General features: G+C 43.5%; 1 protein-coding gene across 1 annotated transcript; it reads left to right on the top strand.

The window, feature by feature from the left end:
• Window positions 1-245: 245 nt before the first annotated feature.
• On the top strand, window positions 246-111,086 carry LOC137383906 (TBC1 domain family member 30-like). Its single transcript, XM_068057287.1, has 13 exons — window positions 246-474; window positions 25,797-25,858; window positions 33,592-33,657; window positions 38,364-38,489; window positions 47,452-47,637; window positions 67,263-67,431; window positions 69,948-70,116; window positions 74,599-74,695; window positions 80,790-80,887; window positions 80,984-81,105; window positions 95,751-95,945; window positions 102,278-103,016; window positions 106,246-111,086. The coding sequence occupies exons 1-12, from the start codon at window positions 309-311 to the stop codon at window positions 102,988-102,990; spliced, it is 2,169 nt and encodes a 722-aa protein (XP_067913388.1). The 5' UTR covers window positions 246-308; the 3' UTR covers window positions 102,991-103,016; window positions 106,246-111,086.
• The last annotated feature ends 2,236 nt before the right edge of the window (window positions 111,087-113,322 follow it).

Below are 113,322 nucleotides of genomic sequence, written 5' to 3'. Positions count from 1 at the left end.
ACCAGTCCAATGTGTCTGCAACACCTCCCCAAGAGGGGGTGATGTCATGTATCCAAAGTTGGTAATGAGGAGGAGCTATGGCTTTTCTGCTACATTGCTGGCTGAGTGCTGCTGATGTAGTGGAGCAGAATATTGTAGAATTCTTTATTGCTGGCTGTGCAGGTTGGAACAAAAAATCTGTGACTTTGTAAGAAAAAATAGACGTTTGGACATCTGAAATTTGCATTGCTGTTATTGCGGCTATTTTACATTCTTTTAAAAGAGTAGATTTTTTTTCTCTCTCTTGTGTTCCTGCAAATCGGTTCTGCATGAACCAAGATCAAATCCCTGTAGTAAATCTAAATTCAGCCAGACATGCTGGAAGGTGCCTTAGAAAAAGGAATCGCAGCCTCGGCAGTGTCCTCAGCAATGTTCTGCAGAAAAGGAAGTGCATTTCACGCTCAGCTCCTCGGTTGCTCTGCACCTCAGAGTCAGGTACAGTCATTGTTTCATTAACTGGCATGAAGTGTGATGGTTATTGTTACTTTTTAATGATTCCGTCCTTTGCACATGTTTTACGAATCCACCGACTCTGTGCCCTGGGATACAACACAATTTCCATAAATCTTTTATTGTGCACAGCACATATATTGAATGCTAATGATTATCTAATTAATATTTTGATCTTTTTCTGGGACGTTGATGCTGTTTAGAATTCTGAATATGCAGGTTTTTATCAGATAGTTGCTTAAATGTATCTGTTTGGAATCCACTCCTTTACTTTTTTCCCCTTCCCCCTTCTCTTTGAGGTCATTTTCTTATTGTAAACTTGCTTCCCTCACACTGCACCCCCCCCCCCCCCCCCCCCACCCTTTAATGAGTGAGATCTTAAACACCCCACCCTACCTTCCAAAAGGTGAGACACTCTATTCCAGCAAAACCTTTCACCTATCTTCAGAACTGACAAAACACATTGCTGAGGGTGTAATCATTATGATATTTTCAGCTTCTGGCTTGTTGGCATGGGCTAGCAAAATCATCTGAGACATTTATGATGGTGGCTGGCAAGCTAAGTGAAATTCTCAATTGTCTGACTCAATCTCAGTACCAGTGGGCTGTAAAGGAGGAATGTGAAAAATGAAAGAGACTAAAATTGAACTCAGAAGCTGAGTTTTCACCTTGAGCTCCTATGGATTGTGTGGAGATCAGGAGCTTGGCTACACTCCTGCCCATTATATATGTGGCTACAGGATTAGCATGCCCAGAATGTCACACGTGCACAGTTTCAAGGGTCCTGCCTGTTCCCCCTTGCTGATGTAACACAATGGCTACAACAGCCTGGAAACAATCAAGGCCACTGCAGTTGAAACGGCAGCATAACGATCTCACAAACACCCGCAGTCTCCACAAGGCAAACTGTGAACCGTATAACTTGTAGCCTCCTAGCTTCACACATTTTAAACTCTTGTCACAGAGTACACCACACATCTCATTCCTGTTATGTGCGACATGGAGAGATTGGTCTATCCAGGAGCTTGAGTTAATACAGACACCTAGTGACTATATGCACTAAAATGTTCCTAAATGAACAGGATGGGGGTATAAAAAAGTGGGTTTCTTCTCAATACGGGTGTGATTATTCTGGCAAATTCCTTAGGGAGCAGGTACTTGACCATCTAAAGTTATCATACTGTTTCCAATAGCAACCCTAGTGATCTTGTCACAGTGATGTGATTATATTCATGTTTAGTAATTGGTTACTAGTTAAAAAGAATGTTCTTATTTGCACTTTGTTTTTTTAGCGATTACACACAGGGACAATAATTGGATAGTTCCTGGACCAGATTAACAGTTTTCAGCCAGACACCAGGTTCTTCTTACCTGTGACTAGAATGCAAAGTCGCCTGTGCCCAGGAGTAGTTGTTTAGCCTTGGTTAACATGAAAATCTCCTGCTTGAGATGCTAGAATGAGAACCTGTTTCCCCAACGTTCTTTCTTGCTGCCTGTTGTTATGTCAGTTTATTTTATATCAGAACAGGCACAGGTTGTATGGAATTTACTGCTACTTCTAAACTGTCCTCACAATGTGCTGGAACTAAAATCCTTAGAACAGGCTATACCATAACAATATAACATCTCCGTTTCCCACACCCGCAATTGTTCAGTTATATAGCTATACCACTTTTTTTAGGTTGTGATCTTATGCTTATTAGAAGCTAGGTTGACTGCCAAACTATTTTCCCTTCCTGACCATTAAGGAGAGATCAGTGCTGTAGCTATGTCGTGCCCAGTCGCATTGCGTATTATAAACAAATAAAAGTGATTTATTTTGCTAATGATGCCTCCTTAATTAATTTGGTGCTATCCAGTATTGCATGTTCCTGTTTCCTAGTTACAGTTTGTGCTGCTCATGTAACAGATATGGAGTAATTGAGTCTGAAGGTGAGAAAAGCATGGATTATGATTTTAGCGCCTGAGGGGCTGAGGGAAGGAAATGGTGGTCAATGTTGCGGAGCTGAAAGTAAATAGTCTTGGTAATAGATGGGATTTGGTGTATGAAGACAAGCTCAGCATCCAATACAATGTTGAAGATTTCAAAAACTGAAGGCTAAACAGAATTATCCTGGCTTTTGGTATCAAATATATAACTACATTTGCAATCCATTTCCTTTTTGTGTAGCTGCATTAGGATGGTGCAGTGATATGCAGCAGGTGGAAGGTAAAAAAGGGGACCTGTGGTAGAAGTAAACAAAGAATTTGGTTGAATAATGCAAATTGATCCACATTTTCATGTCTGCAATTAAGCAATCATTAATATCTATCAGTTGGAGTCAGTGTAACAAAGGCAATTAAATTTAATCAATTTTCCCTTGTGAAGTATATACAACAACTTGCATTTACTCTTATAGCATATTTAATATAGAAAAATGGCTCTACATAGAAACCATACCATATATGAGGTAAAAAGAGAAAAACAGAACTGATGAAAAGTCATCGACCTGAAACGTTAACTCTCTTTCTCTCTCCACAGATACTGCCTGACCTGTTGAGTATTTCCAGATTTTCTGTTTTTACTTTAGATTTCCAGCATCTGCTTGTGTACCATACATAAGGGTTACACTGAGGATCTTGAGACTCAAAATCCCAGTTTAGAGAAATTCTGTTTTCAGTTTCAAAGAGAATTCCCTTTCCAGTCTGTATTTTATGGACCAGAAGTGGATAATTGAGATGTTATTCTCACCAGTGATGAAGAGTTTGACAGCATAGAGTACAAGGCAATAATGGGCCACAATTTCCTCTCAAAATCACGGTGGGTCTAATGACACTGTTATTTTTGTGCAAATTCTATAGCAACATCAGGTGATGGCTCACGCATGGTTAAATGTGGAAATTCAAATGCCACTTTCCCGTTAGCTTCACGAAAACGGCATCTCGCTGTCTGCCACACTATTAAGATGCATTGAATGGTGCAAAGTTGCTGTATTTGCATGGTAAATAAGAACTAAACTTGCCATAAAAAGTTAAGTCCTGGCTGTTTCAGTCTAAGTGCCATTTTAACAATGTGATAAATGTTAATTACTACCAAATAACTACTTTAGCACTGAAAATTAGCTATTACAATTTTGGTGTCTGTCCTTCAGGTTTTGATTGTTGGAGATTTTAAAAATGCAAAATTTAAAATTTAAACTTTTTTTTACTTTTCCTTTCAGCCTTTTTTACTCTCTCTCTCTCTCTTAAATCAATCTTTCCTTCGTTCTCTTTATTTTTCTTTCTCTACCTGATTTCACCCACTCTAATTTACATTTCCTTCTCAGCCCTTGCGCTGTTCTTCTCACAACCTTCCAATCTGATTGGTTAAGGAGATACACAGTTGCTTGCCCTGTTCACTCAGGTCCCAGATGTCCTGTTTCCCTGGCTGTCCCGTCATCAGCCTCACACTTTTGGCAACTTGCGGTGCAAAGTATCATGTCAATTAAATGCAATAAATCCTGACATCAGTAGTGGGTAAAATGCTAGAGTCCATTATAAAAGATGTAATAGCAGAGCACTTGGAAAACAATGACAGGATCGGATAAAGTCAGCATGGATTTATGAAAGGGAAATCATGCTTGACAAATCTACTGGAATTTTTTGAGAATGTAACGAGTAGAATAGATAAGGGAGAACCAGTGGATGTGGTGTATTTGGACTTTCAGAAGGCTTTCGATAACAGATTAGCGTGCAGAATTAAAGCACAAGGGATTGGGGGTAAGGTACTGACAAGGATAGAGAACTGGTTGGCAGACAGGAAACAAAGAGTAGGAATAAACGGGTCTTTTTCCGAGTGGCAGGCAGTGACTAGTGGGGTACTGCAGGGATCAGTGCTAGGACCCCAGCTATTAACAATATATATTAATGATATTGATGAGGGAATTAAATGTAATGTATCCAAGTTTGCAGATGACACAAAACTGGGTGGGAGTGGGAGCTGTGAGGAGGATGCAGAGAAGCTCCAGTATGATTTGGACAGGTTGAGTGAGTGGGCAAATACATGGCAGATGCAGTATAATGTGGATAAATGTGAGCTTATCCTCTTTGGAGGCAAAAACAGAAAGGCAGATTATTATCTGAATGGCGATAGATTGGGAAAGGGGGAGACGCAGCGAGACCTGAGTGTCCTTGTCCACCAGTCGCTGAAAGTAAGCATGCAGGTGCAGCAGGCAGTTAAGAAGGCAAATGGTATGTTGGCCTTCATAGCGAGAGGATTCGAGTACAGGAACAAGGATGTCTTGCTGCAATTATACAAGGCCTTGGTGAGACCACATCTGGAGTATTGTGTGCAGTTTTGGTCTCCTTATCTGAGGAAAGATGTTCTTGCTATGGAGGGAGTGCAGCGAAAGTTCACCATACTGATTCCTAGGATGGCAGGACTGACGTATGAAGAGAGATTGGGTCAGTTCGGCTTGTATTCGCTAGAGTTTAGAAGAATGAGAGGGGATCTCATAGAAACCTACAAAATTCTAACAGGACTAGACAGACCAGATGCAGGAAGGATGTTCCCGATGGCGGGGGAGTCCAGGACCAGGGGTCACAGTCTAAGGATAAGGGGTAAGCCATTTAGGACTGAGATGAGGAGGGATTTCTTCACCCAGAGAGAGGTGAACCTGTGGAATTCTCAACCACGGAAAGCAGTTGAGGCCAAATCATTAAATATATTCAAGAAAGAGTTAGATATAGTTCTTAGGGCTAAAGAGATCAAGGGATATAGGGAGAAAGCGGGAACAGGTTACTGAGTTTGGATGATCAGCCATGATCATATTGAATGCTGGTGCAGGATCAAAGGGCCAAATGGCCTACTCCTGCTCCTATTTTTCTATGTTCTATGTTTCTAAATCGTCAAGGGCAAGTCTAACTAAAGGCAGATGGCATTTATTGTCCTCTTACAGCAAATTGTGGCCCAATGGCTCAGAGAATCAGATCTCTGTTGCAGGTTCATAGGTTGGGGCACTTCCCTTTGTCAGAGGAACTTTGGGCTAGATTTTCATTTTAGAGTCAGGACACCAACACCGGGACCATTTCTGGGTCCCGACCCATCTGATGCATTTTAAGGGGGTGGCCATAGTGGACCAATGGCGCATGTGCTGTCCAATATGGGGCGGGGCGGAGCACAGGGTAAAAGCAGTGAGGAGGCGGGAATTAGACGTGGCGGGCCCAATCTAAATTGCACTCAGCATCCATGATTATGGACGCCAGATTCCTTGGAATGGCAGAGAGCGGAGAGCAGCCAAGCAGCTGGAAGTCTGGCATCTTTGGAAGGGCAGCCCCATGATTACCCAATGCCTCCCTGGAGACTGTTTTAGAGGCAGTGGCAGTCCAGCCGAGTGCTCTGTTTCCAGAGAGCAGCTGGAAAAGGGCAGCAAGCTGGACAAAAAGGGCGTGGCTGGAGGTGGCTCAGGAGGTGAACAGCCGCAATGTTGTCAGCAGGATGTGGGTGCAGTGCTGGAAGCACTTTCAATGACCACCTGAGATCTGGCAAGGTGAGTGCAAGGTAACCCACAAATGACAGGCCTCCAGTACTGTAGTGACCAGCAGACCCATGAGCTGTGCAGCCAGAGGGTGCGTAGTACTCAGGAACAGTGACCATATGTGACATTGCCAGGGTGGCAGCTCATCAGGAAGTCAGTGATGGCGAGATGGGAGTTCTTCCAAGAGAGAGTGGAAGGATCTTACCATATCCAGGTGATGGGGATGGAGCTACTTCCTGCTCTGTTAACTCCATGCCCATACATAAGCTTAACTGGCCTGCTGCAGCTCTGCAGAAGCAGTTGCTGACAGAGGAGTGCTTTCCTAACCAGTGCCTGGTCTCTCGAGGGACTGTTGAGGAGCGGGAGCCTCAGCATGTCATTGTGACGTCAGCGGCTGCTTCAGAAGGGGAAGATGCATCCCAAGGCAGCACTGTCACAGCAGACAAGCGCACCCTGCACCACAGCAGAAACACTCAAATTGACGGGGCCTCACATGAGTTTAGAACGGATGGCACAGGGTGACCAACACTTCATGTGTGAGCAGGAGGAGGTGAGGGAGGCAGAGACAACTGGGGCCAGTCCCCTCAGAGGATGGAGGACAGACACTGCCAAGCTCAGATGGGCGGAGATGCAGAACTTCGGGAGTCAGATACAAGGCTGGTATTCCTGGAGATGTGTGCCCAAATGTTGGAGTTCTCTAAGGCAGTGCAGAGACATGGGCAGAGAATGTAGGCGTCCATTCATGAGATGTGCTCTGCTTTGACTCAGGTATATGAGTACACAAGCTCATCCATTGAAAGAGTGACCAACCTCGTGGAGAGCCATAGGCGGCGCCATGCTGAATGGTTGCAGGAGCAGTGCACTGACATACATAGAATGCATACCACAAGATGCATGGAGGGTTGCCAATTCCTAGTGGTTCCCTCTGACATGCATGCGGGCCATGACAGGGCTGGGGCAGGCAATGATGATATTGAGGGGGCCACCCCTCATGGGGCACCATCATCATCATCATCAGCCGCCTTCTTGGCTCCTCTGACTGAGGCACTATCTGTACAGCAAGGCCCCATAACTAGGGCTGCCCCTGCAGCCTGGCATTCCCCCCACTGGCACCGCGACACCGAGGATGTCTGCCACGGGCATCTCTGCCGCATGCAGACATACGCGAGCAGCCTGCCTCCACTTCAGCCTCAGCCACAGGTGGAGCACCGCAAAGGACCAGCCACAAGCAGAAGGTACCACATCAGTTGTCTCACTTTGTGGTGCGCTTGGGGACCTATGGTTGTTTTTATTGGTTACGACTCAATATAATGAAATGGTTGTTGAATGAACTCAGGCTTCCATGATTCCAATGTTTTCATGGCATTAAGGCCCCGGAATGATGAAGTTGGAGTGTGATGCAAAGGTGGCTGGTCGGGGACATTGTGTGGCCAGAGGCAAACCTGTCTTCCAGGGATTGTGGGGAGAAAGGCCATGTCTCACTGTTGTATGCATCCTGGATGCGCTCGCTTCTTGTGAGAAAGGTGGGTTTTGGAGACAAATGCTTTCCACCATGAGGCACTCACAGGAAAAATGTTCCTGTATTGGTGCAGCCTGAACTTTCCTGCCATCCTGGTCAATGGTTTGACGCCTGAGCTGGAAGGCCTTGCCACGCAAGATCACCGTGCTCGACCACTTCTTCCTCCTCCTCCTCCTCTGAAGACGTATGCCGCTCCTCCTCATTTCCCTCTTCAAGGTCCACACCTCTGTGGAGGGCCATGTTATGAAGAGTGCAGCATACTAGCATAACGGGAGCATCCCTTGAGGAAGTATTCTTGAGGGCAACCCCCCCAACCGGTCAAGGCAGCGGAACCGCATCTTCAGGAATCCGATGGCCTGCTCTATGGTGGCTCTTGTGCTGAGTTGGCAGTGGTTCTAGTGCCTCTGTGCCTGCATTGTAGGGTTGCGCAGCCATTATTCCATGGATAGCCCTTGTCCCCTAGCAGTCATCCAAGTAGCATTTCTGGTGGCATGAACAGCTGTGATTGCCTCAGGATGAAGGCTTCATGGCAGGTGCCAAGAAACCGTGCACAAACCTGCAAAAAACGCATATGGTGGTTGCACACCAGCTGAATATTGAGGGAGTGGAATCTCTTCCTATTTATGAATGCCACCGCCTGCTCAGCTGGGGCCTTGATGGCCACATGGGAACAGTCGATAACCCGCTGCACCTGCAGGAATCCAGTGATGGAGGCAACTCCCAAGGCTCTCTATTCTGTGAGGCCCCATCAGCCTGGAACTTTGATGTCCTCTCATGCAGGGCATCCATCACCTGCCTGATGCGATGATGGGTGGTCACTTGCGATGTGCCGCTCAGGACTGCTGCCCCCATAGAAATGACCCAGAAACAAAGAAGTTCAGCGCCACTGTCACTTTCACGGCTAATAGGGCATGCCCACACAACTGGTGAAGCTCCTGCACGAGGGCACACAAGTTAGCAACCAATTGCCTTGATAGACATAGTCTCTGGCAGCACAGATGGTCCGACATGTCTAGGAAGTTGATTCTTTAGTGGTAGACCCTATAATGAGCTGCACTGTAACGGCTGTCTGAATGCCCCCCTGCTATCTCCTCCATATGCATTCCCCCACTAGCACCTGCACATTAAACTCTCACACAATGGCCACTGTCAGTCAATGCATGAAGTGCTCTCTGCTCTTTCCCCCTCTTGTTTATCATTTGGAGTTGCTCCCACCTGTGTGACTGGCTCCCTGCAGTGCTGCCTCCTCCTCTCCATGGACGTACTTGTGACTCTGCGTGTTTCCCCTGCTTCCCCTCCAAAGTCTCATTTTGCCCTTCAATGAACTCTCAGTTGTCTTGTTTGCATTCTCAATTGATGACCCGCCACTTTTGGGAAGGTTGCTGCTACTGACTATACGACACCTCCACCAAAATCGCTGGGAGGCAGGAGTGTGTCGGGAAGCTGGCATATCTCGGCGATCCGATTCTCCCGGCACACCCATCTCCGGTCCCACCTCTGCACTGCCATGAAAATTCAGCCCTTTGTGTTTGAAAGTGATCCATTTGAGTAGTAATTATTGTTTCTAATAATATTGTTCCTGTAACTCCCTTTCCTGCCTAGATTTGCAGGCAATCTCAAATCCCGCTTGTGATTTTAATGTACTGTGGGTGTGTTTTGTGCTCAGATTCTCCAGGGAAACACAAGGCAACATTCAATTGTAGAATCTCCTTGTACCTTCAATGAAGAGGGGGCTGTGTTCAGCAAATTTCCCCAGTTGGGTTTATTAGTTAATCTACGTCTTATGCCTGATTTTTCAAGTATTCAGTCATTTCTGCCCTGGAAATTTAAAATCTTTCCTTTATTAAATGTTTACTGATTACCAGGCCAGGCATATGTATTTGGGAACTAATTTCTTTATTTTGGATATAGCATTCCTGGTAAGAAATTCATGGAACAGCCTAACATCAAAGACTTAAAGGATTTAACAGTACATCTGCTGAGCTCTGTTTTCTGTAATGAGCAGTGCAAATCATCTGGTATTCCATCAGTTGAGCACTGCAGAAGATAATACTGGCAAAGGAAATGCAGTTCTCGGACTGTTGTGAAAATAGATTTGGGGGCGGAATTTTTATTCATTCCTGGGGGTGGGTGGTCGCTTAAACCCGCCCCTCAGCTCGGCAGTCTGCTTTCCCGATGTGAAACCGGCACAATTCGATGCTGAAAGGTAGTGGCAGCAGTAGGAAGAGGAAACCCGCCCACTCGGTGCAAGTGGCCACTTAAGGCCATTAATGAGCTTGTTGTCAGCTCATTAAAAGAGCCAATTTTGTATTTTCTTTCCAAGGAGCGGGTTCGACGCACGTCAGAACCACGACGGGGAGGAGGAGGCGGTGACACAGTGTGGAGCAAGCTGGAACAACAGGACAGCATTGAAGAGGGAAGGCTCAGAGAAGGCCCTCATTCACAGGCAACCAGCTGTGCTCAGAGAGAGGAATTATCTCTCACATCTCTGCATTCTTGACAAGGGCATTTTGGGGGCTCGGGATTGGAGGGATGGGGGTGGTGGGTCCCTCTGCTAATGGGTGTCACGGGCTCATGACGGGGCGGGGGAGGGGGTTAAGGAAGACTCCACATTCCATTGCCAACGAGGGAAGGGCATTAGAGGAAATGGGATCAAGCTTCTCTGAGCTTGTTCTGACCAGCAATGAGGAGCAGTATCTGCCGGAGCAGAGGCAGACCCATGGGTAGTGGGGGGGGGGGAATGGGGTGAGGAAGGAGGGGCATGAATGCTCCAGACTCTCCACCTTACGCAATCTTCAGCAGCACACACCATCGCTCTGCCAACCCTTACTTCTCATTCTCCTGCGTTACGCCAACATGAAATGGAAACACACGTGCATTTGATTCCTGGGTGGCTCCACTTTGAAAATTTGATTCGCGATCTATTGCCATAGAGCAGGACACAGCTTCACTGACACCAGCAACACTAGAAATGATGTATTACAATTACCTTTGGGGGGAGGAGAGAAAGAGAGAGAATGAGGGAGAGAGAGAAGAAATAGAGAGGGGAAAGAGAAGTCTGTGCATCCCCTGTTAACTGGTCTGAAGAGAAAATAAAAAAAACAAAAAAGAAAGAGAAAACAAAAGAGAGAAAAAGGTGGGGTAGTGGGGCTTAACATTTCACTATTTATATCAGAAACACCCAAGTGATCCACAAAGTAACATTACTGATGTGGCCTGTGCTTATGTCCACTCTTACGAGTTGCTCCCTCTGTGGCTGAGGTTGAGGTGGAGGCAGTCTGCTTGCTAGTGCCTATTTAAGACCGAGATGCCTGAGACCGTTGGCCTCGGCGTGGAGGTGTTGCACTTCCAAAGGCTGCTGCAGAGGCATCATGTTTGTTTAGTTTATGTTTATGTTTAGAGATACAGCACTGAAACAGGCCCTTCGGCCCACCGAGTTTGTGCCGACCATCAACTACTCATTTATACTAATCCTACACTAATCCCATATTCCTACCACATCTGTCCCTATATTTCCCTACCACCTACCTATACTAGGGGCAATTTATAATGGCCAATTTGCCTACCAACCTGCAAGTCTTTTGGCTTGTGGGAGGAAACCGGAGCACCCGGAGGAAACCCACGCAGACACAGGGAGAACTTGCAAACTCCACACAGGCAGTACCCAGAATTGAACCCGGGTCGCTGGAGCTGTGAGGCTGCAGTGCTAACCACTGCGCCACTGTGCCGCCCCAGTGCGATGGCAGCCTCTGTCTCAGTACATGACTCTATGGATGCTTTATCTGTTGGGGTGGGGCCATGGAGGCAGGTGATGATGACTGAGCCCGTGAGGGGTGGCCCCCTCATCACCATCTGAAACTCCGCTCAGCCCTCTCATGGTGCCTTTGATCGCTGGAGGGAACCACTAGCTGGGGCGCAGCAGGCACCCAGGCCATTTGCACCATGAATTCTGTGCATGTCAGTGTGCTGTTCCTGCACATGAGATGAGTGGACTGCTCCATTCTCATCCAGTGGCTCCGCTGTGGTAACTCCTCAGGTAACTCTGACATGTGGATACATATCGCACACAGGTTCTCCAATAGAGCCGCCTGTTTTGTGACTGCAGAGTCTCTGCCTGCTGAATAGAGCTGCACCTGTCCTCCATCCTCCAAGGGGGACTGGCTACCCCCGTCTCCTCCTGCTCTGTCATGATGTGCACTTCGCCCTGTGCCGCCCTCTCTAATAATGAGCGAGGACCCACTGAGGTGCAAATATCTGCGCTGGTGGAGTGTGTGCAAGAAAGATGTGATGGTGCAGGCTCCGAGGTATCGTCCTCCTCTGATGCCTTGGGCTCTTGCCCCTCTGCAGCTGGTCCTGTGGGAGAAATAAGAGAAGATGGTTATGAGGGATCAGGACAGTCAATAGATGCTCAGGTTACTAAGAACAATTAAATGACAGTGTAAGTATTGACTGCTCATTGCACAGGGAGCATTTCCATGCCTCCCCTGGAAATGGAGATGTTGAGTTGTTTTCACTCTGTATACAGCGGATCCCCATTTCTCCATCCCATGTGCCCCTGTGGCTTGACACTCTGGCCAGGCGAAAGGCCTGCTCCCCGAAAAGTGACACTATCTGTGGCACCCTACAGTCCAGACGTGTCCTCTCATTCTCCTTGGCATTCAACTCCCATTTGGCCTGCAATGTGAAGAAAGATGCAGTTAAGGAAATGCCTCTCTCCCTCACCACTCGCAGGTATTCATTCACATAAGATGTTGCAGTCTGCACTCCAGCCTCCTGTCCAGCAGCACCAGAATTCTGACCTATGCTTATGGGTCATGGAGGTTGCTGAGCACACATCTCTCCCATGGTCAGAAGAACTCTATGCGCCCTCAGAAGCCCCTCTTCTTTGCACTCTGGTGACTCCTGACCAGGAGGCGTGCCATCTGGGTCCATCTTTGCAATCAATTTGCCAGACCTGAGAAGGTCATTGAAAGACTTCCAGCACTGCACCCAGTTCCTCCTCACAACCCCTCTGTTACTGGCCTTGTTAGCCACCTCCAGCCATGCCCTCTTGGTGAGTAATGCAGACTTTCTGTTGCCACTGGCAGGGAACAGGATGTTTCTGCACTCTGTCATCGTCTTGAGCAGCATCTCCAGTGAGGCAGCCAACAAACGGGGGCTGCCCTGTCACGGGGGGCCTCCTTTCCCTCTGCTCTTTGCTCAGCACCCTCCTCCAATCCTTGGGCAAACAGCAACCTTGGAAATGACTGTCACACGCCTTTTAAATCGAGCTCCCCGATGCCTTAGTCTTGCCTTCGTCCTGTGTTCGCCATCACTGATTGGGCAGCAAATGTCACTCCAGGTCAATTAGCAACTTTGCATATCAAAATAGCATGGCCAATGCAGTGTGGGGTCAAGACCTGGAAATGAATGTGATGTCGGGTCCTGACCCCGGCGCTGAGATCCTGAGCAATGTCTCTGTTCAATGTTCTACCTCTTTGAGTTTGATGTTTTGTGGGTTATATAATATTTAAAATGTTTGAGGTCAGTTTGAAGTTGATGTTAGATTTGGGACCACTGTTACCTTAATTGCTCTTCGTGTCTGGCATCATGCCACATAATAAATATTGTAAAGCCTGGTATCTAAATAATTAGTGAAGGCCAGTGTTGGTGTCTGAGGAAAACACTGCTAAGGGAAAAAGTTCAGCATTTTATTTAACCACTCAATTTTGTTTAATTGAGAAGAGGAAAATCAGATGTTCCAAGTTTTCTCTTAGTCAGTTATAGGTGCAAAGTACTTCCCGTCAGTATTTTCTGAAACGGAATTGGTTTTGCAGCTAAAGAAACATCCATCATTTTCATAAGATCACATTCAGTACTTTGGAGGAAAATAATAATTTCAGCCCCAGAACATCACTGCATCAGTTCCTCAGGGAATTGTCCTAGGCCCAACTGTTTGCAACTGCTTCTTCATTGCCCTTGCCTCCATTATAAGGCCAGAAATGGGAATGTTTGCTGTTCCTAAGAACATAAGAATTAGGAGCAGGAGTCGGCCATTTGAGCCTGCTCTGCCATTCAATAAGATGATGGCTGATCTGATTGTGGCCTCAACTCCACTTTCCTGCCTACCCCTCATAACCTTTGACTCCCTCGTAGATCAAAAATCTGTCTAACTCAGCCTTGAATATATTCAATGACCCAGCCTCCACTGCTCTCTGGGGTAGAGAATTCCAAAGACTAACGACCCTCTGAGAGAAAAAATTCCTCCTCATCTCCATCTTAAATGGGAGACTCCTTATTCTGAAACTTGCTCCCTAGTTCTAGATTTCCTCACAAGGGGAAACATCTTCTCTGCATCTACTCTGTCAAGCCCCTTCAAAATCTTATATGTTTCAACAAGATCATCTCTCATTCTTTTAAACTCCAATGGGTGTGGGCCCAATTTGCTCAACCTTTCCTTATAAGACCATCCTTTCTTCCCAGGAATCAACCTAGTCAACCTCTTCTGAACTGCCTCCAATACAAGTATATCCCTCCTAAATAAGGAGACCAAAACTGTATGCAGTACTCCAGGTGTGGTCTCACCAACACCCTGTACAGTTGTAACAAACCTTCCCTACTTTTATACTCCATCCCTCTTGTAATAAAGGCCAACATTCCATTTGATTTCCTAGTTAATTGCTGTATCTGCATGCTAACTTTTTATGATTGGTGTATAAGGACACCTAGATCCCTCTGTACCGCCTCACTCTGTAGTCTCTGTCCATTTAAATAATATTCTGCTTTTCTGTTCTTCCTACCAAAGTGAACAATCTCATATTTTCCCACATTATACTTCATCTGCCAAATTTTTGTCCACTGACTTAACCCATCTATATCCCTTTGTCCTCCTCACAGCTTGCTTTTTCATCTATCTTTGTATCATCAGCAAATTTGGTTACAGTGCACTCTGTCCCTTCATCCAAGTTATTAATATAGATTGTAAATTGTTGAGGCTGCCGCACTGATCCCTGTGGCACCCCACTAGTTACAATTTGCCAACCTGAAAATGACCCTTTTATCTTGACTCTCTGTTTCTTGTTAATTAGCCAGTCCTCTATCCATAGTAATATATTACCCCCAACACTGTTGAGCTCTTATCTTGTCAGTAACTTTTTATGTGGTACCTTATCAAATGCCTTTTGGAAATCCAAATACAGCACATCTACTGGTTCCCCTTCATCCACCCTGCTTGTTACATCCTCAAAGAACTCTATTAAATTTGTCAAACATAATTTCCCATTCATAAAACCATGTTGACTCTAATTGTTGTATTATGATTTTCTAAATGTCCTGCTACTACTTCCTTGTTGGATGACACGCACTGTGTTCACTTCCATTCACAACTCCTCAGCTAATGAAGCAGTCTGTGCCCCCTTGCAGCAAAACCTGGACAACATTCAAGCTTGGGCTGACAAGTGGCAAGTAACATTCACACCACATAAGTGCCAGGCAATGACCATCTCCTGCAAGAGAGAGTCTAACCACCTCTCCTTGACATTCAACAGTATTATCATTGCTGAAACCCTCACCATCAACATCATGGGGGTCAGCATTGACCAGACACCTATCTGGACCAGCCATATAAATATTGTGCCCACAAGAGCAGGTCAGAGGCTGGGTATTCTGTGGTGAGTGACTCACCTCCTGATTCCCCAAAGCCTTTCCATCATCTATAAGGCACAAATCAGGAGTGTGATGGACACTCTTCACTTATCAACAACACTCAAGAAGTTCAACACCATCCAGGACAAAGCAGCCCGCTTGAATGGCACCCCATTCACCACCTTAAACATTCACTCCCTCTACCATTGACTGACGATGCCTACAGTGTGTACCATCTACAAGATGCACTGCGGCAACTTGCTAAGACTTCTTTGACAGCAGCTCCCAAACCCACGACCTCTACTGCCTAGAAGGATAAGAGCAGCAGGCGCATGGGATCACCACCACCTCTGAGTTCCCCTCCAAGTTGCCCAGCATCCTGACTTGGAAATGTATCGCTGCTCCTTCATAGTCACTGGGTCAAAATCCTGGAACTCCCTACCTAACAACTCTGTGGGAGGTACCTTCACCACGTGGACTGCAATGGTTCAAGAAGGTGGCTCACCACCACATTCTCAAGGACAATTAGGGTTGGGCAATAAATGCTGGCCTTGGTAGTGACTTCCACATCCCATGACTGAATGAAAAAAACTGGAGATATGGAGTCTGAGTGAAGATTGATGACACAGATAATTATGAACGGGGGAAGGTTGAAGGAAACAAATGTAGGTACAATCATAGAAATCAATCCCAAAACATTCAAAAAATGGTTCCAAAATGGAAAACTTAGAGATGGAGATTTACAGATGTTAGCCCTGAAACCTAAACTGCTGGGATATGACAGGGGGACTGCAACAAACCCACTGACTGGACGGAGACCCACCAAAATAGGTAGACAGAGAGTTTCCATTAGAAGTGTTGACTTGAAGTGTTGACATAAAAGCAATAGTAAGTTTTTGCGACAGGAAATATGGGTATATGGAAGACTTTTTTACTGTACCTATTCAGTCTTCCATGGTGTCATATTAAGTTGCAGAATGCTCATTTACCTGCCTCTAGTGTCTTCATATAGCTGTTTTTCTCTCTCTATCCATTTTCTGTTTCTGTCTTGTCTTCTCCATTTTTATCCACTTAACTCTTTTTGTTTCCCTATCTGGCATCTCCTTCTCTGCCTTTTGTTTGGGTAGCATGGCAAGAAAAGAAGTAACTAATGGCTGTATTTTATGTATGGGGGAAAATGTAACCCTCAGCAGCTCCTTTCCTATCTCTTCCCCCAATCACTCATATGTTTCTCATCTGCTTACATTCTATCACTTTCCCACTATTCCTTCTTTCCATCCCTCATTTCCATCAGCCTCATTACCTCTTTCCCTTCGAATTACCCACTCAACCCTTCTGGTCTGCCCTCTCCCACCTTCTTCCAGTTACTTGCTTTCAAAGTTCAAGTTATTGTTTAAAAAAGAAATGAAATTAGATTGAGGAAAGAAACTGCTTGTCTGCTTTTCTCTGTACTTGTATCTTTTTCTCTGCCTCTCTCTCCCCCTCCATCTCACAGGCATAAGCCAATAGCAGTGACCTTTGATAACTGTGAATAGAACAGTGGACTGGCAAATCGATGACTTAATAATTCAACTTTTTTGTTGAAAAACAGAGTAATATTAAATGAAAAAATACACAGTGGAGCCAATTTTCATCCTGTCTGTGGGACTGAAATTGGGTGGTAGCAATGCAGCATTTACAGTGCTGTTTTTACTGTCCTTATTTTGGACATCAAATTTCAGAAAATGTAGCGATGAAATAAAAAATATTTGGAAACCTGTGACAAATTGTGCAATTACAGGGTGATAGAAAGCAGATGCTGTCTCACATATGCACGTTAAAATGACTAACACAGTACCATATGCAGGGAGCAACAGTTAGTGCAGGTACTTACGCGTTTTCAATTAAGTACTCACCCTATGTAGCAAATTTAATATACGATAGATATATACAGATGTTTGTCTTATTAAAGACTTTGTTTTAGTGCTTCTTGAGGGTTCATTTATTCTGCATATTGAAAATCTGACATGGCATGTTCCAAGTTTCATCCTTAGATATTGCTGACTTAACTCATCTCAGATGCAAAGGTGATGGAGGCACCTAGTGTTTCTGGGCTAAGGAGAGGAAAATGGAGCCAGAGTTCCTACAGCTGTTCGCTGTCCTTTTTAGAAACCACAGATAGTGGGGACATTAGTTTTGGACGGGCTTGGCTTTGCCTCTGATGCCCTTCGGAATTTAATAGCTTTATGCCAACCACTACCTAGACTCACTACCCTAGACATGAAGGAGCCACTTGAGTGAGATGGCATCTGATGGTCAATGCCTGAGGAGCCATTATACTCAGCATGAGTCAGCATATTCAGAAAAGCAAAGAAATTGCGGGGTGGGGGAGCCACCTTCCTTTCAACTCATTAAAGTATTTTCAAAACCCTACTTAATGTATGGACTTCCTTAACAAATAATAATTCTGCTCATTGTTCAAACATAAAGCGTCTGCTTTTCCACTGATCTCAGGTCACATGGCAGATTTTCCAGAACTACTGAGTCACATAATACTGGCTCGCAATGTCTTTCTATAATATGGAAAGGCTTTTTCAACCCTTGTAATGTGACTTATCACAGGGGAATGCTTCCAATTGTACAGTAAAAGTCAAGGTAACAGAGTCTATTAGTGATAATTTGCTAATGGATAGCAGCAACATTTACAACAGATACTCAAAGTCTGATAGGTTTTACTCGAATAGACTATTCTGCAAAGAGCTTGAACACCTCAATGTCTCTGAGTAATGCAGACAGCTCTACGGATGAGAAATTAAAGAACGGTCTTACAAAATATTTATGAGGTATTTGCTATAAATAATGGATTTGTACCATTTTTTCAATGCTTACGGACAGTGAGGTATTTTGCACTTTAAGATGTGAAACCAGGTCACTGTCAAACCCACTACATCTTCTTTCTGGCAGTAGGTCACTGCATAGAGATCGGGGTAGTTTTACAATTTGCCAACAGGTTGTAAACCGGTGTTGCTGATCACCCGTCCCTTCCCTTATAGAGCCCACCTCATTTTTATTTGCATGGAAATTAAACGTGCAGTTTCTATAAACGGAAGCCGAGTTGCAACACAAAGTTTTCTGCCCGGGTGGCAAGTTGAAAGTCTACCCCCCAGGTGTGAGAACCCTGGCTGGTCTTTTTCCTATTGCCATGCCAGAGATACTGGGGGGAATGTTATGCTCTTCCCTGCGGTGGGTTTGGAGGCCGGGTGAACAAATAATCAAGTTGGATGGTGGAGGGGGAGGGGACGAGGGAGCCCCACCATCTTCCTGCCTCCATCGAAATTATGTCCAGGGCAGCAAGGCCTGTGAATGGCCTACACCAACCCCCCCCCCCCCCCCCTCCCCCCACCACCCACTGCCAATTGAAGCCCAATTAGCCGAGCTGCGGGCCGGCCATTTGATGCATGGGAAGCATGGCAGGAAAATCATGTGGGCTGTTTGCTGGCTCCAGGTGATTGTGGGGGGGGTGGGTGGGGGGATGGTGGTGGTGGGGCAAAATTTGGTCCCTCGTTAAATGGCACTTAGTGACTGAAGGAGGGACCCGGTATCGGGATGGGGGGCCTGTGGAGAGCCACCCCGCTGCCCTTGCTGCCGACCCTCCCCCTACATCCGCCACTGCTGAGACCCCTCCTGCCCTGATTACCCTGTGGCCTGGGTCCAGTGCTGCTGCTAGGTCTCTGGTGGATGCTCCACTGGCTGCAGCCACTGCCACTGTGGTGGTGCTGCTCAGTTAAAGAGCTGCCAGATTCTGATTTCGATATGAGATTGATTAAGTATGTACTCTTTATGAATGGTTAAAATATAATGGCAAAGCCAGTTTGCCTGAATCAAAAGGTATTGTTCAAAACATCCTACCATTATATTTCTGGTCTCCATATTACAGAAAGGAAGCCGAGGCATTGGAGAAGGTGCAAAAAGGATTTATGAGGCTGATACCAGAACAGAGAGGTTATAACTGTCAGGAAAGATTGAACAGGCTGGACTCTTTTCTCTCAAAGAGTAAGCTGAAGCATTATCTGATAGAGGTGTTTAAAAGGGGTTATGGAGTCATTTATTTATTTACAACATTGAAGGAGGCCATTTGGCCCATCGAGTCTCTGCTGGCTCTCCGCGGAGCATTCCAGTTACTTCCATTCCCACGCCCGATCACTGTAGCAAGTTTATTTCTTTCAAGTGCCCATCCAATTTCCTTATGAAATCATTGATTGTCTCTGCTTCCTCCACCCTCGTGGGCAGCGAGTTCCAGGTCATTATCACTCGCTGCGTAAAAAAAGTTCTTCCTCAATTCCCCCTGTATCTCTCGCCCAAAACCTTCGATCTGTGTCCCCTAGTCCTTGTACCATCACTAAATGGGAACAAATTTTCCTTGTCTAACTTATCCAAGCCTGTCACAATCTTGTACACCTCTATCAAACCTCCCCTCAATCTCCTTTGCTGCAGGGAGAACAATACCAGCTTTTCCAACCTAACCTTGTAACTAAAATCCCCCATCCTTGAAAACATTCTGGTAAATCTCCTCTGCACCCTCTCAAGGACTCTCACATCCATCCTGAAGTGTGGTGACCAGAACTGGACGCAGTACTCTAGTTGGGGCCTAACCAGAGCTTTATAACATTTCAGCATAACTTCTCTGCTTTTGTACTCGATGCTTTTATTTATGAAGCCCAAGATCCCAAATGTTTTGCTAACCGCTCTCTCAATACGTCCTGCCGCCTTCAAAGATCAATGCACATACATCTCCACATCCCTCTGATCCTGCACACTCTTTAGAACTGCACCATTAAGTCTATATTGCCTCAACCTATCCCTTCTGCCAAAATGCATCAACTCACACTTACCTGTATTAAATTTCATTTGCCACTTCTCTGCCCATTATGCTAGCCTATCTATGTCCTGTTGCAGGCAGATCGTCTCATCCTCACTGTTTGCAACTCCTCCATGTTTGGTAGCATTGGCAAATTTTGAAATTCCACTCTATTCCAAGATCCAAGTCATTTATAAAATTAATGGTCCTAACACTGACGCTTGGGGAACACAACTGTCTGCCATCCTCCAGTCTGAAAATCAACCATTTACCACAACTCATGTTTTCTGTCCTTGAGCCAATTTTTTTATCTAGTTAGACACTGACCCCTCTATTCCATTAGCCCCAGTTTTGTTAATCAACCTTTTATGTGGTTGTGACAGAAATCCCACATACCAAATGGAAATATTAATTGTGTGGAACTTTGCCTGAGACTTTTTCTGGACATTGTACAAATAACTTTTAAAACCAAACAGCTAGCAACCAAGATGTCCACACACAATTTGCATATTAAAAAAACCAAAGAATTAGGCTGGAGACAGATGTGATTACCCAGCCGAGCCAGAACAATGGGGTGCTCTCTGATTCACTTACCTGGGGATAACCTTATCATTGGGGGTCTTCAAAAGCCATCGACACCCATTGACTTTGAAAGAGAACCCCCCCCACATCCCACCACGTATGGCTGTACAGCTTGAGGGGAGAACCTTGAATTTCAAAGACCATTCCGGAAGATTCTCATTCAAACACAAAGAGGTGGTCCTATCACATGACTGCTTGGGCCCCTCTGGAGATTTGTGAGTGGTGACTCAAAAGACAGTCAGTAACTGAGATCCAGCAAGAGAACATCTCTCTCTCTCTCTCTCCCTCCAATAAGTCCAGAGAAGCCTGGGCTGCAGCTACCATGCCTCAAGTCTACAGATGCTTACAGTCAACAACTAGGATGACCTGGATAAAGCCCCTCTTCTGCCTCCAGAACCAGAGAAGCAAGCCCAAACTGTGCACATGGCCCAGTGAGGACTTCAGGACTACAATTTCAACTAAAGACACTGAGACTCGTATTTAAATTCTATTTATTCCAGACTCGACTCCAACCTCCCAACTCTGTTTATCCCTCTGTAATCTATTTGTGTGTGTGTGTGGCTCTTGTGTGAATGTGGAGCATGGATGTGTGGCGTATTTTAGTAATTTCAACTAGTTTTAGAGTGATAAGGATCATAAACTTACATCTTTCTTGTTTAAACTCAAGAAAACCTGTCTGATGGGTTCATTTGCAATTAGTTATTAGAGGATGAGGAGCAAGTGCTCACAGAGGTTGCAATTTAAATCACTGTGTTAAAAAAATAAACCCTGTTGCGGTCAAACCAGAGCAGGTGCGAAAGGTGCGCCTGAGACCCCTTCCTCACCTGGTCGTAACAGTGGTACTTTGTTGAACACTTTCTTAAAATCCATATAGACAACATTCACCACTTTCCCTTCATCAACCTTCTCTGTTACTTCATCAAAAAATTCAATTATATTAGTCAAGCATGATCTGCCTTTTACAAATCCATGCTGGCTCTCCTAAATTAACTCAAACCTCTCCAAGTGCCTGGTGATTTTTTTCCCTGATTAATGTTTCTAAAACCTTACCCACTATTGATGTTAAACTAACTAGCCTGTAGTTACTAGGACTGTCCATACACCCTTTCTTGAATAAGGGTGTCAGATTTGCCACTTTCCAATCGTCTAGCACTTGGGACGATTGGAAGATTATGGCAAGCCCTTCCGCCATCTCCACCCCACTTCCTTTAGCAACCTGGGGTGCAAGCCATCCAGACCAGGTGACTTACCTACCCTGAGCATAGTCAACCTTTGCAGTAGCTCCGCCCTCTCAATTTTTACCCTATCCATTGCCCCTACTATGCTTCTACTGATAGTTTGTCACATTCCTTTTCCTTAGTAAACACCAATACAAAGTACTCATTAAGTATTCTCGTCTTGCCTTGTGCCTCTAAGCATATATTACCCTCTTTGTCCCTAATAGGTCCCACTCCACCTCTTACTACCCACTTACTATTTACATGCCAGTTGAAGAGTTTTGGGTTCCATTTTATGTAAACTGCCATTATAGTCTCATATTCTCTCCTTGCCAGCTTTATTTCCTCTTCACCTCCCTCTCAACTTATTGTATTTGGCCTGGTTCTCACTTGAAGAATTCACCTGGCATGCATCATACCCCCTCTTTTTTGTTTCATCATAATCGCTTATCTTCCTCATCATCCAAGGGACCCAGTTTTTGGTTCCCCTACCTTCCGCCCTTGTTGGAATGTACCTAGCCTGACCTGAAGCATCTATTCCTTAAAGATAAGCCATTCTTCTGTTACAGTTTTTCCTATCAGTCTTTGGTTCCATTTTATCCTTGTTAGATCGCTTCTCATCACACTGAAATTAGCCCTCATCCAATCTAGCCGTTCTACCTTATATCGTTCCTTGCTTTTCTGCATTATGAGTCTAAACCTTATAATACGATGATCACTCTTACCCAAGTGTTCCCCACAGAACTTGGTCCACTTGGCCCACCTCATTTCCCAGCACCAGATCCAGAAATGCCTTCTTTCCAGTTGGGCTGAGAACATACTGATCAAGGAAGCTCTCCTGAACACTATCCTGTTACGATCAGGTGAGAGAGGATCACAAGGCTCCCTCTGGTCCCTCCTTGTTTGACTGCAACAGGGTTTATATCTTTTAAACAGCGAATGAGGTTACCAATTCAGTGAGTGTTTAAACTTTTTATGTACTATGATCATAAAAGAACCAATTGGACAGGTTTTATTGATTTTAAACAAGAAACTTAAACAAGTACTTAAACCCAAAACCCTATCTAAGTAAAAATAATAAACTACGCTCCAACTTTCACACACACATGAGAATCATACACACACAAACAGATTACAGAGTGAAGAAGAATAGTTTGGTTGGATTAGAGTCCAGAGCAAATAAAATAATATACAGTCTGTGGAGTCTGGTAATTCAGTTGTCTTCCAGCTGAATTTGTGGTCCTGAAGTTTCTGGTTGGTGGAGGTGGCCGCCTGGTTCAGGGTTTTCTTGGAGACAGTGATGTAGACCGTTTTCTCCCTGAAGTCTCTGTCTGCGGCAATGATAGACTTGGATGTTTTTGCAGCTCACAGCCAGGGTTCGAAACTTACAGTGTTGCTTGGAGAGAGAGAGAGAGATAGACAACCCCCACTGGGGTCCTGCACTGATTAGCACTCAAGGCTTGTCTGATTTGTCCAAAAGAAACTCCAGGTTTTCACAGAGATGGACAGACTATCATATGATTGTCTCTGTGTATTCTCTTTTTCACTTTAATGAGAACCAAGTCTAAGAATTTCAACCTCTCTTAGGTATTATTGTTTCAATGGTTATCCTCCTGGAGCTTCGTCGCCACTGGGGTTTAATGTTCCAAGATGGCTTTGAATGTCTTGCTAACGTGAGAGATACCAGATCATTCATTCAACTGCTCAAGCTATTGTTCTGGATGAGGGCTATTTAGACATGCGTCTCCACCTCGATACTTTGAAATGTGATGTATTTCAATGCAAATTGTGGTGATCATCTAAGCTGCTTGCTCTTTAAAAGTTGAATGTAAGATTCCAGCTTTCCTTTTTAAAAGCTTAATTTAGGTCTCCAACCGATGAATTAACAATTATCATTCAGCATAGCACGGTTTCACGACAATCCAGAAATCCCTCCCCGTCTTTTCCCTTTGCTTTAAAATTATTCCAATTGATATTTGGGTAATTAGAGTCCCCCAAAATCACCACTCTACATTGCTTGCACATCTCTATGATTTCCCTGCAGATTTGCTCTTCTATCTCTCTCTCACTATATGGAGGCCTAGAGGATACCCCTAGTAGCATGATCATATCCTTTTTGCTTCTCAACTCTAACCCTCAAGAACATCCTCTCTTTCCAAAGCTTCAATGTCTTCCCTAATCAGTGCTTCCTTCTCTATCTTTCTCAACACTCTATATCTTTGTATATTAAGCACCCAATCCTCACCATTTTTAAGCCATGTCTCCATTATTGCCACTACATATTCCCATACTGCTATTTTTGCTTGGAGCCCACCAACCTTATTCACTACATTTTTTGCATTTACATATAGAGTCAGAGTCGTACAGCATAGAAACAGGCCCTTCGGCCCACTGCGTCCATGCCAACCATAAAGCCTATCTATACTAATCCCACCTGCCTGCATTAATTCCATATCCCTCTATGCCTTGCTCATTCAGGTACCTGTCCAGATGCCTCTTAAATGTTGCTACTGTTCCTGCCTCCACCACTTCCTTAGGCAGCTCATTCCAGATACCCACTATTCTTTGTGTGAAAAATTTACCCCTTTGATCCCTTTTAAACCACCTCCCTCTCACCTTAAATCTATGCCCTCTAGTTCTAGTCACCCCTACCATGGGAAACAGACTCTGGCTATCTACCCTATATATGCCTCTCATAACTTTATATGCCTCTATCATGTGTCCCCTCTCAGCCTCCTTTTCTCCAGGGAAAACAGACCCAGCCTATCCAATCTCTCTTTATAACTCAAGCCCTCCAAACCAGGCAACATCCTTGTGAATCTTTTCTGCACCCTCTCTAGCTTATATATGCATTGTATTCCTGTCTTTGCATTCCTCGTAGCCCATCTCAGTCTGCTCCTATCTAATATGGAACTGCTTCCTTCTCTAGTCCTGTGCAACACTCTCACATTATACAGCTTAATCCTCCCTTCTACTTCTATATGCTGGTGCCCATCCCCCGCCAATTTGGTTTAAACCCTCCCAACCACACTAGTGAACGAGGACTATGCCGTTGGTCCCAGTACTGTTGAGATGCAGCCCATCCCTATTGAAAAGGTGTCTTCTGCCCCAGCACTGGTCCCAATGCCCCAAGAATCTGAAGCCCTACCTCCTGCACCAATCCTCAAGCCACGCATTGATCCTTCCTATCTTCCTATTTCTACTCTGGTTGGGTTTGAGAGGTTGACGTAACCAAGATGTTTCTACTTGTAGGGGAGTCCAAAATTACGGGTCAAAAATATAAGATGGTCACTAATAAATCCAATAAAGAATTCCGGAGAAACGTCTTTACCTTGAGAGTGGTTAGAACATGGGGTTCGCTACCACATAGAATAGTTGAGGCAAATAGCATAGATGGATTTAAGGGGAAGCTAGGTAATTACAAGAGGGAGAAAGGAGTAGAAGGATATGCTGATAGGATGAGGTGAAGTAGGGTGGGAAGAGGCTTGTGTGGAGCATTAAGACCGGCACAGACCAGTTGGCCTGAAGAGCCTGTTTCTGTATTATAAGTTCTATGTAATTCCATAGTACAGACTTTAACTAATTTTCCAAGGCACCAGTTGCATACTTGGCATTAAATCAAATATGAAACATTCTTCATTATTTTTATAAAGGCGAGATGAGAACATACAGTGTTGAAATTCTGCCCCATCTCCCCCCCTCCCCCCCCACAATGGACTGTGGGTGGCAGCTGGTGGTACCACCGTGAGGTGTGGTTACATTTTGAGGGCCAGACCTCGTTAGGATCAGGAGTGGACTGCAGCTGGAGATCAAATGCCCTTGGTCAACCTGCCAGCTCCGGGCCACCGTAGCTCCACCATTTCCATTGGGCAGGTAGCCTAAAAATTCACTCCGTTCTTCCTGTGTCTTGACCTTGATTTTGAAAAATTATTTGGTTCAAGTAATTTTTTTTGCTTCTTTTCTATCCTGAGCATCATCAGAAGGTACAAGTTGTTTTTGTACTTCTTGTCATGTGTTGTTTATTATTTTAACAGGTGCTGACTCACGACTCAAGATTAACACTGAATGTTTGCAAGATCAAAATGAATTTCAGCAGGTTTGTTGTCTTCTCGTCCTATGTATGACTAAATCTATTGGCACATATATTTCCAGTCATGTGAACAATTATTGATGACTGGATAACTCAGCTGTTTAACTATGATATCCATTCCAATCAATTTCTTTTTTGTCCTTTGTATATACTATTCAGATCCCCCTGCAGAGTACACCCTTCTTTGGACAACATGATAGGCCAGGTCCCTGTTCTAAGGTATTGCTCTGTGCTCTGCTTGGTTTGGTGAGTGAGAGGCCTCATGGACCTGCTACGTTCCCTCCTTAGTTACAAAATGGAGCCTGGTTGTTGCTGAGGCTGCAAACGCACCACATAAAGAATTGGGCATCCTCCCATCCTGTTGGAACACCACCATGGGAATTTGACCCAATACATCAAATATTATATTCAACACCATTGTGGTCTTGGATTAAAGTACTGCACATAAATAAATGTTCTGATATAATCCTTTCAAATATGGCACAATGACTCACAGGAGAAGGATAAACCTTTCAGAAAGTTAATATATTTCAGTGGCTAATAGAACCAAATACTACTTACCTCTGATGTCAGTAACAGTAAAATGAATTATCAAATATCACAGTGGAGACTATAGCCCTTTGAAGTACTCACCAAGTTCACCATTCTTAAAGTAGATTCATGGGATGCACAAAGACCAAGATCAAGCATAAAGATCTTCTTAGGATAGCGTAATTAAACCTCTTTGATCTTGATTTTAATCCAGGCCAGAGTGAGAGGACCAGAATCTCATGTCTATTTAAGGTAAATGAATTTCAGCAACATTAACCCTGTTTCTAATGCATTTAGGCCTACAGGACAAAACTGCTTGTAATTCAGCACAGATTGACAAAAAAATAGTAGCACTGTTAGTAACCTCAGAAAGGTTGCAAGTGTGGTTGATGTGAGAACTGGAAAGCAATCACAACAACATGCATTTACGTAATGTAGATAAACGGCCGAAGAAGTGGAATCAGGCAAAACATCGACACCGTGACAAAGCTAGTGCTGCCTCAGAGGAACCTAATCTTGTAGTTTGCAAAGGGCCTAACGTCTATTTCTTGCGTGGGCACTGCACGACAGATATTTTTCCCTTTGTTATTATGATAGGCGGCACACTTTTAGCTGGAAATGTGTGTGTACCTCCTGCCCATCATATTGGGGGCTTAGTAGGCCAGTTAGCGCCTGCAAAAGCCAGTGCTGTGCGGCCAAATTTATAGGCCTATGTATCTGCCTTAAGCATCTCAGGTAGAGATTGATTACCATAACTACATTCACAAATTCACAGAATTGTTATAGTATAGAAGGAGGCCATTTGGCCCATCATCTCTGCACCAACTCTCCAAGACAGCAGTTCATTTAGTGCCATTTCCCCGCCTTCTCCCCATAACCCTGTATATGCTTCCTTTTCAGGTAACTATCTAATTCATATAAATCATATCTAAAAGTCCATTGAAACTATTATAGCAGGAGTTGATTTTAATGCCCTTGGTCAGGCTGCTGTTTTGCTGATTGTAGCAAAACTGATTCACTGAAGCTGAATTAATGTTAATTGACTGAACTAAATGTTATTAACTTCACATTTCAGACTGCCAGTGTTAAATGTAGCCCCTTGGGTTGTAGAAATTGTGTTGACTATGTAATAATGTCCTCTGCATTTGCATTATGATACTCAACTCAGCCCTCTGTAGACCTGCCTCACGTGAATAGTTGAAATATAGTTGCTTTCTGGATTGACCAGGCTTTCTGTAGACATAGCTCGCATTCCCCAGAAAGACATACTTTCAGAAAGACTTTGATCAGCTGCATCATAAAAGAGGAAATTTTTATTTAGATTCATTTTGTGGGAATGTGGGCATTACTGACTAGGCCAGCATTTATTGCCCATCTGTAACTGAGTGGCTTGCGAGGCCATTTAAGAGTCAGCCACATTGCTGTGGGTCTTGAGTCACATGGCAGCCAGACCAGATAAGGACAGCGGATTTCCTTCCCTAAAGGACAGTAGTGAACTAAATGGGTTTATACAACAATTGACCATTAGCCTTAATTCCAGATTTGTTAATTGAATTTAAATATCAACATCTGCCATGGCGGGATTCAAACCCATGCCCCCAGATCATTAGTGTGGACGCTGGATTACTAGTCACATGACATTACCATTAGGCCACCACCTCCTCTGCTGTCAGAGCAGGTGGAATCAGAGGTCAGGAGGTAGAATGGATTGAAAGATGGCTACAAACAGAGTTTAGAAGTTAAGAGAAGTTCCTCCAACTGGTAGGAAGTGGTGAGTGGTGTGCTATGCTGGGACCACTGTTGTTTACCATAGATAACTGTATTGGGCTTAGGAATTTGAGGTATTGTGTTGAAATTTGCAGATGATGTCAAATTGGAAAACTGCACCTAAAAAAACAGGCTTACAAAGTGACCAGATGAATGGCAAATGAAATACAATATAGCACAGTGCTTCATTTTAGGAGGAGGAATAAGGAGATCACTTAGTCCTTGGAAGGTAAGAAACTAAATAGGGTTGAGGAGCAAGTAGATCTGTGAATGCAGATAAATGAACTGAAGTTGATAATAATGCAAACATCTCTAAACGAATAGGCTACAAAAACATATGAATATACGAATTAGGAGCAGAAGTAGGCCATTCGGCCCAGGTAGTGGTTGGAGGGGTAATGTCAGAGTGAAGTTAAGTGCTGAGTGGGATTCCCCAAGGCTGAGTGTTGGGACCACTATTGTTTCTAAATTTCATCAGTGATTTGGATTTTGAAACTCATTGCAAATTGGTTACATTTGTAGATGGTACTAAACTGGAAAGGGCAGGAGACAGCCCAGAAACTACAGAACAAGTTAAACAGAATATTTGGATGGGCCAAAATTTAATACAGACAAGTGTAAAGTGTTGCACATAGGAAGGAAAAATGGACAACATGCATACTTTGTGAATAGTTTTGAAATGGCTGAAGAGAGAGTTGAAAGAGACCCGGGAGTCTTAATAGACCCAACATTCAACAAGTCCAGCTGGCACAGAGCAGCAGTTCACAAGCTAATAGAATGTTGAACTGCATAACCAAAACAGTAAAATACAATCGATCAAACTCTATAATGCTTTGGTCAGATCACATCTTGAGTAGTGTATCCAGTTGTCCATTGCTGTGGCTAAATGGGCAGCAGTCTCACCTTGTGAGTTAGAAGATTATGAGTTCAAGTCCTTTTCCAAGGGCTTGAGTATAACATCTGTGCTGCCACTCCAGTGCAATACTGATGGAGATGCTGTGTTTCTGTTGAGATGTTAAACCAAGGCCCTGTGTGCTGTCCTGGGTGGGTGGAAAAGTTCTCATGGCCTGATTTTTGAAGAAGAGCAGGGGAATTTGTTTTAGGCACCTGATCAATATTTATCCCTCAATCAGCATCACTAAAACAGGTTATCCAGTCATTGTCACATTGCTGTTTGTGGGAGCTTGCTGTGTACACATTGGTTGCTGTGTTTCCTGCATTACAACAGTGAAAGTTAATCTGGAACACTACCAGAAGTAGGATAAGAGAACTAGGAAAAGGCAACTTTTGATACGAGGAGGTGCGTCTTCATGCAGAGTGATCAATATTTAGAATGAGCATCTGAGCAGAATGATAGAGCTGAAAACCTGGAATCATTTCAGAAGCAACAAGATGCAGCAATGGGGGGAGACTGGGGTTGCTCTGATTGGATGTATTAAGATGGGTCATTTCTTGTGATCTTGTGAAATAATTGGGAGTGGGAATTTCAAGCACATCATATGAATTTTAAAAAGTTGTTTAATTTTTTTTCACATTTTATAGATAGCATTAAGTTGACCACTAGATTTATTGCACATTAATTCATATAGCAGAAGCCTTTCCCTGCTTGGCTTTTGCCTTTAAGATCAACCTGAGGTAATTCAAGCACAACAGACTCTATTGCAGCAGGAGTAAGCAAAGTCAGAAAACAAGTGCATGTCTGCCTTTCACTCTTTATGCTCATATGTCATCGTTCCAGCTCTATAGTGCACAAGTTAGAGATTATAATTGCCTTAGTCAACTAGTCTGACTAAATCCCTTTGGTTACATCTGTGACCTATTCTCTCTACTGTATCCACACAATCCTTCTCTGCCAAGGCTATAGACTTTTCTAGCTATAGATTCTTCTACTTATGCTGCTGATCCTGCTCTTTTGCCAGGCCACCAGTTGACCTTCTTAATTAGTCTGGAACTCTTTCTGGACGATTTCCCTTTCCTGCTATGATGATCAAGCTGAGACTGGCAGAATTAGCCTTCACGCCTTGAGAATGCCAATTAAACTTTGCTCTTGCAATTAAGAGCAAACCAAGTAATGTCGTACAGCTGCGCATAGCGTTTTACAGATGGGTACGAACTGTACTACAAGCTGATGAAGGCATCAGCTTAGCTCAGTGGTACAGCTCTCATGTCGGAGTCGGACGATCTTGGGATCAAGTCCCGCTTCAGACTTGCAGACTATAATCTTGGCTTATGCTTTAGTGTGGTATTGAGTAGATGCTGCCTTTTGGAATGCGATATTAAAGTGAGACCCTGTCTGCCTGTTGAGGTGGATTAGTGGCTCCCGTGGCGCTACTTGAATCCAGTCCAGGTGAGTTCATCTGCTGCACTGACAAGCTTTTATCCCTGAACTGACACTACCAAAATAAATTAAGTGGTTATTTATCTCATGTTCTTTGCAGATTGGCTGATATGCTTGCCTACAACACATCAGTTATTACAGTTCAAATGTAATTAATTGACTTGAGGATGTAAAACGGTGTTATATAACTGCAACATATTTCTTTCTTCAAATATTACCCAACATAGACACTCAGTGGTGTTGATATAATTCATTCATTCTCTACAGAGTGTTCAAAATAAAACCATGACTTTGTTATCTCTAGATCCAATTATTCCAAAACTCTCCTTGTCAGCCTTCCAACTTCAACCTTACATAAACTTGATTGAGCTCATCAGAAACTCTACCGTCCATGTTCTAACTTGCAACAAGTCCCATTTACCCATCACCTCTATGTGGGCTGACCTATATTGGCTCCCAATCTGGCAATGTCTCAATTTAAAAATTCTCATCATTGTTTTCAATTCGCTGCATGACCACGCCTCTCCCTATCTCTGGTACCTTCTCCAGTCCTAGAAACCTTTGCGATTTCTGCACTCCTCCAATTCTGACATCTTTCACATCTCCAGGTTTCACCTGCAACTGTCTAGGCCCTAAGCTCTGGAATTCCTTCCCTAAACTTCTCTGCCTTTCTACCTCTCTCTCCTCCTTTAAGATGCTCCTTAAAACTTACCTGTTTAACCAAGCTTTTGGCTTTCTGTTCTAGTATGTCCTTAAGTGGCTCAGTATCCAAATTTGTTTGATAACACTCTTGGGAAGCCTTGTGGGATGTTTTACTGTGCGAAAGGCGTTATATAAATGCAAGTTGTTGTTGAATATATTAGTAAATAACTGAATGGCATTGGACTCCCAATAAATTTGAATGAATAATTGGACTGAATGTTTGGGCCTGCCAAGGATGGGAACAAAGGTGGAATGGCCCAGAAATACTGGCGCTGGCTAGTGTGCCAGTTTCCTGACCCTGTTCCCAGCACTGACCATTATTGGTGTGGGTGCAGCCAGAGGCCGCCCTGTAGAGGGATTTCCCCCTGCACAGTGCTGGCCTGGCTCATGTCTCTGTTTTTTTGTTTAAAGTTTTTAAAAAGGTTGGTGAGAGGGTGCATCCATGCAGCCTGCTGCTCCTCTCAAGCTGGAAGGCTGCTGATTGGGCCTCCAGCCTTCAGAGCCCACCCTCTGCCCTTAATTGGACAAGGAACCTGTCTCCATTTCAATTAAGGGTGGGGGGGGGGGGCGCATCCGTGAAAACCCTACAATGTGACTGTTTCCCCGGAAACTGTCCCAACTCCTGTTCCCCCACCCCGAGGGAAAATCCAGCTCCTTGTTCCTGAAGACTTTAACAACAATATGCATATCCATATAATAGTGAGATACGGATTTACTTACAGAGAGATAACTGACAAAGATTCAATATTTAAATAGATACATACTCTGTGATAATCAGTTCCAGTCTTTCTCCAACCCAAAAGGTTCATCTCGGCTAGAAGAAGGTCAACAGAAGTATTCTTCTTCTGCACTTTGCAATAACAGCAATGACAACTTGCATTGATGTAGCGTCTTTAATATAGTAAAATGTCCCAAGGTGCTTCACAGGAGTGTTATCAAGCTAAATTTGACACTGACACAACTCAGGACATCTTGGACAGATAACCAAAAACTTGGTCAAAGACGTAGGGTTTAAGAAGCATCTTAAAGGAGGAGAGCGAGGTAGAGAGTCAGGAAGGTTTAGGGAGAGAATTCCAGAGCTTAGGGCCTAAACAGCTGAAGGCACAGCCAGCAATGGTGCAGCAATAAAAATCTGGGGTGTGCGAGAGGCCAGAATTGGAGGAACGCCAGAGATCGTGGAGGGTTGCAGGGCTGGGAAAAAACCCTTCAAATAGCACAGAACAATCAAGAAAAACTATATTTTTTTTCAATGAACTGTTAGGGTATAAATGGGATTGCTGTCTGGCATTTGGAGATAAGAAATCTGGAAAAGTGAGAATGATTGGGGGAAGGGTGAACTTTGGAACAGGAGTAGGCCATTCCGCCCCTCAAGACTGCTTCGCCATTCAGTTGGATCATGGCTGATCATCTACCTCAAAGTCACTTTCCCGCGCTATCCCCATATCTCTTGATGTCATTACTATCCAGATATGTATCGATTTCTGTCTTGAACATGCTCAGTGATTGAGTTTCCACAGCCCTCTGGAGTAGAGAATTCCAAAGATTCAGCACCCTCTGAGTGAAGTAATTCCTCCTCATCTTAAATTGCCTACCCCTTATTCTGAGACTCTGTCCCCTGGTTCTCGACTCACCAGCCAGGGGAAACACCCTATCTACATCCGCCCTGTCATACCTTGTAAGAGTTTTGTAATTTGCAATGAGATCACCTCTCATTCTTCGAAACTCTGGAGAATACAGGCCCAGTTTCCTCAATCTCTCCTCAAAAGACAATCCTGCCATCCCACAGGGGTCTGGTGAACCTCCATTGCACTCCCTCTATGGCAAGTATATCCTTCCTTAGATGAGGAGACCAAAACTGTAAACAACAATCCAGGTGTAGTCTCACCAAGGCTCTATACAATTGCAGCAAGACTTCTTTACTCCTGTACTCAAAACCCCTTGTGATGAAGGCCAAAATGCTATTAGCCTTCCTAATTGTTTGCTGCACTTGCATATGAGCTTTTAGTGATTCATGAACAAGGACACCAGGTCCCTTTGGACATCAACACTTCCCAACCTCTCACCATTTAAGAAATACTCTGCCTTTCTGTTTTTTCTACCAAAGTGGATAACTTCACACTTATTCACATTATATTCCATCTGGTGAGAGTGACTGAGACAATCTAATCTGGCTGTTGTGTGAAATTGCGCTAGAGTGACAACAGTTAAGCTAATTATAGCAAAACCACAGCCTGAAAAATATGAAACTGCATTTTTGGCTTAGAATGAAAAGGAAGCTCCCAAATGTATTTGAGTAGTTAACAGCCAAGCACATTCAATGATCAAAATGAATCTGTAATTTAAACTTCAAGTGGAGACAATTTCCAGGTATTAATCCCAATCCTGTCTGTGTTGTTTTTAGTGGTTTGAGACCTGTCGAGCTATTGTTTGGTTACCAACAGGAATTCCCAAGCGATGGAGGCAAAGGGTAAGTGATTGAATCTCTCAAAAACTTAGACTAGTTCTGTAGTTCTGCTACTGTCCCATTGATCTCCCAAAACATTTGCTGCAACTTTTATGCTTTACATTTTACTAGAAGACATACCACTGCCCATAACCTTGCTGGGACTGTGATTTGCAATGGACTCTGTGTCATTTTCCTCTTTAAGAAATATTTGTGGAAGTCACCACATTAAGGGGGTGGGAAAATGACGAACTGGCCTCATTAGCATCACATTTAATTGCTGCCTCTGCTCCCACAATAATGTGACAGTAACTGGTGGTGATGCCAAAATTTACCTTGCACTATTAGCATAGAATTTTACAGCATAGAAGGAGGCCATTTGGCCCATCATGCCAGAGTCAGCTGCTTGAAAGAGCTACCCAATTTGTCCCCCACCCCTATTCTTTCCCCATAGCCCAGGTTTGTTCAGAAGTGGCACGGTACGCTGCTGTTTAAGCTGACATTGAGTTTGGAACCTAAATGTGGGATGACAGTGACTAATATCTTTATTTATCACACTGTCTCTCATTTTGGTTTGCAATCAAAGCATTTCACATCTTCGTGGCACTCTTGGATGGAGCTCCTGCGACACTGAAGGAATTGGAAAGAATATTTAGCAAAATTATAAAATAGCAGATTTGAAACCCATATAAAGCCAACCTGATCTGCTGAGCCTCACTGGGCGTTCTCTTAGAGTCACAGCCGACTGACAAAGAAATTAAGCTGTAACAGAAAATATTTGAACGGAATTATTTCCTGTCCAAGTCAAACAGAGATTCATTTCTGCTGGAGCAATAAAGAGCAATGGATTAAGTAAATTGTGTCAGTGGATTTGAAACTAATTAAAAAATCACCATCTCCAACACTTAAGGCTAGTCTTGAATAGCTAAACAGGGATTATCTGTGCTCCTTTGAGAGGCTCTAAATGTAGAAAGAAAATTTAAGCTGTATATGATGGATTGTTACTTAACCTGTTAAATACTAATTTACTTCACAGGAAAATCAGCATCTTGGTTTCTACCAGAAGAGTTGAAAAGCTGTTTTGTTTTTTAACTATTCGAGTGCTGAACATTCGGGAGCAGTATGACTGCAGGATCTCCATGCCTTTCGAATCCTGCTCTCTTGTGCATCCCTGATTTCCATGGCATCACCAATGGTGGCTGTGCCTTCAGCTGTCTAATCTCTGGAATTTCTTACCCAAACCTCTCTGTCTCTCAACTTCTCTCTCCTCCTTTAAGATGCTTCTTAAAACTTCCCTCTTTGATGAAGCTTTGGTCACCTGTCCGAATATCATTTTGTTTGATAATGCTCCTGCTAAGTGCCTTGAGACAGTTTATTACGTTAAAGGAGCTATGTGAATGCAAATTACTATTGTTGTATCCAGGCAGGATTTTTTTTTTTACTTGCATTTTTCTCTGAAGTTACTGAAAAATCATAGATGTTTAAGATTATTGCTTCGGGAACTAGAAATGGTTATCAATCTCAAAATATATAAAAATTAAATGACTGGAACATGAACTTGCTAAACAGTATTTCCACTAATGCTTTTCTCACACCCAGCCTCCTACCTTTTTCTCTCTTCATCACAACCTTTTTATGTCCCTCTCTATCATATCATGACTGTTGCTCATTACCACAGGGGGTGGATGAGATAAATAGCATAGATGCATTCAAGGAGAAGCTAGGTAAGTACATGAGGGAGAAAGGAGTACAAGGATATGGGGCTACATGAAGAGGGATGGGAGGAGGCTTGTGTGCAGCATAACCACCAGCATGGACCTGTTGGGCCGAATGGTATGTTTCTGTGCTGTGAATACTTTAGCCGGAATTTTACGTCGGGCAACAGGCCTCTCCCACCAGCCAAAAAGTTGGGGGCGAGCCTGCCTCCGCTGAGCCTGGGAGCCACAGAGCGATTTTATGGGCCCAGGCCTTAGTTGGCCTTGGGCAATGCTTCCGCCCCTCTGAGGCAGGAGGTCCCACCTCCAAGAGCTGCCGGCCAATCAGCAGGGATTGCTGCACCTAGCGAGAGGAGCAGCAGTGGAGGGGTCCCAGAATTAAGGTAAGTGTGTGGGGCCCCACCAGGGACAATCTGCTTGGCTGTGGCAAGTAAAGGAGTGTGATCGGTTGAAGTGGGAGGGGGGGAATGTGCTGCAGTGGGGACAGCTTGTGCCGTGGGGTGGCCCTCCGTGGGGCACAGGGTGCCCGATCAGGAGGGCACCTCCCAGCTGCAAGGAGGCCACCAGACTTTACTGGGCAGCCTTCTGTGGTCATGAGCCGCCCGCCCGCGGGAGGAGGTCTTTAAGTGGCAATTAATTGGCCACTTAAGGGCCTTAATTGGCCAGGGGCAGGCCATTTGTCACCGCTGTTGCCGCATGTAAAATTGCGGTGGGGGCAGGAAGGTGACGGGAACGACACACCCTGCCTCCCGCTCAATTTTACACCCCGCCCACCTCCAGCCTGCTCCTGTGGGGGACATAACATTTCAATCTTTGGAACACTTTATCAGTATTACTGTCAGTGCCTCCCCATGCTTCTCTGCCTTGTTCTTTATAAATTCAAATGTTGACATCCTGCACAGTCTTCGTCTCCCCTGCATTCTCACTAAGTTGAAATCAAGACTAATTTCCTACTCCATTTCACTCCTTTCTAGTAGGAGAAAACTATAACTCTTTTTCTCTTTCTCTTTCAATCTCCTGGGTTTGAAACCCCAAGCTTCACAATATGTGACCACTACTTGTTGATATTTCTCACTTTCTATTCTGTTCTTTGCAACCAGATGATGTCCTATACAATGGGCTTCAGTGCGAGTTGCCATTTATTTAGGTTTATGTAGGCGTTTCATCTTTTCTTTTGGTCTGGAATGAAGAAGGCAGATAGGAATGTCAATCTATATACCTGTCACATGTGTCACATATTATAGTTTGCTGGCATACGCTACACTTGTATAGACGACCGATCTCATTCTTAAATATGGTAGTTCTTAACCATGCTCCTTAGAGTTGTTGAAATTGCTCTATAAGTTATAAAATCATCTATTTAGACTTGCACAGATTCTTTAAAGCTGCATGTTTGTTCGTTTTGATAAGCCGACACTTCTGGGCATGTCTAATTCCTTATCTCAGACCAATGAAGATGTCAGTCTTTGCACTGCTACAGAAGGGTCACAGTTTCCTGAATGGGTTAAAGGTAAAGTGCACACAAATTAAAAGGTAGTGTATGATTATTTATGAAAGGATGAAATCTGATACTGAACTGGTGAAGATGAATACTACTGGAAATGACTAGACAGTTCAATTGCCCCTGGGAACTGCAGTCTAGCAACATATTAACATTTAGATAGATTAGCTTAGAAATCTTGTATTAATAAGCGCAGCAAAAGCGGATTTCTTCTGGAATTGTAATGAAATGCCACAAATTCTTCTCACGGTATGTTTATGAACCCAATGAATTTAATTTATCTGCTATTAACATGACCAACAGATATTGTATATTTAAAAAATTAAGTGTGTTTCCACATTGAGCTCTAACCCTGACTAAAGCAAGGTAATGGGAAAAGATATAAAATTATTGTTTATTAAAACGTACCCCATAGAATTTTCCAGTAATCAGTGCAAGTTGTGCCTTGAGAGCAATGTTGCATGAAGTATATCAGAATCATATTCCTGCAGTACAAGTATCTTCATCCATCAGCAACATAGTGTGTTAACACACCGGAAGCCACAACAAGCCTAAAATTGGACAAGAAACTGAATGAAACCAGCTGGTAAATTTACAATTGTTTACATGAGGTAACAGAGGCTGCAGAGTGATTTCTAATCTCAAGGTTCAGGCTGACACTCAAATTGCTTGGCTTTGCTCCCATAGTTTGAGATTATCTGACCCTCTTGATTAGCCGATGGCCTTATACTGTTTCACTTGTATCCGTTGTTCTTTATATATTGGTGAGTTAAATCAGTGAAAGCCAAATTGTAGTGAGGTTGCGATCAAGAGCTACCTGCCATTTGAGCTACTTTTGCCTGTGTTGGGTGTATTTTACAATGTGCCTCTGCTCCCTTTGCTCCGCTCCCGGTAGATTCTTCATTAGCATGGCGATCCATTGGTTGTCACTTGTAGAATTCCACATCTCAGAGTTGTCCTTTCCAGAAGGAATAGGCAAGATTGGAAGGAGAATCAATGACTGTTGCTCTCATGAATCTCCTGTGCTCCAGTTAGAGAATGGCACTGTTGGGTTGTCCACCACTATTCTCAACTGAATGTGATAGGCTGAGCAATTTACCTGCCTTATTGTAAAACACTCATTGTAAAACTGAAAACATAAATCAATCATCTATGGGCAGAAAACAATCTTTTTGAAAAGATACAGGTGCACCATTTAATCATTATGCTTATTTTCTGCCTGTGAGTGTACAGTTTAAAAACTTCAAACACAGTTCCTGTATGGGTTCTGTCTGATGATCTGCCTTCTACTGCCTCGAATATTAGCTTATTTGAAGACAAAATCTGCAGCAATTTTTTTAAGCACCAAGGAACTGAAGTACTGTATTAAAAACAGAAAGTGCTGGAAATATCAGCAAGTCAGGCAGCATCTGCGGAGAGAGAAGCAGAATTAATGTTTCAGAACTCAGTACTGTATTAGTGTCTATGACTTTATCAGCTTGTTAAAATCTTGTTCATTCAATCCCCTAATGTAGGTCTGGGTAACGTTGGCAGACCATTACCTTCAAAGTATCTCCATTGACTGGGAAAAAACCAAGCACTTTTTTCTTAATGAGCAAAGAAACCTAGATGAGGATGCATTGGGAATCCAGATAGACAAGGTAAGGAATCAGTAATTGCACTTTGCCATAATCCCTAGTCACAAGTGTGAAATTAATTGGAATTGGATTTAAATTAACCTGAGACCTGAAATTAAAGGCAGGACCTATTTTAACCTCTAATGTTATGTTGTCGTCACAAGAATAAATAGTAGCTAGGTGTACTGCTATACTGCACAGAAGAGTGCTATAAGGGTGGCAAAGTGGTTAGCATCACAGCTCCAGTGACCCGGGTTCAGTTCTGGGTACTGCCTGTGCGGAGTTTGCAAGTTCTCCCTGTGACCATGTGGGTTTCCGCCGGGTGCTCTGGTTTCCTCCCACAGCCAAAGACTTGCAGGTTGATAGGTAAATTGGCCATTGTAAATTGCCCCTAGTGTAGGTAGGTGGTAGGAGAATGCTGGGGATGTGGTAGGGAATATGGGATTAATGTAGGATTAGTATAAATGGGTGGTTGATGGTCAGCACAGACTCGGTGGGCCGAAGGGCCTGTTTCAGTGCTGTATCTCTCTATGACTGTATAACACACGTGTATGTTTCTGAATTCATGTACCAAAGGCAGTCATTAATAAACTGCCGGTGAGGATTGCACTGCCTTTCTAGAATTTGCCCGATTTTCAGTTCATCGTCTTCAATGGGAATGAAAGTCGGCCATGTTCCAAAACAGACAAGCTATTCATTCTGCCAGTTTACTGCTCATGTGGTGAAGGTGAAAGTTACCTCCCATGAATTTTAAATCAGATGGGGGGGGGGGGGGGGTGGAAATAAGGAACATCTCAGCAGATATAAGGAAAATCAGAGCAATAGGCAACCTGAACCACTTGGGAATTTGATACATTTTTACTTGTTATCAAAGTGTGAGCAATACGGGCAAAAGGTTGCATTTATTGTTCTTCTCTAGTTGCCTTGAGAAGTTGATGGTGGGCCTTCTCTGTGAACCTGCAGTCCTTGTGCCTATGGTGCTCCCACAATGGGGTTAGGTAGAGAATTCCAGGATTTTGATGCAGAGATAGAAAATAGGAGCAGGAGTAGGCCATTCGGCCCTTCGAGCCTGCTCTGCCATTCATTATGATCATGGCTGATCATCCAACTCAGTAATCTGTTTCCACTTTCACCCTATATCCTTTGATCACTTTCGCCCCAAGAGCTATATCTAACTCCTTCTTGAAAACATACAATGTTTTGGCCTCAACTGCTTTCTGTGGTAGCGAATTCCACAGGCTCACCACTCTCTGGGTGAAGTAATTTCTCCTCATCTCAGTCCTGAAAGGTTTACCCTGTATCCTTAGACTATGACCCCTGGTTCTGGACTGCACCATCGGGAACATCCTTCCTGCATCTACCCTGTCAAGTCCTGTTAGAATTTTACAGGTTTCTATGAGATCCCCCCTCACTCTTCTGAACTCCAGCGAATATAATCCTAAACGACTCAATCTCTCCTCATACGTCAGTCCCGCCATCCCAGGAATCCCAGAGATGATGAAGCAATGTCCAAGTCATAATGGTGTTCCCATGGTATTGCAGCCCTTGGCCTTCTCAGTAGAAGAGATCATGGGGCTAACAAGTGTTATCGAGGTAAACCTGGAAAATTGCTGCATTGATAATACATACTGGAGTCACAATGTGCCAGTGGTGGAGGGAGTGGATATTGAGTTCACTGGCAGGAATGTCTATCAAGTCTGTAAAGGTGGTGGAAGCTGATTTCATCAGTAGTTTTAAAAGAGAGTTCCACAGGTATTTGAGGATGAGGAACTTACGGAGATACAGGCAAAAAGCAGGAATGTGGATCTAAGCATGACTGCTTTTTCAAAAAATTCAGCACAGGCATGATGGGCCGAATGGTCTCCCTTTTTACTGTATATTTCTGTGATTCTGTGAAGTGGACTGTTTTGTCCTGGATGATGTAAAGCTTCAAGAGTTTTGTTGTGGTTGCACTCACCCAGCAAAATGGTGATCGTTCCATACTTCTAATGTAGATCTTAGAGAAGCATTGAGGAGTCACATGCTGTAGAGTATCCAGTCCCTGGCCTGCTTTTGTAATCGTGATGTTGTTATGGCTAGTCCAGTCAAGCTTCTGCTCTTCAATAGAAATGTCCTGGGGTTGCACTGTTTTACATAAGCCAACAATAATATAACCATCTTTATTGTCGCCTGGTCGTACAGAACTTGAGTATTACTGAAAAAAGAGACATGCTGTTGAAGCTTTTCGCCTTGCACTCATCAGGCCAGATGCAAGAATGCCAAATTTCAAAGGGAGCAACAATTTATACTGCATGAGAAATGGGTGCTTATCAGTTGGCAAGTTGTCTCTGATTGGTCGAGGCATTGCCATGGACAATGCACCAGGGAACTATTGTTCTCATGCATTTTTGTTTACAAAGTGATTCTTGACAGCGCAGCCAGCGGGGACGTCATCCGATTGCGCCAACCTGCGCACATGCGCAGATTGTGGGAGAGAGAGCAAGCGGAGAAGCTGGGAGAGCGCGGGGTGTGGGGGAGAGAGCGGGGGGGGAGGGGAGAGAGCGGGGGAGGGAGGGAGAGAGCGGTGGGGTGGGGGTAGGAAGAGAGCGGTGGGGGCGGAAGCAGGGAGGGAGCGGACGAAGACCTTGGTGGTGGCAGGTGCGCTCTCTTCCTGCCCCCCCCCACTGCTGTCTCCGGCCCCCCGCCCGCCCCCTCTTTCCTTCCCCCCCCACCCCCCCCCCCCCCCCCTCCGGACCCCCCCTCCCCCCCCCCCGCCTGCTCTCTCCGGCCATTCCCCACCTCCCCACCCGCTCTCTCCAGCCATTCCCCACCTCCCCACCCGCTCTCTCCAGCCATTCCACACCCCCCTGCCCACTCTCTCCAGCCATTCCCCACCCACTGTCTCCGGCCATTCCCCAGCCAGCCGATCTCTCCGACCATTGTGTGCTGCCATGTGTTTACGTTGCCTTTGTGTGATTATTTGAGCAGCACCATCTTTAGTCCTGGCAGCTTTTTGAACATCGCTGACTATGACATTTTAGTTGAACAGGCTGAATTTGCGCATGTGCCAGTGCAGCACCACCTAGTGGCTGTGTTGTCAGCCAATGCAGCCTTTTGTTTAATTCTTTCCTGATAGGTATAACCTTGCATTTCTAATACCATCCTTGTAAATCATTTTTGTATCCTCTCCAGTGCCTCTATATCCTTTTTATAACATGGCGACCAGAATTGTACCCAGTACTCCAAGTACTGGAAAAAAAATCTCCTGGGAATTGGTAAACTAATTCTTCTCAGGAAGAGTTCATATTATAAAGTTTGGACATCCTTCACTTCAACAATGCTCATCTCAGCATCAGAGCCAAGTGTAAAAACAAAGATCACAACGGCAGAATTTGTGATGATGTGCTATAACTGTACTTCTCATCATTATGAATTATTAGGTTCAGTTTGCAGCTCTTACTGACTGATTAGTTTTCCAGGTTTCTTTATTTTTTGGGGATTTGAAGATACCAGGAAACGCCTCTTACACTTTTAGAAAGCAGGCTAGTACATTAATTTCAGTGCTGGAAAGCACATTGTTCAGATGCTAGTAAGTCATAAAAAGGAATTTTTGTAAGAGTGAATTTTATTATATTTTCAATTTTGGACACTTGGATGGGCACTTGAAGGAAATAGAAACATAGAAACAAAGAAAATAAGAGCAGGAGTAGGCCATTCGGCCCTTCGGGCCTGCTCCGCCATTCAAAAAAGATCATGACTGATCGTCTAATTCAGCACCCTGTTCCTGCTTTCTCCCCATATCCCTTGATCCCTTTGGCATTGAGAAATATATCTATCTCCTTCTTGAATATATTTAATAGTTTGGCTTCCACTGCCTTCTGCGGTAGAGAATTCCACAGGTTCACCACCCTCTGAGAGAAGAGATTTCTTATCTCGGTTCTAAATGGCATACCCCCATATTCTGAGACTGTGACCCCTGGTTCTGGACTCCCCAGCCATCGGGAACATCCTCCCTGCATCTAGCCTGCCTAGTCCTGTTAGAATTTTATAGATTTCTATGAGATCCCCTCTCATTCATCTCAACTCTAGTGAATATAGGCCTAGACTTGTAGGGCTATGGGGATTGAGTGGGGGAGTGGGACTGACTGGAATGCTCCGCGGAGAGCTGGTATGGACTCGATGGGCCGAATGACCTCCTCCTATGCCATAAATGACTTGTAATACTAAACTGTGTAATTATAAATGTTATAAAAACAGGTGTCTGTACATTTGCTGACATTTACCTGTGTCTCTCAGGCCCCCTTACTCCTGTTTTATGCTTTAAAGTTGCTGTGATCTTTGGTGACATTTTCAATGACAAAGTGAAACTTCAATCAGAAGGCAGTGGACTGTGGCCTATATTACCTTCTGATGGAACTGCTTGATGCCGCTACAGGGGAATCTTATCATTAAAATCTAATCAGAAAATGCTGGAAATACTCAGCGGGTCAAGTATCATCTGTGGAGGGAGAGAAACAGTGTTAACGTTTCAGGTCGGTGACTTTGTGTCAGAACCAAAAGATCACTGACTCGAAAAATTTACTCCGTCCGCAGATGGTGCCTGACTTGGAGAGCATTTCCAGCATTTTCTGTTCGCAGTTCAAATTTCCAGCATCCGCAGTACTTCGCATCAAAATGTCTGTTGTCAGCAGTTTTACCCTATGACAATAAGAGAGGATTGTGAAGCATCTGTACATGCACATTAATTTTTCTTTATAACCTTCAGCATTATGTGACAGGCGCTCAGATGAATAAAGCTGCCTTTGATGAATTGTATGTCATTGAGGATTTTAGGGCCAGCTGGTAGACAATTGTATTTTGCTTTATTTGTACTTGAGTGTATTAGGCTTTCATTTCACTCTGGCATAGCTGCGTTTTGTTAAATAATCATTATTATCAACTTTCCACCACAAGCGGTGATTCTATGATTCTATTTAACTAAGAGGGTTATGAGGAGAAAGGTGGGACTAAATTGGGCAGCTTTTTCAAAGAGCTGGCATTTCATGATGGGCCAAATGATCTCCTGCTATGATTCTATGAAGTGCACCGATCTACCACTTCTGTTAGCTGACCTGATAATATATCAAAAGATTGCTCTGTTTCCTACAGTCATAAAAAAGGCAGATGTTTCTATACGGTCGCTATGGTAACTGCAGTGCCCTGGGGAAGCTGCAGCTCATGCTGAACGACTCTGATGCTCATAGTGGCTCAATTAAAGGAACATGCCTTACAAGGTTAAAATGAACACTCTCATCGTTGATAATACATTTTCCCCCACAAAGATAAATCCCATTGACATAGATTATTTTCCACCAGTCTGCATCAGTTTACAGGTATTGAGTACAAAAGCAGGGAAGTTATGCTGAACCTTTATAAAGCTCTGGTTAGAACACAACTGGAGTCTTCCAGTTCTGGTCACCACACTTTAGAAAGGGTGTGAGGCTGCAGAGGAGATTTATCAAAATGGTTCCATGGATGAGGGATTGTATCTACAAGGTTAAGAAGCTGGGGTTGTTCTCCTTAGAACAAAGGGGACTGAGGGGAGATTTGATAGAGGTATACAAAACTATGACAGGTTTAGATAAGGTAGACAAAGAAAAACTTTTCTCATTAGCTGATGGTAAAAGGACTAGGGGATACAGATTTAAGAATTTGGGCAGGAGATGCTGGGGGAATGTGAGGAAGAAATCTTTTACACAGTGAGTGTGGTAATGACCAAGAATTCGCTGTCTATGAGGGTGGTGGAAGCGGAGATAATCAATGATTTTAAAAGGAAATTGGATGGACACTTGAGGAAAATAAACTTTCGGGACTACGGGGATAGAGTGGGGGAATGGCACTGACTGGATTGGTTAACAGAGAGCCGACATGGACTTGATGGGCCAAATAGCCTCCTTCTGTGCTGTTGTGACTCTGTGAGAGCACAAGACTCAATGTACTGCAGAGATAGAGGAGCAGACACGTGGGAAAATCTCAGAGAGGTGTAAAAATAATAGGGTGATAATAGTAGGGAATTTCAACTTCCCCAATATCAACTGGGATAGTCTTAGTGCAAACGGCTTAAAGGGGGCGGAATCCTTAAAATGCAAACAGGAGATCTTTTTGAGCCAGTACGTAGAAAGTCCTACAAGAGAAGGGGCAGTACTGGACCTAAACCTAGGGAATGAAGCCGGAAAAGTGGTAGAAGTGTCAGTGGGGGAGCATTACGGGGATAGTAACCATAACTCTGTGAGATTTAAGGTAGTTATGGAAAAGGACAAAGACGGACAGACCGGAAATAAAGGTACTGAATTGGGGGAAGGCCAATTTCAATATGATAAAACAGGATCTGGCCAAAGTGGACTGGGAGCAGCTACTTGTAGGAAAGTCTACATCAGACCAGTGGGAGTCATTCAAAGAGGAAATAGTGAGAGTACAGAGCCAACATGTATCCGTTAAGGTGAATGGTAGGACCAACAAGTCCAGGGAACCCTGGATGTCAAGGGATATAGAGGATTGGATCAGGGAAAAAAAGGAGGCTTATGGCAGATTCAGAGCGCTGAAAACATCAGAGGCCCTAGAGGAGTATAGAAAGTGTAAGGGGGACTTAAAAAAGTAATTCGGAGAGCGAAGAGGGGACATGAAAAAACACTGGCGGGCAAGATAAAGGAAAATCCTAAGGTGTTTTATGTATATCAAGGGCAAGAGGATAACCAGGGAAAGAGTAGGGCCCATGAGGGACCAAAGTGGCAATGTGTGTGTGGAGCTGGAGGACATAGGTGGGGTTTCAAATGATTACTTTTCATCTGTGTTCACTATGGAGAAGGAGGATGTAGGTGTAGAGATCAGGGAGGGGGATTGTGATATACTTGACATATTAACATTGAAAGGGAGGAAGTATTAGCTGTTTTAGCAGGCTTATAAGTGGATAAATCCCCAGGCCCAGATGAGATGTATCCCAGGCTGTTATGTGAGGCAAGGGAAGAGATAGCAGGGGCTCTGACACAAATTTTCAAATCCTCTCTGGAGAGGTACCAGAGGACTGGAGGACAGCGAATGTGGTACCATTATTCAAGAAGGGTAGTAGAGATAACCAGGTAATTACAGGCCGGTGAGTCTAACATCAGTGGTTAGGAAACTATTGGAAAAAATTCTGAGGGACAGGATTAATCTCCACTTGGAGAGGCAGGGATTAATCAGGGATAGTCAGCATGGCTTTATCGGGGGAGATCGTGTCTAACTAACTTGATTGAATTTTTCGAGGCGGTGATTAGATGTGTAGATGAGGGTAAAGCAGTTGATGTAGTCTACATAGACTTAAGTAAGGCTTTTGATAAGGTCTCGCATGGGAGATTGGTTAAGAAGGCAAGAGCCCATGGGATCCAGGGCAATTTGGCAAATTGGATCCAAAATTGGCTTAGTGGCAGGAGGCAGAGGGTGATGGTCGAGGGTTGTTTTTGCGATTGGAAGCCTGTGACCAGTGGTGTACCACAAGGATCGGTGCTGAGATCCTTTCTGTTTGTAGTGTACGTTAATGATTTAGACGTGAATATAGGAGGTATGATCAGTAAGTTCACAGATGACATGAAAATTGGTGGTGTCTTAAATAGTGAGGAAGAAAGATGGGCTGATAAGATGGGTGGAGCAGTGGCAAATGGAATTTAATCCTGAGGAGTGTGAGGTGATACATTTTGGGAGGACTAACAAGACAAGGGAATATACAATGGATGGTAGGACACTAGGAAGTACAGGGGGTTAGAGGGACCTTGGTGTACTTGTCCATAGATCACTGAAGGCAGCAGCACAGGTAGATAAGGTGGTTAGGAAGGCATATGGGATACTTGCCTTTATTAGCTGAGGCATAGAATATAAGAGCAGGGAGGTTATGATGGAGCTGTATAAAATGCTAGTTTGGCCACTACTGGAATACTGTGTACAGTTCTGGTCACCACACTATAGGAAGGATGTGATTGCACTGGAGAGGATGCAGAGGAGATTCACCAGGATGTCGCATGGGCTGGAGCATTTCAGTTATGAAGAGAGACTGGATAGGCTAGGGTTGTTTTCCTTAGAGCAGAGAAGGCTGAGGAAGGACATGATTGAGGTATACAAAATAATGAGGGGCATTGATAGGTTAGATAGGAAGAAACTTTTTCTCTTAGCGGAGGGGTCAATAACCAGGGGGCATAGATTTAAGGTAAGGGGCAGGAGGTTTAAAGGGGATTTGAGGAAAAATTTGTTCTCCCAGAGGGTGGTTGGAATCTTGAACGCACTGCCTAAAAAGGTGATAGAGGCAGGAACCCTCACAACATTTAAGAAATATTTAGATGAGCACTTGAAACACCATAGTATGCAAAGCTATGGGCCAAGTGCTGGAAAATGGGATTAGAATAGTTCGGTGTTTGATGGCCAGCACAGACACGATGGGCCGAAGGGCCTGTTTCTGTGCTGTAAAAGTCAATGACTCTATGAATGCAGATGAAAATTAAAAGTACAGAGGCTGTAAAGAAGAAATAAAAGCAAAAAAAACATTAGAAATACACAGCAGGCTCTGAAAATAAAAGAGACAGATTAACATTTCGGATCTGTGTATACTTTCAGCGTAATCTGTTCTTTGTGCTACATTGCTTCCTCAGCACTGCATACAGTCCATTTATTTTCACATTGCACTTTATATGGTACAAAATCTCACTCCTTCAAGTTCAAGCTTTGTAGAAATGTATAAGCATGGTTATGGAGAGTTCACCTTCATCTATGCAGGTTGTGGTCCACGGGCTATTTCAACAGCTTGACAAACCTGCAGGAGAGTGTAGAGCAGCATTGGGAACAGATAGAGTATCTAAACTAGCTTTGGATTCACTAAAAACTGTTGTATTATTTGGATTAAGGCAAAGGAAACACATCTAATAAATGTGATGAGATAAATGTGTTGGCTTGTAAAAGCCCAAAGAAAAATCTGATTTTCTTTTCCATGGATTCTTATTTTAAGGATCTGCGTCAGTCCAGCTCAAACTTGTACAGTGGCCCTGATGTAGAACCATTCCACAGTGCACTGAAACGACTCTTACTAGCCTATGCTCACTGGAATAAGAGAATCGGCTACTGTCAAGGTCTCATAATACCAGCAGCAGTCATTCTGAAGGTGATGGAAAGAGATGAGGGAGATGCATTAAAGGTAGGTTGCAATGCTTTTTAAATATTTTGCATTATTGGAAAAATCTCAAAAGTCATCCTTTATTTAAGTTTTATCTCATTTGTGGCACATTTCCTCTGTTCATCTTATGGTTCCTCAACATTAACCTCCACCTGAGGGGAAGGGAGGCCCTCGTGAAACAGGGTAAGGAGTGTCATCACTATCATTAAAATCTGTACACCTTCTTACAACAACTTGCATTTACAAATAGTGCCTTTAATGTAGCAAAGCTTCCCAAGGTGCTTCACAGTCGTGAGTACCAAACAAAATGATATGGGGATAGGAGGATGGGTGACCACACCTTGGTCAAAGAGAAGTTACATAGATGCAACTATTGAAGGGGAGAGGGGATAAAGATTGAGGAGCACATGCCCCCCCCTTCCAAATTTTTGGGACGTAGGCTATGTCCTGTCTTCCTTACCTCACTCCAAATAGTGGAATTGCTTAAATGTCTCCCCTGCCCTCCCCCAACTCTTTTATGTATGATTATCCCACTAACCAGGTAACAAGCTTTACTAGCTGCAGGACCAAGTGGTTCAAAATGGTCTTGGTGTTCTACTCAGCTCAACCTACATTTCCTGCAAGTCCACCTGGTTAGCTGTTATGGGCTTCTGCTTCCCAGAGTAATATAAATCAACAAGAACTTCAGTTCCCAGTACTTCCCTAGCATATGCATATGTAGGATCCCCATCGGTAATCACAAAATAATTGTACACCTGAAACATTGCCTGGCTCAGATTCAAGAACAGCAGCAATAGGCATCTGCTAGATCCATTGAATAAATCAGCCAGAAGATAGGAAAACTTAAAATCTGTGCAGAAATGCTGAGAGGAGACCTAATTGAAATGTATAAAATTACGAGGGGTCTCGATCGAGTGGGTAGGAAGGCCCTATTCCCCTGGTTTGAGGGGTCCATAAACAGGGAGCATAGATTTAGGATAAGAGGTAGAAGGTTTCGAGGGGATTTGAGGGGAAATGTTTTTACCCAGAGGGTGGTGGGGATCAGGAACTCTCTACCTGGAAGTGTGGTAGAGGCAGAAACCCTCATTACATTTAAAAAATACTTGCATATGTACTTGAAGTGCCGTAACCTACAAGGCTACAGACCAAGAGCTGGAAAGTGGGATGAGGCAGATGGCTGTTTCTGGGCTGGCATAGACACGATGGGCTGAATGGTCTCCTTCCGTGCTGTAAATTTCTATGATTCTATGAAATGCAATGCGCCTCGAGAGCGGCACAGTAAAAACACTGAAAACATAAAGGATAACAAGACATTGTGTGGCAAAGGGATGCTTGCTAATGCTTCAATGTGAACTCCTGATTTAACTTCAAAATGCTGTGTTAAACTGAAGAGGGACTGCCAAGGGAATGATCTGTTATGTTGCCCAATATCATCAAATTTTTTATAGGAATACCATTTAACTTTTGCATGGGTTCAGTGATCAGGGATATACAGGCCTATAACTTTGGCCATTTATCAGGCACCAAACAGTCTATTAAGGCCCCAATTTTGCAGGTAGGAAACGGCAAACATTTCCATCTGCAAGTACGCTAGCTGTCCTATTGGGAAAGGAAAAATATACCGTGCCTATGCCCCTTTCATATTGCAAATAAGGTGCCTAACGCTTGTTTGAGGTCCCCACTGCAAGATTGGGTTGCCTCTGTAAAACCAGATCTGGGACAGCCAGCTTTCAAAAAGTTTTTGAAGTTTACTGACCTGAATGTGGAGCTGTTGAGAGCAGGAGTGTTTTTCCCAAACCGACAGTAAAAGAATGGGGACCGCAGCTCAAATGCATTAGTCATTGAGAGATACAGCACTGAAACAGGCCCTTCGGCCCACCAAGTCTGTGCCAACCACCAACCACCAATTCCCCATAACTCCCCGATTGCCACTGCTAGCCTCGCCCCACCCTCCTATATCCCAACTCCTGGTCTCCAATTCGGCCAGTGTCCCCCGTCCCAACTCCTGGCCTGTGATCTCCTGACTTCTAGCCCTCAATTTCCTGATTTTCATTGACTCCGCAGCTTCCTTTTCGAGTGGGTTGAAGGTGGGGTGGTGGCGGGGGCAGCTCAGCATTCAGGTGTAGAGCTCGTGCCCTGCATCCCTTGCAATGAGCACACCTGAATTTTCTACCCCATATAATTTTTTTTGGTAATGTTTTTCTTGCTGTAGATCAAGTATCTTGTGGAATTCTCCTGTCAAAGTGGTTTATTCAAATCACTACTGGGCTTCATGGCTAAGGACTTTGATCATCAGAATGAGAAGTTGCTACTGACGTGTTCACCAACTGAATTGATTCCCTGCACTGCAGTTCTATCTGTAAACCAGTCACAATGCAGACCCTGCACAGCGCCAGACTGCAGCTCTCCCTATCATTCACTAAAACACTTACTTTGAATCATATAAACCATTAAGGCAGCATTTGACTATAATTGTTACTGTTTTAGCATCAATGGATCAGTTTTTGCTCAAAGTAGATTTGAAAATAAAAATGACACTGTTCAGTTTCATAGGAACAGGGGTAGGCCATTCCGCCCCTCGAGCCTGTTCTATCATTCCATCAGATCATAGCTGATCTGTCCCTCAGATCTCTTTACCCGCCTGTTTAAATCTTGAAAACTTAAATTGACCCAACATTCTGGCCTTTTGTGGAGAGAGTTCCAGATTGCTTTGTCGGGAAAGGTGTTTCCTGATTTTACTCCTGAATGGCCTAACTCTAATTTTAAATTTGTGCCCCCTTATTTTGAAATCTTCTCTGAGTACTCTATCGAATCCCTTTCCCATTTTAGGCACCTTGGTCAGATCAGCCTTCAATCTTCTAAAGGGAATATAAGCCAAGGTTTATGTGGCCTGTTGTCATAACTTAATCCTTTCAAGCTCAGTACCATTGTGGTGAATCTGTATTGTGCCCCCTCCAGTATATCATTTCTGAGGTGCTGTGCCCAAAGCTGAATGCAGTTCTCCAGATGGCCAAGGCTGTGTGCAACTGAAGTATAATTTCTCCCCTTTGTATTCCACACCCTTTGAGATAAAGTCCAACATTTCATTAGGCTTTTTTTGATATATATTCATGACCTGAACCTGGATATACAGGGCAACATTTCAAAGTTTGTAGATGACCCAAAACTGAACTGCAGTAAACGGTGAGGAGGATGGTAACAGACTTCAAGAGGACATAGAGAGACTGTCAGCAGATGAAATTTAACACAGAGAAGTGTGAAGTGATTCACTTTGGTAGGAAGAATGAGGCGGAGCAATAAACACTAAATAGTACAATTTTAAAGGGGATGTAGGATTAGAGCGACCTGGGGCTGTATGTACACAAATCTTTAAAGGTGGCAAGACAAATTGGGATGGACGTTAAAAAGGTATATGGGATCATTGGCTTTATTAATTGAGGCATAGAGTACAAAAGCAAGGAAATTATGCTAAACCTTTAAAAAACAGCTGGTGTATTGTGGCCAATTCTGGGCACTGCACTGTAGGAAGGATGTCAAGGCCTTAGAGAGAGTGCAGAGGAAGTTGACTAGAATGGGACCAGGTATGAAAGTCTTCAGTTATGTGGAGAGACTAGAGAAATGGTACTCATTCTCCTTAGAGTAAAGAAAGTTTAGAGGGGATTTAACAGAGGTGTTCAAAATCATGAAAGGTTTTGAATAGAGTAAATAAGGAGAAATTATTTCCAGTGGCAGGAGGGTTGATAACCAGCGGACACAGATTTACGGTAAATGGTAAAAGATCCAGAAGGGAAATAAGGAGAGCTTTTTTTTCTGCAGTGAGTTGTTATAACCTGGTACACACTGTCTGAAAGGTGAAAGCAGATTCAGTAATAATTTTCAAAAGGGAATTGGATAAATACTTGAAGGGGAGAAAACTGCAGAGCTACGGGGAAAGGGCAGGGGAGTGGGACTAATTGGAAAGTTCTTTCAAAGAGCTGGCACAGGCATGATGGGTCGAATGGCTTCCTTCTGTGCTGCGTCATTCAAGGATTACTTTATGTACCTGCGCACTAGATTTTAATAAGTTGTGTACATGAACACCTAAATCATTATACTCCTCCACAGTCCCTATTCTCTCACCACTTAGAAAATATTCCAATTTGTTGTTCTTGGATCCAAAGTGAACGATTTCGTACTTACTTTTTTTTTTACTCGGTCGTGGGATATGAGCGTCATTAGCAAGGCCAGCATTTATTGCCCATCCCTAATTGCCCTTGAGATGATGGTGAGCCACCTTCCGAACACTACAGTCCGTGTAGTGTACCCCCCACAGTGCTGTTAGGACGGGATTTCCAAGATTTTGACCCAGGGACAGTGAAGGAACAGTGATGTATTTCCAAGTCAGGATGGTGTGTGGCTTGGAGGGGAACTTGCGGGTGGTGGTGTTCCCATGCTTCTGCAGTCTTTGCCCTTCTAGGTGGTAGAAGTTACGGATTTGGGAAATGCTGTCGAAGGAGCCTTGGTGAGTTGCTGCAGTGCATCTTGTAGATGGTACACACTGCTGCCACTGTGCACCAGTGGTGGAGGGAGTGAATGTTTAAGATGGTGGATGGGGTACTGATCAAGCGGGCTGCTTTGTCCTGGAAGGTCTTGAACTTCTTGAATGTTGTTGGAGCTGCACTCATCCAGGCAAGTACAGCTCCAACAATTGTCACAACCACAATTTTATCCACTCATTTAATCTCTTCATGCCCTGTTGCAGCTTCCTTTGCTTATCTACACAACTTACTGTGCCTCCTAACTTTGTGCCATTTACAAATTTGGATATACAACTCTATTCCTTCGTTCAAGTCACTGATATATATCGAGAAGATGTGAGACTCCAGGACAGATCTGTGTCCTATCTTGCAGGCAATTCCCACCCTATTTTCCAAGGTTGTCTCCAATACCGTGGACTTTCCTTTTTCCTCAAAATCGCTGTGCGGAACCTTGTCAGATGTCTTATAGAAATCTATATAGACACATCCATGGACACTCCCCATGCTACTGACCACCCCAAAAAAAATTCAACATGATTAGCCAGACATGATTTACCTTTCACAAATTTGTGCTGACTCTCTCTGCAGAGCTCATATTTGACCAAGTGCTCAGTCACGCTGTCCCTGATGATCGATTCCAGTAATTCTTCAACAACTGATGTTAAAATAATGGGTCCATATTTACCTGGGGCTGAATTTTCGCATTGGAGGTGGGAAATGGAAGTCAGGACTGATTTTGGGTCTCAATCCCACCCCTGGGGGAAAACAGATTAGCGTCACGATTTTCACGGGGGTAACACCTTAATTGATATGGTGACGGGTTTGCTGTCCAATTAGAGGCCGTAGTGGTGTGAACGGAGGCAGGTCAGATGACGTGTGGGCCCAGTTTAAACTCACCATGGCAGCCATTACTGAGGCTGCCGTTTGACAGAAAGGAGACTGCAGAGTTTCTCAGAGTCTTGGGCAACACTGGAGTTGAACCAGATCTCGCAGGAAACGGGAGGCTTGGCACTTGGGGCAAGGCTGCCCCTCATTTCTAGATACAGACCTGGATGTCGTGAGGGAGAAGAGGGAGGTCCTCTTCCTGGAGGGTGGCCGGAGGCCCCAGACAGACCAAGGATTCATGGGTGGAGGTGGAAGCCACAATGAGTGGCAAGATAGTGGTGACAGTGTTAGAAGAAGTTCAATGACCTCATACGCTCTGGCAAGGCCAGTGCGGCCCCCAACCCTCAGGACTCACCTCTGTGTGTTCACCCTCCAGCAGACATACCACCTGATGAGCCTCAGGGCGCATGCTGCTCCTGAAGGTGGGAGAAGTGTACGCCCAGGGCACTTACTCACCCCTCAGAATGACTCAGAGCCAAAGTACACCTGAGGACCTGTCATCACTGAGACATGCAGCTTCTAATGAATAGGGGCAGATGACATAGGCCACAGAGAACAAAAGTGCCTTACCTCGCTCTCTTTTGTCCTTGTAGGAGAAATGGGCTTACAATGACTGAGAGAGGGCCCAGATGGGAGGCGGGGTACCATTTTTCCACCACGTTACCCCAATGGAGGAAGCAGCGATGGAGATAGCCAGGATTGTGAACGAGGAGGAAGTCGGTGAGATGGGAGCTCATGGTGGAGCTGGTTATTACAGAGGGCAACATGGTCATTTGTGCACTTCAACCTGTCTGAAAATGTGTTGTGAACGAAGTAGCATTGGGTAACCTCAGCACAGCAGAGGCCTCTACTCTTCTAGGCTAGCTGTCATCATCTCTTCTTGTGTCTCCCACAAGTGCATGTGTCCAACGCAGGGCACCCTCTTCACCTCCCTCTACTGCCCCCAGAGGAGCAAGGAATAGATGAAGAAGCACCCTCACACCTTACGAGTGCACCCCCCACCAGTGCAGACACTATCACCTCAGTGGGACCTCGCGCGCATGTAGGTAGGGTGGCCCTGGGTGAGGACCAGGGCACGAATGTGCAGGAGGAGGTGTCAGGGGCACAAGAAACTTTGGGCAATCCCCTCGGAGGAGAGAGGACAGACAGTCCTGCTCAGCTGGTCACAGATGCACGGCCTCAGAAGTCACAAGAAAGAGGCTGCACCTAGACCAGCAGCAGAAGATGTGCTCCCACATGTTGGAGTTCCCTGAGGCAGTGAGGGGTCATGGGCTGAAGATGGGGGAGTCCATCCAGCTCATGTACACCACATGGCTCAGAGCTTTGAACGCATGAATTCTTCCATTGAGTGGCCAACCTCTTGGAGAGCCATATGCGGCATCATTGGAGTGCATGTAGGAACTGCACACTGACGCCCACAGTATGCATGCCACACTATCTAGCATGGGCCAGTCAGTGGCACTGGTGGCACAGAGATGTTTGGAGTGGATACCAGTTACGCCCCTGCTGGTGCTCCCCTCCAGGCATCTGGAGCACCCAGCAAGGGCTGAGGATGTCATGGAGGAGGATGAGGGTACCACCTCTCATGGGGTGCCCTCATCATCCTTGGGCCCCTTCATCCGAGGGACCATCTGTGCAGCAGGGCCAGGAGATGGAGGCTGCCCATGCCATGACAAGGACAACTGCCACATGCATCTTAGCCGCAAACTGAGACGAGTGAGCAGGCTGCCTCCACCTCCTCAGAGGCCACAAGGGGAGCACAGGGTAGGAGTGGCCGAGTCTGGAGGCCACCACGTCACGTAGAGCACTGAGTGGTGTCTTCTTACTGTTTCTGTCTACTGTTTTCCTTTCATTGTACTATATAAATTATAATACTTCAAGTCACAAATCTGAAACTCCTTTTATTGCTGGCATGACAGGAGAGGTGTTATGAGGTGGTGAAAGATTACACGTTCTTACCCAGTGAGCCCAAAGCCCCTGGGCAGATGTGCATCCTTCATTGATGGTAAAACCTTCGGTGTTTCTGGATGCATTTTCAGTGGATGTGTTAGTGAAGGTATCTCAGACTCACTTCCATGACATGCCCTTCATCCTGGGTCAGAGGGACACAGGTAAAATGTTCCTGAATCAAATGATCCCTGACATGCATGGCATCCTGACAGGCCATTTACACCCCGCGCTGTGCCCGCCACCTCTTTGTACAGCTGGGACAACTCTCTGTTCAGCATCCTCTCCCACCGCCTCCTCTTCCCCTTCCTCTCTGACCTCCTGCTCATCCTCCAATAAGCTATTGTCTCCAGCGCCTCATCATCCTCAAGGTCCACAACTCTCTGTGGAGGGCCACGTCATGGAGAGTGCTGCAGACCACCAAAATGACCGAGACCCTCGCAGGAGGGTATTACAGAGCGCCATCTGACCGGTCCGGACACCGAAGCGCATCTTTAGAAGCTCAATGGCCTGCTCAATGGATGTCCGAGTGAGCAGGTGGCATGGGTTATATCGTCTCTGTGCTTTTGTCTGGGGCACTTGTAGAAGGGTCAGTCACCATCTCCTCAAGGGATATCCCTTGTCTGGGAATATCCATCTATGTACTTTTGGGGTTGGAGTGAAGAGCCACGGCAGCCTGGACTTTTTTTTTATTCATTCATGGGATGTGGGCATCGCTGGCTAGGCCAGCATTTATTGCCCATACCTAATTGCCCTTGAGAAAGTGGTGGTGAGCTGCCTCCTTGAACCGCTGCAATCCGTGTTGGGTAGGTACATCCACAATGCTGTTAGGAAGGGAGTTCCAGGATTTTGACCCAGCGACAGTGAAAGAACGGCGATATAGTTCCAAGTCAGGATGGTGTATGGCTTGGAGGGGAACTTGCAGGTGGTGGTGTTCCCATGCATTTGCTGCCCTTGTCCTTCTAAGTGGTAGAGGTCGCGGGTTTGGAAGGTACTGTCTAAGGAGCCTTGGTACATTGCTGCAGTGCATCTTGTAGATGGTACACACTGCTGCCACTGTGCGTCGGTGGTGGAGGGAGTGAAGGTTTGTGGATGGGGTGCCAATCAAGCAGGCTGTTTTGTCCTGGATGGTGTCGAGCTTCTTGACTGTTGTTGAGCTGCACTCATCCAGGCAAGTAGAGAATATTCCATCACACTCCTGACTTATGCCTTGTAGATGGTGGGCAGGCTTTTGGGAGTCAGGAGGTAAGTTAATCACTGCAGAATTCCTATATTCTGACCTGCTCTTGTAGCCACAGTATTTATATTGTTAAGACCAGGTGAGATAGGGGTCTAGGGGTTCACTCTCAGCCTTTACCTGGTCTAATTGTAACAGGGTTTAATTTTAAAAACCACCGTGTTTATAGCTCCCCCTCAGTGAATCCTTGTTCACCGCTTTCCAATTGTAAGGCAAAGAAATCAATTGGATCGGTTTTCTTAGATTTAAACAAGAAAGGTGGAAATTTATTAATCTTAAACTCTAATTCGGTTTATTTATTTTTTATTTAGAGATACAGCACTGAAACAGGCCCTTCAGCCCACTGAGTGTGCCAACCATCAACCACCCATTTATACTAATCCTACACTAATTCCATATTTCTACCACATCCCCACCAGTCCCTATTTTTCCCTACCACCTACCTGTACTAGGGGCAATTTATAATGGCCAATTTACCTATCAACCTGCAAGTCTTTGGCATGTGGGAGGAAACCGGAGCACCCGGAGGAAACCCACACAGACACAGGGAGAACTTGCAAACTCCACACAGGTAGTACCCAGAATTGAACCCAGGTCGCTGGAGCAGTGAGGCTGCGGTGCTAACCACTGCACCACTGTGCCGCCCTATGTTGACAACTATGCGATGCGACCACGCTAGCCTGCATACACGATAAACACACGTGCAGATAGAGACAGAAAAAGTAGAAAGCATAAAGGGGAAAAGTTTGAGACAATATCTGGTAGTTATTTACAGTCCTTTGAGTTCAATGTGGAGTCTTGGATTGCCGGTTAATCTTGCTGTTTGTTGGGGCCCGGTGCGCACTATAAGATGTTTCGATGTAGGAGTCTTTTCTCTCTTGAGGTTTACTGTCTTCAGTGGGTCCGGAGGCCTGAGAGAAAGTGAGAGAGAGCCAGCCAGGAGAGAGGCCGTCTTGTTACAGGTTCAGTTACAATCTGCAGTCTGTTCCCAAACTGTCCTGTGAGCACAGTTCAAAACTCCAAGTTGGCCAGCAGGTTAGTCAAGAGACTAACTGTTTAAACAAACTCCTGCATTTGTGGATTCCAAAACTCTCGGTGGGGGGTGGGAGGGGGTATCGTGCTGTCTTCCACCCTGACAAGATGTGGATCACCATTGCCCAGCCTAATCTCTTGTTAATTGAATCAGAGAGCAATTCTTTAGTCTCTCCAAGCACTGTCTGTTAGTATGCAAATGTCCTCCAGCCATGTGTCTGGTGATCTCTTGTAAATCAAGTCATTTCTTCACTCCAGCAACAGTTTAAAATTAATGTTCATGTGACAAAATTATGCCTCATTCTTGGTAGGTGGGGGTCTTCACGACAATATGGCTACTCCAGTTCAGTTTCTGAACACCTCCACCCTTGAATTCCTGTATAACATCAAAGCTATTTGAATGCTTCTGCTACAAGAGGTTGCAGAGGTTGGGCAGCCTCACTGCTGCAGTGACCCGGGTTCAGTTCTGGGTACTGCCTGTGTTTGCAAGTTCTCCCTATGATTGCGTGGGTTTCTTTTTTTTTAAATTCATTCATGGGAAGTGGGCGTCGCTGGCCAGGCCAGCATTTATTGCCCATCCTTAATTGCCCTTGAGAAGGTGGTGGTGAGCTGCCTTCTTGAACCGCTGCAGTGCATTTGGGATAGGTATACCCACAGTGCTGTTAGGAAGGGAGTTCCAGGATTTTGACCCAGCGACAGTGAAGGAACGGCGATATAGTTCCAAGTCAGGATGGTGTGTGACTTGGAGGGGAACTTGCAGGTGGTGGTGTTCCTATGCATTTGCTGCCCTTGTCCTTCTAGTTGGTAGAGGTTGCGGGTTTGGAAGGTTCTGTCTAAGGAGCCTTTGTGCATTGCTGCAGTGCATCTAGTAGATGGTACACACTGCTGCTACTGTGCGTCTGTGGTGGAGGGAGTGAATGTTTGTAGATGGGGTTCCAATCAAGCTGGCTGCTTTGTCCTGGATGGTGTCGAGCTTCTTGAGTGTTGTTGGAGCTGCACCCATCCAGGCAAGTGGAGAGTATTCCATCAGACACCTAACTTGTGCCTTGTGGACAGGCTTTGGGGAGTCAGGAGGTGAGTTACTCGCCTCAGGATTCCTAGCCTCTGACCTGCTGTTGTAGCCACTTGCTAAGCAAGTGCCGCTTGATGGCACTGTTGATGACACCTTCCATCACTTTACTGATGATTGAGAGTAGGCTGATGGGGCGGTAATTGGCCGGGTTGGACTTGTCCTGCTTTTTGTGTATAGGACATACCTGGGCAATTTTCCACATTGCAGGGTAGATGCCAGTGTTGTAGCTGTACTGGAACAGCTTGGCTAGGGGCGCGGCAAGCTCTGGAGCACAGGTCTTCAGTACTGTTGCCAGAGTATTGTCAGGGCCCATAGCTTTTGCAGTATCCAGTGCCTTCAGTCGTTTCTTGATATCACGCGGAGTGAATCGAATTGGCTGAAGTCTGGCATCTGTGATGCTGGGGACTTCAGGAGGAGGCCAAGATGGATCATCAACTCGGCACTTCTGGCTGAAGATTGTTGCAAATGAGAATCTTTCGCACTGATGTGCTGGGCTCCCCCATCATCGAGGATGGGGATATTTGTGGAGCCACCTCCTCCAGTTAGTTGTTTAATTGTCCACCACCATTCACGGCTGGATGTGGCAGGACTGCAGAGCTTAGATCTGATCCGTTGGTTATAGGATCGCTTAGCTCTGCATGCTGCTTACGCAGTTTGGCACGCAGATAGTCCTGTGTTGTAGCTTCACCAGGTTGACACCTCATTTTGAGGTATGCCTGGTGCTGCTCCTGGCATGCCCTCCTGCATTCTTCATTGAACCAGGCTTGATGGTAATGGTAGAGTGGGGGATATGCCGGGCCATGAGGTTACAGATTGTGGTTGAGTACAATTCTGCTGCTGCTGATGGCCCACAGCGCCTCATGGATGCCCAGTTTTGCATTGCTAGATCTGTTCGAAATCTATCCCATTTAGCACGATGGTAGTACCACACAACACGATGGAGGGTATCCTCAATGTGAAGGCGGGACTTCGTCTTCACAAGGACTGTGCGGTGGTTACTCCTACCAATACTGTCATGGGCAGATGCACCTGCGGCAGGCAGATTGGTGAGGACAAGGTCAAGTATGTTTTCCCCTCTTGTTGGTTCCCTCACCACCGGCCGCGTACCCAGTCTAGCAGCTATGTCCTTTAGGACTCGGCCAGTTCGGTCAGTAGTGGTGCTACCAAGCGATTCTTGGTGATGGACACTGAAGTCCCCCACCCAGAGTACATTTTGTGCCCTTGCCACCCTCAGTGCTTCCTCCAAGTGCTGTTCAACATGGAGGAGTACTGACTCATCAGCTGAGGGAGGGCGGTCGGTGGTAATGAGCAGGAGGTTTCTACCAGGTGTTCTGGTTTCCTCCCACAGCCAAAGACTTGCAGTTTGAGAGGTAAATTGGCCATTGTAAATTGCCCCTAGTGTAGCTAGGTGGTAGGAGAATGGTGGGGATGTGGTAGGGAATATGGGGATTAATGTAGGATTAGTATAAATGGGTGGTTGTTGGTCGGCACAGACTCGGTGGGCCAAAGGGCCTGTTTCAGTGCCGTATCTCTCTAAAGGTTTAATTTTATCTAAATCCTTTTTTGAAATAGATTTGTTCCATTTTTAAAGTCGCCTCCTTTGGCATTTAATTCCCAGGTGCAGTGGATTTTCAATTTAAGCCAGATCCTGAGGAGGGTTTAAGAAAATCCTGAACGTCGGAAATTTGAAATGAAAACAGAAAATGCTGCAAATGCACAGCACATCCGTCAGCTTCTTAAAGAGAAATAGCTTAATGCTATGAATGTCATCTTTCTTCAGAACTGGCCAATCCAGACTGAGGGTCTCACCCAAAAAATAACCCTCTTTTTATTTTTAGTTTTTTTTCTTTTTTATGTGTTTATTTTATTTTAGTTCGTTTAGTTTGTTTCTGCTCTGCCTGCCCACTGTTTTTTTCATGTTTGTGCTTGGGGCCAGGCTGTTCAGTTTTCTGTCAGTTAACACCCTCTCTGCACTAATACTTTGTCTTTCACCACACCATTAACATACCATTTGCGTTAGCTCCATGATCTTCTGGTCAGTTATTCTCTGTACCTTGTCCTATCAACACCTCTCTTGTTATCTCTTGCCCCAGCCCCGCTTTACTTGCTTAAACCCTGTTACACTTCTAGCCTCTGCCAGTTCTGATGAAGGGTCACTGACCTGAAACGTTAACTCTGCATCTCTCTCCACAGATGCTGCCAGACCTGCTGAGTATTTCCAGCATTTCTTGTTTTTATTTCAGATTTCCAGCATCTGCAGTATTTTGCTTTTATTTAACTTATTTTTCTCCTTCAATTGCTGACTAACCTGCAGTGCTTTTACAACCTTTCTGTTTTTAACCCTGAAGACAGTTGCCAGATGTAAGCTTATTCAGTGGGCACTATGATTCTTTGCCTTATGTCTATAGCCATAAAATGCAGATGTTTTGCTCTACTAATGCTGTTAGTAAATCAAAACCATTCTATTTGAATCATTTAATGTTTGAAAGAGGGCAGGGAGCATCAGTTCGAAACGAGTCAGTGTATGACAGTGCCTGTTTTCTGAAATGTGGTAATATTCTTACATCAAATCACTCCTGGTACATAATGTGCTGGAGGGTATTTTACATTATTACTGTGTTCCTGGTTATTTGTAATGAGATTGTCTGTCGCATGGGTCTCACGGCAACAGTATACAGCTTTGCATTATAGTGGCGACATGAATCCACTCCATGATGCAGTGAAATCCTGAATGTTTCTGCACCCGATATTTCTGTATTTTTCCTTTCATATGTTGCACTTGAATAGTTCAGTGTGCGGCAGGTAGTGACTGAAGCAGCTAACTTTAAATCATGATCCTCATCCAGTAAATCAATGTGTGAGTGGGGCAGTATTGATCATGTGGTACCTAAATTCACCAACATGCTGTTCTGCAGAATGATACAGTGTAGGTTCGTGTCCTGCAGCTCCACACAGTAGAAGGAGGGAAATGTGAGAGAAATATAGAGCCTTGGCCTGTTATCCACCTCCAAGTAGTTAGGGCTGAATTTTATGGGCCTTGCTCAGGCGAAACCAGAGCCAGAGGCAGGAGGACACCGAGAATCGCAATAGGTGGTGGGGTGGGGGGGGGAGGGGGCGGATTGCCTGTTGCCTCCCCATCGCCAAGCGATCTTCTCAGGGGTAGGATAAGCCGACAACCTTCCCCCACAGTGGCCAGTTGAGGCCCTTAAGTGGTCTATTGATAACCAATTAAGGGTCTCTGTCCGACGCCGCTGGGATCTCTCCACTACGCAGGGAGATCGCCTTGTTATAACATGAGGTGATCTCCCTGTGGGTTTGGAAGGGGGGGGCGTCCCTCCTCTGTGGGCAATCTGTAGCCCATGGAGGACCCCCACCAGGGACCACTTTATCCCCGGGACACCCCTCTTCCTGGACTGCACAACCACCCACTGGCCCCCGCCCTCACTGAGGCCTTCCTGTCTGGCCCCAGTGACCCCGCCTCACCTACCTCTGTTTCGGGGTTCCATTGCTGGGCCTGGGCCCGAGGCCTCTGCCGTAGTGGCTACCACTGCCGGTGGCACTGCCGATATTGCTGAGCTGCCAGCTCTCTGATTGGCCGGCGGATCATGGAGGTGGGATCCCAATCTTTAAAGAGATGGGGACCCTGGATCCTAAAACATTGATAGAAAAGACTGGAGGATTGTTCCGAGGGGGCAGGAAAAGTCAGATGCGGGGATCCCCCTGCCTTTCTGGCCCGGCTCTAGAGCCCTGCCTCCTACGTAAAATCCCTTAGTTATAGTGTGGCCATAAGGAAGGATGGTCAAATTATATAATCTTCATCGTCCTCAGTTGCAAATGGCTTTGGGTACTGGAAAAAGGACTAGAATTTTTTTAATGCGTTCATGGGATGTGGACGTCATGAGCAAGGCCAGCATTTATTGCCCATCCCTAATTGCCCTGGGGAAGGTGGTGGTGAGCTGCCTTCTTGAACCGCTGCAGTTCCTGTGGTATAAGTACACCCACAGTACTGTTAGGTTTTGAGATCCAGGATTTTGAGCTAGTGATGATGAAGGAACGGAGATATAATTCCAAGTCAGGATGATTGCCACAATATGCGGCTTGGAGGGGAACTTGCAGATGGTGGAGTTCCGATGCTCCTGCTGCTCTAGATCTTCTAGGCAGTAGAGGTCACGGGTTTGGAAGGCGCTGGTCAAAGAAGCCTTGGTGAGTTGCTGCATTTTGTAGATGGAACATACTGCAGGCACTGTGCGCTGGTGGTGGAGGGAATGAATGTTTAAAATGGTGAATGGGATGCCAGTCAGGCACACTGCTTTTTCTTGGATGGTGTCGAGCTTCATGAGTTTTGTTGGATAGGCAATCTTCCAGGCAAGTAGCGAGTATTCCATCACACTCCTGACTTGTGCCTTGTAGATGGTGGAAAGACTTTGGGGAGTCAGGAGATGTGTGATTCTTTGCAGAACTCCCAACCTCTGACCTGCTTTTGTAGCTACAGTATTTATATGGCTGGTTCAGTTAAGTTTCTGGTCAATCGGGATGTTGATGGTGGGGGGATGCAGCAATACTCCTGCTAAATGTCAAGGAGAGGTGGTTAGATTCTCTCTTGTTGAAGATAATATATATGGAAAATTATATTAGTATATATTAGTATTCCAATAGTACACACTCAACAAAGTGCTCTGATACCTGAAATAGAAAATGATCATTCCTTGGCTGGGATATCAACTCTGTGTGGCATAGATAGCGATTTAGAGGTACCTGCATTGGTTGATTTACTGAGCATATGAGCAGGACTGGCGCAGTGGAAACAATAGCCCAGGAATCAACTCACCTGAGGACAGGCTCACTTCCTAGCTCTGCTGTCGTGGACAGAGAAGCAGACTTTAGGAAGCCAGCCTTTAAGTAAAAACTGCTTTCTGTGCAGCAGGAATTGCTGAATGTATTGGACTGCCTGCCAGGAAGCAACTACAACATGCTGTAGTGGTGGCTCCTTGTGTTGTCCTCATTGCAGTGCAAGAGTATCATATGGGGCAGTCTTGGTGGGCTGTATTGCAGAAAGCCATCAAAACTCTCCAGGCAGCAGAATGGTCACTTGTGGACACCAGGGGTCTGCTCGATGAGGGCTTTAGTTGGATTCTGGATGTGATTGTAACCCAGTTCAGCCACCACTGGGAGTCGTGAGCCAAGCGTGCAGGAAACAGCCCTAGTCCCCACACGACTAATCCCTCACTTGCCATGCAAGGCAAAGAGTTGTGGGATGGCTCATTGCCACGATATGAAAACAGTAAGGCAGCTGCCAAGAAAGCAGGCACAGAGCTGCATGATGCAGTGCTCATGATCACACAGTAGTTTCACCTGAATGGAATGGAAGCCCTTGTGATTCATGAAAACATTGGGCTCATTTGGAGGAGTCAATGAGGAAGCCTGATGGAAAGACTACAATCTGTGTGAGCCCCAAACTCTTATCCTGCTGCTTCTTTTTGTCTATGTAAGTGTTCACTCCTGTAGACACATGCATCAGTTGCCTGCATAATCCTGGCCAGAATCGCAGACTGGCCAATATCTCCTCTGACAGCTTCAAAGAAGCTGAAGGCAAAGTTAAGAGCTGCAGTGACCTTGACAGGGACAGAGAATTCAGTGCTGCCTGTGGCAGTGGCTTGCACGTCCTGTTGCAGGAGTCAGTACAACTGTATGACAGCTGCCCGAGAGAATCACATCCTCCTTATGCACTGCTGCTCAGAGAATTGCAGCTATGCTGTCCCGGGGCTATTTATTCTGTTAGAAGGGTATGGATTCCTTTAAGAATGCCTCCTTCTATCTGATCTCCTTCAGCTGCAGCGTTGTTTGCTACATACTCCTGTTGCACCTCTTCACCTCCGTCTGGTGTCTAACCAGAATTGAATTTCCAGAACGCTCTCTCCATGAAGAAAACAGTGCATTTCCAGAAGCTTCCTTAGAGTTCAACACTTTTTATGGCCACTTTGAAGTCATCTAAGTAACAAAAAAAAAATCACTAGTAAGTGTTTTAGCTTTGAGAAGGTGAACATCCCTTTTTTTTAAAACTGCAAGCAGTTCCCTCCTAACTTGTACCACATATGGTTTGAGGCGGTTTGATGAATTGCAGGGAGCAACATGGACAGGGATGAAAATGGTGCTGGGGCCTTGGCAACCTAAATTTAATCCTGATTTGCATAAATTAATGAGGCCCCCATCAGTTTCTGGTTGAAATTCCAGTGGCGATTTGGCAGTTCATCTTTTTACCTGCACTTTTGGTCCCACTACTGCCCTGATTTTAGCAGCAAATGGAAAGGTAGTGAGACAAAAATTAGCTACAGTAAATCCACTGCCAGAAGCAGGGAAATCAACTTATTTTATCAGTTTAATTACTTTATGTGAAATATATATATATATCTTGAAGCGTTTTTGATTTAGCTGAGGTACTGTGTGGCTGTGGTTCAATGATTTACAAATTGCCTACTTTGTCTGCTGCTTAGAGAAGCCTTGATTCAAGCAGAATATTTCCTGGGAAACCAGTTGCATGTTTTTTCTGGATTTTTTTTGTATTTAATTTCCTTGTAGCAGAGGAAGATTTTCATGCCTGTGGTCTTACAGCTCCCTTATTAGAGAGCAGATTCTGTTTTTCATTTGGCTAGTGTTCTGTTTCTCCATTCCCCTTCTGCCATTTTATTTTCCTCTTCCCAGATGCTGGGGGGGTGTCAGCTCACGACCTGTTCCCAGGCCTTGGGGATACACTTCACATATCGACAAGAGCAGCTCAGGGTGATTATCTGCTTCCCTGAGCCAGATATGCCAGTCTTATTTTACTTTGACTATCAAATCCCACTTCTGGTTTTTCAATATAAATTCGTCCCCAGTAATGAGGAAAAAAAAATCAGCATTTTCTTCACTCGGAGGATTGCGAATTGTTGGAATTGTTGGACGCTCAGTTAATGAATACATTCAAGACTGAAATCTATAGATTTTGGGAACTAAGGGATTCAAGGGATGTGGAATAGCATCAGAAAGTGGATTTGATATAGATATTCAGCCATGATCTGATTGAATGGCGGAGCAGGCTCGAAGTGCCATATCACCTACTTTTACATTCTTATGTTAACCACTGCCTCCCAAGTCCTCCAGCAGTCTAGTGGATAAAGGCACAGAGAGACCAAAGCATTGGGCATGAAATACCTACTAGGTGCCACACTGATTTATCATTCCATAGCTCAGCACTGCAGAACACACTGCAACAGCATGGCAACTCTCCAGTTCTCTCCCCACATCCTAAAGCATGGCGTTTATGGGAAAGGCAGAGCAGAGTGCGTACTAAACTGTACAGATTGGAGCCCTGGTTTGATTCCTGATGTGTGGCTTGTTAGCTGATCCCAACAGGATCCTTTGCAGAAGTTGGCATGCTGGAAATGACCTCAGTGAGGTAAGGAGTCAAAGAGGAGTCATTTTGACTTTGGGCGACAGTTTAAAAGGGGCAATATCAGATCATCCCGATTTCCATTAACTTCTGAAATGAAAATCGGGAGAGATATTTAACATAGGAACTGGACTGGGCCATTCAGCCCCTCGAGTCTGTTCAGCCATTCAGTTAGATCATGGCTGCTCTGTATCTTGTCTCCATCTATCCTGTAACCCTTAATAACCTTGCCTAACAAAAATCTATCAGTTCTCAGTTCTGAATTTTTAATTGACCTAGCCTCAACAGCAGTTTGGAAGAGACAGCTCCAGATTTCTAGTACCCTTTGTGTGAAGAACTTCTTTCTCACATCATCCGTGAACAACCTAGGTCGAATTTTAGTTATGTCCCCTTGTTCTGGACTCACCCATCAGAGAAAATAGTTTCTCTTATTTACCATAACAAATCTTTTAATCATCTTAAATGCCTCAATTACATCACTCATAATCTTCTATACTAAAGGGAATAGAAACCTAGTCTATGCAACCTTTCAGAATGTAACCCTTTCAGTCCTATATTCATTCTAGTGAATCTGCACTGCACCCCCTCCAAGACCAGTAGCTCCTTCCTTAGATGCAGTGCCCAGAAATAGACACAGTACTCCAGATGGGGTCTCACCAGAGCCCTGCACAGCTATAACATAACATCCACCCCTTTGTATTCCAGCCTTTCTGAGATAAAGGCCAAAATTCTGTTAGCTATTTAAATTATTTTTATATCTGTCCAGTAGCTTTTGGTGATTCCTGTACTTGTACCTCCACATCTCTCTGCTCGCCCCAGTTTTGAGCTTTTAGCCATTTAGATCTATCTCCCTTAGGTCCAAAGTGGATGACCTCACACTTTCCCACATTAAACTTCATCTGCCACAGTTTTGCCACTCACGAAATCTATCAGGGTCCCTTTGCAACTTTCTGCTCCCGTCTACATGAACAGATGGATGAATCGATACACTATCACCCAAAGTTAAAATTACCCTCAGAATATCAGATAAAGTTCCCACAGTCAATCACTGTCCAGTGACTCTTTCTGGAAGTGCACGGTTTTGAACTTTGAGTTTTGAAAAGGGCTCAGTGTAAATCTGCCCACAGTTGAATAACCCAGGGACACACTGCCTTAGCTCACACATGAAGAATGGCCACTTGGGCAAAGCACTGAAGAGCTGCCAAACCCCAGTAAAAGGCAGTGCCTTCAGGAGAGAAGGAGGAGAAAAATGGACAGAAAACCCCACTGCTCATGCATATGGTGGTTGCAGTTGAGTAAAGTGTTAGAATAATGGAGGTAACTTTCAGGCTTCGCACTGTTGGTGGCACAAATTTCCAATGGTCACTTGACTCTCTAAGTGGAGAGCGCAAAGCCAGAAAGCTGCCTCTAATGTGTCAACATCATATACTTTGGCACTTTCTGTCCTGTAATCACATACGGTATCGGAAAGATTTCATTTTTAGCATTAACGCTTGTCATATGCTCTTTTTTATTTCATTTTCCTCCAAGGTCTTGGTTTACCTACTCGACAAAGTTCTTCCAGACAATTATTTTGCTAACAATCTCAGTGCTTTGACTGTTGACGTTGCAGTCTTCCATGATCTGTTAAAAATCAAGCTCCCTGAGCTTTCACAACACCTGGACCGTCTTTGCACAGCTGCCAAGAAAGCCAAAGATGGTAGGTTTTGAGAAAAAAATACAGTATTCGTCTTGTCATTTAAAACTTATAAAAACGGTTAATTGTATGATATTTTCACAAAGTATTGTCAGTTTAACGAGCTATCTCATGCCGCAAACGTTAAAGTATGATATGATACACAGCGGGAGATATTGACTTTTTGTTTTAATGTAAAGTGTCTTTCCATTGCTGCTAATGGGTAGATATCTGCATGGTGCAGGACGTAACCATAAAGCCCAGGAAGGGTCCAAACTTAATCCATTCCTTGTGCTGAGTTAGTTGATCTCAGGGTGGAGTAGTAGATTCTACAAGTGATCTCAACGCCCTGGGTTAGTGAGACAGAGAAAAAAAAATCAACAGCAGTTCTGTCTCCACATTGCTATCTAGTGACTATACCGTAAAGTGAAATGTGGGAATGTTGGATGAGGACAAGATTTGTCATCAGTGTTATGTCCTCAAGAGTCGCACATGAAGAACGTCTGCTTGGACAAGGTACTAGAGAGCCCACGTTAAGTCAGCACCTTTAGGCACAGAGAGGAGAAATTTGGGAAGAAAAGAAAACAAGCATTTTGCTGGAATCTGACCTCATGTATTCTCTATTGGGACCTATATGTCAACAGGACTTGGTTCAACATAGCATGGTTCCAGGTTTATGTTCCTCCACATGCTCCTTCACTAACCTTAATTTGAGTTTTCTCACCACTCCTTAGCCCTTGTTGTACGACGTACTATTTTCCATGTTTCTTATAACCAACCTGTTGGTACATGAAGCAAATTGGCTTAGTCTGGATTTTCACTCCCTTCCTCTATTAGGCAACTTGTGATAGTGAGATTGGGAATGCACCATGTGGAGAATTGTGAAGACAAACCCAAATCTTGCCCCTACATGGGGCAATATTTCAACACCCTTAGATGATGCAAGTTCAGACCCACCAACGTTTTATGTTTTTTTCAACATACTAATTGTATGCTACCAGTTCTGCCAAGTACCACTGCAGTATTCATAAAACTAATCTTACCCTCATTTTTTGAAGGTGATGACCCTTCTTGGGGTAGAGCTTTGCAGCATTGAATTCAAATCTTCCCCCTTACTTTATGTTCCCCCTGCTAGTTCTAGGCCTCTGCTAATGCACTTTTGGTAGTTAGCTACTCGCTGTTCAGCAGCCTGGGGAATTTTCCCTTGCCTTCCTGTCCATAAGCATCAAGTGTCTGCTCAGTGCTTCTGTGACAGCACGTTTCTGACATGGCTCTCACCAAGTGATTGATTGCCTGAGCTGCAGTTCAGAGATTTGTTATCTCATCTGCAGTTTATAGAAATCCTGATTCAGGCAGACTATTTCTTGGCTAGCTAGTTGTATGTTTATCAGGTTTCCTTTATATTTGGATTCCTTGTAGAACAGTGGAGAGATGCCAAGTGTCTGTGGTCTTACAGTTTGTTTATTACTGTGCAGAAACATTACACTGGCGAGACTTCCTTATGTTATTTAAAGAATTGGCCCATTTTCTATCTTTTGACAGGCCTGATTTCAATGCTGCTCTTCAGCTGGACTCTCGGAGATGCGCGACAATGAATCAGGGTACATATGCAAAACGGCTGTCTTTCCACTGCGACACAGTATTAATGCACCACATCAAATGTTCACCAAAAAAAACTACAGGCATACAGAAACAAAACATTAATGGATAAAATAACAGCAACATTTTCTTTTGGTCAACTTGCTATTTCTGCTGAACCAGCATTGATTTACCACTGGTTAAATCTGTAGTGGAATTAGTGAGCCAGCATTATATACCACTGGATTGCGAGATAACAACAGTGACTACACATCAAAAGTACTTCATTGGCTGTAAAGTGCTGTAAAGTAATGTCCAGTGGTCATGAAAGGCGCTATATAAATGCAAGTTTTTTTTAAAGCCAATTCATTTTTTTGCATTTAGAAACTATTACAAAATTAGATGTACGGTATTTTTCCTCCTCATTACTTTTCCCTGTACCATCATGTCCTCTCTCCATCCAAACCTCCTCTGCTGGGAATATGGGTGAATCCACATCCAGCACGACGTCTGTTTTAGACCCAGGGTTGCACTGCCACTTTAAGAGAAAAGGAAGAGTAGGAAATGAAATTGCATTGCCCACAACCTTTGTGTGGTGATCACTGCTAGCTTTGCTTTCTGAAATCCGAATCTGCAGCAATGGACAGGAGCAATTTACACTTGTACTGCCACTTTCATGTAGTGAATCATCCAAAGACATATCATAATATGACAGACTGGAATGGGTGGGGCAGGGGGTTGGGTGGAATTAAGGAACATGACCAGTTTGCTGAAAGGTGGTCCGTTTTGAGGTTTCTGGAGTTAAGGCGAGATATAACAAGATATAGAAGTTCGCACAAACAGGATGGTAATAAACTATTCAAACATCCTCTAACTTCAAGCTGTTTATTTCAAAGGAATATATCTTTGGTGCTAAAATATATTTCAGATCTTTTCAAACCATGAATTTTATTTCCAACCAGGGAGATGTATGCTGCCGCTTACCAGTGTCGTCACCATGCAGTGGTTTCTGACTCTCTTCACTTCCTGTCTTCCCAAGGAGACTATTCTCCGGGTTTGGGATGCAATCTTGTTTGAAGGGTCTGAGGTGCTGCTTCGAGTGGCTTTGGCATTATGGGCTCAACTTGGAGAGTGAGTACCTGCAATTGTTTGCTTTTAGATAAAACCCTGACTCGCACCAAAATGAAAAGTGGAGAGGAGATTGAGTATTGCACCATTATAACCACTTCCTCCTCTTTCAATATTATTACCTCCTTCTGTCAGCATGGTCTGGGTTGCTGTTTTCTCTGTACCTTCAATCATCACTGCTTTGAATCAGTGACAGAAACCGCAGAGTGGAGCAGCTCTCTCTCCTTGCCTGATTGCTTCATCTGTCTTGATGTGCCAAATCTAGCGGCTCATCCGGGAATCGCGGGCACAATGTATACGTTGGATAATAGGCACTCTATTATAAGAAGCCTTTGTGAGAGAACATAGGAAATAGGAGCAAGAGAAGGCCATTCGGCCCCTCGAGCCTGCTCTGCTATTCAACCAGATCGTGGCTGATCTACCTCAATGCCATTTTCTCACACTATCCTCATATCGCTTGATATCTTTAATATATAGAAATTTATCGATCTCTGTGTTGAATATACTCAATGACTAAGCCTTGACAGCCCTCTGGGGTAGAGAATTCCAAAGATTCACCACCCTCTGAGTGAAAAAATTCCTCCTCATCTCAGTCCTAAATGGCTTACCTCTTATTCTAAGACTGTGTTCCCTGGTTATAGACTCATCCCAGCCAAGGGAAACATCCTTCCTGCAACTACCAGGTCAAACTCTAAGAATTTTGTCTGCTTCCATGAGTTTCTGCACACCATAAATTATTTGCCCACTTCCATTGTGCAATGCTTTATGGGAATATCTGAATAAATGGGGACAGTTTGCTCCCTAAAGTAACATTGTTTTTAAGATACTGCTGTTGCATCGAAATGAAAAAGGTTGGACCTTTACATTGGAGTTTTCAGAATGCAGGTCCAGGATCCTGTGGTACTAGGTAGCCCAAAGATCGAGGAACCCCCAGGTGAAACAGAATCAGGCTTATAGTGAATTTCCATGGGAGAGGGACGCGGGGAGGTGGGGTTTGTCTAGCGCGTCTGCCGTAACTTTGATGGAAGGACCGCAGAAATCCCGATCAAGCTGTCTTCCCAAGGTTTCTGCTGCTGTCCAGCAAATGTCACAACAGGCAATTGGGAGAATTGGCAGGGATTCACTTCCATTATCTTATGTCAGATGCTAGACAAGTGGAGAATCACTTCTTTAACTGACATAATCTTATTGGCCTGTCATCTCCAACAATTTGATTAACTTTAATGTATCAATTTTCTGAGACTATCTACAGGATGATTAACATTAATTTATTTTTCAGTCTCCAAAGCATTGTAGGATTTGATAATGTTAAATATTAAATCGCTATCTTTATATGATGTTGCTAGTTATAAAACATCTTGTTTATTTAAATACTGAGTATTCAGGAGATTGTGATGGGAGGAGGATTACAGAATATCTCTTCCTCTTTCTTACTGATTGAAATCATTTCCTTGATACTACTGAATTTGGTATCAAATAGACAGGCTGTTACATATGAACTTGTTAAGGTGGATCCAGACATCTCATTTTTTAACCCTTCTTTCATAGACAATTTTATCTAACTGTGAGCAGCCATATTGGTAGGTAGGCACTGCACACGTACCAGTGGTAAGGGGGTTAGGCACTATGTGGGGCCAATGGCTTATCTACGTGAAGATAGGAAATGCTAAGAGCAAGTTAACCTTTCATAATTGCCTACACTGTCCAGTGAGCAACTCAGGAGTTTCATTGGCAGAAGATAGCTACCTGCATTCTCAGCAAAGGTAACACATTAGAATAGATAGGTGCTTGATGGCTGGCACGGACACGACAGGCCGAAGAGCTTGTTTCTGTGCTGTATAACTCTATGACATGTAAAAGGGAGAAATCATTTTTAAATAACAATAAACAGGAAATGAAACAATATCAACAGTGCTAGATCTTCCAATCAAGTGTTAAGTGAGGTTTTTAATTTGTTTTATCTAAGATCTGATTTAACATCCAAATTGAGGGATTTTATATGCTTGACTATATTGTATATTGTAACACAAACCACAGCCAATTGCAAGATACGTATAGGACATTGTGGGGGAGAAACTCATTAATATAGCACTGCTTCTAGTTGTGCTCTGCAGACTTATGTCATTTCACTCCCGGCATGACCCACTCGGCGTTCTCTAATGGTATCAATATAGGTACGTGAACAAATTTCTCCCACGCCTTGAAATTAGCAAAGCATCTTCCAAAATGACATCACATAAGCGAAAAATAACACCATGCCAATTACTAAGAAAAGACTGCATTCCAATTCCAGGGTCAATAGTTTGTACACTCCTGCAACTGAGTTCTGCAATCATGAGACAGTCAATCCCAATCACAGTCAGCTTATATATGTGATTACCTTTCGTGGTAATTCACTGAGCTGCTAATAGATAATTATACTGACACTGCTAAATAGATTTCAATGTCGTAGCTATTGTTGTATTGTTGGAAAATTGTAATAACCACTTGGGCAAATTATCATAATTGTCAGAGAATCCAATTGGTGATGACAACCCTTGTGTACTCTATGTAATTATAACAAAAAATCGTTATGGATCTTGCAAACAAGAAATCTGATAGTGTTAAAAAGATTTTTATGGTGAAACTTATTGCAAGGATTTGGGTGGTAGATGAAGTAAAGATGGTCACACACATCAGCTATTTTGTTCTGATCTCAAGTAGAGATGTAGAGGGAGTTGGGTGACATGGTAAGCTTCTGAACAAAAACTGTTGCAACTGGGAAATCATTTTGCATGCTTGTGCTACTGATAGGAAATCATGTACAGTAGTAGCACATATCAGAAACTAACGGGCTCACTGCGCACAATTTTTCTCTGAAGAATTATGGCAACATCTCCTCCTGTAAAAAGGGAAAGCTCAAAAAATTGTCCCTTTATGTACAAATCAGAAACCGTTTCTAGCAGTACACAGGGAACTGTGAGATGGGGGTAAATACCCCTTTCCTTTAATCCCAGGCACCAAATGGATAAGTTTACAAACTGCTTAGTACCAACAGGGAGCCTTAGTTTCCATATTGAACAGAGAATTGAGGGCAGCACACAAGAATTCCCAATATGTGCAGCCGATGGACGACACACTTCACCAGTAGCATGTGTTATAAAGTCAGCCCTTAAATATAATGATATTGATTTTTGTTGCTGAAGTGCAGAAGTGCATAGCATCTATTAGGCTGGCGTAGCCGGTGCAGACTGGTTCCTTTGTAGACACTGTCAGAGCTGCTATGTAGTACAGCAAGATACTGAAACATGGTTGAGTGATTGTCTGGGATTGACTGAGTTATTTGCAGGGTGGGGGCAGGGGAGTGAAATTCGACTTGGGAAAGTTGCACACGCTGCCTGAAGTCAACAGAACTGAATATTAGACAGGACGTATAATGGGCGTATAATTTTGCATCCTATCCAAGTCAAATTTGAACCCCTCTGATGTCTTTAGTTCCTATACTATACAATACATTATATCACGATATTGGTATAGTTTAATTCCTTCTGTGCAGCTAGTGTGTGACTCCACTTTTGATGATGTGCCTCCTGGAGGTTTGAATAGAATCACCAAGAGAAACCAATGTTTGCATTAGAGGTAATGACAGAATGCATTCGCCAAAAGAGGCAGTTAAACCCTCTTGGAATAGGGATTTTACTTCCACTTCTGACCAAAGAGACAGCAGACAAATGGCTTGCAGTTGGAGTACAGGCTGTTGTATTGTAACTTTGTACAGACTTTCCCAGCTAATTTCAGCGACTAGACTAGACACATTGTAAATATGACACTGCAGCTTACAATTGTGAAAGTCTTGTGCATGCGGTGTTGCTTTTAAGGTGTGTTTAGAGCAATTGCACTTTATGCATGCCCCTTTGTTGCTAAGTCCATCCCACACTATGCATGGAGCAGTTTTGACACAATAGAAACTTATGAAGTTGGAAGCAGTTCCGTGATATAAAAGGGTGAGTCTAGTTACTGCATTTGCTGAGAACAGCGATTATTTCTTTTTTGGATCAGCAGCATGAGATTTAGAAAAGTTAGAGGCAGAGGCTATAAAGGGTTACAAATGATCATTGGCATTGACAGACTCCCAATGGCCATAAGTGCGCTGATAAAGGATCTCTGAATTTGGCACCTATAATTAGTCTCACTGAATGAATCCTCGAGACAGACTGTGTGGAAAGAATATTCCTTGTAGTGCTGGAACATTTCTATCAGATTTGTTTAAATCCAGGAAGGAAGATATAATGAATTGATCAGTGCTACAGGATTACAGTAGATGATCATCAACCTGCTATGATTTCAAGGAGGTCACCTAGTTAATAAAAACTGTATTATCTTTGCTCAGTAAGTCTGGATAGCTAGTTCTTGTATTATGTTTCAGATTTCCAACATAGGCAATATTTTGCTTTTGTCTTGTTATTATGAGCTAGTTTCTGTTAACAGCACTTTGACTTGTCATAGGTGGATCAAGAAATGTCAGAGTCCCGATGAGATTTCCAAATGGCTGAGCCAGGAGATGATGGAGACGAAACTGATGGACTGCAGTGAGCTGATGCAGGTGAGAGTATAAAGCCCAAAAGTAATTTAATTTGATGTGAGAACTGTCAATCCCAAGGCACCCGATCTAAAGATTCACTGCTACAGTTTAGTTACCTGAATGTTATATTGCAATAGTATTCAGCAAGCCTTGGCTCAGTAGTGTGACTCTCAACTCCGAGTCAGAAGACTGTGATTTCAAACCCATTCCAGAGACTTGAGCATGTAACTTATTCCAGGGGTTCTCACCCGGGGCTCCATGGCCCCTAGTCCGCAAAATCAGCATCTTTCAAGAATAGGATCTTTTTTTAAATCCCATTATGTATTAAAAATTCTGCTGCATTATTCCTGGCATGCACTGGGAGCACATTTCATAAAATTGGACTCTTCCAGCATGGGAAGCAGCATAAGGTGACAGAGGGAAGTAACAGGATAGATGTACCATGGCCACTTGAGTTGGAGAAGAGACCCTGCTCCCTCTCCTCCTCCACATCTGATAGTAACAAGTGGTAGTGGCTTCTTTTCCCAGCAGCTTGTATGTCGCATGCTTTCCTGGCCACCATGTTTAAATTGGGTAAGTGGAGCAAAAGGTCAGTGGGGTTTGATGTTTGTTTGGTGGAATAATGGGCCACAAATTAACGAAAGGGTGTTGGCGAATGTTCAGGTGACTTCACCTTTCACTCCTGACCACTGCTTGAGTGTGGCAGCTCTCTGCAGAGCAGAGCAAAGTGCGGGCAGCTGATGACATTGCTTGGTGTCACTGCCCCTGCGGGGAGCTTGCAGACCCAGGTCTCTATCTTAGGGGTATCACTCACACAAAGTGTGGACAACCATGAAAGGTGACCATTTTTATATAAAAAATTTGCCGGTTTGCATTGGAAAGAAAGCCTGGAGCTTAAGTACACAGCATATATGGTGATCCATCTGATTTTCTGTTGTGAGATCTTACTGTGTGCCAGTTTATTGCTGGTTTTTACCATGTAACAGGAGTCACTGAATACCAGCAACAAGGCTCACATTAACTAAATAAAACAATAATAATAATAAATATATGTTTAATTGTATAACTAATTTTTATAAAGAAAATATACTTGTGTTTCAGCGGGTATGTGGAATTTTTATAACATGGGAGATAGGCCTCATAAGCAGAAAGGTTGAGAACCCATGACCTATGTTGATATTTCATTGAAGGAGTGCTACACTGTTGGTGGTGCTGCCTTTTAGATGAGACAGTAAACAGGTTCCATCTGCTTCTGTCTGGTGTACTTAAAAGATCCCATGTCACTATTCGAAGAAGAGCATAGATTATCTGGTCATTTACCTCATTATTGTTTGTGGTAGCTAGCAGTATAGCAATTGTCTGTTGTGTTTCCCTACTTTATAACAATGACTACACTTCAAAAGTACTTCATTGGCTAGGAAGCATTTTGGGACATTGTGAGAGACAAATGCGAGTTCTTTCCTTTTACACAGTCTCATACTTTTTGCCGGTTATGCTGTCCAGGTTAATACCACCTTCATTGAGTTTAATCAATAAATTGTTACACATTTGTAATTGCATTTTTGTACTTACTTCAAAAAGGCTTCATTAAAAAAATTGGGTTTGCAGTTCATTTGTACAATGTCGTTTGATTTTTGCGTAACTAGGTTTAAAGAAAACTTGTCCTCTCATTGTGGTTGTAAGAGTCTACTGTGAAATAAGTTTGAACATTCTGGTGCATTTTTACTTGTGGACCTGAATCCACAACAAAAACTGCTTGTAATTTGACATCAATTGGTACAAAATTTGGTTTTACTCTAGCCGTTTCATTAGATTGTTGGAAATTGAAATGTCATACTGGTACAGCAAAAGGTGGCATTTTGAGTTTGGGCCAGCTGTTTCGACAAGGTGGAAAAAGATTTAAGCCAGTGGGTAGGTGTGGGCCGAGGTTGGGGGGTGCATTTTCCTCTGCATTCTTGTCCCAACTGAAATTTCCCTCCCCATCTGTATCACCACTCATCTTTGCTCCAATCTTAAAGTCTTCCACAGCAACAGATGTTTCAAGGATTACATTTGTCATAAAGTTGCAGTGAAAGGGTGCGTTAGCCAGAATGAATGACCCATTAGAATTGAAATGGTTAGCAACAGGCAACTACATAAAGTGACGTAATTTCTCAAACAACTGCATTATTGAGTCGCATCTCTCTTCTCTCATCTCTCTTTATTCATTTGACAGTCTCTCTAAATCAAAAACCCCATAATGATTTTCCATTTATTGATCTTAAATTTATCAAGTTGACTGATGAGTGAATTTCTGGAAAGTTAATATCTTGGGTGCAGCTCAATTGATATTAATTTTATACATTCTGAAGAGATTGAGTGGGAATGTCCAGTTAGTTCATTGCTGGTTTCCTTTTGGCTGTATAACTTTGAGGTAGCTTGGCTCAGTTGGTAGCAATCTTCCAAACTGCTGCTGACAAGCCTGTTAATAAGCTCCTTAATGAGCTCAACAGGCACTTAATTGGCAGCATGCAGGGTTGCCATACCCTCCCTCCCAGTGTCCCTTTAAAAATGGCGTCACGTTCCAGAGGCAGAAGGCCACAGCGTTGACCTCCAAGAACGTGATCTTTAAATCACGTTCACACCCACACCCATCTAGGCAAAGTATGAAAGGCTTCCAGCACCAGTTCATTCATACACCGATATGAGTCACAGATTTAGAAGAGACCATTAGGCCCATTAAGCTTCATTACATAATGTGCTTCTACAATGCAGAGATGAAATATGCTATGTTAGCATGTGATTGATGATGCTTTCCGACCTGCCCTCCCCCACACAGTCCGATTAACAGTTTAGAAGATTATTGATAGTTTTACTATGGAGGGGTGGGAGTTAACTTTCCTCAGAAGTCATTTGAATAAAGATGTGTCTCCCGTCAAGTAAGAAACAATCTTTAGGATTTGCAAGCCCCATTACAAATGAATTACACCTAATTATCAGCAACCACTGATTGTCCTACCTAGTGCCCTTATTAGACGTGACTTTTAGTGCTTCAATTATGTTGCTTGAAGCAAAAATTACAACAGTAAAGGTCAAGTACAAACTTGCTGGCACTTCACTACACTTCACTGTGCTGGCAGGACTCAACCAAAGGTGGTGATTGGGAACGTTCTAACAACTGGCGCCAACAAAACTCTCCACAACACATCGTACATCGTGTACCATTTTGCACTCCGGCATTGACCTGATTATTTCATAGAAATCAAAAGCCATTGTGTTGTCTGTTTACTAAACCAAGTCAGTGTAAGTAAGATAGAACAGGAGTGCGCCTTTTTGTACCATGTGAAGATGATATTAATGTTGGTCTTGTTACTGTCTAGTACAGAAAACATTCTTCAGGCAATGAACTGATTCAGTGGAAATTTGGGAACTGTACTTTTACCTAGACGTTTTTCCTCAAGCACGCTGGAATATATTATTTCCTCTTTTGTCCTTGTGGATAGGTTGTGCTGGGGAGTGGCTGCAGCTATTAGCAACAGTTGAGTGGAGTCACAGACTGAAAAAGGTTTGTGTCTTGTTCAAATGGCACAAACAGTTTTCAACTAGAAGGGCTGCCAAGTGTGGACTGCTTTAACCATCATTAACATTTAAATAAAGGGGAATATAAATATTTTACATTTTTATATAACATTCTTATTCCAATGTGAGGTGTACAAATTACTCAGAACCCCCACTTGGCAGGATCGCTGCCACAGGCCACAAGCGAGAGATGCAACAAAGGTGGAAAATCAGGTTGAGTCACTCCATCTGATATTAAACTATTTTTAAAAATGTAACAAGAAAAGGCCATTCAGCCCACCAAGCCTATTCCTGTCACAAAACATGGGCAATTTTCCCCATCAACTGTCCCCATTAACTCAATACCCTGAGGGAGGAAATCAAACAACCACTAGTAAAACTCTTAAGGGGAGATTTGATGGAGGCATTTAAAATCATGAAGGGTTTAGTAAGTAAAAAGAAACTGTTTCCAATGGTTGAAGGGTTGATAACTAGATTTAAGGTGAGTGGCCAAAGAAGCCTGATAGGGTGGTCGATTCAATAGCAAATCGGATAAATAAATACAGGGTGGAGAAAAAATGGCAGAGATTTGGGGAAAGAGCGGGAAGTGTACCTAACTGGATTGATTCGGATGATTCGGTGCAGACTCGATGGACTGAATGGCCCCCTTTTGTGCTGTACCGGTCTATTATATGGAGTTAGGCCGCAGATCAGCCATGATCTCATTGAATGGCGGGACAGGCTCGAGGGGCTGAATGGCCTACTCCTGTTCCTATCTTCCTATGTTCCTATGATTCTATAACATGTTCTGTGAACCTCATCCCCTCCTTCTCATAGGTAATTGAGCAACATTCCAGCATATTAATTCAAACTCACAACCTAATTTAACTTTGGTCGGTTACATTTCACAAATAGCACATCTATGATCATAAACCATTGTTTCTTTAGAGCATTTAATTGTTCGTGATTATTCTTATAACTTATTTGTATTCTTAAAAATTAATTTACCCATCTAGTTATTGATCTTACCATTTAGTTGTACAGGATTAGAGTTAAAATCAAAAATTGAATCTTTTGATTTCTAATCAGAGCCGTTGGAAAGTTATGGAGATTTTCCCTAATTTCTTGCTGGCTATCGTGGATATGTACTGGTAACCTCTGTTGGAGAGTATGGAGTTCTTTTGCACTCCACCCCCTCCAAATTACATAAGATTAAATAGGATATATTATATCAAACTCAGAAACAGGCTTTTTGGCCCAACAAACCATGGCAACGTTTAAGCTCCACTCGAGGTACTCTTCCCCACTCTCATGTCCAGCCCATGGAGGTCTTCATTCTCTTTTCCCCCCAGAACACTCTTTCTAGTTCTTGGAAGCAGTCCTTCCCCCTCCCCCTTTCTCCATTTTGTTCCTGTCTGCTGCTCCCAGCTCCAACCTGTTTTGCTCTCGGAATTGCAGCCAGAGCTTATATCTAGCAATAAAGTAAAATTCTACTAACAGTTTGTGATTGGGCCTGATCCTGGAGCAAAGCAGCAGTATTAAATGGGAGCTAGGAGTAACATTGAGAGGGAATTAGGGAATGGCGTAAGGTAATTTTTACAGTGGGGGGGGGGGGGGTTGGTGCTGCAGTTGGCGGGAGGTACAGTGGTGCTTTTGCTACAGGACATGATTTTTGTGGGTTTTGCAAATAAAAGATGGCCATACTTTTCCAATTGCTCTGATTATAATGAACTTTTTCCCTTCCAATTTTAATTATCATAACTGACTGAGTACTTTCAGAAAATGGTCAATAATCACATAGATTTTTGTTCATTCATTGTCCAGACCTGTTTCAAGTCCCCTGTTTGGTTGTACACTACCCTACTTATATTTATTTTCAGACTTCTAGCAGTCCTCTTAAGAACAATATTGACAAAGGCCTCGAACTGATTCCCTTTACCCAGGAAATTTGTAATATAGGGATACATTAAAGGAAAAATTACAGTGTCCCATTCTGGCAAAATTCTCCTGGTTTCCTTTATTATTGCATTATTACATTTATTTTTAAATCAGAGTGCAGTCACATCATTTTATTACTTGAAAATGAGGAAAGCTCCATTTTGATTCAGTGGCTCCAATCCCAAAGTCATTGTTTGCTTTTCTTGGCCTGGGGTTTGGAGTGCATGAATGTGGAAACCAATCCCTCAGAATGCTCCTGATAATTTACAAGCCACCAAAGATTAAGCAGTCAGGCAGGAATTGCAAATAGTCTTCTGGTGAACTTTAAATATAACACTTACAATTATGACCTTGCAATTAACCGTAAAGCACGGGTATATTTTACGACCAATGATGTTCCCATAGGAATACCTAACACGGTCGTACTAATTCCCTCTGTGCTTTTTTTTTTTAACACAGGCATTAACCCAGTTACCTACTGCATTTAAAAACCATACAGAAGGATTTACTAAGAGTACATTATTTGCTGATACCTGAACAGCAGCAGTTAAATAATATAGCCTTTCTGCTGCTTATAATTTATAAACTAGAATTTACATTTTAGTTTGTACGTCTAAAAGCTTTGCTACATGTCCTGCAGGCTGTGTATTCAATGGCGATTTTCCCCTTCCCACAAGTGGTTGAACTGAGAGAGAAGTACAGTCCTACACCGTTCCATGCAAAGGTCACCGCCTCAAGGTATTTTCCCTACATGCTAAAAAAAGTACGCAATGTTTCATTTCAAACTCTTCCACAGTAGCAACTTGATCTGGATTTTTTTTTTTTTCCTTACAGCTACCACTTGCAAGAAGCTCAATGTAAGAGGAAAGCACTAAATGAGACTGATGGGACCTGTACCCTTCTTTCTGCAGTGGGCTACCCCCGTGCACATAATCCACCGAACTGTCAGAAAACAGGTAACAGAGCTCCGTTACAGCTGTGACCATAGTGGAAAAAGTCTGAGGAGGGAAAGAGAAAAGACTAGAAGGGAGAGTATATAAGAGTCAAAGAGCAGAGAAACATGGGGGAACATCTGGAGTCATCGTGGAACCTCAGTAATATCAGTGCTGCAGGAAATGGCTTGGAGAGTGAGTTACATGGATGAGGGAGTGAGAGAAAAATAAGTCTCAAAAGTACTTGAATAAAATGAATATGTTGTATAATAAATGTTTGGGGTGAAGGTGATATCACTACTGAGAATAGATGGGAGATGGGGAAAGAGAACTAAAAATTGGTATATTCAAAAGGAAAAGAGACTGGATAAAAGGGGCAGAAGATAACAACTAGTTGACCAGAGACAACTAATTTCAGCATGTTTAATTCCACTGAATGTGTGTAATGTTCAAGGGGGACAGTGGCATAGTGGTAATGTGACTGGATAGTAATCCAAAGGCCTGACCTACTGCTCCAGAGACACAAGTTCAAATCCCATCAAAGCAATTATTTAATTAATCTGGAATATAAAGTCAGTCTCAGTAATGGAAACCATGCAACTACTGCATTGTTGTTTAAAAAACCATCTGGTTCATTAATGCCCTGTAAGGAAGGAGATTTGCCAAGTCTCGCTTATATGTGTTTTCAGATCCACAGCAATGTAGTTGACTCTTAACTGCCCTCTGACATGGCCTAGCAAGCCACTTAGTTGTAACAAACTATTACAGAAAAGTCAAAAAAGAATAATACTGGACAGACCACTTGGCATGAAATGACAAAGGCATGCCCTGCAAAGTCCTCCTCACTAACAGTCATGCAGTTTGGGGACTTATGCCAATATTGGGAGAGTTGTCATAATAAGATCATAAGAAGTAGGAGCAGGAGTAGGCCGTCCGGCCCCTCGAGCCTGCTCCGCCATTCAATAAGATCATGGCTGATCTTTTCGTGGACTCAGATCCACTTACCCGCGTTCTCACCGTATCCCTTAATTCCTTTATTATTCAAAAAGATATCTACCTTAGCTTTAAAAACGTTTACTGAAGAAGCGTCAACTACTTCACTGGGCAAGGAATTCCATAGATTAACAACCCTCTGGGTGAAGAAGTTCCTTCTTAATTCAGTCCTAAATCTGCTCCCTCTAATCTTGAGGCTATGCCCTCTTGTCCTAGCTTCACCTGCCAGTGGAAACATACTCTCCACTTGTATCTTATCTATTCCCTTCATGATTTTATATGTTTCTATAGATCCCCCCTCATTCTTCTGAATTCCATTGAATATAATCCCAATCTACTCAGTCTCTCCTCATAAGCCAACCCCCTCAACTCCGGAATCAACCTAGTGAACCTCCTCTGCACCCTCTCCAGTGCCAGTACATCCTTTATCAAGTAAGGAGACCAAAACTGCACACAGTACTCCAGGTGCGGCCTCACCAATACCTTATACAGCTGCAACATAATCTCTCTGCTTTTAAACTCAATCCCTTTAGCAATGAAGGACAAAATTCCATTTGCCTTCCTAATTACTTGCTGTACCTGCAGACCAACCTTCTGCGATTCATGCACAAGGACACCCAGGTCCCTCTGCATAGCAGCATGCTGCAACTTTTTACCATTCAAGTAATAATCCTTTTTACTGTTACTCCTACCGAAATGAATGACTTCACATTTATTAACATTGTATTCCATCTGCCAGTCCTTTGCCCACTCACTCAATGTATCTATGTTCCTCTGCAAAGTTTCACAGTCATCTGCACACTTTGCTCTGCCACTCATCTTAGTGTCATCTGCAAACTTTGACACCCTACAAGTGGTCCCCAACTCCAAATCATCTATATAAATTGTAAATAATTGCGGACCCAACACCGATCCCTGAGGCACACCACTAGTGACTGATTGCCAACCAGAATAGCACTCATTTATCCCCATTCTCTGCTTCCTGTCAGTCAACCAATCCTCTATCCATGCTAATTCTTTACCCCTAACGCCATGCATCCTTATTTTATACAGAAGCCTCTTGTGTGGCACCTTGTCGAAGGCTTTATGGAAATCTAGGTACACCACATCCACTGGGTCCCCATTGTCCACCTTGCTCGTAATAGAATTCCAAAAGATTTGTCAAGCATGACCTGCCCTTCATGAACCCATGCTGCGTCTGCCCAACGGGACAATTTCTATCGAGATGCCCTGCTATTTCTTCCTTGATAATAGACTCAAGCATCTTCCCCACTACAGAGGTTAAGCTAACCGGTCTATAATTCCCCATCCTTTGTCTACCTCCCTTTTTAAACAGTGGCATCACATCTGCTGTTTTCCAATCTGCTGGGACTACCCCAGAATCCAGTGAATTTTGGAAAATTATCGCCAGTGCACCTGCTATCTCTCCCGCCATCTCTTTTAGTACCCTGGGATGCATTCCATCAGGGCCAGGAGACTTATCAATCCTTAGCTGCATTAGCTTGCCCAACACTACCTCTTCCGTAATAATAATTGTTTCCAGGTCCTCACCTACGTTCGTCTCTTTGTCAATTACTGGCATGTTATTAATGTCCTCCACTGTGAAGACCGATACAAAATACCTGTTCAATGCCTCGGACATTTCATCATATCCCATAACTAAATTCCCCTTCTCATCCTCTAAAGGACCAACGTTTACTTTAGCCACTCTTTTTCGTTTTATATATTTATAGAAACTTTTGCTATCTGTCTTTATATTCTGTGCTAGTTTTTTCTCATGTTCTATCTTACTTTTCTTTATAGCCCTTTTTGTGGCTCTCTGTTGACCTTTAAAGTTTTCCCAGTCTTCTAGTTTCATGCTGTTTTTGGCCACTTTGTATGCCTTCTCTTTCAATTTGATAGTCTCCCTTATTTCCTTAGGCACCCATGGCAGATTACCCCTTTTCTTCCAGTCCTTCCTTTTCACTGGAATATACTTTTGCTGAGCACTTTGAAAAATTACTTTGAAAGTCCTCCACTGCTCGTCAACTGTCCCACCATAAAATCTTTGTTTCCAGTCTACTCTAGCCAAGTCCTCCCTCATTCTATTGTAGTCCCCCTTGTTCAAGCGCAGGACCCTGGTATTGGATTTTATCTTCACACTCTCCATCTGTATTCTAAATTCAACCATACTGTGATCACTCCTTCCAAGAGGGTCCCTAACTATGAGGTCATTAATTATTCCTGTCTCATTACACAGGACTAGATCTAGGATAGCTTGCTCCCTCGTCGGTTCCATTACATACTGTTCAAGAAAACTATCACGGATACACTCAACGAACTCCTCCTCAAGGCTCCCCTGACTGAGCTGGTTCGACCAATCTATATGTAGATTAAAATCCCCCATGATAATTGCCGTACCATTTTTACAGGCATTAGTTATTTCTTTGTTTATTGCCCGCCCCAATGTGATGTTATTATTTGGTGGCCTATAGACTACGCCTATCAATGACTTTTTCTTCTTAGAGTTTCTAATTTCCACCCAAATGGATTCAACCTCATTCTCCATAGAACCTATATCATCTCTCAGCACCGCCCTGATGTCGTCCTTGAATATCAGAGCTACACCACCTCCCTTACCTTCCTGTCTGTCCTTCCGAATAGTCTGGTATCCCTAGATATTTAACTCCCAGTCGTGACCAACCTGTAACCATGTCTCCGTAATGGCTACCAAATCATATTCATTCGCGATGATTTGTGCCGTTAACTCATCAACCTTATTACGAGTGCTACGAGCATTCAGGTAAAGTGCCTTTATGCTAGCTTTCTTACCCTCATGATTTCCAACATCTCTAATAACTCCTGAGTTATCCTTCCTTTCTGATTCTTTCATAGTCTGCCTTGAACTTAAACCCTCCTGCACACATGTTAACCTGCTGCTTACCATTTTATTTACCATCATACTCCCTGTCGTTTTCCCTTTCCCTTCCCCCCGAGTCACTAGTTTAAAGTCCTAGAGACCACCCTATTTATCCGTTTCGCGAAAACACTGTTTCCAGATCGGTTCAGGTGGAGACCGTCCCATCGGTAGAGATCCCCCCGGTTCCAAAACTGATGCCAATGCCCCATGAAATGGAACCCCTCTTTCCCACACCACTCCCTTAGCCACGTGTTTACTTCCCTAATATTCTTATCCCTAAGCCAATTTGCACGTGGCTCGGGCAGTAATCCGGAGATTATGACCCTCGAGGACCTGTTCCTTAATTTCGTTCCTAGTGCTTTATAATCCCCAAACAGGTCCTCCATCCTAGCCTTGCCTATGTTGTTAGTCCCAACGTGGACCACTGCCCAAATATATAGGTTTTGACTTACCCAGCAGTCCCCTGGTCCTCCGAAACAAAAGGGAATTAACTTTAACTTTAAACTGAAACTGACCTCCCAGCTGATAGTTCGCTCCGCACTCTCCGCTTCTGAAAAAGCTGCTGCAACCAACAGAAAGTTATTTTAAACTGCCCAAATATATAGGTTTTGACTTACCCAGCAGTCCCCTGGTCCTCCGAAACAAAAGGGAATTAACTTTAACTTTAAACTGAAACGTGTCCTACAGCTTTCTTCAGGTGGTATAGAGAGGGGGATAAAAAAGGAGGGGGGTGTAGCATTATTGGTTAAGGAATCAATAACAGCTGTGAGGAGGGATGATATGCTAAATGAATCATCAAATGAGGCCATATTGGTTGAGCTCAGAAATAAAAAAGGGGCAGCCACACTACTAGGAATGTACTATAAGACCCTCAAATAGTGAGAGGAAGATAGAAAAACAAATATGTAGGCAAATATCTGAGTGCAAAAACTGTAGGGCAATAATAGTTGGGGATTTCAACTACCCTAATATCAACAGAGGGGACAAAATTCTTGAACTGCATTCAAGATAACTTTTTTAACCAGTACATAACAAGCCCAACAAGAGGGGGCGCAATTCTAGATTTAGTCTTCTGTAAGGAAGCTGGGCAAATGGATGAAGTAGCAGTGGGTGACCATTTTGGAGATAGCGACCATAATACAGTTGGTTTTAGCACAATCATGGAAAAGGACAAAGATAAAACAGGAGTAAAAGTTCTAAATTGGAGGAAGGCAAATTTTAAGAAACTGAGAGGTGATCTGGCAAAAGTAGACTGTATCCAGCTACTTGAAGGAAAATCAATGGCAAACCAGTGGGAGGCATTCAAAAGCAAGATTCTATAGGCACAGTGTAGGCATCTCCCCACAACAATAAAGGGTGGTATGGCAAAATCTGGAGCCCCTTGGTTATCTAGAAGCTTACTGGGTAAGTTAAAGCAAAAAAAGAAAGCTTATGACGATCACAAAAATCTTAATACTTCAGAAAGCCTAGAGGAGTATAGAAAGTGCAAGGGTGAAGCAAAAAAGGAAATTAGAAAAGCAACGGGAGGACATGAAAAATTATTGGCAGGTAAAATCAAGGAAAATGGGCGGCACAGTGGTTAGCACCGCAGCCTCACAGCTCCAGGGACCCGGGTTCGATTCTGGGTACTGCCTGCGCGGAGTTTGCAAGTTCTCCCTGTGTCTGCGTGGGTTTTCGCCGGGTGCTCCGGTTTCCTCCCACATCCAAAGACTTGCAGGTGATAGGTAAATTGGCCGTTGTAAATTGCCCCTCGTGTAGGGAGGTGATAGGGAATATGGGATTACTGTAGGGTTAGTATAAATGGGTGGTTGTTGGTCAGCACAGACTCGGTGGGCCGAAGGGCCTGTTTCAGCGCTGTATCTCTAAACAAAAAAAATAAAAATAAAGAAGAAAACCCAAAGGTGTTTTATCAGTACATTAAGAACAAGAGGATAACTAAGGAAAGGGTAGGGCCGATCAGAGATGTACAAAGGATTTACACGTGGATGCAGAAGATGTAGGCAGGGTTTTTAATGAGTTTTTGTCTCTGTCTTCACAAAGGAGAGGGATGATGCAGATGTTGTAGTAAAAGAGGAGGAGGGTGAAATATTAGATACGATAAGCATAATGAGAGAGGAAGTACTAAAGGGTCTGATTTCCTTGAAAGTGGATAAATCGCCAGGGCCGGATGGATTGCATCCCAGGTTGTTAAAGGAAGCCAGGGAGGAAATAGCGGATGCGCTGAGGATCATCTTCAAATCTTTAGTGGATACGGCCGAGGTGCCAGAGGATTGGAGATCTGCGAGTGTTATACCATTGTTTAAAAAGAATCAATTCTGAGGGACAGGATAAAGTGGCACTTAGAAAGGCATGGATTAATCAGGGATAGTCGGCATGGATTTGTTAAGGGAAGGTCATGTCTTACTAACTTGATTATTTTGAGGAAGTAACAAGGAGGGTAGTGCAGTGGATGTGGTCTACTTAGATTTTAATAAGGCACTTGACAAGGTTCCGCATGGCAGACTGGCCAGAAAAATGAAAGCCCATGGGATACAGGGGAATGTGGTAGGTTGGATCCAAAATTGGCTCGATGACAGGAAACAAAGGGTAGTCGTCGATGGCAGTTTTTGTGAATGGAAGGCTGTTTCCAGTGGTGTTCCACAGGGCTCAGTGCTGGGTCCCTTGCTGTTTGTGGTATATATTAATGATTTAGACTTAAATGTGGGAGGCGTGATTGGGAAATTTGCAGATGACACAAAAATTGACCATGTAGTTGTTCGTGAAGAGGATAGCTGTAGACTCCAGAATGATATCAATGGTTTGGTTGAATGGGAGGAAAAGTGGCAAATGGAATTCAGGCCAGAGAAGTGTGAGGTAATACATTTGGGGAGGGCAAACAAAGTGAGGGAATATACAATAAATGGGAAGCTATTGAGAGGGATGGAAAAAGTGGGAGACCTTGCAGTGCATGTCCACAGGTCCCTGAAGGTGGCAGGACAGGTAGATAGACTGGTGAAGAAGGCAATTGGAATGCTTTCCTTTATAGGCCGAGGTATAGAATTCAAAAGTAGGGATGTAATGCTGGAACTGTATAAAACGCTGGTTAGGCCACAGCTGGAGTATTGCTTACAGTTCTGGTCACCACATTACAGGAAGGACATAATTGCTCTGGAGAGAGTGCAGAGGAGATATACAAGAATGTTGCCAGGGCTTGAAGGTAGCAGTTATGAGGAAAGATTAGATTAGCTCGCGTTGTTTTCCTTGGAACAGAGGAGGCTGAGGGGTGACTTGATTGAGGTGTACAAAATTATGAGGGGCCCAGATAGAGTAGACAGGAAGAACCTGTTTCCCCTAGTGGAGAGGTCAATTACCAGGGGACACAGATTTAAGGTGATTGGTAGAAGGATTAGAGGGGACATGAGGAAAAGATTTTCACCCAGAGGGTGGTGGGTGTCTGGAATTCACTGCCAGGAATGGTGGTGGAGGCAGAAACCCTCAACTCATTTAAAAGGTACCTGGACATGCACTTGAAGTGCTGTAACCTGCAAGGCTATGGACCAAGTGCTGGAAGGTGGCATTAGATTGGGCGGCTAGATTTTTCAGCTGGCGCAGACACAATGGGCTGAATGGCCTCCTTCTGTGCCGTAATTTTTCTGTGGTTCTATGGTACAGACTAGTCAAGCAACAGCAAAAATAAAAAATAAAAAAAAATAAAAAAAACAGCCTGATATAGTTATACTCACTGACTCTTACCTTACAGCCATTGTCCCACACTCCTCCATCACCATTCCTGGGTCTATCCTGCCAGTGGGACAGGCACAAGAGGTGACGATGCAGTAGTATACATTTGGGAGGGAGTGACCGTGGGAGTCCTCAACATTGTCCCTGGACCCCATGAACTCTCTTGGCATCAGGTCAAATATGGGCAAGGAAACCTCCTGCTGATTACCATCCACCATCCTCCTTCAGTGATTAATTAGTGCTCCTCCATGTTGAACACCACTTGTAAAAAGCACTGAGGATAGCAAGGAGACAGAATGTAGTCTGGGTGGGGGACTTCAATTATCCATGATGAAGGGTGGCTGGGTAGCAGCTCTAGTCACTGAGTCCTGGAGGACATACCTGCCAGAGTGGGCCTGCGGCAGGTGGTGGGGTAACCTACAAGAAGGAGAAACCAACTTGACCTTGCGCTAACCAATCTACCTGTTGCAGATGCATCTGTTCATGACAGTATTTGTAGGAGTGACCACTGCATAGTCCTTGTGGAGATGAAGTCCCATCTCCACACTGAGGGTACCCTCCATCGTGTTGTGTGGCACTACCACCGTACTAAATTGGATAGATTCAGAAAAGATCTAGCAGCTCAAAATTGGCCATCAGCATTGTATTCAACCACAATCTGTAACCTTACGTTACAAAAGACTTGCAGGTTGATAGGTAAATTGGCCATTATAAATTGCCCCTAGTATAGGTAGGTGGTAGGGGAATATAGGGACAGGTGGGGATGTGGTAGGAATATGGAATTAGTGTAGGATTAGTATAAATGGGTGGTTGATGGTCGGCACAGACTTGGTGGGCCGAAGGGCCTGTTTCAGTGCTGTATCTCTAACTAACTAACTAACGTCCTGGTAAATCCACGACTCTACTATTATCATCAAGCCAATGGCTCAATCCTGGTTCAATGAGAAGTGTAGGAGAGCGTGCCATGAGCAGCACCAGGCATACCTAAAAATGAGGTGCCAACCTGGTGAAGCTACAACACAGAACTACGTACATGCTAAACAGCGGAAGCAACATGCTATAGACAGAGCAAAGCCACAAGCAGTGGGTCAGGTCAGAGCTCTGCCACAACTAGTCATGAATGGTGGTGGACAATTAAACAACAAACTGGAGGCTCCACAAGCATCCCCATCCTCTGGTGAGGGAGCCCAGTACATTAGTACAACAGACAAAGTAGAAGCATTTGCAGCCATCTTCTGTCAGAAGTGCCGAGTGGATGATCCATGTTGTTCTCTTCCTGAGGTCCCCAGCATCACAAATGGCAGTCTTCAGCCAATTTGATTCACTCCATGTGAAATCAAGAAATGGCTGAAGACTCTGGATACAGCAAAGGCTATGAGTCCTGACAATATCCCAGCTGTGGTACTGACGACCTGTGCACCAGAACTAGCTGCACCCCTAGCCAAGCTGTTCCAGTACAGCTAAAACACTGGCATCTACCCAGCAATGTGGAAAATTGCCCAGGTATGGCCTGTCCACAAAAAGCAGGATAAATCCAATGCAGCCACTTACCACCCGATCAGTCTACTCTCAGTCATCAGCAAAGTGATGGAAGGTGGCATTGACAGTGCTGTCAAGCAGCACGTATACACCAATAACCTGCTCACTGATGCTCAACTTGGGTTCCACTAGAGACACTTGGCTCCAGACCTCATTATAGCCTTGGTCCAAACCTGGACAAAAGAGCTGAATTCCAGAGGTGAGGTGAGAGTGACTGCCCTTGACATCAAGGCAGCATTTGACCGAGTGTGGCAACAAGGAGCCCTAGCAAAACTGGAGTCAATGGGAATCAAGGGGGAAACTCTCTGCTGGTTGGAGTCATACCTAGCACAAAGGAAGATGGTTGTGGTTGTTGGTGAGGCCAATCATCTCAGCTCCAGGATATCACTTCAGGAATTCCTCAGGGTAGTGTCCTAGGCCCAACCATCTTCAGCTGCTTCATCAATGACCTTCCCTCCATCATAGGTCAGAAGTGGGGACGCTCACTGATGATTGCACAATGTTCAGCATCATTCGCGACTCCTTAGATACTAAAGCAGTGTGTGATCTCATGCAGCAAGACCTGAACAACATTCAGGCTTGAACTGAGAAATGGCAAATTACATCCACGCCACAAAAGTGCCAGGCAATGTCCATCTTCAACAAGAGCGAATCTAACCATCCCCCTATGATGTTCAACGGCACAGTGGCGCAGTGGTTAGCACCGCAGCCTCACAGCTCTAGTGACTCTGGTTCAATTCTGGGTATTGCCTGTGTGGAGTTTGCAAGTTCTCCCTGTGTTTGCGTGGGTTTCCTCCGGGTGCTCCGGTTTCCGCCCACCTCCAAAAACTTGCAGGTTGATAGGTAAATTGGCCATTAGCAATTGCCCCTAGGTGGTAGGGAAATATAGGGACAGATGGGGATGTAGTAGGAATATGGGATTAGTGTAGCATTAGTATAAATGGGTGGTTGATGGTCGGCACAGACTCGGTGAGCCGAAGGGCCTGTTTCAGTGCTGTATCTCTGAACTAAAACTAAATTACCATCACTGAATGGCCCACCATTAACATCCTGGGGGTTATCATTGCCCAGAAACATAACTGGACCAGCCATATAAATACTGTAGCTACAAGAGCAGGTCAGAGACTGGGAATTCAGCAGTGAGTGACTCACCTCCTGACTCTGAAAAACCTGTCCATCATCTATAAGTCACAAGTGAGAAATGTGATGGAATGCTCCCACTTACCTAGATGAATGCAGCTTCAACAACATTTAAGAAGCTCAACACTATACAGGACAAAGCAGCCCACTTGATCAGCACCCCATCCACCAACTTAAACATGCACTCCCTCCACCACCGATGCACAGTGGCAGCAGTGTGTACCATCTACAAGATGCACTGCAGCAATTCACCAAGGCTCCTTCAACAGCATCTTCCAAACCCGCGACCTCGACCACCTAGAAGGACAAGGGCAACAGATGCATGGGAACACCACCACCTGCAAGTTCTTCTCCAAGTCACACAACATCCTGACTTGGAACTATATCGCCGTTTCTTCACCGTCGCTGAGTCAAAAACCTGGAACTCCCTTCCTAACAGCACTGTGGGTGTACCCATACCAGATGGACCGCAGTGGTTCAAGAAGGTGGCTCACCACTTTCTTCTCAAGGGCAATTAGGGATGGGCAACAAATGCTGGCCTTGTCAGTGATGCTGACATCCCATGAAAGAATTTTTAAAAATTGATTTCTCATTGACGACATAAAGATGAACATGCAAAACATTTAAGCCACGAGACACTTTTGACAGGAACAAGCTGCCTATGGAAAAAGCAGACTGTTTCTAGTCACTTTGAACCATGCGTCATTTCTGGCACAGCTACTGTCAGGATGTAGCCAATACTATTCTGAAACTAGCTAGCAACAGAGAAAGTGAAAAAAGTGTCTCCATTTGTCTTTTTAGGCTTAAAAAAAAGTTCAAAGTATCATGTCCTTGCATTTAGCAACTGCTGTTGAACTCCCATTAATGTTGGAGTACCAACATGCTACATATCATGAAGAGGGAATATAAATTAATGCATTTGGCCCTCTACACAGTGAGTTAGCAAATTCAGCAAGCCCACCACATAGTGTTGCCAAGTCTAGTTGGGTGTATTCCCAGAGGTTTCATTACATGACCTTCAATCTCGAAACCCCTGCCCGCTCCCGCCGCCCCCCCCCCCCCACCCCGCCACCCCGACCCACACTGCTGTCACTTATCTAACCTCCAGATGCACAGCCTTCCCACAGCCAATTGGAAAGGAACAGACTTCTTGCTACCCAATTGGATTAATATTGACTGTTAGCGAAACAGCCTTTTTTTCCCATGGCCAATATTTTTATAACTAATAAATGAAAATATTCAAAGAAAAGGAAAAAACACAATTTTGTTTCTCATCCCTATGCCTTTTCTCCTGGGTTACTTGCAGCAGTGTCCTGGAGATTAATTGTCAAGGCTATGAGTTGCCAGGACAATCCTGGAGGGGTGTCAATCCTATCAACGCAGGAAGGTGCTGAGGGGAGGCCAGGCCCTTCCTGCAGGAGTGGGGGTAAAGAGGCACGTTATCTCTGCTTTTAAACAATTCCGTACAACCAGTTTCCAAATAGCATTCGCAAAATCCAGGCAACAGCTAGACTACTGATGGTGCATGGCTTGAGGTGATTAAGAAGTAAAGATGGAGTAATTCCTTTTGCAAAGGTGACACTAATGTTAAAAAAAAGTAGTGCTCACTTCCTGCAATGTTCACCTTTTAACCGAATTCTTAACTAGACATTGTATGGAATCTTATCAGTTGCACACAGGTGGCTTTGGAGGCAGGAGGATAGGGAATCTTTGAAATGTGTGTGTCGGGTCTTCTACCTGAAGCATTCCTGACTGCAAGTGACCTTGCTGGAAGTGGGGTGTGGATAGCTAACTTGGGGGCAGATTGGTGACACTGCCAAGATCTTCCTGATGGTGGACAGGCCCCCCTCCCCCCCCAACCCTGCTGGAGGCGACCTCCCAGCAGCAGGCCAAGGGGCCAGCGAGGAGTCCTTTATTTCCCCCACAACCCCCCTGCCCCCCAGAGCAGTGTATGCTGAGGGCCATAGCTGCGGCCGCAAGCCATCCTATGGATGGGTTCCACCTCCACAATGGTGACCTGACAGCTGTGGCCACGTTTATTTTACATATTTTTGAAATGTTCAGAGGGCGGCACCATCTTGAGGTGCCTTCGTGGTCTCCCTCCTACATCAGCTGCACTCACCTGTCCTGGTGGAGCTGCCAGCTGAACAGAGCCTTGAGCATTCCCATTGGCCATCCTTCCCAGAGACGCACACCGAGATAAACATCAACTGCTGCTGGAGGACTATCAATTCGGTGAAAGACGCTCTTTGGTCTGCCCGAAACTTGCTGGTTTTCCAGCGCAAAGAGTTGTCCACGACCGAATGTTGCAGACTGGCACATTCCGAGGTCCAGGACTATGGGCTGAGGGACGCACTAAAGCTTGGGGCAGCCGTGGCAAAAGCTCAATGGGGAAAGACCACTGTGTAAGGTCCCCCCACCAAAGTGAACTGAGGGGCTGGATCAATGGAAAACCCCTTGAACTGTATCCAGAAAATTTTTGTTTGCTGCAAAAAGTACATGGCAGATAAAATTAAATGGAAGGGTTGTGAGGCAACTCACTCCTGTATTGAAGGAAACTGATTTCCTTTGCACTCTTCGTATTGTTGACTTGGTGCTGTTTGGAACTGTTTTGTAATGTATGTTTTATAGATTTTTATGAATAAAGTATATTTTGGGAAATTTAAAAAAATTGGCCGTCCTTCCTGCTCCTCCCGCCCACCATCCTTAATTGAACAAGGCTCCCAGAGGTGGACTGTTAATTGGCTGCCTCTGGGAAGATTGCACATGATGGTGAACCTCACAAACCATCAGGGTTGGGAGCTGGAAATGGCCAGAAACTAAGGTGGTAAGATTTCACCCATTGACTCTGTAAAATGTACATCCTATATACATAGGCCCTGAAATTCCAGGGTGGTTCTGCTGATCTCCCACCATAACTCCAGTGGGAGACGGGTAGAACCTCTGTAGAGTTTCAGGGCCAAACACTAGCCTTATCAAACATTTTTTTAAAAATTTTATTTAGAGATACAGCACTGAAACAGGCCCTTTGACCCACCGAGTCTGTGCCGACCAACCCATTTATACTAATCCTACATTAACCCCATATTCTCTACCACATCCCCACCATTCTCCTACCACCTACCTACACTAGGGGCAATTTACAATGGCCAATTTACCTATCAACCTGCAAGTCTTTGGCTGTGGGAGGAAACCGGAGCACCCGGCGGAAACCCATGCAGACACAGGGAGAACTTGAAAACTCAGCACAGACAGTACCCAGTCATTTTTAAAAAAGAGAATAATTCTGTATAATGAGAAATCCGGCCTAGGTTCCCCACTTCCTGTCTTACTTCCTGTTTTCCTAAATTTGCTCAGGCTTTTCCATCTTCGTTACCATTGTTAATTGTAGTGCCAACATTACCCATTCAATGTTGCCATGCCACAGCATAGTCACAGTCTCTGGCCACTATGTGGAGCCATATTTTGAGTTTCCTAATTATGTCATCATCTTGATATATAAAAAACGTATATTCATCAACTGACTTGGCAAGAACAGGGGCAATTTACAATAAGATATAACCCTAACTAGTTTATTTTGAGATATGCATGGAAAAACTGAAAATTGTGTCACACAGACACGCTCATCTCTGTACATACTATTTTCAATTCTTCCATGTGTCTCTTCAAGTGATTTGGCAATAATAGTCTCTGATTAAACAAAATATTAAAATATGGGGATCTTACATTTTGGATGTGCTACTTTTGACGTGACCTCATGTTCCTTACAGTATATCATTATGATTGTCTTGCTACTGTGTCTTACATGAGCCTGGGGCACTGTAGGGTCAACCAAGTCTGGGTTCAGTTACATTTCATTTTTATACTATTAGATTATTTTCAAGTATGAATTGATCCAGTGTTTCTGCTCACAGGTAGCCCAGAATCTGAGGAGCTCTGCTTATCTATATTTAACCTGCTTGTCCCTTTAACATTACTTTTCAGCTACTCTCTGTGGGGACGTGGTTTAAATAAGTATAGTTTGAAGTTATTTAGCGGCTAATTGCTTTTGCTGAGGGGAGTTGCTATATATTGACATCTGCTTGTAAATCTCATTATCAGGTAAATGACTATCTTTCTTCCTCTAATGAAAGCTTGTGATTCATTGTTATTTGATGATTATATTTGAGCCAACTATATCAGACAGAAGTTTGTATGTGCGATGAAGTGTGATGCTTTCAAGTGTGGTACGTTTGAGGTGTGAGAGGCATGCACTAAGTGCAAGCTTTTGACATTCCGATAATGATAGAAGGCCCAATCACAGCAAATAGTACTGGAAATTCCGTTAATAAAGTCAAACAATTACTTCTGTGTGTTTTGGCCCCCTGTCTTTCACCAGCTGAAAATGAAAAGCGAAAAAGCAGCTGTAATGTGGCCAAGATGGTTCAAACCACGGCTGGTGAGAATGTATTGCAGCCTCAGATGGCATTAAACAGCACGGAGCAAATGGCAACACATACACCAATGTTGAAGCAACAGTACTCAAAAATGACCAAGCGACAGCAACAAAACCAGCACCTGACCCCCAGACATGGTAAGGTGTTATATACCTATCAACCATTAATGCTTACAAAATATTCTTGCAACTGTTGATTTAGGTACAAAATATCTACATTAGCCAAATGGTGGATATGGTAGCATTGTGGTTATGTTACTGGACTAGTAATGGCTTGGATTAATGAGTCAGAGACTTGGGTTCAAATCCCACCACAGTGGCTGAATTTACATTCAGTTAATGAAATAAATCTGGAATTAAAAAGTTGATGACAGTAATGGTGACCATAAAACTATTGGATTGCCATTAAAAACCCATCTGGTTCACTAAATCTGCCGTCCTTACCTTGTCTGGCCCAATGTCCCCTCTAAATCCTTTTTGTTGTGAATGGTCTGTTGTGAAAGTGTTGTTGGGAGGAGTTTAAACTAATTTGGCAGGGGGAGGGGATGCAGACTCCTAGCAGAATAGGGACACAGCTAAACACAGGAAAGCGAACAAGTCAGAGGGAATACAGCGGAAGTAAGTTTCAAGGGAGCAAGACCAGGATGGAAGGCCTCTACTTTAATGCCAGGAGTATTGCAGGTAAAATGGATGAGTTAAGGGCAATGATTGACACGTGGAATTGTGATATAGTAGCCATCACGGAGACATGGTTGAGGGAGGGGCAGGATTGGCAGCTCAATATCCTGGGATATAGAATCTTCAGGCAAGACAGAGGAGGGGGTAAAAGAGGAGGGGGCATTGCAATATTAGTTAAGGAGTCAGTTACTGCAGTAAGGAGAGATGATTTCTTGGAGGGGGCATCAAATGAAGCATTATGGGCAGAGTTTAGGAATAAAAAAGGGACAGCCACATTGCTAGGTGTTTATTATAGACCCCCAGATAGTCAGCGGGAAATTGAGGAGCAAATATGTGTGCAATTTGCAGAGATGTGTAAAAATAATAGGGTAATTATATTAGGTGATTTTAACTTTCCCAACATTAATTGGGATAGTCATCGTGTTAAAGGCTTAGATGGAGTGGAGTTCTTAAAATGTATACAGGAGAACTTTTTATCTCAATATGTAGAGGATCCAACAAGGGAGGGTGCAGTGCTGGACCTAATTCTGGGGAATGAAGCCGGACAGGTGGTTGATGTGTTGGTGGGGGAGCATTTTGGTGATAGCGACCACAACATGGTACAATTTAAGCTTGTTATGGAGAAAGAAATAGACAAGTTGCAAAAAAGGTTTTGGATTGGGGGAGAGCGAATTTTAGTAAAATAAGGCAGGATCTGGCCAAGGTAGACTGGAAAGAGTTACTTGTCGGGAAATCTACAGAAGAGCAGTGGGGGGCATTCAAAAAGGAAATGGGGAGGGTACAGGCCCAACATGTTCCCTCTAGGGTAATAGGTAGGAGCAACAAGCCCAGAGAACCATGGATGACCAGAAACATTCAGGGTACGATGAGAAGGAAAAGACAGGCTTTTAGCAAATACAAGGAGAGCAAATCAATGGAAGCATTAGTGGAGTACAGAAAGTGTAGGATGCAGCTTAAGAAAGCAATTAAGAGAGCAAAGAGGGGATATGAGAAAGCTCTGGTTGGTAAAAGTAGGGAAAATCCCAAGATATTCTATAAGTATATCAATGGGAAGAGGATAACCAGGGAAAGAGTAGGACCCATTAGGGACCAAGGGGGAAATTTGTGGGTGGAGCCAGAGGACATTGGTAGGGTGTTGAACGAATACTTCACATTTGTCTTCACCCAAGAGAAAGAGGATGTAGATATGGAACTTAGAGAGAGAGACTGTGAGGTTCTTGAGCAAATTGTCATAGGGAGTGACAAGGTATTGGAGGTTTTGGAAGGCTTAAAAGTGGACAAATCTCCAGGTCCAGATGATTTGTGTCCCAGGATGCTGTGGGAGGTGAGGGTGGAGATTGCAGGGACTCTGACCCTAATTTTTAATTCCTGTCTGGCCACGGGGAAGGTGCCAGAGGACTGGAGAACAGCTAATGTGGTCCCACTATTTAAGAAAGGTTGTAGAGATAAGCCAGGGAACTACAGACCAGTGAGTTTCACGCCAGTGGTAGGGAAATTATTGGAGAAAATTCTGAAGGAGAGAATCTATCACCACTTGGAGAGGCAAAATTTGATTAGGAATAGTCAGCATGGCTTTGTCAGAGGGAGGTCATGCCTAACAAATTTGATTGAATTTTTTGAGCATGTGACAAGGTGTGTAGATGAGGGTAGTGCAGGTGATGTAGTTTACATGGATTTCAGCAAAGCCTTTGACAAGGTCCCACATGGGAGACTTATCAAGAAAGCAAATGCACATGCGATACAAGGTAACTTGATAAGGGGATTCAAAATTGGCTTAGCTGTAGGAGACAGAGAGTGATGACAGACGGCTGTTTTAGTGACTGGAAGCCAGTGTCCAGTGGCGTACCACAGGGATCTGTGCTGGGTCCCCTATTGTTTGTCATTTATATAAACGACATAGAAGACCATGTGGGGGGTAGGATCAGTAAGTTCGCGGATGACACAAAGATTGGCCGAGTGGTTAACAGTGAGGTGGAGTGTCTTAGGTTACAGGAAGATATAGACGGGATGGTCAAATGGGCAGAAAAGTGGCAGATGGAATTTAATGCTGGAAAGTGTGAGGTGATACACTTTGGAAGGAGTAATGTGACATGGAAGTATTCAATGAATGGCCTGACACTGGGAACTTCTGAGGAACAAAGGGACCTTGATGTGTTTGTCCATAGATCTCTGAAGGCAGAAGGGTAGGTTAATAGGGTGGTGAAAAAGGCATATGGGTTACTTGCCTTTATCAATCGAGGCATAGATTACAAAAGCAGGGAGGTCATATTGGAGTTGTACAGAACTTTGGTAAGGCCACAGCTGGAGTACTGTGTGCAATTCTGGTCGCCACATTACAGGAAGGATGTGATTGCATTGGAGGGGGTGCAGAGGCGATTCACCAGGATGTTGCCTAGGATGGAACATTTAAGCTATGAAGAGAGGTTGGATAGGCTTGGGTTGTTTTCACTGGAGCAGAGAAGACTGAGGGGTGACCTGATCGAGGTGTACAAGATTATGAGGGGCATGGACAGGGTGGATAGGGAGCAGCTGTTCCCCTTAGTTGAAGGGTCAGTTACGAGGGGTCACAAGTTTACGGTGAGGGGCGGGAGGTTTAAGGGGGATTTGAGGAAGAACTTTTTTACCCAGAGGGTGGTGACGGTCTGGAACGCCCTGCCTGGGAGGGTGGTAGAGGCGGGTTGCCTCACATCCTTTAAAAAGTACCTGGATGAGCATTTGGCACGTCATAAGATTCAAGGCTATGGGCCAAGTGCTGGCAAATGGGATTAGGTAGACAGGTCAGGTGTTTTAATGCATCGGTGCAGACTCGATGGGCCGAAGGGCCTCTTCTGCACTGTGCTATTCTGTGATTCTGTTTATTTAAGTACATGGTACCTTTGAATTGTTTGTGTGGCTTACAGGGAGCATTGCTCTGGCCTGAATGTGACTCCAGATCCACAGCAGTATTTGTGACTCTTAACTGCCCTCTAAAATGGCCTAGCAAGCCACTTAGTTATCTCAAGGGCAATTAGGGATGGGGAAAGAATGATGGCTTTGCCAGCAATGCCCATATCCTGTGAATAAATTTTAAAATGTATATCCATGTGAATTAATTTACATTACATTCAATATGCAAAGATAAAATTGGTCGTTCACGGTGTTTTGTCAAGCCTTCTGTTCCAGTATTTGAAAACTGTTGAGTTATTATCTGTTTGTCAGTGCTCAGCATTATATATTTTAACCACTAAAGAGTCTATTTGATCAACATACAAATTAAGTTAACTCAGATTGGAAACATCTTTGAAGTCAGTAGTGTTCCCAGCACAGTGGTAATTGGTCTACTGTACATCAAGGCTGCAAGTTGACCTTGCCTTATATTTCCACATTCAGTGCGTAGCACATGTCATACTGGGAGTATGCTGAGGACATGCAGGTGGGAATTGCAGTGCCAGCAGCTCTTAAAGGGCAGTTGTCTGCCTTTAAAAGTGTGCTTCAGGTTTGCCAGAAAAATGATTGGGGTTAGAAAGGGCTTTTACCAATCAAAGGTTTCTGCAATGATAGTGAAGGAAACAGCCACCCAGCAATAGAGAGTGCCATTGGAATAACAGAGCTGGAGGTGACAGAGTACATACAGTCTCTTCTGTGACCCAAACCTGAAACAGTTGAAGAGACATTTTGGTTTATGCAAACTATTCCAAAGTAAATGGAACCCTCCTATAACAGGATTTAGTATTTAAATGGATCTGCCACAGTATTTATTTTTGCTACAACATAAATGAAAGCAGAAGATATTGCAGAAACCACACTAGATGCTTATGGTTTCAAACTAGGAAGCTGTTTAGAGGGGGATTTCCAGACACTAGGCTAATGAACTATCTTCAGCTTCAAGGAGCAAAAGCAGATTAATGTTCAAAGTTTACGTTGGGCATTATCTGCTGATCAACCAAATTGCACACACCGTTCAACAGTGGTCATGCCTATTGTCTGAAGTCACGACAGTCAGCTCCTGTTCAACAAATAACCATGTGTCCCCTGCATTTTATTCTCTTATCAGGAGCTCAGTGAAATGCTGGTAACTTACTCTTGTATCATCTTCGTAAATTTTAATTTTGGTAGAGGATTTCATACTATGCATTTTTTTAAAGGTCATAGAGTTGCAGCTTTTTAACATATTTTGAACATTTAGAAATTAGCAATAAAGTTACAGGTTCCTTTTCCTGACCTGATCCTAGAGCAATCCAAAGACAGGAAGCTTAAGCTGATTTTTATTTAAATTATATCTACCTTCCCTCCACCACGCCCTGCCACTCCACCCAAGGATGTTTAGAGACATCCGGAACCTTTTACCTTCTTAGCGAAGGCCTAATATGCAGCTGCAAAGCTGAGAGAAACTCAAATTTCCGCCTTGTTTTACCAGTTCTAGACCCTGCCAGGGGATGGGCCTGTACCGGAGCCATGGTAATGGAAATACTGCTGATCCTAGGTCTGAATAGAAGCAATGCACAGGTCCTGTTTACTGCTGAGACAGGAGGTTAGGCAGGAAAATAAGATCCCTCTTTTTTCTCAATAGTCTGCATCTCAGATGCTTATGTGACGAAAAGCACACCTACCAAAAATGGGACATATTAATTTCATCATATGGAACATTTTGAACTGTTACTGGATTTGAAAGAACTTGTTTAAAGAGACCACAGCAGTGGCTGAAAACATGGCTACACATTTGTATTGTAAAATAAGTTGAATAAGAGAGACAATGGAACTGCTCCCTGATTCAATTAACCAGATGAATTTTGATCAAGAGACATTGAATGTGTAAAAGGCCAGCATTCCACCCCCCCCCCCCCCACCCCCGCAACTCAGAGTGTCTGCCAAGCTTGGGGGAAAATCCAGGTTGTTCCAAATTAGGAACCAGTCACATGACTGGCCAACTTGGAGTTTTTTGAATTGTGCCACACAGTTGGAGAACAGACTGCAACTGAACTTGAAGAAGAGAGCACCTATCTCTCTCTCTCTCTCTCACGTAAAGTTCCAGGGACCCATGGAAGTAATTCCAGCCTCAAGAGAGAAGACTCCTGCAGCCTTCTGGTACCAACTAAATAAGTGAAAGTGTGCATTGGGCCCCAACGAGAACTGCAAGACTTAACTGCAATCAAAGGCTTTACATCGAATCCCAAAACGAGTAACCGAGCTCCATATTACTTCAAACCTCTCCTCTTTAATTCTTTCTCCTCCTCTGTCTCTATTCAATGTGTGTTTATCGCATATGCATGCGAGTGTGGTTGCGTTACGTATTTTTAGTAGTTTTAACTGAATTCGAGTTTTAAGGTTAATAAACATACACTTTTCTTGTTTAAATCTAAGGAAACCTGTGTTGTTGATTTCTTTGCTATTACAATTAGTGAGCAGTGAGCAAGGATTCACTGAGGGGAAGCTAAAAACACGGCAGTTTAAAAATTAAACCCTGTTATGACCAAACCAGGAATAGGCTGAGAGGGGAGCTCTAAAGTCCATCCTCACCTGGTCATAACATTTAGTACATCGTCTTGATTAGCAAAGCTTGGTGCTTCATAGGATTACGTAGAATGCACAGCACAGAAGCAGGCCATTTGGCCCATCTGGTCCATACTATTGTTAATGCTTTGCCTAAGCCTCCTGCCACACCTCTTTGACATCACTAGGTTCAAACTAACTATCCTTTTGATTTATTTTTCACTGTTATAGATTATATGTTGCCAGTCTGGACAGAGTACAAATTTTCAATTGCTGCTGAAAGAGTACTGAATAATATATAATATATGTTTCTTTCTTTGCAGGTAGCAATGATTCTTGCTCTCCTGGTACACCACTCCGTTCGAAAAAGTCTAAAGTCATAAATCGTTTCCTTGGTGGCAAAAGGCTAAAGAACAGCAGCAAAAGCAACCGTGTCCACCACACTCCAAGTCCCAGGACCCCTCAGCCCATACAGAAAGAACAGAAAAATAAGCTAACAGTCCCTTGGTGTTCGCAAAAGAGGGTCCCCCGGAAAGGTCTGGCCAGGAATTTGAAGGCTAAGTCAGGCTGCAGTGATACAGTCGGCCTACTAGAAGACCAGACCGACAGCACCAAAGCAGAAAACGTCAAAGTCGATGATCCAGTCCAAATAGTAATGGAAGAGAGCAGGAAAACCTTTCAAATACGTTGTGAAGCTAAAACGAAATATAATGAACAATTGGCCATCCTGCTGTATGAAAAAGAAGTTGACAATTTAGTGCGGGTTGAAACTTTATTCAAAACACTTCAAATAGGAGAGCGAGACCATTCTTTAACAGCAGTGGAATATAGCAACAAGCCCGGTGCCTATGACTCTTCTGCAGAATTGAGAAAGGATCGGTTCAGAGCAAAGAATTTCACAGCTCAGTCTCATATGAAAACAGACCCCATAAACAAAGTTCCACTGGTACACCTCTCTGGAAAATCTCTTAGAGCACAAAATTTAGGTTTACCTGGATCATGCAGCAACATCCAGATATCTCCATTCAATAAATGATTACGAAAAGAAATGCTACTGACTTGGTGAGGAGGGGTGAGGGGAAGAGGGAAAGGAGGATAAATTCAGCTTGTTTCACAGCATCCCGTTGGCCAACAAGCCAATTACTAAATGAGAAGTTTTTGGTGACCATTAATTTACACAAATGGTTGGCATAAGTTGAATATTTTTTGTCACAAACCACTGGATTTTAATGACTGTTATAAGCTTAAAATCCCATGTGCCAGAAGCATCCCTTCCTTTGCGATGAAGTTATTTCACAGACTGTTAGCATGTGTGTCCTATGGGAACCTCTGATATGAATGCAGTGCTAGGGTCTCTCTGTGTTGGAGTCTCTAAGAATTTCACACTTTGTAATTGCCAAATTATCATATGTGTGTCTAATATCGACAACTAAATAATTCTCCAATCAAAACTGATTTCATGATTAAGATCAAAGCCAGTAATACTCATTTGGAACTTCTGCAGACATCGCCAATTGGTTGTAAAAATCTGTTCATTTTTTAAAAATTATACGTTAAAATACTTTTTGCTTCAAATGCTCGCCACTTAAAAGAAAATGTGAAAATATTTAACTTTTTACTAACCAGAAAAACACAGTAATCCAGAGGTGGATAGTAGAAACATTCTAATGAATACTGTTAACGTAAAAGCACTAACATACACATACTAAATTCCTGTAGCGCAGTAGTTAATCTGTGTAATTAAAACAGTGCAGAAAGGAACTTAGTACAAGTATGATAGACTTTCATAAGGGAAAAATGCTGGTCACAGAATCGACCATTGCCTTCCCCAGTTTAAAGAAGATACACATAGAAAATGAAAACCCGCCAAACTTCATCAATGACTTGCTCATCCTGTTTTGTTCATTTTTGTTAATAACATATGTACCATGAAAACTCGATCTCATTATTTGCTGCTTGTTATTTTTAAAACTGACCTGGCATTTAAGAGCTGAAACTCCTCTTGTAATGAAAAGCAGGATAAATGCTTATTTAGAGTCATAGAGCACTGAAACAGGCCCTTCGGCCCACCGAGTCCGTGCCGACCATCAACCACCCATTTATACTAATCCTATATTAATCCAATTTTTCCCTCTCACATCCTCACCTTCCCTCAATTCTCCTACCACCTACCTACACTAGGGGCAATTTTTTACAATGGCCAATTTACCTGTCAACCCGCAAGTCTTTGGCATGTGGGAGGAAACCAGAGCACCTGGAGGAAACCCACGCGACCACAGGGAGAACTTGCAAACTCCGCACAGGCAGTACCCAGAACCGAACCCGGGTCGCTGGAGCTGTGGTGCTAGCCACTGCGCCACTGTGCACTTGTCTCCATATTTAGCAGCCTGTTAATGAAATCGCAGGAACACACAGTGTTGAAGTTTGTTATCTTAGTAGATATTCATGACAGCAAGAAGTTGCCATTCTCCTGTTTCCAATTAAAAGAAAAATGTTATTCACAGTTCCAGGCGTCATCAGCAGTGAATACATATTGACTATGCTTATTTTATCCATGGGTATAACCATTATTTGCAGGTAGATAGTTGAATTACAATAGAATCTAGTATTCTACATCTCTCAATTCAGTTTTGTTTAATTTAGATTATCTTATGTTCCAACTTTAACACTAAATTCTTACATTCCTGTGTATTTACATTGCTTAATTCAAATGGTTGGGTAATTCAGAAATGATTGCACAGAAAACACCTTTTAATTATCAGGTATAGACTATATTATGTCATTGCTGTGAAACTGGAACTCGTCTAAAAAGTGCCAGACATATCACCCCCAGTTTAAAAAATCAAGAGACAAACTCTTAAAAATCAAGAAATTTGGCAGAGCAACACTGAAGCAGCAGTCTACAAGACTATGAATTACAATTGATGTTAACTATCAAGAAAAGCGCAGACAAAAGTACCAAGATCCAAGCAGCAGCTTTGGGCCCCAGGTTCCTTATGCTTCAGGCAGCTTCAGGTTTCAGGCTTGGCAAGGCAAGGTGCTCCAGCAGGCCACACTTCTGGTTTCCTCTGCAGTCAGCTCTCTGGAGACTAGGTGGATGCGCATGTGCTTAACAACTGTTAAAAATCCCACGTTTTCAGAGCCCTCTCATGAAATTGCGAGTGAGTCAGAATTTGACTGAGAAATTGTGTCTCTCGCAACAAATTCGCAAGGGTGGTCATGTATGAGTCTTGCAAATACATGGACATCACTGTATTTGTGGAGTATGGTGAGAGCAGAATGATCAGCAACTAGGCGCTATTACATCATATTTTCTGATTGCTGCTATTTGGTATTAACATTTTAAAACTAACCAAGAACAACTGGGAAGAGCAAAAATAATTTGATTCAATTCCTTTTCATTCCAATGAAGTGCAATGGTGACATGATAATCCAACCAACTGGGTTGGAATGAAAGTTCTATTCGAATTAACAAATCAAATTAATTAACTACATGGCTTGCATGTCTGAAGTAATAACCACCATTTGGGTTAGCTTTACACTGTACTTGGTATGATTTCTATCCCACGTACTTTACTTTCAACCTTCCCTTTTGCCCTTTGAAAACTGTGCAATGTTCTTGTGCGCCAAGGTAAATAAAGACTTCTGGATCCAAATTAATATTTTTCAATATCAATTTCGATATTTTGGGCAGCTTACAAGGACTGTTGCACTTTTTCAACATGGAGCACTTCATTTGTAATGTTATACAGGCAAGTCAGTTTAGTGCACAATTTGTGAAGGGTATTTTTGCCACATAAAACTTCACTATTTATTAATCTCAAAGTGGGTAAGACAAGGTCTTTGCTACAACAATCCCAGAGAAAGCACAGAAATCACTTTATGAAAGAACTTTTTTTTTGGTTTTTAACAGCTTTTATCCCAATAATACAAGAGTTCAGTGTAGTTTCTGTAGGTTTAGAGATTAGGAATCTTACTTAAAAATAGATGATGAATAAACCCTCTAAGTTAGTTGTAGCACCCTTGGCTATTCTGGTCTGCACATTTGGTAACCTTTAAATCCATTCCTGTAGAGTACCATTGGGCATCATAGTAAAAACAAAATATTCTTTTAAAAGTCATTATAATTTCTATTACCAACCATCTGTTCAGTGGGAAAATACTCAATACTGTTGCAGGTTGATTCTTGTAACTTTTAAAGACAATTTTCTATAATGCTTTCAGTTTTACACAACTCTTATTCTTCTCTAGAATTAAACAAAAAAACCTTGCTTCTTTTGTACTTGTGCAGGTTTCTAACTGAAGACTGTTTAGTATGGACCACAGCCCACTCCCTGGGATCTCACAGTGGAGAGGTGAACTGGCTCTGTGTGAATCTTACCCTTTCATTCAGCGGATTCTGGTTGAGAAGTGAGCAGCCATCTGCTGCATAGAGGAACTGCCATTGCCATCTGGAACAGGAGCAGCTGTAGAGATGAGTCGCCAAAGTTTAGGAACATTACATGCTGTAGGGAGAATCTGTTACTAAGGATGCATTGCTGCAGGGGACCAGTCAAAAGAGAGAGAGCAGCTGCTTTAAGGGACTTAGAGTAAGGGAAGGAGCAGCTTACTGTGGATATCTAGACTTTGACAGAGTGTCTGCTGTGGGGTACCCAGCCTGGGATGAACTAGATTTGATATAGATGTAGCATTTCTAGACATGTTGTACGTGTACTGGAAACACTACTATTTATGCAAAATAGCCATATTTTACTTTATAAAATTCCAATATTACATTACTAACAGTATTCTTTTTGTGATATTTGAGTTTCTGTTGCAAAGAATGTAACCCAATGTCAGGATATTGCGATTAACCCCATGGAGAGAGTAGGCTACAGTATGCAATTCTATTGCAGAATGTGTGCTGTGGGAATTCCACATCCAGATGAGTTTAAGTTAGGAATTTCCATTAGGATCTGTGGTTGATGATTTACTCCCTATGCAGTGTTATTAAACCTATCTATTATTGGAATCTAATTTCAAATGTTATTTAGTGCATAGAACAATAGAACAGAATTGCCAAATACTGCAGATGTAAGAATATTCTTTGGCTTTATAAACTTCTGGATTTCTGCTTAAACACTTGGAATCAGAATTATATTTTTAAAGTTGAGACAGCAGAAATGATTATTTTGAAAGTCTCAGAACATTCGGTGCTCAAAAAGTTTAATAAAAGTCATGACTGTTCATACATGCATGCTTCCGACATTATATATGTAATTCTTTAGTAAATTTTAATATTAATGCCACTTTTAATATTGGTGCATGCAGTGGAAGAGATTTTGTGGACAATTATGTTAACAAAGCCTAGAATACATCAAGCATTTTCACCAAAACAAGAGATATTGCTGTTTCTGACACAAATAACTACCAACAGCAAATAGTAATCAAATCTTAAAGCATTGCTTTCATTTATGTTGCCCAGTTGGATTTGACCTTCCACTGAAAGTTCAGAGCTGAGCAGCAAAATCCCACAAACTAGTGCTTTGCAAGTAACTAATACCTTCATGTTTAAAAATGCCAATTTAAAAAGTAAGGGATTAAATACCAATAAATCGAGGTATTACAAAATACTCAAATGTTGCACTGGTTTGTCAGTAGATTTAAAAACCTTTACTTCTGCTAAATCTTACATATCTAGCCAGTTTGCCAAATTTTGCTTTCTTTCATGCTATCATAGGTTCAAGTCAACCAGAAATAAATCCAGCCTTACAGTACACCAAAACCTACTAGAACACTGTGGGCTGGATTTAGTGTGTGGCAGCAGGGCTCCCGCCATCGGGCCAGAAAGCTGGGGGTGAACCCGCTTTGGAAGTCAGTGGAACCGGGAGCTGCATCTTGTCAGCGACTGCTGCCACCGGGGTGGCTGTCCCTATTAAGGACGACAGCCCACCCCCAAGAGCTGCTGGCCAGTCAGAGAGCAGTGGCCACTGCTAGGGCTGCACCTGGAGGAGGAGAGCACATCGAAGGATGTGTTCCCTCACAAGCAGGTATGTGGGGGCGCCGGAGCCGGTCCCCAGCATGGGGGTTGTTGGTGAGGGCAGGCGGTGCCATTACCGCGGAGCCAGCCATTACCTTTGGGGGGCCCCTGCCACCACGTTTTACCTAGCGGTCTCCCCTTGCGGCAGAGGGACCCCCTCTCCACCCCCACTACTGGTCAAATGCCCACGGAGGTGTGGACCATTAATTAGCCATTTGAAGGGCTCAATTGGACTCTGGGTAGGAGGGTTGTCTGCCACCTTTCCTGCCACTGGCAGTGGGAAGACGTCGGGACCCCACCTGCCACCTTCCCGCGGCATCGTGTCAGCCTTCACACGTCCCAGCCTGTCCTCAAAGGACTGGTAGAATCCAGCTCTGTTTGTTATCTATGGGACGTGGGTTTGAAACTCAGCCCAGAGCAAATACAAATCAACTATGTTGAGCAGGTGTTGATGATCTCCAATGAACTGACTCTGGGTAACCTTAACACCTTTACCATTATATATGAATCTAGTACAAAAGCCTTGTCAAAATCTGTTTGAAAGGGGACCATCGTATCCTTAACTACGCTCTTCCAATATTTGAATTGCAGCATATTGTTGGAGCAACGTGTGGGGAGAATTACATTTCTGATTTGAGCTATACTTGACCAAGACCTATTTAATGCTACTATTAAGCATGTCTTCCATTTTCTAATATTGCTGTTCTTCACCTCAATATAAGCACAGAAAGGGTAAATTTTCACTTGTATGGAAAAGTTTGGTTTCCAGAGGTCTTCACTTCGCCAATTTACCTATCATTACAGTGTTCTGTCCTAGGAAGTAGGAGGTAATGACATGAACAAGAAGCTCCTCCTACCATATAAAACATCTATTGGAGGAGAAAACACTAATAATAAACATGAGAGCACAAAACAGTACAGTCATTGTTGATGCAGGAAAACCAGGAGCAAAAATCAGAATTGAGGTTACAATAAGATCAGACACGATCTAATTGAATGGAGGAGCAGGCTCGAGGGGCCGAGTGGCCTACTCCTGCTCCTAATTCGTATGTTCGTATGTAATCCTTACAGAAGAACTCTGAGAGAAATGAAAGACACAATATGTAAAATCTAAAGGAAGAAGTAGTCAAAAGTCTATAAATAATTGAGAGGATATTCGCCTGGAAGGGAACGAAGAACTTTTATGAGGAAAACTGTTTTTAATCATTCTCTTGATTTGTTGATCCAGATATCACCATGGAGAAGCAACCAGCAGTACCTGTTAAGAGGTAAGCAGTTGGAAAGAAAGGCCCACAATCTAATCAACTTAAAAGAAAATATATTTTTCATCTGCAGAAATTTGAATGTACACAATCAAAAGCATCCACAACTGTGGATGTCAATACAATTTAGAATACTGAGTGAAGGTACACACTAATGAACAAGAAAAACATATCTTTCCATGACATTTCACTAAATATGACCATAACACATGATGTATCAACCAGTTCTTGACCAAGTTGAGGATAAATTGGATCTGCACTGAATATGTTTACACAATACAAGAACACAACTTTCTAGCAACGCTGTTCTCAGTGGCCTGCACAGCCTGCTGGTCCTTTATCATAGTAAAGTGAAACTACCTGCTCTGTAAGCACCTTTTGGATTGGGACATACAAATTGGAACACCAAAGATTTGTTTGGGGAGAGAAATTACCTTGAGTAGAAACTGATGACCAAAGACCAAATGAGTTTTGAAAAGTTAAAAATTGAAAATAGACCCAGCTGGCTAATTCTGCTCTCTGAAGTGCAAGCAATTAAAAATATACTGCTGAAAAATCTGTTGTTATATCCCTGGAGGTTTAACTGGATGGGATTGTCTATCAAGGGTCTTTAAACTATATTAAGGCTCCTAAGAGTAGGGAAGAAAGAAACAATTCACATGCCTTCGACAGACATGATAAAAGTCAGTTAACACCTCTGTTGATGAAGCATCAGACGTTAATAAGTGTGGGAACATATGCTATCTTAATAACCTAATGCCAGTGGAAATCCTAAAGACACTCAGACAATAGGAGTATGTGACCACATTTAAATCATGCTCCTTAGAGGGTACTCAGTTCTAATGCACATGGTGATATCTAGAAATAAATCTTGAACAATGTTCTTCATCCTTGAAACCTTCTTGTAGACTTCACTTTGTCAGGGATAGGATGAATAATCTTTGTGGAAAATAGGTTTGGTCAAACACCAAATAGAAAGCTCAAAATTAAGTGTTACATCAATTGATAGAGCACTGTACTTATGAGGGGAAACTCAAAAAAAGTGCTAAGCATTGATTTAAAAGAAACTAAAACCCAAAACACACGCCAGGAGAGGAAAAAGACTGGGCAAAATCATTGAAGAAAGTAGCTATCCCCATAATGGAGGAGCATGTTTCCTCTTTGCCCACTACCTCCCTGTTCTGTCAGTTGAATCTGAATTAATTGGTGATATGAGAAAAAGAACAATTTAGAGGCTTTTTGCAAAAAAGTGGCATGTTTGAGAAAACCATACTGCTCGTTAAGAATTTTCTCAAGTTACAAGTAACATCCTGGTGACATTTAACAATTTTAGAGTGCAGAGAAGATTCAAGCAATGTAATATAAGGTCATTGATACATTTTGTATACACAGGGTGTGATCTGTGCATTTGATTTGTCAGGCTGATGAAGATATTATAAGGGATTTTGTGAATCTGCACAATGGGAGCAATTTTAACCCATTCCGTCAGTCTGGAAATTGGCAGGATCGGGCGCAATGTTGAGTTTTCCACCCCACTTGATTTTTTACTCTCCATTGAAATCAATGAGTAATATTGGGCAGGGTATAAAATCACCGTTCCACCTGATTCGGTGGTTTTCCCACCTGGCGAATTAGGTTATTACCCCCAATATGTCAATCGAGTAATACAATACTTCATATTGAAATCAATATGCATTTGATGTTATTAAATGTTGTCATGAGAGGTGTCACTCTGTATTACTGATGTTTCTTGTTTCATTTAACAGAGAAGTTGCGTTCATTGCTTTTTGTATGTACATGATTTGTCAGATTGTAATCCAACTGTTTGTAAAAATATAAAATAAATGTTTGATGTAGAAATGTAATTACTTAATAAATTACGACTTTTCCATCTGGAGAGTAATATATTCTGTCTTTTTATGTAATTATTTCCATATTTAAAGCTGTTCTCCATTGCTAACTTTTAAAAAAAATCAAAACAGGTAAACCTAATTTAGAATGTTTTCTCTCCTTCCTGAGATGAGAAATCCCTCATTTAAGATATAGCCTAGAATGCCTATAATATGCTTATTCTTATGTCCCTACTTAGATACTATTGGAAAGGCTAAGTTTCCCAGCATACTTTTTCAACAGACCAAGAAGCCTTTAATGAGACGCAACAAGCTATCAATCTCCTACAATAGCTAGACTGAAACAAGATAAGGCAAGGAGGTATGCAGTGCCTATCTGATCAAAAAACTTTGTAATACCACAAAGGGAAAGGTGATCCTGCCCCTACTAATAACCCTACTCCATATTAACAAAAAATCTGTGGAGTCAAGAGGAGTATTCAGATGGGATGCCTTAGGAATTTGAGTCCCAACTTGAACATTTAGTGAAGAGGTACCATAGAGAATGTCCTGTTACTGATTGGCAGTGGGGGCTTGAATTGCTGTTGTGATGTGCTCCAAGGAAAAGCATCACTGTGTAGGTTCATGCTGGGCAAAGAGGATCCAGAATGCACACTGGGTGACCAATCATTGATGGGGAACAAGATCAGTTTAAGGGTAAATAAGGTAAATACTGCTTCAGTGCTAGTGCCATTACATTTACTTATGAACTTGATCAGTCCTTAGGTAGTCCTTCTGCCTGGCCCCTACTGAAATTACCATGTGAGAGACCACACCCTCATGCCAGTTCAAATTCACAAGGTAACCAAGATCCAAGTCAACATTCCACTGGAGGCAAAGGCTATGCAGGCTGTAGGTAGCCAATTCCTGCACTATCCCCAAGTCTGAAGGCTATTTTGGCCCAAAGGAAGGCATCCACACAGAACCTGGTAGAGATGAAGCAGGACCATGAGGCAGCGAGAGACAACTGCAAAAGTTAGGGAATCACGAGTGGTGGGTATCAGTCTATAAAAATGGGAATGCATCCATGGTATTGAACAATCTCCATATGCTTTGGAATAATGCAAGTAATTGGTTTAATGTCTTGATATGTTGGCTTAAACATATTGTCATGGCAAATGTATAACTATGAATTAGCATCACTGATTAAGCGATGAGGGATCAGAAATTGTTCTTCATCCTCATAGTGGGGAGTCTGTAAGGATATTGGGGATGGGAGTTGTTTCGCACACAAGAGGTTCGATGATACAAATTATGGACCCAATCTAAAGAGTTATGAAAACTGACTTTGTCTTCTAAAAAATGGACCTTTCTTTTAAAAAGTGAACAATGCTCCAAAATAGCCACTGAAGAAAAAAGGGTTTGGCCTTTATAGATTCAAACTGTCTAAAAGGGACAAAGGAAAATCTTCAAAGCTAAGAGGTGTCAGTCGCACCCATCCTAAAACATTCAAGAATTCAATGCCTTCTTCTGAAACAAAGAAGGTATGAAGTAGCTCAATCCTGGACCATTGTGCGATCACCATGGGGAAGAAACCAAAGCGTCGCCTACCAGAAGGCGAGAAGTATCACAGCTTTACCTTAAAAAGCAGCCTAGAGAGAGATACCCCCGAGAAAGAAAAAGGCAGCATCCAGAAGCTTGTTTCCAGAAAACCAGAAGGCACATGCCTTGCTGTGAAATTCTACAACTACACTTTATATAGCAGGAAACTAGAAGACTAGAAGTGATCGACCATCTTCAACCAAACTTACAACCGAGAGAAATCTACAATTATCTCAGGCCTGCAACCAACGAGAATTCAATTTCCAAGAGATTTCAACAGGTTTACCATGACCTCCCCGAAACCTACCACCCATTTATAATCGCTTACCCCTTTTTCCTTCTGTCTCTTTTATGTGCGTATGTGCATGCGTGAGCAGATGCAGTTACAATTTCAGGATAAGGCATATTGATCAATAAACAATTGATTTTCTGTTTTTAACCTACAAGAAAACCTGTTGCTGTCAGTTTATTTGACAACTAAAACACCAAAGGGGTTAAACCCTAATAGCAAAACACACTTGCTGCGGTCAGGCAGGAGTTGAACAGTGGGAACCCCCAAACTTCACCACATGGCTGTAACAGTATAAAATTGACATCTTTTGCTGCCTACATTACCATCATCTCTTTTGTAGTCAAACTAACCTACTTTAAACCTA

Source organism: Heterodontus francisci, chromosome 25 (genome assembly GCF_036365525.1).
Source record: "Heterodontus francisci isolate sHetFra1 chromosome 25, sHetFra1.hap1, whole genome shotgun sequence".
NCBI classification, from domain to species: Eukaryota; Metazoa; Chordata; class Chondrichthyes; order Heterodontiformes; family Heterodontidae; genus Heterodontus; species Heterodontus francisci.
This window is presented reverse-complemented; position numbering and strand designations above follow the sequence as displayed.

Excerpts from the sequence above, each read along its gene's own strand:
- LOC137383906 (XM_068057287.1), top strand. The coding sequence starts at position 309 with ATGAACCAAGATCAAATCCCTGTAGTAAATCTAAATTCAGCCAGACAT. Across the intron at positions 33,658-38,363 it reads CCAAGCGATGGAGGCAAAGG|GTCTGGGTAACGTTGGCAGA; the intron begins GTAAGTGATTGA and ends CCCCTAATGTAG. Across the intron at positions 47,638-67,262 it reads ATGAGGGAGATGCATTAAAG|GTCTTGGTTTACCTACTCGA; the intron begins GTAGGTTGCAAT and ends TTTTCCTCCAAG.